This window comes from Rhipicephalus microplus, chromosome X, assembly GCF_043290135.1.
Source record: "Rhipicephalus microplus isolate Deutch F79 chromosome X, USDA_Rmic, whole genome shotgun sequence".
NCBI lineage: Eukaryota > Metazoa > Arthropoda > Arachnida > Ixodida > Ixodidae > Rhipicephalus > Rhipicephalus microplus.
In genome coordinates, this window is record NC_134710.1 from 83,978,670 (window position 1) to 84,122,848 (window position 144,179).

General features: G+C 46.9%; 1 protein-coding gene and 2 long non-coding RNA genes across 3 annotated transcripts in view; 2 read left to right on the forward strand and 1 right to left on the reverse strand.

Moving 5' to 3' along the window:
* The first annotated feature begins 3,288 nt into the window (after nt 1-3,288).
* Nucleotides 3,289-96,126, forward strand: LOC119176176 (uncharacterized). The gene is made up of 3 exons (XR_005110438.2): nt 3,289-3,677; nt 52,380-52,418; nt 95,508-96,126. It is a non-coding gene; the product is annotated as an uncharacterized LOC119176176 (long non-coding RNA).
* On the forward strand, nt 20,520-22,887 carry LOC142775642 (uncharacterized). Its single transcript, XR_012886879.1, has 2 exons — nt 20,520-21,598; nt 22,473-22,887. It is a non-coding gene; the product is annotated as an uncharacterized LOC142775642 (long non-coding RNA).
* Nucleotides 96,127-143,939: 47,813 nt separating the features above from the next.
* Nucleotides 143,940-144,179, reverse strand: part of LOC142775053 (uncharacterized) — a 5,917-nt gene continuing 5,677 nt past the window's right edge. Inside the window, exon 4 of the mRNA XM_075876370.1 lies at nt 143,940-143,959. Within this exon, the coding sequence (XP_075732485.1) occupies nt 143,940-143,959 (20 nt within the window). The remainder of the gene's footprint in view (nt 143,960-144,179) is intronic.

Here is a 144,179-nt window from a genome sequence, read left to right on the forward strand (position 1 = left end):
TTGACCAGCAGGTCGCGGGTTCAAATCCCGGCTGTGGTGACTGCATTTTTTTATTTTTATTTACAAATACTGCTGTCTCACAGTTCGAGACATTGCAGGAGTGGGTCCATAACAGTGAATACACACTAAACTAACAAAACACATGGTTTGGTAGTTCATTCAAAAAACTATTGGTAGGCAACTTTCGGAGAGAAACATCCAGATTATTCCACAATTCCACTGTGAAAGGAAAAAATGAAAACTTAAAACAATATAGAAATGGCATGAAGGGTGTGATGTTAATGGGGTTTGACCTGCGAGTGTTTGCAACGGAGTTGGCAAAAGAAAAGGGCATGTCAATGGTGATTATCTTGTTCACGATTTTATGTAAAGTGCCGATACGCTCGCAAGTACGTCTGTGTTGAGTGATTTGAGTGATAGACGTACAGCGTGTGACGAAGGCGAAAAATTGTGATCATAACGGTGATATATGAATCTTATTGCTTTTTTTTTTTTGAACACCTTCCAAGTGTGCTATGTCGCATGCGCAGTGAGGTGACCAGACAACGGAGGCGTATTCAAGAACAGGCCGTATCAGGGATTTGTATGCTGTTAGTTTGCATTCGTGAGTTGCATCTTTTAACGTTCGCTTCAAGAAGCCCAATTTTCGGAGCGCTTTCGAGCAGATTAGGTTTATATGTTTATGCCATTTTAAGTTCGGTGAGAATGTTACGCCAAGATACTTGTATTCGTGGACATGCTTCATGTTCTGGCCATAGGAAAAACGTAGGGGTTCCTTACTTGTTTGTGAATGTCATGCTTACCGTTTTGTTAAGCTTTAGTGCCATTTGCCACGTTGAGCTCCAGGTACGGAAAGAAGAAAAAACATTATTTAACTGTATTTGGTCACGGGAGGTACTAATACAAGAATAGAGGACACAGTCGTCGGCGTATAGACGGAGTTTGACCTTTGTATTTTTTGTTATTTCGACAACATCGTTGAGATAAATTAGGAAAAGAAGAGGCCCAAGGACCGAGCCCTGCGGCACACCTGATGTGACAGGGAGGGATGACGAATGCGAATTGTTAAACGCGACAAACTGCTGCCTTAAATTTAGGTAATCTGAAAGCCAAGATAACAAGCGAATGCCGTGAGTGCCGCGCAGAAAGGATTTTAATTTGAGGAGGAGTTTATTTGAGGAGGAGTTACATTTGAGGAGGAGTTTATTTGAGGAAGAGTTACAACATTTCCGATGGAGGCGGAAATGTTGTAGGCCGGTGTGCTCAGATTGGTCATACTGTTGTAGGCCCGTGTTGTAGGCCCGTGTGCGTTCTTTGGGCATACTCTTCGTTCAATAACAACAGTATCGCTGCTCTATAGATCAGCTGTCCAATGGTGTCTCTAATTTCGTGATTCGGGGAATGGCCAGGTGTAACTGTGGCAGTCTTTGGCATCAAGGGAGTGCAGTGTTGCCGCTGTTGTAGAGCAAGACGGAAGGTAGACTTCGTCAGTATGGCAACAAGCATTAAAAATGGGACTTGCGCTCTCCGATAAGGTGAAACGATATAGTGACAATACTATAGTGCTGTGCGATGTCAGTATGCATGTTAAGGAATACCAGGTGGTCAAAATTTCCGCCACCCTTCATTACGACGTCACTCATAATCATATCGTCGTTTTTGGAACGGAAAACCTCAGATATTATCATTAATAATAATTTGTGCTCAGAGGTTTTCAACGGCAATGTATGTTGATATCTGGTGATCTGTGGAGTTATTATCATTATCCTATGAGTCGAGGTGGTAGTCCTAGTAACATTGTACCCACAGGCACGTGTGTAAGTACTATATACCGGGCCTTGCGAACTTTCCACATAGGGAATGTTTGTCGCGCTGTTTTCTCCGCAAGCACAGACACCCAGCCCTCGTATTGTTTTTTTTTCTTTTAACCTGAGTTTGTATTGGCTTTTCTATTCGTACAGCTTCGCACATATCGTGAAAGTCACATACATTTGCGTTAATTTGTTGGTTTACTTTAGTTGATTCGTTCACTTATTCGTAAAGATTTCAAACGTGACGGGCTGTAGTATAGAAAGACGTAGAGTTTAATACGTTTGTGGTTAGAGGGTAGTGGGCGTTCGGGGGTTTAGGTTGACAGTGCAGAAATGTTTTCAATTTATTACTACTCTCTTTCAACCTGCCGTGGTAGTTTAGCGGTGAGGGTGTTGCGCAGCCAAACTCGAGGACCTGGGTTTGGTTCACCGTCACGGTGGTGCATTTCCACGGGGGCAAAATGTAAAAGAAACGCATGCACCTTTTTATTTAAATTTGGATGCACGCGAAGATATACTGAGATGTTAAAAAAATTAATCGGCGTATACCATCACAGTTTGGCAAGTAAACCTTCCTAGTTTAAATAGTTATTACATTTAAGAATTTTTTCCCATCGAACTGGGCAGACCTTAAGGTAGATGTTGGTTTCTGCACCAGCAAAGTGTTATACACCGCAGTAGAACATATCTGCAAACAAATAACGAAATTTGCGTGCTCCCGTCACACACACACACACACACACACACACACACACACACACACACACACACACATATATATATATATATATATATATATATATATATATATATATATATATATATATATATATATATATATATATATATATATATATATATATATATATATATATAAGGAGAGAGAGAGATCTCTCCATTCACTTACATTACAATTCGATCTCATAACTTCCCTTATACTTTCCTTGGCATTCTTGTCTGTTAGATCTCATTAATTTTGTGTCAAAACATGGAAAATACCAGCCCTTAAGTATACACTTCTTTCCCTTATATATATATATATATATATATATATATATATATATATATATATATATATATATATATATATATATATATATATATATATATATATATCACAATTGTGGTCACTGTTTTTAGTTGTTCACAACTATATTCAGGGTTCAAGCTTTCATTTCGAAGCTTTTAATAGATCCTGCCGTGGTTCGCAAGCGAGTGACTATTACTTTCCGCCTCGTTTTCTTTTACTGCGGTGGTTCTCGCCTCTCGGTTACAGTCTCGGTTACAGGCTGCCAGTATCGGTGGGTTGCTGCTGCAGCCTAGGGAAAAATGCAGCCTCTCAGGTCGACAGAGGGAACGTCCTCGTGCGAGAGACGCACGGTGTGACGTGCGGGGCGAGCGAAAAGGACGCTTCTAGCGGAGGAGAGGAACCTTGACACGCACCGGCGCGCGCTTTCCTCTGTTTGTGCTCGCGACATCGGTGAGCGCGGCTGCAGCGGATGGGCGAGAAGGAATCCGACTGTAGGCGATCAATATAGGGCCCAGTGTCCGGGCCATGTGCTCCAAAAGCGACCGTGGTGGGTGCGCCCTTCCACCATTGCGTTCCTAGGGAGAACTCGGTGCCCGCTTCCCCAGGCGGGTGGTGCAACGATGATCCGGGGTGCGGGGAAAGACGGGTGAGGGCGAGCCTTGCAGGCGGAGCTGAGGGTGAGGGGTGTTGTTGCCAAACCGTGCGGCGACCGACCCCGGACTGCAGCAGTTGGGCGCTGGTGCGCTGTTCGCGATGTACGTTGCTGCTGTTTCACCGGCCGCCGTGGCCACTCGGAATATTGCTGCCTTTGTTGGACTGCGTGTCTCCGCTACTCGGTGAGTGCGCGCTGAGATGTCGCAACTTTTTTCTTGGTTTTCTTTCTCTTTTGTTTTCTTCACCTTGACTGTAAACACTGAACTCCGGCGGAAGTCACTCGTTAATTCGATCGATCGGCTGTCTCGCCTTTGTTACGGGCTGATCTGATCCGCGAACACCACCATTACTATTTCTGTTCTTGCAGCACGATACCCTCAGCTTTTGACGACATAAATGTTCTCGTGAATATATGCATACATAGGACATAAATACACGTTCTAATGAATACATACATACATACATACATACATACATACATACATACATACATACATACATACATACATACATACATACATACATACATACATACATACATACATACATACATACATACATACATACATACATACGCCCACCAGCCCTGAGTTGTTTGCATCATCTATTTCTTCCGACTGTATATATGCAAGAAATACTTTCCAGCTTCAGGCCCGTGTCGAGACAGTTGGACCAGACAGGACAAGTTGGGTCTAGAACTGGTCGGTGTTGTCACCGGCCTACATTTCGTTACGAGTTGTGGCCTACCATTTCACCTAGACGTGCCGCCTCGTGGGCATCACCCCTACGGCAGGAAAGAAAGACGCGCGTTGTGGCCCCAAGGCGATGCCAAGATTAGTCGCGGCGGCTGTGGGATACCTTTGGTGTTTGCGCTCGAGCAAGGCCGGACGTCACGTGGTCGGCCTGCTGAATGGGCTGCGGCCGCAGCGGCGGTGCATTAAAAGAGGCGGCCCGTCGTTGGGGCTGCTGCCCGCCGGGGAGCCAACGCCCGATATCGAGCGCGGGCCGGAAGCGAGCGGGCCGCTTGTTTACACTTTAAGCGCTCCAGCCAACGGCCTGCCTCGGAAAGGTCGCCATCGATCGACAACTCTGTGCGCGTGCGTGCGAGTACGCGCAAGCTGAAGCACCTGCCTGCACGAACAGACGGACTTTTTTTTTTATGACCGCGGGAAAGACAAAGGAAGGGCGGCGCCGTTGAGTGTACAGACAAATCAAATTGCGCGCTTCCTTGTCGCGCACGTGACGATTTGCCACTGATCAGTTCGTTGGGCCGCGGCCACGCAAAAACAAAACGATAGCCGCGGATGGTCATCTATGGCACACAGAGTTGGGCTACATTTCACAGAAACTGCATCTGCGCCGAAAGAGCGCGACAGACAAACGAGGACTAAAATCAAGGCAATAACAATCGCTACTTGATTTTAAGCAAACGGAGAAAATTAAACAAACAAGGGAAAGTAAAGAGGAAAAAATTGAAGAAAGCACAGTGCTCCGTAAATATACGCCAAGTACCGTGGTCCATTAATTAGCAGGGGGATCAATCACACGCGAGCACTTGCCTTGGTAATGTATCGTTTTTTTTTTTTTGCTGAATTTTGAGAGCGGGGAGTCATTGACACTGCAAAAATGTGTCGCACTGGGTTTCGTGTTTGTTAAGGTCTTAATTAATAGGGCAGCTACCATGAACTTGGGAAGAACAATACACATTTAAGCGTTCTGAAACGACCGCTTCATCGTTCCAGTCGTAAATGGTGGCTTTTTTTTATGCAGGTAGGCTTGCTAAGTATTCCAAAATGACGACTAAATAATTATTGTTTTCTCTCTTGGGAAAGTTGCTTGTACTTTAACAGAAAAGCTACTGCAATATTTAAATTACCATAAGTGAGCTGCTAAGTGAGCGACAAATGTCTGATGCCTGCGGTGGCCGAGTCTTTTTTTCATAGTTTTGTGATATTCAGCCGTTTTAATTTAACTATCTACCGACGATTTAGGTGCAGTATTACTTGCAGAATTACTAATTACTACACAACGGATAGAATAGAAGGGGAGAAACGTAGGGGTAGCGTGGTCAAGTCTTGTAACATATATATATATATATATATATATATATATATATATATATATATATATATATATATATATATATATATATATATATATATATATCTGCATGAAGTGATGAGCAGTTTTAGCTGCACTCTGTGCGCGTCTACAAGCGGACGTGGTCAGGGCAGCAGTGTTATCATGCGCGCCTCACTGACCCGTGCAACAAGGCGCTATGTTGCAACGTGAACACGTTCGCCCCGGCTACTTATCTTATTCGACAACTTCTCATCCCTCCAACCCTTGCCTGGTCTTACATGCCTCGCATGCGTGGCTAATGGTACCGTTCTTTGACCTAGTAACCTTGTAATTTTATGCTAACCAACACGTAAACCGGGGTAACATGTTATCTACAGGCGCCAGAATTCCACAGTCAACGTCAAAAGTTTCAGGACCGCGAGACGTATGGGAAAACGCGTAATATTCCTGCTTCTTAGGCAGGGATCTCTGAAGTTTGATTTCCGGCGTAATTTGAAGCGTTCGAACAACGTGCACTGTTACAGTCCCAAATGGCTGAGAAATATACAATGTTTGTTCACCGCTAGTGGTGCGCAGAGAACGCCGACTGAACATCAAGATAGTACACGCATGGCCGAGCAGTGCCATTGTCGTATAAGAAAGCAGATGGGAATACAGAGGATGCTGAGCGCGTATACATCCCTATTATTAGTGACTGTTTTCACAGTTTAACGTAAACATTGGTTAGGTGTACTGCACGACAATGCACGAAATGATCGCCAGGTTAACCTATTCTTTCTGTCTTTTTTTCCTCTTCCCACCCGCCTTTTCTCTACTCGTATACACATTGTGTAAACGCGCCTGCCAGTCAACGAGACGCGGTTTCACAAGACCGCATTATTATAGCTCTGTAGTTACGCCACATACATTGCAACACACGTATGGGCTTTTTTTTTTTTTCAAGAGCCAGTGAATATATTCTTTTCAGTGATGTTTTTTATTTCTTCCTTTTTTTTCACGATGACGCTTCGGAACTATTTTCAATGTAGCTCGGCGCCCGCTTTGATATCCACCGTAGCGCGAAATATTAGTGGACGTTGCAAGAGCTGCACTTCGGCTAAAGTGGGCTCAATCGGCCAGCCGGTGAGTAAGATGCTTCGGCGTGGCATGTCAGTAAAATAGCGAAGACAAAGTTCGAAGCAATGAAAAATAAGCACACTTCCACTTCGTTTCAGTTTAGTTTCATTTAAGTATCCTGCAGCCCGGTTCTTGGCCCATCCCCCTTTGTGGGTAAGCGCCATCCATCAGAGGTCATCAGCATCAGCACTTCGTGCACGCCGACGTATGTTGCAACGCAATGATGCGGTGTTGTATTTAATGCAGGTGTGCCATCCTCCGGTGCTCAAAACTGTGAAAACTTGTGCGTTTCGCATGTTCTAGATTTAATTTTAAAAGCGAATAATTTGAGCGCTTACCACAAGAAAAAAACCCGCTTCTGACTTGATCTCGCTATATAGGCAACCGTTTAAATAATAATTGTTGTATATTTGGTCCTTTGGTGGTCGCTTGCTGTAATCGAGTCGGGGACGTGCACTCTACAGGGCAACATGGATACGCTCTACATATACGCCGGCCTTAGGTGCATGAATAAATTTCAACCACATATTCGTGTCCCCAAAGTGCAGCTGCCCCGCCGTGGTGGTCTAGTGGCTAAGGTACTCGGCTGCTGACCCGCACGTCGCGGGTTCGAATCCCGGCTGCGACGGCTGCATTTACGATGGACGCGGAAATGTTGTAGGCCCGTGTGCTCAGATTTGGGTGCACGTTAAAGAACCCCAGGTGGTCAAAATTTCCGGAGCCCTCCACTACGGCGTCTCTCATAATCATATGGTGGTTTTAGGACGTTAAACCCCACATATCAATCAATCAATCAATCAATCAATCAAAGTGCAGTTGCGGTGACGTTGCATCACGCAGCGGCTTCTCATTTAAGTTACAGGTGCGCCTAACTTAGACAACATGACGTCGGAAGTGCATGTATGTCGGACAAAAGCATACCTTCTGGAAAAGATTTAGCGCGAAACAGACACTCTCAAGGCCCAGAAACACAGAGCAGGCGCTATTACTTCTATCTATACTTGTGGCTCTGTCACCGTCAAATATGCGCCGAAACAGAGACATGCGCAGTATGTATACTGCGCAACGTTTACATCTACACATTAACACGTTAAATCAGTGTCATAAGTACTTGAAAAGAAAAAAAAAAACGAACAAGCTAGATTCACAGCGCATGTACCGCAAAGAAAATGGAACTTGATTGAATAATCGATACGTGGGGTTTAACGTCCCAAAACCACCATATGATTATGAGAGACGCCGTAGTGGAAGACTCCGAAAATTTCGACCACCTGGGGTTCTTTAACGTGCACCCAAATCTGAGCACACGGGCCTACAACATTTCCGCCTCCATCGGAAATGCAGCTGCCGCAGCCGGGATTCGATCCCGCGGCATGTGGGTCAGCAGCCGAGTACCTTAGCCACTACACTGCGGCGGGGTGAACGAAAATAGAACTTACAGGTTATATAGTATTGCGGTGCGGAAGTCATACAGTGGACACCATATCATACAAAGAGGTTGTGTGCTACTATTTATTTACTCCCTATCTGCTGTCTTAAGCCACGAAACGTTGCGGCCGCTTCTCTTTATCTGTTCGGTCAACCACCATGGTTATAAAGCTTTGACCAAGCGAAAGGGACATTTATATCGAGCCATGTTTGAACAGCTGCGCGGTGTTTCTTATCGAGTGCTCCTATTGTGCAAACTCGTTGAGCAGAAGACTGTAAGATTGGGCATTTTGATACGACATAACTATGAGTTCAAATCAGCGCAACCGGCAGGAGGGGAGGGCACAAATGCGCCGCAGTGACACGCCTCTATAGTACTAAAGTGGATGCAAACCATGCATAACCAGACCTCCCACTCAACATTATGAGACCAAGGAAAGCTCAGGGTAAAGTACGTGTAGGTTTTAACTGCACAAGAGCAATTATTGCTTCAACGGACACGAACTCGAGTGGAAGGAAAAAACGAACCCGTGGGTTCTGTACCCACCACACAGCCTTCGAATTGCGTGTGCTTCGAAGTGGCGCGAGCGACCGCTACATGCATAGAAATGCCCGGGGGAACGGCCGTCGTAGTATTCCAACTGGTAGAGCATCGGATGCGCATTGCGAAGGGTTGGTCTTCACTGATGGGAAGTTTTTTGTTTCTTCTCGTCTACTCTGATTAATTCCTATCTATATCGTAAGTGATGATGATGATTTCACTGGCTTCATTTTCTGCTTTATTGGGTTGTATCTAACAAAGGAGCGGGACCCTCGATCCATTCCGCTTCTTTCATTCTTCCGTCCGACCTTTTAAGTGTCCTTGTTCCACAAGTAGGTAGCGAATGTAGGCCCGTGTGCTCAGATTTGGGTGCACGTTAAAGAACCCCAGGTGGTCTAAATTTCCGGAGCCCTCCACTACGGCGTCTCTCATAATCATATAGTGGTTTTGGGACGTTAAACCCCACATACCAATCAAGTAGGTAGCGAAGATGGTATAAGCCTATGCAAGCGCATACCATGCATCAGCGTATTGAAGGGACGATCTCTGTGCTGTTACAATAAAAAAAAGTGATGTAATCGGTGGTCTGCCCAGGTAGACGTAGCCAGCCAAAGTGGAGGATAGTAGCCCCCTACGATCCGCCCCCTTGCCATTTGCTCAGCGATATCACATGTAAGATTGCACTTGGTTGTCTCGCTCGGTTAACGTGCCAAGTGTGAATACAACAAAGGCATTTGATGTAGCCGGCAGCAAGCGGAAGCCGACGTAGGCCTGGTGAATCCATTCAGGGCACCCATGCATTACACGAAGATGGCTAAATCGGGGCATCACATGTCTTGCGCGGTTCTATACAGTGTGTTCACCCCGGGATTTCCAGATCCGCGAAGGTTTTCGAGGTTTCCTTGTGGCAACGGGTGAGCACAAGTATTTAGACTTATCATTTGAGCAGGTATTGATTTTGCATGAGTACATGAGTAAATTCAGTTCTCTGTAAGCATGACTGGAGTGACAGAAGGGCAATGTCGCTAGAATGATTGGTCAAGGTGGCGGCCAAGTTGCTGTCGGCAAAATGCGTTTGATGAAATGCTTGAATTCGTGTTGGCTTGGCTGAATAGTTTTTGCTTGTAAAGCTTTTGGCGTGTAGTTCAAATGACATCAAGTAAAGGCTCCTTCCATTTCATGAAATTCACGTCGGTTTGAGTTTTTACTTTTGATGTTGTCAGTCAAATACATGTAGTGGACTAAATGCATCTAAAAATTATTACTGCGAATGTCGCTGGTGCCAATGTTTTGACAAGGGAACTTTTCTTTGTCAAGGCAACGCTGTTGCCCTGATAAGGGCAAGTCAACTTGAACACTGCTTTTAGCGAAGTTCTCTCTTGAAAAACTTCTGTTTGCTTCAAGCCTCTCCTTTCCTCTGAACTTCAGTCTCGTTTGATACTGAAGTTGTGTAAAAATGCCATGTGCGCCGTCATAACAAACGTGATTGAATCGAATATGACGTGTCCTTGTTGGAATTGTTGATAATTTTCGCATTGGTTCGCTTATTCTGGGTTCAATGTTTGCTCATTATGTCCATGTGTCAGTTATAAACTAAAGCTGCTTTTATAGATTGGCACTTTCACACTACGTGTATGTCTCTGTTTTTCTTTTTTTTTTTCGTACAGAACGTGCAATGAAAAGCTCATTTTATTTGTGCCGATCGAATTTCATCTTATGGAGAAACCAGTAAGCTTCACTTTCGCCACTTCAGAACACGCAAACGAGAAATTAAATTGTGGAAAATACAATTAGCAAAGTTTTACGAATGCCCGTATCGCCCAAGCAGCCAGTGGACTTGAAAAAAGGCGCGAGCGCATTCAACTTGCATGCGAAGTGGGTAAGGAGGCTTCCACGACCACCCTCCTCCTCTCAATTTTTCGTCTTTTCCCTTTTTTTGGTGATCTCACCAGCGACATCATGAAAGAAATGTTCTGTTCGTGATTTATTTCTAGTAGAATGCCCGGCAGCCGCCAGTGGTAAAAGCGGCGCTGCCGGTGCGTATCAGCATGCGAGAGCGAATGCATGCAAGGTATAGGGAGTTTCCGCCACCTGCTTATAAACGGCACGTATGAGGTCAGAAATTAAGACAATTTTCAATTTCGCGCCATGTAGGGCGAATACATTACGGTACCACCGCTTTCGGTTGTGACGTCATGTTTTGTTTTTTGTAATTTTTTCTTCACGGTTTGTTGTCCCCTCCATACGTAGATGGCGACGGTGGCAACGAGCCGCCAACTACTGCACATAGGGGATTATATTGAAGTTATACCATGATATACGTAAACTGGTAGCGTAACTTCCATAGAAGCCCATCGATCCAGTAGTCGACGGCTCGTTGCCACCATCGCCATCTACGTGAGGAGCGGACAACTAACAGCAAAGCATAAAATAAAGATTTAACGTCCCAACCGGAGGCGATAGCGATGTCGCGCATTTCTCTACATGGCGCGAAATTGAAATTTTTCCTAATTGCTGATCGTTTACATGCCGATAATAATACGCAATTTTATTGCGCCTAGGGCCTCGCTAATTGCTTGCGGGAGAGAAAAGAAACAAAAAACTCAAGATTTAATAAGCAAAGTTGTTTTATTAGCCAAATGTGACGTACTTGCAATGTGCACAAGAAACTTCGCAGAGTGAATTGTGAGACCACTGTTCACGAGCACAACAGCATAACAGTTCGATAAGTAACTTTGCCCAATCGTGGAAAACCACTGCAGCGAGACAGCAGCTTTGAAAATAGATCTTTGGTAGCCGTAGAGTACAGTGTGTCGTTGCTTAGCGTGTCTCGTTCAACGTCACCAAAGGTGAGGGCATGCCAGTCGGGCGCCAGCGAAAGCAGTCGGCAGTCAGAGGAGCGGCTATTTACACATTCTGTGAGCTAGTTGAGCTCTGAAATGTCACACCAGTAAGCACCACATAAAAATAAGTGAAGGTACGCACGCAACCACCATGGCGGAGTGAGCGATGCCTCGTTGACCTCCATGGCAATGCGCCGAACCGAATAACACGCCCACAGAATAAAGAACCAAACACGCCGAACTAAACCAAAGCTCTGGTAGCAGATTGCCTTGAATGGCCTTGGTACGCCCTCCCCCCCCCTTCCCCACTTATGGAATTCGACGAAAATTGAGGCAATCAACCACCTAGCCAGGCCTGATACACCGTAAAGTAATTTGATAGTTAACTTTGTCATATATAACATTGCGACTATTTGAAGAAAAAATCATTTTGAGTTTTTAGTTTTGGTTGTTTGTCTCCTCCCGCCAGTCGCGCTTCAATCGTCACGTGGTTCTTGATGTTGGTCGCAACAGCTTTCCGATCAATTTTCATTTCGATTGATTGATTGATATGTGGGGTTTAACGTCCCATATGATTATGAGAGACGCCGTAGTGGAGGGCTCCGGAAATTTTGACCACCTGGGGTTCTTTAACGTGCACCCAAATCTGAGCACACGGGCCTACAACATTTCCGCCTCCATCGGAAATGCAGCCGCCGCAGCCGGGGTTCGAACCCGCGACCTGCAGGTCAGCAGCCGAGTACCTTAGCCACTAGACCACCACGGCGGGGCACTTTTCATTCCGTCTTTTGCGACCAATTTAGATTGATCTTGGTTACGCTACCGTGCAGTTTACATATGCCAGTGCCGCGATCACAGTAGTCGCGATCTTCCCAAGGCGGTATTTGCCACGTGTGCTACTCTTATTTTTTTTTTTTTTCTTGTGACTGTACCTTCGGGAGCTTGAGCGAGCATCGGCGATAACGCTGGAACGTATACGATGGTGCGTGCATAACAGCCGACGCGTCCTACCGAAACTTATCGACCACAGACATCTGCTCGCCCCCCCCCCCCCCCCATCATTGTTCTGCGAGTGTCACTAGGTTGTGATGTGAATGTTCCTATTGCTGTGCTCGAAGTTCGCGCAATAAATGGCTAAATATTTTTTATTTAACTTTTCGACTTCACCGTCGAAACCACGTGAGAATAGCAAAGACAAATTTTTGAGTTTTTTTTTTCCCCCATCACAACGATTGAGGTAAGAAAAATAACTTTGAAACTCGTGACGTAACACTCATCACATATGCGCTGTGGCTTTCGTGTGTATTTGAAAATAAAATAGAAGTATGGCGTAAAGCTTATCAGCTGATGGTAACGTTTATCGCCAAAAGAACAGAACTAGAGCTCCGTAAAAGAAAAGAAAAAAACCTGTGTATACGCATGCCCCTCAATAAAATACTAGTCATCTTGACTGCCAAGATTTATTTACTGGATCTGAAACGTCGAACCTTCGTGCTCCACGCACGGATAGCTTATATGTCTTATCGCATGACTAAAGTAGCAGACTCAAAAACAAAAATGTTTCTGAACCGTTTCCAGCGTCACGGTGGAGCGCCAATCTACACTAATGGTTAAAGTGGCCCTTTAGGTCAGTGACCGCACAACAACCTGGCAGTTACAGTTTAGGAGTTATATCTTGGTAAGATATGGGACGCGCGCAATTATGGATACCGGAAGAAAGACGCAACCAACACAGGTATCGTATCCTGTCAAAATGAACAAGTACTCACTCAATCTAAAGTTGGGCTAGTTGCATATGCATAGTATAAATGTTGTTTAAGCGCACGAATAAACACAGAGGAATACAGCACAAGTGCTTTCTCACAACTAAACGATTTATTGGAAAGATAACAATATATAAACGGGCAATCAGTATCAACGCATTCGTGTGAAGGCAAGAAGTACAACCGTGACACCTCGAAAACAGTCAACAACAACAACAAAAAAAAGATTAATCGGAAACATAATCTAGAAAAGCAAACTCGTTATCGTGCAGTAACACCGAATGTAGACGGAGCATTGTTCTCCTCTTTTTATTGTATGAAAAGCTTCCGTCAACTCACGAGTTAAATGAGTGATAGAAGGAGAAACAACTTGAGTTTCCTGAAAAACAGAATAACAGCCGCACTCTTTGCAGTGAACCGCGAGATGCGATGCCCCAGAGGATTTCCAATGAATCTTCTCTTTGCAGTAAATATTTTTTTTAGTTGGGAGAAAGCGCTTGTTCTGTGTTGCTTTGTGTTTCTTCGTGCACTTAGACTACAGTTAGAACAAGTGCCAACTATATTAATAAGTCGTGATATATACTCAGTTACTACTTGAGTCAGAAGGGTTGAGATATTCAGGTCCCACACAGCTTTCAAATAAGTTTCTTTTCAGTGCAAAACTCTTAATAAAGCACATGAGGATTGTATTTATTGACTCATAAGGAAATTTTTGGGTCAAATTGTGGAAAGCAACCCTCAGGCCACGATGCACAGCGTAGATTTTCGCCACCTATAGAGATCCTTGAAGCGCATACGCCTCTCTCTCTCTCTCTCTCTCTCTCTCTCTCTCTCTCTGTGTGTGTATGTGTGTGTGTGCGTGCGTGCTTTTCTAAACAAAGAAGCCCGCACGTTCGTTGCAACAGAAAGAGACGATCACCACCGGACAACCACGGTCACGCCACGTCGACGCCGCCGCTTATGAACGTGATAATCCACCACGGTCCGAGGTGGTGAGTGATATAGAGGCCAGTGCTGAGGGCGGATCGATACACACGCATCGGGTCTGGAAGCGTTAACCTATATAAGTACCGGGCTTCCAGCTCGTGTCTATACGGCAGCTATCCGTGGCCCGCGTGTATAACTGATATAGGTTAATGCTGAAAGTTCGGCTGGTCGGTTTCGATTTGAATACATTTCACCAGCGTGAACAAGACAGGGACGGACAGGGCGAACGTCGCGTGGGGGTCTTTCGGCGCCCCGTTCTTGTTCTCGCTGGTAAAATGTATTCAAGCCAAACAATGGTCGAATTATGCAATGGACTTTGTGTGTTGGACAATGCAAATTGCGTAATCTCATTATTGCCGCAGTGCCTCCATCGCGTGCAGGATATGCATGCGCTTAATCGATGCCCCAATTTATGTACGTTTTACAGCTTATGCCTCACTGCATAGCACAGTTTAGAGTGTAACTGCGTCACCCGTCCTTCCCACTCTTTTTCAATAATCCGCGCGTACGCTCAATGAAGACAACGGGAATGTGTATCTCAGAATGTCGAGGCGCAGCCATTTTCCTCCCCCTTCCTCTTACATTTTTAGCGCCAAACCTAACGCTATTTCAGGTACTACTACTACTACTACTACTACTACTTCTACTACTACTACTACTACTACTACTACTACTAATAATAATAATAATAATAATAATAATAATAATAATATTATTATTATTATTATTATTATTATTATTATTATTATTATTATTATTATTATTATTATTATTATTATTATTATTATTATTATTATTATTATTATTATTATTATTGGGGGACCCTAAAGCTTCGCCTTAAGGAGTCGAACGCGATAGTGACATTCTGTTCCTAGTGCATACTTCAAACACTTAGTGCATGAAATCTTTCCGAACTTGCTATGCACCCACTACGTAGCCCTAAGGGAATAGGCGCAGTAGCGTGTGTGCCTTTTGTAGTGGGGTGCCTCCTCTAAACCACGCACTCATGATAACCTCATGCACGTTCTCACGCCCGATGGCAATGGACGCGTTCACGACGCATTTATTACTGCAACATTTCATGTTGCAAATTGTGAAGCATGTATACAGAACGCGTGTGGTTGTAAAGCATGGAAGTTACTTTCCCTTTCGTTTCCAAGCAGATGAACTTATTTTCACTGCATTCACAAGCAGGCGCGTGGCTTTCTGGGAGAACACCCTCCTGCCCCAACAAACGACCCGTGTTCGATCCCCACTATGACGCGAATTTTTGATTATTGATTTAATTTGCATCTTTGTCTATTTTTTGGCCACTCACAAGATGGTGATTTTTTGCTCACAACCAACGACGCCCACTACAAGAATTTCCGCAAAACGAGCTATTTAACGATGTCGCGTTAATAATATTATAGCACTACATGCATGAAGAAAACGAGCAGCGACAGCTTCACGATGAATGAGTGGGTCTCGTTCGGTCAGTGAGTCAGTCAAGAACTTTATTAAAAGGTCCCGAGGAGTTCAAGCCACCTGCAGGGTGTCCACGAGGGGCATCCCAGCAGCCGTCACTGAAGGTGACGCCCGAGCCGGGGCGGTAGAAACATGATGGCGTTCCGGCAGTTCTTGGGGGGAGTATTTTCTTTTTTTATTTCTTGTACCCGCTTCCAATGGTGTCTCGCTTTCGAAACCTTAGTTGAACAATGCTGACTTGCACTCCGACGCTTGTCTCAGCCAAGATAACACAGTTCCATTTGTATCTAAGTACGCCAACATCGAGGGCTATAGTGTCCTTATCACTAGATTTTTCGTTGTTTTGCTAAATGTATAGTATACATGCGTCCTCTTGAGAAGGTGGCCTCTCTTCTTTCGCTCCCATTTTTTTCTCCGCCCAAACGACGCTGTGCCTTGCTCTCTCGTTGGTTGCGTATATGAGCGCCATTCCTCTCTATAAATAGATACTATCGATTTCTCCGTATTTCACCATCGCGATTCATGCACACGGGAAATAAAGGCCAGTTTCTCTAAAAGGACGCCGAAGCAATGAATGCAATAGCAACATATTCGAATATTTTACAAAGCAAGGCTAGCATTTTTAGGAGCAATATTAATTGTAGTAAACATGCGCTTGCTAAGTAACCAAGTTTCCCGCGGCGCGGTCATAGCAGATGACCAAAACAAGGCTCGTGCGTAGTGACGAGAAGCGCCTCCCGTGGACAACGCATGCTGGTACTGACGGATCTGCGTCGCGTGTCGCGCAGGTGGCAGTTTGTTATGTGTAGACTGCATCTATGTGTGGACGGCCGCTCCAGGTACTCCAAGGTGTCCGATAAAATTGGTTGCACATATGTTTCCAGTGCGGTGCTTTACAACGAGAGGTGTACAACATGTGGTTCCCTTGAACGTTGTGTTGTGTTCGCTGAACCTGCTGGACCAGACGGGCTCTGGTTCGTGTTTAGAATATAGGTTCTTTTTACCAGTGCATTGTGTACGAAATGCAACGTCTGCAGTGTGTGTGTGTGTGTGTGTGTGTGTGTGTGTGTGTGTGTGTGTGTGTGTGTGTGTGTGTGTGTGTGTGTGTGTGTGTGTGTGTGTGTGTGTGTGTGTGTGTGTGTGTGAAATGAAGTTTACTACGTGAGAGAGAGAAAAGCACAATTCAAATGTTGGTGGACGCAATAGCGAGCCTGATATTGGTTTTAAAAATGGTTCCAAATCTGCATGTTACACCGCAAATGTAGTCGAAAGACGATAGTCTTGCGTCTGGAGAGAGTGAACAAAACGCAATTTGATGTTCTGCGCAAGAAAATCGGTGAACGGTATTCTGGAGGCGCTGCGTCAGAGTGCCTCGAGTGTGTAGCGGAGACGAACGAGCGCATCGAGGCACGTTAAACACAAGCGCCGTCTGGCAGTTATCTTCGAAAACGAAGGCGTTCAGCCCGCGGAGAAAGATGCGTGCCAGTCTCGGAGGTGATAAGGTGTAGAACGCAATGCGACGGGCAGGTGCCACCACCGTGACGTCATAGCAAGGCGTTGGAAACACCTTTTTGAACATCGCGTTGCACTGTCAGCGCAGAGCGATAAACGCTACATTCCTTAGAGTTACTTGTGTGTTCCTCTTCACTATAAAGGCTGACATACAAAACTTCGAAGTGTTGTTATGGCGCCTCGAATATACGCAATAATTGCTTTTTAATTGACAATCGCACAATTATGAACGTTAAACCTTGAGCAATATTGGTGGGCGCTGCGAATGGGGTTAGTCGTTTGGTGCCGTTGGAGGTATCGTTATGGCGGACGAACAGATAGATGTAGACAGACAGACACACAGACCAAAATTTTTCTGTCGAAGGTCCCCAAGAAAGACTGTCGTCTTAAGAAAAAAAAATGCCTGGCCGGACGCGGACGGCACAGCTGAGTCACAGCGAAAGCTAGCAGAGCGGCCTTTCAGGTCCTTTTCGAAACACTCTCTGGGTAACTACTGCAAGCCTACTTGCTTGATACGCACTACGCCAAAAATAATCATAAGTAGGCCAGCATTTACTATGCTGTCATTCGTCATCCTTCGATATCTTCGGAGAAAAATGACTAAGGTATCCGCTACATACTTGTTAGGAATGTTGGGCAATTTTTTATGCAATGACTGACGACGACGAAGAATTATGCTGAAGTGGGTATGCGCCACAGTTATTAGGTGATCAAGCGTTTTCTAATGGGTTGGAGCATTGGACGGCCCACTACGCTACGCTACGCATTTCGCATTGTCTGACGCCTGGTTGTTCCTTTGATGTTCTAAAACGCTATATTACTCATATTAACGTAATTCTTTTCCCGACATCAAGCCTGCCTAAGGCCTGTTTACGAACGAGTCCGAAGCATTGGCGTGGTGGAATACTGGGCTGGCACGCAGTGGACCCGGGTTCGAGCCCCGCCGTGTCCTTGGTACTAGGTTTTGTTTCTTCTGATTTCTTGGTAAGTGCTTACGGATACCGGCGGCGGCGGTGGCCAACTACAGCGTCGCGCGTGACCTGAGTTGTGTTCTCATAATATCTTTCGCTGTAAAAAAGAAAAAAAAAAGAGTGAGATAGAGAGAAACAAGAAAAGCCAGCCAGCTGAGCTCTTGCTTGGCACCACTGCGAAGCTGCCATGAGTTTTTCGCGTATTTTTTTCTCTAATTATTCTTGGGCCAGGCACACACCGTTAACCAATACTTGCCATCTTGCTGTACTGTTCAACATAACACCCACTCAACACAAAACGGGTTCAGCAACCCCCCCCTTCCCCGCCTGTTTTATCCCAAACGGCGGCTGCTCTGACGGAATGGGGAAATGATGCAGAAGTCTGTTTGTCCTTTGTTATATGGCTGAATAAATGAACACGCATTCTAAACCTATTCCTGCACTCGCGCTCATGTATTGCATCGGCTCCTTTAATTTCGGATACGATCACTGCCCTTCCATGTGCCTCGCCCGGGTCAGTCAGAAGAGAAGAAACCACCCTGTGATGGTGTATTAGCATAGAGGCGTCGCGCCTTCAAGCTCGAGGATGCCTGTTCCAGCTCGAGGACGCCGGTCGACTGCAAGGCTGCATGGTTGGCGTCCCAAAGCGACTCAAGCTGTGAGAGACGTGGTGGGGAAGAATTTCGTCTCCCTGGTGCTCTCAGAGCGCACAGTACATGGGCCTCTCGCGTATTCCGTGCATCGAAATACGACTGACATTGAAGCTGCATATTTCGGATCTGCATCCAAGCACCGTGACCAAGCCTCCGCGGCGGCGTCAGTGAGAACACCCGTGTAGCTTGAATTAAGCCCACGTTTTACGAAACGCCAAGTTGGTCAAAATCAACGCATTTATACAATTCCACGTGACCTATAATCATATGGCGGTTTCACCACGGAAATCCCCAGACAATGTTATTATTATTATTATTATTATTATTATTATTATTATTATTATTATTATTATTATTATTATTATTATTATTATTATTATTTAAAAGACACCTCCTATGCGCGAGCACGTGCAACCGTCCTCACACTGGAAAAATACTATAGATTAGCGAGCTTAAGTTTTGCGCGTCGTGTCTTACGCGTCGTGTCTTACGCACTTGAGTTCCCACAGATCTTGGCACGTTCTACTAATCAATAAAAGTGCACACCCTACATTGGCAAAAGTCCCGGCATTCGCGCGAATGAAAAAAAAAAGAAAGACAGATAACAGAGAAGGAAAAAAAACGACAGTGCCTCAAGTGTTTTTTTTTTAATTTATTAGTGGAATTAGTAAAACGGACGCAATGCATTGATGTAGCGGCGATGGGATTGGTACACCGGGCCCGTGCCAACCCCGAAATTTTGTCTCGCCTTGGCGTATAGAGCGAAAAATCACTATTTCAATAAAGTGCCCCCCCCCCCCCCCCCCGAAAAGATTTCTGCCTACGCGCCTGACGCATTGTACATTGTTCCGTTTGCAGTACCGCATGGCATTTTGCTACTGCGGTAAACTATACGCTTGCTATGTGCATGAGCAGTGCGACGCAACGGAGGACTAAGAAGAACGGACACATACAAGCGCTGACTGACAACTGTGTGTGTATCCATGCGGACTGACTGACAACTGTACTTGCGCGTGTCGTTTCCTCCTAGTCCTCCGTTCAAGTCGCGCTGACCTCATTGCAAAAGTATGCTTCATTACCAAGCCGCCCAGCTTGCCACTTTGATGGGGTTATCCACCTGTAAACAGGTGCAGAGCCCCTAGTAAGAAAGCACACCGCTGCGCCGCGCAGTTTTGTTTCTGTTACTGGTGTTGGATATTGTGTGGTGTCAACCTTGCATATGGGGTTACGAACTCTCACGTTCTTCAGGTGTGAATGAAAAGCCCACATTGGGACCTCTTGTCAGTGTCTCGGCGCTGCGTTGGGGGGGGGGGGGGGGACGTTAAACCAGCACCGATCATAATATTGCTTTGTGTGACCTGCGTAATTGCATTGTGTAATTTGCGTGCACTGGCGAAATGCATTTTCTCCGACATGAGTTATGCTTGTCCCGAAAGACTGATTCTTATTATTAGCAAAAATATGTAAAACTGTGTAAAAAAACAAATGGGCAAACAAATAGACAAGCAAAAACGTTCAAATAAGCTTTCGTGAACTATATAAAAGCAATATATTTCTATTCGCCCCTCCGCGGTGGTCTAGTGGCTAAGGTGCTCGGCTGCTGACCCGCAGGTCGCGGATCGAATCCCTGTAACGGCGGCTGCAGTTTCGATGGATGCGAAAATGCTGTAGGCCCGTGTGCTCAAATTTGGGTGTACGTTTAAGAACCCCAGGTGGTCTGAATTTTCAGAGCCCTCCACTGCGGCTTCTCTCGTGATCATATGATGGTTTTGGGACGTTCAACCCCACATATCAATCGTTCATCCAATCAATATATTTTTATTCTCGCAGTGAGCATTAGCATCTACCACTGCCTTCTGTTTCGAACTTTCATGCTTGTGTTGCCGTCAGAATTAATAGTCACATCAATTACCAATGTGTTCGCTGATGCCGGACACAACGTCATTGCCTCTCTGGCAACTTGACAAGTTCGCGCGCGTTCACGGTTTGAGTAACAGCGCGTGCCAGCAGGAACCGGCAGCTTCCTTGACGGGACTTTCGCTGCGAGCGCCGAGTGATGGCGGAACCGATGCTCGACAATGAACTCTCAGCACGAGGCCGGAAAGGCCTTGCTCTCATTCGAGGTAACGGCAGCCCGCCGGCGCAGCAGGTGTTGCCTCGTGCTCTCTCTTCCTCTGCCTTCACCCTCCCCTAGCCACGCGCCGTGGCTGTTCCCGCCAGCGAGCGCGCGCCCGCCTCGACACGAGAGGTAGGCGGAGCCTCACCGTCGTCACATGGGTTTTTGCGTCACGCGTCTGTTCGCCCGATTTGGAGGCCAGCAACAACGGAGCGACCGTCGCCCCTGGCGAAGTGCGGGAGCTCGGCCAGTCCGTTAGCTAACCATTGTTACCTGGAACGATTTTTGAATAGAGAGACTAAATTTGGCAAGCGAAGACTTGTCTATGTACGTTTTGGCCCCGATGGGCGCGCAGAAGTGGGCGACGTAGAGCAATGCGGGGCCCCTGCCGACAGCCAGTTATGAATGCCGCGTGGCGCCGCTCCGTGAGCCGCGCTCCGCAGCACACGTGCCGATGCCGAGCGTTCGGCACGTGGAGCCCTTGTCGCTGAGTGAGGGGCGTAGAGGACGAGTTGACACGTGCCGAGGCAGCCCGGAGGAGCCTAAGCTGCGACCGCGCTGAGCGCTGTGCTTGGGCTATCGTACCCGGCAGTCGTCGTCTGGGTTTTTACTCGCGCGAAAAAGGTGAGCTGGCTCGGCATCGAGCATCGTTTTTTGTATGGCCCAGGCACCAGTTCTTGGCACTGGCGTGTAATTTCTGGTTCCTTATTGAATGTCTGGCGCATACCTAAAAATCAACCAAAAAATAAAACTGCTTCATCAGTAGCCCACACAGAAGAAAGCTAGCCCACCTCGGGTACGAGACGTGTCTTCATCCAGATATTTAGAACATAGGAATTTCACGAATGCGTTTATTCTTTCGGTTTCAAGGCAACACCATAGATGCTGTGTCCCGGTGAATTATTTGTACTCTCAAATCCTGGATCATAACCTCACGTACCTGACCCAATACTACGAGTTCACGACACGTCAACCGTTGGGGAACACTGAAAATACCACGTATCCAGGGGGCCATGGTACATTCCTGCTACCGATTCCTGCTACCCTCCGTTTTCCAGCAATAGCGGGTTAGTTAGTGCTTGGCTCAATTATCAAAATAAGAAGGAAGTACTGTTCGGAATTCAAAATAAATAATATTGAAGGACGTTTGAGGCTGATTCTAGCCCTATTGATAATATTATGCTATGTGTAGGCTGCCGGAATGAATATTGTCGACAATATGCATTCCGACAGCCTCAGTGTAGCAGTATATTTATGCTTCCCTATATATTAAATGGTCCGACATGTATAAATGTCGACTGTTTGGCGTATGCATATTTCCGTGCTGCAAGTAAAGCGAGCGAGTCTGCAGTTTCTGTATGGAACGGCTGACCACCGAAAATACACGCAACAATTCACATGGGGTAGAGTATTGTGACTAGTCACTCTGTGTTGCTTGTCGTTGCGAACAGCGACAAAAAAGACCGTATTGTTGGAATTGCGCAATTCCATTTTTCAGAAATATGGCCACAGAAGCGGGGCTCGGCCGTGCCATCGAACGCCTCACCGGAGGGCTCGACCCTTGTACCCGGGCACTGCTCCGACTGGTCATCACACTTGCGGAGTTCACACCAAACACAGCGAAAGGACGCACTCGAATTCGGGCCACTCATGTTTAGCCGTCCAGGGGCGCGTTTGAATCGGGCGCGTCGACATAGCGGTCTGGATTGGTCGCTCGGCGTTGGCGACCGGAGTGCCGCGTCGGCGGCATACCGCTGGAGCGGCGCTTCTCCTAGTTGACTGCGAAAAGCGCAGGCATTTCTCGGCAAGCGCACTGGAGCTTGTGGGCTTCGACTGCGCGCTATATACAGTACAATGGAACACCAAAATTTCGCAAAACTCCGTTTTTGTCAATACGCATCTTCAATTATGCACATATGCTGCTGGAAGCTAGCAAATGCTTTCTAAAGGAGTATTGCAGCATTCGCTTCAACACAAAACCGCTGAAAGTGCTCTGGTTCTGGTTTATAAGTGTGTAACAATTACGGCTTCCTATAGGAACCCGCCGCGGTGGTCAAGTGGCTAAGGTACTCGGCTGCTAACCCGCAGGTCGCGGGATCGAATCCCGGCTGCGGCGGCTGCATTTCTGATGGAGGCGGAAATGTTGTAGGCCCGTGTGCTCAGATTTTGGTGCACGTTAAAGAACCCCAGGTGGTCTAAATTTTCGGGCGAGCCCTCCACTACGCCGTCTCTCATAATCATATGGCGGTTTTGGGACGTTAAACCCCACATATCAAAGTACTTTAGACGTAAGCAGAAAAAAAAAATCCATAATTGGGCCTGTTTAGGGTTTGTGGCCGGAGAGAAGGGCGACTCAGTCATTGACACTTATTCAATTCAAATTTATTAAATATCTGTTCGATGATGAATAAATATAAATAAATTTGAATGATCTGTAGGACAGCCTATACTGTGTTGTCCGTGGAAGCTTAAATAAAATAAAACGTAACAACTCCCGCTGCATTTTAACACGTAGTACACACTTTAAAAAAATGTGTAAAAATTCATTGCTAATTAGGCCAGCAAGTCGTGTATAGGTATACAAATTGGACCATTGTATCAGTGTGACAAATAATACTTCGACACACTTTCAAAGAAATGGTCAGTGGTTGTTCTCGTCATTCAGCAGGTATAACCGCCATTTCGTTTTTGTACACTGGTAGTGCTAAAACGCAAAATGCGACCAAAAAATCGCGTCCGTGCAACCAGCGAGTAAACGCCATTCGAAGCTTTGCACGGCAAAAAAAAAAAAAGCGCAATGTAGTACTCGAAGTCTGCGTCAGCTCCCCCTTCTTCTCCCTCCTTCAAAAAAAAAATAAAAATAAAGTAGCTAGTAAAACATGTATAAAAATGTTCGGCTTCAAGGATGAAAGTATGGGCAATTGTCAGGTGCGAAGCCACCACGCTACGCCTGTTCGCTGGGCTGTTGGGTATTTCTGTTATAGAGGATGCCAGTTATAGAGCATGCCAGCTATAGAGCATGCCAGCGGCGAGGTTATTGACCGGCATCCATCACACCGGAATCGAGGTGGTGTTCTCACGTCGCGCCAGTGTGTTTTGGGCTTAAGCAGTGGTTTCGCGTGTTACGCACTAGGACCATAAGGCGGCGAACATTAATAAGGTGCTTCCGGCAACCAGCACAGCCGGACGATTTCGGGACGGCTGTGATTGTGAACAGGGAAAAACAAATAATAGTAAAGTCTGCAGCGGTATATGGTCTCGCTGGGAAACTGATCGCAGCGCGCTTGTTGGAGCAGTGTTCCGGGATTGCAATATCGTAGTGGTTTCGCGGACCAAAAAGTGTCCTTTAAAGCGTCCTTTAAAGCGCGCCACGGGCAGCTGGGAGCTCGGTCGCAGCCATGATCGATGACGGCGGTACGCAGCGCACGCGCGCTGGGCGGAGCTTGCAGGGCGTCCTTAACGCCGATAAAGACGCAACATCGGGTCGTTGCGCAACCGCGGTTGCGCACGTGGAGGAGTCGATCTGGGCATCTCGCTAAACGTGGAAATTTACAGTGAGTTCGGGGGCGCGCAGTGTCGCGAAGTAACAGCTGCGTTCGAAACTGTAGATTGCAACTAACCGCATGTAGACGGAACTTCACCGGCGCGATTTGACGTTCTCGGGACGTCGTCGGCGTCTGACGTTGATATAAGGGCTCTGCTCGTAGCTGCACGCTTTGTCGCCATTGCACGTGTATTGTTTGCTATGTTGTCTATAGTGAGACTGTCCGAGCTTTACCTCGCTCAGGTCATTGCTGACACGCATTGACTGTTCTCGTGGCACGACGGCCTTTCTCTTGCGCAGATTGTATCGCAGCGGTTGCTGCGACCCGAATGCGAAAAGAAAAAACACGTTCGCACACACAGATGAGGAAATCCACTCCTTAGCAATCGCACTCCTTGCAAGTAAAGAACAATGCCGCGCCTATAGTGTGTGGCTATCCATTACCGAGGGTTCGTAACAACGTGAAAACATGTTTTGTTATCCTTAATACGAGCTGCATGCCAGCCTCGCTCAAAGTGGAACAGCATGTCGCAATCTGCTTTCGCAATGGCTCGCTGTCCGCCACGGCGCCACCTACTGCGTTACGCAATTGCGTTGCCTGCCGCGTGCTTTTCATATAGAGCAGCACGGAACGGCCGCTGATGCGTGCTATAATCGACATTCACTGTTTATATACATTAGAGGTCAACTCGTCAATATTAACTTTGACTAAATCACGCCAGAAATGATCGCGGTGGTTTTTGCGACTATCCCTAGCCAGAGTTTAAAAAATGCTGACACAATTTACAACGCGGTTCTACCAAATGCGTATTCCTAACTACTGCATAGAGAAAAGTCACGTTTTTCTTGGTCTGCTCAATTCATTAATTTAGGCAGGAATAGCTAATAATTGTTGGGGTTTAACGTCCCTAAAATACGATTTGATTATACGAGAGGCCGTAGTGGAGGGCACCGGAAATGTCGATCATTTGGCGTTCATGCACGGTGGACCTAAATTTAAGTACATGGGCCTCTGGATTTTCGCCTCCATCGAACACGCGGCCAGGATTCGATCCCGCGACCTTCTGGTCTGCACTCGAGAACCGTGCATAACCACTAGACCACCGTGGCGAGTAGGCAGGTTTAATTAACTGATTTCGAAAGCAACGAAACTGGGTTAAGGATCTCTAGTTAGAAAGTTCTAGGCCGCTCGTTATTCGTGGGTACCTGCAGTAAGCTGGGAAACAGTCATATTTAATTTAAAAAAAAAAACTAGAAGCTGTCTAATATGACGTTTTCAAAAGCAGTTTACAACTTTCCCATTAAATGTTTTGCCCCAGATTTATTGCTTTAGAAATTAATTGAACTGCATTGTTTGACAAGATTTCTAAACAGAACACAATAAATAGTGTGCCTTACCCTACGAAATAGTCGGCATCATGCATTAGGCAACGTCGTCAGTGCGTCGGCATATTTTTAAACTGTGGCCAAGTTAATATAGTAACTGATGGGGTTTAACGACCCAGAATCGCCGTATTATTAGAGAGACGCCGTACTGGAGGGCTCCGACAATGTTAGACCACCAGGGGTTCCTTAACGTGCACCTATAAATTTAAATATTCGGGTCTCGAGCATTTTCGCCGCTCAACAAAAAAGGGACCGCCGCGGCCGTGATTCGATCCCGCCATCGCGTGACTTTAGAGTTAGCTATGCAACAGTGGCCTACCAACTTCTTCGCGAATTGAGGGAGGGGGGGACATGCCTCAGCCGGGATATATATATATATATATATATATATATATATATATATATATATATATATATATATATATATATATATATATATATATATATTATCTGCATGGAGTGATGAGCAGTTTTAGCTTCATTCTGTGCTTGTCTAAAAGCGGACCGTGCTACAAGGCGCTGTGTCGCAACGTCGCAAGGAAAAACATCAAAGCGGCAATGTCGGCAAAATTTCAATATGTTGTAGCATTGCCTCGTAAAAAATTCATTTTCCTGTAGGAACATAATTCATCCATTACTGTTGTGATAGAAAACTACACCTCACTTGTTCTGTTCGTTTCCCCAGCGTACAGCCAAGAGTGACCACTGTCGAAAGGGAGGGGGGGGGGGCTCAGCCCCCCCCCATCTTTTCTCAGTGGGAGGCTCGCGCTCCCCCTTGCCCCCCCCCCCCCCCCCCGGCTGGGACGCCTATGGTATGGCACCCTGCATACACACGTCTCTCGTCATGTTACGTGTAGAGGAGCGAATGGCGGGAAGCAGTCGTCTGATGATGAAGGACGCGCCTGTTGCGTACGAATGCTTCCTGGATTCCTTCCAAAGCCTCGCGCTCATCAGTTATGGTGGAGGTGTGGCAGAAATATATGAACGAGGAATACTACCGAATAGTACAGAATATTGAGAGGTTTCCGTGGCATGGTTTGAGCGTGGTATAGAGCACGGCCCACGATCTCCGACAACTGCACAGATTTGTGCGACAGCGCGTCCTGTTATGCTTCGTATCTATATATGATAGTTTCCTGACACGCGCGAATGCCGCCAACCTCTCCGTGTTCTCATCTCGGAACGTTGTCGTCGCTTTATTTGTCAGGACTGTAGCGCAGTGTTGCAAGCAACCACCGTATCGGTGTTTCGCGGTTGGTTTCGAAGGCTTACCGGAAAGCCACTCCGATGCAGAAAACAATGGCACCATTTTTTTCTTACCTCTAAGATTTCCTCTCCACTCTAATTTGATTGCTACACCCTGTTTACAATATGACGACGAGGGACAGATGTGTGACCACGCCGGAAAGCCTGGAAATTAGCGTTCAACGGTGGCAAACACGTACACTTAAAAAAAAGTAGTAAAAATGGTAGTAACGGGATCCGTTACAGCCCCTATGACTCCGTTAGTACTCATTGCAGTGCTTTTACTACTTCTGAAGTATACCAGAGGTAGTAAATGTCTGTGGTCTAGTATACCTGTGGATATTTAGATAGTGAATACACTGTAAGCAAAAGTTAGCCGAGATGGGAGTTTCTCCAGCACATAAGCCCACAAAACTCCCCTGCCCCAATTATTTACTCCCTTGGAGGGAGTGAACTCGGCACATGTCATCGTAAAACGCCCCCTGATTAATCACAGAGTTTATGAACGACATGACCTTGTTAAACTCCCCAGGGAGTTTCAGGTCACGTGGTTACAAACTCCCTATAGGAGCTTTAAAAACCCTCTTTGGGCGTGACGTGTGTGTGTGTGCGCGCGCGTGTGCGTGTGTTTGTGTGTGTGTATGTGTTTGTACGGGCATATGTTTGCACGTCGGTGTGAAACACATGTGCTTTGTGTGGCTAACCGTGTAAGCATCTGTCAACAGGCAACGATATTATAAGTGCACCGAAGAATAGTAACGACTGGTTGGTATTTACTGGGAACATTTCAATATATTTCGCACCGTTAAACCACGCTGCACATCGGTCTGATTCCTCAACGAAACGTCGTGAATGCCGCGCTTCAAAGGGCCGAGTAACAAAACACTTCGAAGAATAAATTAATGGTAGCAAAAGTAAGCTGTTACGATCGTCAGCGGCTGCTCCTGGAGTTTCACCATCAGAAACTTCTAAGTGGTCTGAAGTAGGCTTCGCTCGACTACGGCAGGCTGGCCGGCAACCGGTCTGAGAGTTGCGCCGGCGGAGCGCTCGCCCCGTCTCCGCCGATAGTGGCTTCTTGGAGTGTCACCGGTATTTCATCGCGGCTGTAACATCTAAGTGGTAAGAAGGCCTCGCTATGCCGTCGGTATCAAGCCGGCATCGTATCGAACTCGCACTGCGCGCCGGCCACCGCGGCAAGCGCTACGAGCTAGCACCGACCACCGGCGATGCAAAGAATGTGTTTCACAAAAAAATGAAGGCGGCTGGGATGTATAACAGTCTTCTGCGCCTTGCGACCGCAGCTGTCAATGACTAACTACAAGGCGAGCGCCGAACGAGGCGGAGTACGATCGTCAGCGATTGCACCGTAAAACTTCGAAGCGGTTCGAAGTAGGCTTCGCTCGACTACGGCAGGCTGGCCGGCAACCAGTCTGAGAGTTGCGCCGGCGACGCGCTCGCCCCGTCTCCGCCGATAGTAGCTTCTCGGAGTGTCACCGGTATTTCACCGGCTGCAACATCTAAGCGGTAGGAAGGCCTCGCTATGGCGTCGGTATCAAGCCGGCATCGTATCGAGCTCGCACTGCGCACCGGCCGCCGTGGCGAGCTCTGCGAGCTATACATGCAATGCATGCGAGCAACGGGAACAGCGACTGCGAACCGTCTCATTCGTTTAAGTCTATCGCTCCGTAGCTTAAACTGCGTGGATAGCGGACACCTATTTCTGTGCATGGGAAAAAGGAGACGTAAACTGCACATCAGCAAGCATTTTGTGATCGCCAGCTGTCATTCATCGAATCACCGTGCCGTACTCGTGAGTGAGGCCTAGTCGTCGAACGCGGTAGCGGCGGTCTACCTCGGTTCATCGCTGGAGCTGCTAAATGTGCCTCGTTAATGTGTTCATCCAAGGCCGCGCGCACTTTGTGTATGATTGCGTGAATTTTACGGGTCCACAAACAGTACTGCTAATGCCAATTCAGCCCGTACGACAGAGCGTCAACTGATGAAACTTTTTCGCTATAGTAAAAAAATAATAAATATTAGGCAGGCTTAGGATAAAAGGCATGTGTGTTGAAATGCTTACATCAGACCACCGCAAGTTCGTACTTACGCCGTGCGTATTTATTGCCTAATTAATAGCGAAAAAAGGCTTTCACCATGGCTACATGGGAGGTAAAAATGTGGTGCATATATACACCCGGTGACTATATGGTAGGTGTGTACTGCGTGTGTCAAGCTGTGGTGAGTGCGAGTGTTGGGATATAACGTGAACGTTGTGGTAATGTTTGTGTGCTGCAATCGTTGTTGTGCGCATTAAGTGTTATGTAATTAAAGTTACGCTTGCGCATGGTACGGCTGCTGACGTAATTTTTTTTTCTTTGTCGATGCAAAAAATATACTCCCATACTGACCTCAAAAAGCTCCCCAATGGATGTAAATAAAAACCCCCCTGGCACCATGCAAAAACCCACTACTGATGCGGAGTAAATTTTTTACTCCCTCCGGACGGTTTTTTAAAACTCCCATCTGGGCGTGCGCTAGAGGACAAGGTCATTTACTCCCATCTCGGCTTATTTCTATTTACAGTGTATTGTGGCAGCACTGTAATGTTGAATTCCAAGCCCCGCCGCGGTGGTCTATAGTGGCTAAGGCACTCGGCTGCTCACCCGCAGGTCGCGGGATCGAATCTCGGCTGCGGCGGCTGCATTTCCGATGGAGGCGGAAATGTTGTAGGACCGTGTGCACGTTAAAGAACCCCAGGTGGTCGAAATTTTCGGAGTCCTCCACTACGGCGTCTCTCATAATGATAGGGTAGTTTTGGGACGTTAAACCCCACATATCGTCAATTGCAATGGCAGTTCGCGAGCGCTGGCCGGATTGCGAATGGAGCGCGCAGATCCGAGCGGGATTGCTCTCGCCAAATCTGCGATTGGAACGCGCGCGTCTCGACGGGAGCTCTTGGTGAGCGGAAATATAGCGAGGGAGCACGAAGCGTTTTCCTGGTCGTCCATGCCCGCGACCGTGAAACATCAATCAGTGATTGAATGAAAGACAAGCGCCCAAAATACATCACGTGAACTTCCGGTCAAATCCGCCGATTTCGAAGGAGCGATAATGATTGCTTCACGGAGCAATCCGCGATCTGCGGTTGTTCTCGATCTCCCATTGGAACACACAATTCACGCTCCCAATCCGCCATTGGAATGTGATTGCTTCCCTTGGAGCAGAAAAACTTTATCTGGATCTGCCATTGAAATTCAACAGAAAAAACGCTACCTTTCTTTTAAGAGTGTATACGTAAGGTGGGTTTGCAATGTGCCTTCGGTGTCGTATAGTTCTGCTAAAATGTGTTCACTTTTTTTTCTTTAACGTTATTACCCAATCATGCGCATCGTGGTGTTCTATAGTGGTCATGGTGCTCAGAGTTTCTCACAATATTACGAATTGAGAAGTGTGGCGCCACCGTCTATGCGAATTTCTCAAAGGGCCCCGTTGGAGCGCATGGGAATGACGGTATATGTGTCTGCGAGGCTTGTGCTGGCTTGTGTTGAGCGAGGCTTCGGCTTAAAAGCGAATATGATGTCGTAACTAAAGCTTCTCGAAAACAAAAACTTTACAAGTGGGAGTTTTTTCACGCGTATTATATTCTAAAATCAAATTCCACATACCTTGACGGCACAACCGAACGGCGAAAGAAAAAAACAGACGCGTCATAAAAGTGGGGGAGGGTACGCTTGCTTTGTCGTCTGCCTGCCAAGTTTAGCGGGCGTTGATTACTTCTTACGCTTCGTGAAATTTTACATCAACGTAGAATGTTCTAGTGTTAAATGAAACACGTTTCTGTGCAATGACAAAAATAAATAGAAATCCGAGTCAAGTTCAAAGCTAACATATCCCGGCATTCCATTCATGGAGGAAAAAAAAAACACAGGAGGGAGCGTGACGTCACGCACCCAGCCTTGGCAAGCCAACCTGTTTTGAAGCCATCAAAGTCGGCCCTTTTGCCGTCAAATCACGCAATAAACGAGACTTGCTGAGATGTTCATGTTTGGTTCTCGGTTGTTTTTAGTGAGAGAGCGGCAGAAGGAGGAGGAGGAATGGAAGAAATGAAAGGCAGGGAGGTCAACCAGACGCACGTCCGGTTTGCTACCCTGCACTGGGGAAGGGGTGAGGGGATTAAAGGAGAAGAGAGAGAGAAGTGAAGGGCAACGTGTGTGTAGATGTGACCTTGTCCATTGCACGCTTATAAGCGGTCGCGTAGTCCGGTCGTCTTTAGAAAACTTAGCAATGCCCGCGTCGCTTTGCTGGCCTGCGACGCGTAGAGCCATGAACCAAGGATCTTCTTTTCGGAAAAAGGTCTACCGTCTAGTGTCTCTAACGTTTCGCGTAGCGAGTTGCGTTCGCTTGCAAAAATTCACATGAACACTGTAGATGTTCTATTGTCTCTTTCGTGTCGCACGATTCACATCGGGAGCTATCCGCCATTCCTATGTGAAAGGAGTACGCCTTTGTAAAAGCTACTCCTAAACAGAGGCGGCACAGTAAAGATGCATCCTGGCGGGAGAGGTCCGATAGAACTTGAAGCTTTCTCGATGGGTCCAATTTGTGTAGGCGGCGGTTCCCGACACTGGGGTCACTTAGCCAAATTTCCGACATAGTGTTAGCGAACGAGTGAAGGCCCCTTGCAGCGTCGGTTCTCGACAATGGAATTGTGGTTGTCTGGGCGTCCGCGTCGGCGGATCGGGCAGCATTAAGCGGCAGGCTTCACGGAGCGCCCAGCTGATACGCTGCTCGGTGTCTCCGCCTGCACTTCTGATTCTGGCCTCGTTACGTTTTTCTCAGTGCTTGTTAGGCGTGCATTTCAGTCGAATTACGAGAGCATTGTGAGCATAGGACACATGTATTCCTCACACTTTTGTGACGAATTATATAATTTTGCATCCTTCCCGGGGTGGATAATCGCCCGGCAGCCGGCACAATTGTGTGTGCAGAACTTGGCCGGCAGCGTTTCGTCATTAGCCGGCTGCAGTCACGTGGCTGATGCCGACTTCGTGTATAGCCAAACGCGCTTTGCCGGCACGAGCATCTGTTGCAGTTTCTTTTTGCGAGCTGCCGTCAAGTGAAGATCGAGTGCCAGCAGTTTACACCGGTGCAGCTATTTGCCGGTAGTTTGATGTATTTACGGCATGACTAGTACACTGTAGCATAATCGCCACCGAAATTGCAATGCCGTTGATGACACAAGGCGATCGTACCGGCTGTTTGCTACCGCGAGCGGCCAGCCGCAGTTTCTGCGGGGACAGTTATTTGCCGGTATAGTTTGAGTTAATCACATACTTTGAAAAAATCACGTGACTACTACGAGCCAGTAGTGGTTTGACCGGCAGTTCGTTTTTGCGAGCGGCTGGCTGTCATAGGAACGCCGGCATTTTTCGCGAGGACAATTATAGTAGTCACAGCATTTTTCCACAGCAGGCTATGGCGTGATTAACTCAAACTGTGCTGGCTAATAGCACTCCCCGCTCAAAATGCCGGTGAATTATTCGCTTTTTGACGGACGGCCATGTGCGAAACCGAACTGCCGGTCAAACTGCTACTGACAGGCAAACAGCTGTACCGGCTTGCACTTCATGACCGCTCGCGTAAAGAAGTGCCGGCAAAGCGTGTTTTGCTACACGAAGCCGCAGAAACAACCCTACCTGCAACATGGTCACAGTCGCGTAGTAAGACTTTCGCTCTTCAACTTCTCGCAATTTTCTTACGTTGCATTCCTTGAGATGTGTCTACATAATATCATTGACAGCGAAAACTCTTTTAGCTTCTAAAAAACAATTCGAGGCCAAAGTCCAGAAACGTGAGCACAGCGTTCACGGTAGTGTTTCTGCGCTACGAGCGATGCAGCACTTTTCAGAACAAAACAAAATCGAGAGAACTAAAACCTACCGCGCGCGCTGACGTTTTGGTCACCTGTGGGGCCGACTTCGTGGGCTTCAATCGCGTTGCGCAACGCTCCCTCCTGTATTTTTCCTTCCTCCATGATTCTATTGCATCCAGCAGCTCACTAGCGCCAGATTTTTCTCTAGGTAAGTTTGTGAGAAACTCTGCTCGACTGCTAACCCTGAGGTCGCGGGATCGAGTCCCGGCCGCGGCAGCCGCGTTTCGATTGAGACAAAAATGCTTTAGGCCCGCTTAGTTGCGTTTAGGTGCACGTCAAAGAAACCCCCTTGGTCGTAATATATGTGGAGCCCTCCACTATATATATGACATTTGCCATAGTGATGCCGTGGTTTTGGGAGGTTGAACCTCAGCAATTTTTATTATGATACCTAATGCTGACCTACATCTGAAAAGCCGGTTAACGCAATGACCGTCGCGAGTGTGCTGGAAACTAAATTGAATACGCATGACGCACTCACAGAAGGAATAATTGACTGATGGATATGTGGGGTTTAACGTCCCAAAAGCACGCTATTATTATGAGAGACGCCGTAGTGGAGGGCTTCGGAAATTTTGACCACCTGGGGTTCTTTAACGTGCACCCAAATCTGGGTGCACGGGCCTACAACATTTCCGCCTCCATCGGGAATGCAGCCGCCGCAGCCGGGATTCGATCCCGCGACCTACGGGTCAGCAGCCGAGTACCTTAGCCACTAGACCACCGCGGCGGGGCTCACAGAAGGAATAGTAAATAAGAAAACCCAGTTAGCGGATGCAACGTGTTCGCTGCTGCGCTCGATGTCGCGAACCAAGCCGCTTCAGGGGGGTGTGACATATAGCTATAGCTTATGTCTGCTTCTTTTCTTCTTTATAGGAAACGAGTTTGTCCTTACTACCGAGAAGCTGCCGTTTGCGATGCGTACACAGCCGCGACTTGTCAATATGTCGCATTTCGGAATAAGGGCCGTCTTTGAAAAAATCCTGCTTGCGTGCCTGTGTGCTGTTGTTATTTTCCACACCCATAGTGGGCGTTCTGACTGCGTCTATTTACCTTTATTAAGAGCCGAAGCTACCGCGTGAGCAACGACTAAAACTGGAAGGCCGCGCACTAGTAATAAATACCTTTTCATTGTTGAGCTATCAAAGAGATCGAATGGCCGACGCCACTGAGGTCCTCCGGAAGAATAGAAACGGTGGCAGATTGTATTTTATTGTCTCAATATCGACGCCGAGTGTAAATTGTTTATTTACATTCCAGATATAAATGTCTCTCTCACGTGGTATAACCTTAGCGTCTGATGTATTGCTGCTCTGCCGATGTCTACCGCCCTCCAGGCGCAGCTGCTCCCTTGACAGGTCGGGGTCCTGGGTGCGTGAACCTGCGCATATATCGAACAGATACTATAGCCTTGAAATCGACTCCTAAGTTATGACCCTTTCTTAAGAGAATGAACTAAAAAAACACGTTCATGACTAAACATACGATAGGAATGAATGTGAAAAGTGTGGCCGCATCATCGCTGTTTTCTACAAGGCGTTTCTGGGTCCTGTTAACTGGTGGCGTACGCGCGCGTAGGCTTTTCTGTAGAGCCGGCAGGAACACGCAAACGCCCAGCTGCATCCTTTTACCACAAGCATACATTGTAGGTGTTATAAAGAAGTATAATGACGCATAGTTCACATTAAACGTGTTTTAATACTGAAGTGTATTGACCCTATGATGACTATTTCACGCGTGAGAAGTATCACGTGTATGACGAAATGATGCCACCATTTTTTTTGTTATACTGGTTGACACCGCGTGAAAGCATTGTACGTGCGACTATTTAGAAGCTGTGCCACCTTATTTCGCGGGACTTCTTTGCTTAGTGAATTTCTCAATCACATCCTGTCGTGCTGTGTACATTATTTACGCAGCTCTTGGGTGAATGTGCAAAAGCTATTCTCTCTTTACACCGAAGTGACCCGGCGATGCCGTGAACAAGCTGCCCTGAGTCAGCCAACCTTTGACGCTTTGACGGACGCTATGCGAGTTATCCGGTTTCAGTGAAAAACAAAAAACAAAGCTTCCCTTGATCTGTTTTTTTTTCCTCTGTAAAGTGGGTGCTGACCTTTTCTTCTACATCTTCTGTCGAGCCAAGTGGGGACGGCACAACAAACGTATACAAGCTGCAGCCGCATGCAGTGTCAGTAACCTTCAGAACGCCTTTACATGTGTATGAAGTGCATCGCTTTTGTTCAACCCCCCACATACAGAGGGAATCGGTGATATGCGAAGCACGAATGAGCAAGGTTGAATTGTCACAATAAAATTAACACAACATTACGACATGGACGTAAATTATGCCATACATGACTTCCAAGTCATGATTACGCTTGGCAATATAGATAGATAGATAGATAGATAGATAGATAGATAGATAGATAGATAGATAGATAGATAGATAGATAGATAGATAGATAGATAGATAGATAGATAGATAGATAGATAGATAGATAGATAGATAGACAGACAGACAGACAGACAGACAGACAGACAGACAGACAGACAGACAGACAGACAGACAGACAGACAGACAGACAGACAGACAGACAGACAGATATGGAAAAACTGGCTGAAGTTCGCTAAATTGCTTCGTATATAATAATAATAATAATAATAATAATAATAATAATAATAATAATAATAATAAAGCCAGGTATCATTGACTGTCACCACAATTACTAAAAACAGCTGCAAACGTACTCTAACCTAACGACGTATTTTTGGAATGGGGACGGCGCATATCTAGAAATGTGCCTGGCTTCTCCGAAACGATGACGATAGTTATAGTGGGAGAATAAAACGACGACACAGAGACAAGGACACGAAGGACACGAGCGTCTTTCGTGTCTTTCTTGACTCTGTGTCGTCTTGTTCTCACGCTATAACTATCGTGTCATTCGTGTCCTTCTTGTCTCTGCGTCGTCGTTTTGTTCTCGCGCTATAACTATCGTCATGCCATACCAACTAGCCCAAGCTGACACACTTCTCCAAAACGTTCGTCCAGTTGTTGTTTCCGTGCTGTTTGACGAATAATCAATGAAGAGCGCTGGAAGGTGCTCGGGAAAAGTGCAGGGCACCTCGCCCACGCACTTTAAGGCCCCGCCGCGGTGTTCTAGTGGCTAAGGTACTCGGCTGCTGACCCGCAAGTCGCGGGATCGAATCCCGGCTGTGGCGGCTGCCTTTTCGATGGTGGCGAATATGCTGTTGGCCCGTATGCTCAGATTTGGGCGCACGTTGAAGAACCCCAGGTGGCCGAAATTTCCGGAGCCCTCCACTACGGCGTCTCTTATAATCATATGGTGGATTTGGGACGTTAAACCACGCATATCAGTAAATCAAATCACGCCTTTTTAAGAGATGTGTAAGAGAAAGTTACAGTTTCCCACGAACGGAAGAAAATTTGAGTTCACATAAAGCATAATAAATGATATCTACCAAATCAAATATAAATTTTCTGTATTTTATCGACATGTGGTAAAGTATTCAAATTTCTATACGATATACAGATATTATCCGTATCAAGATTAAATACGACATATGCATTACCGTATTAGGGAAAAAACATTAAAAAGCACTCAGAAAAATATGCTTACGCGTCCTTCTTATGGTGACCCGTAAATCCAACCCTTCCCAATGACCTGCTTGGAGGCTTCCCATACGATATTCTAATCTAATACTCGCCTCCCCTCGAAAACGTAAGATGCTGTCTAGGTGCGAAGCAGCTTAGGCGATCGGCTTGTTGGCGTCTCCTGTCGACGTGTGTGCCATATCTACCGTATGATTAACCTGACTTCATGACGCTTTCCTGTCAAGGAATCATGACGACGCGAGGTCGAGAAAATTTGTGACGCAGTCATGACGGGACCATGACGTGGCGAAGCGTCTCGGCTTGTCGGCATCTGATGCCGTCACGGTGGTTAAAGCGACCACGGTTCATCCCAAGAACGTGTATGCGCCACAAAAATCGAGTAAATCATCTGTCTGTCTGTCTGTCTGTCTGTCTGTCTGTCTGTCTGTCTGTCTGTCTGTCTGTCTGTCTGTCTGTCTGTCTGTCTGTCTGTCTGTCTGTGTGTGGGGGGGGGGGGTGAGTTGGTGGGTGGGTGGGTGGGTGGTGGCTCAAGTTAATGCATCTGTTTTACAGCGACTCTGTGGGCCAGCTCCTTTACAACGGTCACATGTGCTAACTGAAACGTTGCGCTCTCTTTCTATGGCAAAACAACCCCCCACCCCTACCCCTACCCAATACTGCGGAAGTGTTCATTTCTTCACGTGGAAATATTCGGCCTGCCACTGGGTTGGCCTCCATCTTGGGCACCAGTCTGACCCCCCGTATTCACAAACGCTCCTTGACTCGACTTTCACCCTTGACAGATTTGCGCACTGCACCGCTGCTCGGCTGGAAATGACGCTGCGCTATTCAAGAATAGCAGCAAACTATCACTGATATGCAGTGACTTTCCCTGCCTAGAGATGGCGCTCCCGTCGGTTTTCTCAAGTGAAGGTGGAGCGTTGAGTGAAGGGGCGTTCTAGAATACCGGGGTGCGTGTATTCTTCCTCTTCCATCACCTTGAGCAGTGCTTCTCGTGGTTGCTTACGTAATGCCATTTATTTTTCTCGGACTCTATGCATTGCATGCAATGCGTGGTGCACGTTGGTTGAACCAGTAACATCTAATTTGGAATGCAAACCAAACACTTTCCTTACTCGAAGCATATTTGATTCAAGAAATGCATGTTCGAATTTTCGTGACTGTTCGGCCATGGCGACCGTGACCACGGTTCAATAACCGGTTGAAGAGGTGAGTATTGGGACGAATTCGAATATTTCATCAAGTGACAACTCACAGAAGAAAATCATTCATGCTTTTGGAGTAAGATGTCGCTGATGCGCACCCGTTTCAAGGGAGCACTGGAGCATTACGTTGCATTCTGCTGTTTCAATTCTATGAGAAAGCGTCTTATATGCATGAAAGTAGATTCGATTTTGCATAACAACTGTTTATTTTGCAGACGTTTCGACGGGGGCCCCGTGTTTTTCAAAGCATAACAATATTTACGGATTTTCCGTGTCTTCTTATATCGTGTTAGACAAGAGGGAAGGGAACAGAAGGCAAAGATTAACAAAGAAAAAGAGAGAAATAAAAACACGACGGGGGTAAGAAGGGATGGCGTCTCAACAGAGTAACGCGAACATTGTCATGACATAATTGACATGCCGTCATTGTTCATCTTTCTCCACTTTCCGCTTCCCTCCTGTCTCAACATGCTGTAAAAAGAAGCGGAAAGTCTGTAAAAATTAGTATGCCTTGAAAAAGGCGGGGATCACGTTGAAACATAGGCAAAGTAAAGTTATGTGAAAGCGCATCTATTTTCATACTTATAACCTTGCGGCAACCGAAGTTATTCTTCAGCATAGAAGTTATATATATATATATATATATATATATATATATATATATATATATATATATATAGAATAAAGGAGCAAATTTACGAAAATTTGATAGTTGTTTACTCGACGTTTCGGCCTTGGCACGGCCGAAACGTAGAGTAAACAACTATCAAATTTTCGTAAGTGTGCTCCTTTATTCCTAATTATATTTGCACCGGACCCACAGAATTTCTTATATATATATATATATATATATATATATATATATATATATATATATATATATATATATATATATATATATATATATATATATATATAAGGGAAAGAAGTGTATACCTAAGGGCTCGTGTTCCGTGTTTTGACACAATATTAATGAGTTCTAACAGATCAGTAATGCCAAGGAATGTACAGGGGAAGTTACTAGAACCAATGGAATGTAAATAAGAAGAAAGAAAAGTGGGTGAAAAAATAACCAGCCGTGAGCAGGAATCGAACCTATGACCTTCGAATAATATATATATGTATGCATTTCTGTTGTCCCGATACGATTCATTGTGCTGTTTAAAGGATTATTGTTCATCAACTAGGCAACATCTGTTTAAAAGCAGTGTTGGTAAACCTGCGCCAATTGTACCAACCTGCACCACACCGAAATTACTGTACCATGCTTGCCATGCTGCTCCAAAAGGGTCTTTTTTGTCTAATTTGTGCGATCGCCACAAGCTGGTTGTGGAACCGAAAGCAATCGTGAGCGAAATTACGAAATGGTTGCCATCTCGGACCCTTGCGCTGCTGCATTTGCGTACAGCTGCAGTGCTGCAAAAGCATGGTATCAGTCTATAAATTCTTCCGACTGCCGCGTGTTTGCGGCAGTGTCTTTACTGGTAACCATTGCATCGGCAAATAACGGAGGCGATGGGGTGACCACCGATAAGCGTGCCAGGATGACATCGCCGACAAAAACTATGCGTGCGTGGCGTAGCGCCACGTAAAGCCTACTGCACGCTTTTAATAGCCGACGACTACCTGAGAGCGCAGGGACGCCGATCGCTACCGCCTCGATCGTTGCACGGGAGCGTGTTCAGCGTGCACCGCTTCGATGAAACGAAAGCAGCTCGCTGTTGCGATGTGGAGCGTTGTGGATCGCGGGCACCGAGGCAGCAAGCATACGGCACGCTTTCACAAGGCGGCGCCCCCTAACGCACCTCCGTCCGCTGCCAGAAAGCTCGCATCATAGCCTCCTCGCCGCATCTGTGCGTGGTTTGAAGTGAAGTGGGCGCAAGCGGCTGGCACGGTGTGTACGCCAAGTAGGCGAAGTGCTGCACGCAACTAGCCAGTAGCCAATCGGCTCCCCTGTGACCGTACCGAGTCTCCCCTCCCCCCCCCCCCCCCCCCCCAAAGAAAAAAGAAAAAGTCTGTTTTCGTGAAGTAGCAGATCGTGGTAGACATTTGTCGCGGACAGCTGCGTATGTTCGTCGCCGTGCCATTCGCTGCGTCGGCTGCGTATCCCGGACTTCCGCAATGCTCCTTAATGTTCCCACCGGGTGCCGTCGAACGGCCGTGCGAAAGTTCCCTTCATTTCTGACAATCGGCAAAGAAAGAAATGGCTTGGTGGTGTGCATTTTCGGCAATATTTGCTGTGGCACTGTATTTATTCCTTCTTCAGCAGCTATGGCGCGCGTAAAGAATTGGTGCTTGGTGTAGAATGCATTCTGCGTTTTATACGCGGTTAGCCGCGTTTTCGGCGCGTATGTACGTATTAACGGGGTTGTAGTATATAAAGCTTTGAACATGTTGGAGGAGGAGGGTACACAGGCGTGCGCGAGGTTCTTATTCAGGGGGGGGGGGGGGGGTCGAAGGTTTGTCACAGCGCCTTCCTCCCTATCACGTCAATGTATGGGGCTGGCTTTGCACCCCCCTCTCACCAGCACCTCCCCTCTGCCTCCCGTGCGCACACCATAACTTCATGCTGCAGCCAGCTAGTTGGTGCAATATCCGTCACTGTTTTGACTCCGCTTATGTATAGGGTCCTGCCTTTGTTTCATTTTTAATTATTTTGTGGGCACAGAGAAAACAATTACTAAATTAAAGTTAATTTTTCTTCTCTGTGTGTATCATGAAAAAGCCCCTGTGCACATGTGCTCCCAGCACAGAAGTAGCTGCTCCATAAGCAGATTTTGCCTGCTCCAATGGCTGCTCCAAAATGCTGGAAGGCATTGCCACCGCAGCTGTAACAGTAATCCATAAATCAACGAACCATTCAATGCGCAGTAAGAGGTATCGAAGAGACCATCTGAATTGTTTGGTGCTTCAACAATGCATAACCTAACTATCCTGATGGCGTGCATAATGTTCTGCCTAGGCAGACCCCAGATAACGTGCAGTCAGTAGCGAGGCAACTGCACAATGTGAGCAGAATGTATGTTTACTCAGGCTTCGGAGAGTCTGGAGGAACAATTATACGAAACAGCCACACCGGTAGTATAAAGGAAGGCGACACGGGTGACCGCAGTGCTGGAGTATAGCAGATGCATTCATCTTGGGTCATATCTGGGTAGCTTGTATCTCTGTCACGATACGTCTCGCAAAAAGGGTGCCAGTATCTGTCCGAAGAATGGAATGGAATGAAAAAAAAAAAACTTTATTTATGAAAAAACTTGGGAAACAGCGCCGATTCACACGCGGAGTAAGAAACATCGCACGAATACGGACGCTGTCATCGTGTGATGCTTCCTAGTTCGTGTGTGAATTAGCGCTGCTTGCGTCAGATGAATTCCTACCAACGAGCTCGCATCCATTCGCGGTTGAACCAGTATCTGTATTTTCGATGCATGGGATTATGCATCGTGTATCTTAAGATATAAGGTACTGCTTTCGCAACATCAGTGTGCTGAACATTAAATGTTGGCCGTACTGCACTTCTCAAGCTCGTATTGTTGCCTCTAAACTACCCAAATCAAGCTAAAGGCCGGGACAGTCTTTTTATTTTTCCAACAGATTTCTCCAGCGAGGGCATGCAGAATCGCGTTGTGGCGCTCGCGCTGCCTCGACAAAAACAAGCGAGTGAAAGTGTAGCCAACCTGTTGTTTTTATTTTTTTGTTTGTTTGTGGAGGGTGTTTCGGCGCCATGACATCTGCTGTGACGCCACTGTACTGTGCAGCGTACTTCAATGCGTGTGGCGTCTTTTGTGCAAATTTCTACGCCGCTGTAGTGTCGTTATCGAAGAAATTAACCCTGCGCGATTAGACCCGGCCAATGCGAGGCTAAAAGACCCTTCGAGCTTTCTATCGGTCTCGCTATTCGCCCCTGTGCTGCCCTTTTTAGCCATGCCGAAAAGAAAGAGACCCAGGAGCGTGGTTCTTCGACGGTGAAATCTTAGCTTACCACGCTTGCCGATTAAAGGGGAGACCGTGTTCTGCGAACAGTGCGGGAAGAAGGCGAATAACGCGTTCGATAAGGTTGTAGGTTCGATTCCTGCTCATAGCTGGTTATTTTTTCACCCACTTTTCTTTCTTCTTATTTACATTCCATTGGTTCTAATAACTTCCCCTGTACATTCCTTGGCATTACTGTCTGTTAGATCTCATATATATATATATATATATATATATATATATATATATATATATATATATATATATATATATATATATATATATATATATATATATATATATATATATATATATAATCCAGAAAAAGACTCCGGCGCGTGGAGGCACCTTCTTCAACGTTCAAACGGCAAGCTATTTAGATCTATACTACTTACCCCAGCGATCGAAATCTCGGGGGGGGGGGGGGGGCTATCGTGTTTTCAGCATTACCAGCAAGATGGTGGTGGTGGTAGTGGTTACAATGAAGAGGAAAAAGGCACCTAATTTCTGTCTGCCTTCAGGCGACACGGCGCAGTGCCTAAGATGGCGAGATGGAGCGAGAGATGGAGCGAGACGACGCGGTGTCGCGCGCTCTCATCTCCCTCGCGTACTTTGCCCTGCGGAGAAAGGGCAGGGTGGACGATCGTGCGTGCCCTCGCTTATTTCGTGGTGGGTACACTCGTGCACCTTGGGCTTTCAGGAACGATTTTGTTGTAGTTACCGGGCGTACAAAGGTCACTGCACTCGTTACACAATCTCCGTTTGCGGAAAGGGCGCGCTTTTCACACCAGAGAAGCAACAACTGAGACGCCTATTCGCGTTCATCTGTACCGGTGAGTAGGTTTCGTGCGTTATTTGTGCGTGAGAACGCGAGGCACGTTTTGATCTGCTTGCCATTCTGCGCGTAACTTTCAAATTTGTTGCTATCGTGTACATTGCTTCGCCTTTTGCGGCAAAGCTGCGACTTTTTTTATTTGAGGGGGGGGGGGGAGGATATAGCTCATAGTGTAATGTAACAAAATAAAAATAAGTTGTTGTACTGATGTAGGAGTAGCTTCATGCATGGACTCAAACATTTTATCGAGCAGAATTTATCCCCTTGTTGGCGCATCAAGAACACACCGACACCTGCCGCGTAATTTTATTGCGATAGCGATTTTATGGACAGTCTCGGCTGGTTTTTACAGTTGCCAACGTTGCCGTCATGCACCGTCTAGGTATACGTATCTATGTATAGGAAAACTAAAAAAAAAAGTGGCCCGTGCTCGGCACCCGGCTCGTCGCGATGCGCCAACGCGCGTTTATCTCCCTCGGGTACTTAGCCTCACGCATTGGGGCGGGGAGGAGGGGTTAGGTGCTTGTGGGCTCGCGCTTATCCTTCGGTGGGGAGAATTTATTTATTTATTCATTTTACCTGCAGCGCCAACAAGGCATTACAGTGTCGTGTGCCTTGGCGTTTCATCGGAATGATTGCGTTAGTTGCCTGGGCCTCAAAGGTAAACTTCGCTCGCTGGGCAGGCCGCGTTTGCGAAAACAGCGCGCTTTTCAAACACAGCGAAGTATAACAACTGGGACACTCGTTAGTTTGCCCTCATATCTGTGCCTGTGGTTACGTTTCGTGCGTCGGTTTGTTTAAACAGCGCGTTAAGCGTTGAGTTGTAAACGTCGTTAGTTAGCTCTCGTCCCGTGTGTTATGTTTTCGTGCGTCATTTCATTTGTGCGTGAGCAGCGCGCTTCACGTTTCAATCTACTCGCCGTTCTCAGCGTTACATTACAAGTTATTGCTACCGCGTTCATTCCTTTGCCCTTGCGGCGAAACTGTCAGTTTTTTTTTCCTCCGCCAACGCTGTGAGCAGTGGCAAGTTTTTGCACTTCAAAAGGTAGACAACTACCAGCACCTATTGCTCAAATAAAGAAACAAAGAAAAGTACTTATGGTATTAACTACAGAAGTCGGCAAAGTCTAAATGTCGCGTTGTACCCCGTGTCTCATTTTACCCCATGCACTATATACCCCACGTCGTAGTAGCTTGGAAGTATCGTAAGACTCTATTGATGATAATTGTAATGCCAAAACATTCCAAAACCACGATATCATTACGAGGAATGCCGTAGTGGAGGGCTCCGGTCGTTTCGACCACCTGCTGTTCTTTAACGTGCACTTAAATGTAAGTACACAGGCTTCAAGCATTTTCGTTCAATTGAAATCGTGGTCGCGGTGGCCGGGATTCGATCCCTTGACCTTCGGGTCAGCAGCTACCGAACACCCCAGCCGCTACACCCAAGATCATCATCATCATCGTCGTCATCATCATCGTCAGCCTGACTACGTCCACTGCAGGACAAAGGCCTCTCCCATGTTCCGCCAGTTAACCCGGTCGTGTGCTTGCTGCTGCCAATTTATACCCGGCAACTTCTTAATCTCATCTGCCCACCTAACCTTCTGTCTTCCCCTAACCCGCTTGCCTTGTCTGGGAATCCAGTTAGTTACCCTTAATGACCAGCGGTTATCCCGTCTACGCGCTACATGCCCGGCCCATGTCCATTTCCTCTTCTTGATTTCAACTATGATATCCTTAACCCCAGTTTGTTCCCTAATACACTCTGCTCTCTTCTTGTCTCTTAAGCTTACACCTACCATTTTTCTTTCCATTGCTCGCTGCGTCTTCCTTAATTTAAGCTGACCCTTTTTGTAAGTCTCCAGGTTTCTGCCCCGTAGCTAAGTACCGGCAAGATACAGCTGTTATATACCTTCCTCTTGAGGGATAGTGGTAATCTACCTGTCATTTTTTGAGAGTGCTTGCCAAATGTGCTCCACCCCATTCTTATTCTTCTAGTTACTTCAATCTCGTTTTTCGGCTCTGCGGTTATTACCTGCCCTAAGTAGACTTAGTATTCTACAACTTGAAGTGCACTATTACCTATCTCGAAGCGCTGCTCATTTCCGAGGTTGTTGTACATTACTTTCGTTTTTTGCAGAATAATTTTAAGACCCACCTTTCTGCTTTCCTTGTCTAACTCCGTAATCATGAGTTGCAATTCGTCCCCTGAGTTACTCAGCAATGCAATGTCACCTGAGAAGCGCAGCTTACTAAGGTACTCTCCATTAACTCTTATCCCTAACTGTTCCCATTCTAGGCTTCTGAAAACCTCCTGTAAGCACGCGGTAAATAGCATTGGGGAGATTGTGTCCCCCTGCCTTACACCCTTCTTGATTGGTATTCTGTTGGTTTCTTTATGAAGCACTATGGTAGCAGTTGATCCCCTGTAGATTTGTTCCAGAATGTTTATATATACTTCATCTACGCCCTGATACCGCAGTGTCTGCATGACGGCTGATATTTCTACTGAATCAAACGCCTTCTCGTAATCTGTGAAGGCTATGTATAGTGGTTGGTTATATTCTGAGCATTTCTCTATTACCTGATTGATAGTATGAATGTGGTCGATTGTTGAGTAGCCTGTTCGAAATCCTGCTTGTTTGTTCCTTTGGTTGATTGAATTCTAATGTTTTCTTTACTCTGTTAGCAATTACCTTTGTAAATAGCTTGTATGCTACAGAGAGCAAGCTGATCGGCCTGTAATTCTTCAAGTCCTTGTGATCTCCTTTCTTATGTATCAAGATGATGTTAGCGTTTTTCCAAGACTCTGGTACTCTTCCCGTCAGGAGACACCTCGTAAACAGGGTGGCTAGTTTTTCTAACACAATCTGTCCTCCATCTTTCAGCAGATCTGATGATACCTGATCCTCACCAGCAGATTTCAACTATCCTATCTATATTGCTATTTTATCTTATTTGTCCCTTAGTGCATATATCTGATTTTTGCCCATCGCCAGTTACCTCTTCTCTGCTTTGACGCTTCCTCGGTTTTTCAGAGCGTGTTCAATTCTCTCCATGTTATACCTTCTTGCATCGCATACCTTACGCCTATTAATCAACTTCGAAAGTTCTGCCAGTTCTATTTTGTCTGTTCTACTTTAGATTTTCATGATTTGACACTTGATTGATATATGGGGTTTAACGTCCCGAAACCACTATATGATTATGAGAGACGCCGTAGTGGAGGGCTCCGGAAATTTAGACCACCTGGGGTTCTTTAACGTGCACCCAAATCTGAGCACACGGGCCTACAACATTTCCGCCTCCATCAGAAATGCAGCCGCCGCAGCCGGGATGATTTGACACTTCTTAATGAGATTCCTCGTTTTCTGGAAAAGCTTGCCAGTGTTCTGTCGAACTAACCTGCCTCCAACTTCCACTGCAAACTCCGTAATGATACTCGTCAGATTATTATTCATTGTATCTACGCTAAGGTTTGTTTCCTCACTAAGAGCCGAGTACCTATTCTGAAACGAGGCTCTGAATTCCTGTACTTTCCCTCTCAGTGCTAGCTCAATGATTGGCTTCTTGCGTATCAGTTTCTGTCGTTCTTTCTTCAAGTCTAGACGAATTCGAGACCGTACCATTCTATGGTCACTGCATCGTACCTTGCCAACCACTTCCACATCCTGCACGATGCCTGGGTGTGCGCTCATTATAAAGTCTATTTCGTTCTTATTTTCGCCATTATGGCTCATCCGTGTCCACTTGCGGTTTTCTCGTTTTTGGTAGAAGGTATTCAAAATCCGTAAATTATTGCGTTCTGTGAATTCTACTAGTAGCTCTCCTCTGGCGTTTCTAGTACCGATTGCCATAATCTCCTATTTCCTGGTCTCGAGCCTGCTTCTTCTCTGCCTTTGCATTAAAGTCTCCCATCAGTATAGTATACTGTGTTTTTACCTAACTCATTGTCGATTCCACGTCTTCATGGAAGCTTTCAACTGAAGCGTCATCATGGCTGGATGTAGGCGCGTAAGCCTGCACCACCTTCATCTTGTATCTCTTATTCAGTTTAATTACGATACCTACCACCCAAGATCGGAAAATGTCGAATCGAATCAATTAGTTGCCCTGGGTATCTTGTATCTCAGATACTTGTTTCCCGACTATCTCGTGTGGTATCGCGGTACAATTTCAGTGTATCATAGCCCAGTCCTAGCCCGTGTCGTGAGGTGTACACTGCAGGTTGTCTACGGAAAGGTATGCCTGGACGTTTTATATAGTTTACCGCCGACTGTACGGCAGTACGCAGCGTTAACCGACGCGTGAGCTCGTTTCTTTTTTTTTTTCATTTCCCGAGAAGGAGAGGTATGAAAAGAGGCAGCTGCTTTGTTCTCAATGATTTGTGTTGCAACGCTCATTGTGCAAACGTGGCTATAGACAAATCAGGTAGAGAGAAGCAGACAACGAATTCTTTTGCGACACTGTGCATTACGATGTGGGTTGCTTAAGCGCTGAGACTCGCGTGTCGTTTCGAACGAAAGGTAAAGAAGACTGGAAGAAAAAATGAAGTAGGGCTTACCAGACAATGGACAGCTAGAAGCGCCGTACGGTATAAAAGTGGCGGTAGTGGTTGCTAGTATACCGCTCAGTATAAGTGTAGTCAAGTTCGCGTAGTTTTCTTCGAGCCGCATGTAAGTATTCGTCCCTCGTATAACATTAGTGGTATTTAACCTACTTCTCTTTCTTTCTCAATCCCTGCGGATAAGAGTAAGATGGCGCTATGTGGCCTTCCTTTCGTTGACTGTATTTTTCTTCTTCAGGTGATCTTGGAAAACACACTTATTCTAAATATATACAGGGTGTACTGTCAGACAGTACAGGTATTTTATAAACATGCTTAAGCACTGGTAGTCTTCGCACACAAAATCTAAGACGGAAATATCTAGCCGTTGCTTAAGCTACCTTTAATGGATTAACGAACGAAATCTCGTTAATTACCTTTTTAATTATCAACTTGAGGACGGGTTTTACATGCAGAGGTTGCTGGAGAAATCACAATTCATGGCATCTCTCCATTTTTAATGAATGAAAAAACAGGGCGAGTAATTTGAGGTAATAAATATCGATTTTTGAGGCCCCGATCTACTCTGTATCGGAACTTAGTGCGTTCAAGAGAAAGTGACCACCCTGTTACCTCAGATCCGAACTTCCCGTGACGAATAAGTAACGAAACTTCAGTCAAGGCAGCAGAATCTAAGGAAGCAAAAACACGAACCCTTGCGAAGTACATAAGTGGACGGCATATTATTCGCGAGTGACGTGCGGTACTTACCTGTTAGCCACTAGACCACCGTGGCAGGTCGTGCTTACCTGTCCGTTTCTATACGCACAGGCACGAAGCACTTTTTCGCCTGCCGCGCTGTCTGCAAGAAGGAAGTGACTCAGTGGCAGCTTCCCATTTTTACGCTACACAGTGAACTAAAAAGTGGACATTGCAGTTTGCTTGCGCACTGCGCAAAAAAAAAAAGATGCAAAAAAGCATGAGATGAGCATTGTATAGATCGCATGTAAAACTTGAGTGATCGGGTTATCCGCTGGCTCAAGTGAAATGACTTGCCGCTTTCCACAACCATGTACTTCCACGATGAGCCTTCGTTCAGAATGCGTCACTTCGTCTCGGGAATTTCCGGCCAGGAGTTAAAAAAAAATATATATGGTCGCCTTTCCTTCGATCGCCTGGTTCGGGGCGTTTCGATTCGATGCTGATATATATATTGCAAATGGCTTGTGATTTCTCAGTGTGTATATATATATATATATATATATATATATATATATATATATATATATATATATATATATATATATATATATATATATATATATATATATATATATATATATATATATATATATATATTGTCATGACCAAGAAAGACACACGCTGGCGCTTCGGCGCGCGGGTAGCTAGAGCAAAGAAGAGAACGAAGTCAGAATAAGAACAGCTGGCCCAGGATCGGGTGTTGTATCTTGTTCTCTGTCTCGCTCATCACAATATATATATATATATATATATATATATATATATATATATATATATATATATATATATATATATATATATATATATATATATATGTGTGTGTGTGTGTGTGTGTGTGTGTGTGTGTGTGTGTGTGTGTGTGTGTGTGTGTGTGTGTGTGTGTGTTGGAAGCTTAATGTTATTTACGAAACGCTCGCCGCGGTGGTCTAAGGGCTAACTAAGGTGCTCGGCGGCTGACCCGCAGGACGCGGGATCGAATGCCGGCTACGGCGGCCGCATTCCCGATGGAGGCGGAAATGTTGTAGGCCCGTGTGCTCAGATTAGGGTGCACGTTAAAGAACCCCAGGTGGCCGAAATTTCCGGAGCCCTCCACTACGGCGTCTCTCATATGGTGGTTTCGGGACGTTAAACCCCGCATAAAAAATTAATAAAAATCGCCTGTGAAAGAAGTTTTTAGGAATGAAAAACAAGTTTTTGCGAATTATTTTACTCGAGCAGTGATGATATATTTTCGCCTCGATGCGGATTTTGTCTGTGAACACAACAGGTGCTTCAGTGTCAGAACATGTTTTTATGTGTATTTTGTTCAAAAACACTTTGTATATATTAAAAGCTCTCGTTTGAAACCATGACATAACATATGTTCTTGCTGAAAACAACAAAGTTTTGTGACTGTTACTATTCTACACAACTTTCTAATTAGCATCTGAACAGTTATGTCCAGCACGGTGGTCCAGTGGGTATGGCGCTCGAGTACTGATCCGAGATCGCCGACTCCACCCCGGTCGCGGTGGCTGCATTTTTGATGGAGACGAAATTGCTAGAAGTCCGTGTGCTGCGCGATATCAATGCACGGGAAAGAACCTCAGGGGGCTGAAATTCTTGGAGCCTTCCTCTATACAGTGCCTCTCATAATCATACGGGTTTTTTTTTTTTTGACGTTAAAAACCAAACAGTTACATTGTTATTCTTATAAGCGCTAGCTGTTGAGCCACTAGGTGCATCATGCACATCAGAGACGGGGTACTAGCGAATACACTTGAATACTTACACAACAAGAAGGCAGTACAGTGTTTGTCTGTGTGTGCCGCCTTCTTCTTGTGTACGTGTGGTACCCCGGCCGTCCCTGATGTTATTCTTGTCTGATGCGAGCTGATTCCGTTTATCCGTGTGAACTTCTCAATTCCGTGCTGAACTGCATTTTCTATCCCTTTGTATGTATTACGCTGCTTTAACTGATGATCTGTTGTCTGTCTTGTGAATAACATGGCTGGCCCAGATCCATTTCTTTTGCTTAACGTCAACTAGAGAAAATCGCACCTACTCCTGTTTGTTCTCTGATATCGCTATTCTGCTGTCTTCTCATCTCTTAATGTTGCGCCTACGGTTTTCCGTTCCATTGCACGGTGCATGCCGCTTAACTTTTTCCCGAACTTCTTTGTGAATCCTCGACGTTTCAGCCCCATATGGGTGAACTGACAGTATGCAGTGTCCCTGCACACTTCTGACTTAGGGCCAGCGGCTGATTGTCTCTCATGATTTGAGAATGCTCGGTGCATGTACTCATCGCACCTTTATTCTACAACTTTCTACATTCTTCAACTTTCGCATATAAAGAATCGCCTTCAAGTTGATAATTTAAAAGCTAATGAAGACATTTTTGTCATATACCCGTGTCAATGGAACTTAATATTCGGCAGTGTTCCGCCTTGGCTTGCAGTTCGTGTGCGAAGACGAGAGGCACCTGACTGTAATAGTATTTTTACTTAAAAAGTATGTATTATCAAAAAACAAAAAAAAAATCGGCAGATCCCACGTACCTGGGAATTCGCATTATGCGAAGCATGCGGAGGAAATGTGACCGTGTTGCAATTGTTTTATTGAGCAACACGTCATGAAATGACGCTAAATTAATGTACAAATGACGCACGCACAGACATATGTTGAAGAGTTGCAGATGTTTATATAACCAGTTGTTTGCACTTGCGCAACGATGTCCACTGGAACATGCGTATTAGCAACACCAGAACCTGATATGAAGCGCTGATGCTCGCGAAAATGCTGGTCCTGGGCACTGGTCTACATAAATCAACTTCAGCTCATGGCAACTAACTACATTTGACGTTAACTCGACGTGTGGCTGTATCAAAATAGTACATATGTAATGCTTATAAAATTGCGTAGCCAGCACTGCAACCACTTTTGACGTTTCACGAAGATTAGCATCTATTTGAAAAGTATAGTTCCGAGACCTGGCGTAGCTCTGTGGTAAAATGCTTCATTGGCAGCCAGAATGCTTGGGTTCGATTCCAGCTGGGACTCGTCGGGTCGACGCTACCAACGTCGGGTATTTCTTGAAAATTGCGCATTAAAATTGCCCACGTGCGTTCTCGTCGTTTCTGGGAAGATAACAAGTGTCAATCACCTGTGGCACATACCCGCATACCAGCGGCCCATACCCGCCCGTAGGTATGTGCCACTGTCTGGCGGGAAGTCTTTGACGCCGTACGCGACGGGAAATTTACATTATTTATGTCTTGACAAGCACGTCGTATTTCTCAAACCATCTTATCCTCTCGTGCTAATTTTGGTTCACGCCAAGTAAATTGGGTTACCACAAGAGCACCCAAACGTAAGCGGCTAGACAGACAGACAGACAGACAGATAGATAGATAGATAGATAGATAGATAGATAGATAGATAGATACGCCCAAAGTCGCCGAAGTTTGCTAAGAAATACTGCGCATTTAAAAGAAAACTCCCTGTATGGTGAAAGGGCTGTCTGGTTACTTGTTTCAGAACTGCCCGCAGCTATTCGGCCTCCTTCCAAATTCTGGAAACGCTGAAACTTGCGAAGAACCAGAGGCGCGGGTGGTGGGGGTGGGGGGATTGCTGTTTGAGGCGACACAGTGCAGTCGATATAGCCGAGTAACGGGCGTTAGCTACGCCCCGAAGAAGACGACGGAAACATCGATGGCCATTGTTGGCAGGAGGCACACATTGAAGTAGTTTCCCAACTAATGAAGCCTTGGTACAAGATCATTGCGTTTGGAGGAGGGGTCTACGAAAGTGATTATAATGTTAACGAAAATCTGAATAAACGGCTGAATCATAATAAAAACAAAAAATGACAATTATTGCTATCGTTATTGATTCCTTTTCAGGGATACGTGTGGAGATAAAGTAAGGAGTATTTTGTTCTGTGGCTGTTTAGACGGCGCTTTAAACAGTGGACAGCCCCATCCGCTGAAGTTGATTTACGTAGCAGCGTACAGGGCTACGATCCTCGCGAGCAGCAGCGCTTCATACCATCTTACCACTTCTGGTGTTGCTGATATTCATGTTGCTGTTAGCATAATTACGCAACTGTAAACAACTGGTTGTTCAAAACATATGCGGATGTTTAACGTATATCTGTGCGTTCATATATACACACATTTAGCACCACTTCGTAACGTTTTGCTCGATAAAAAAAATAACAGTTTCCTTAAATCCGCATGCCTCGCGTAACGTTGATTCCGGTACGTGGGATCTGACAATTTTTTTCTTTTTTATTATCTTTGTTTGCCGAATTTTGGCGTAGACATTTGAACCCCCTGTCTTTTTTTCACGCAGGTTTGCCACTGCGGCTCGGTGCCTCTCTGCAATTTTCTGGTAAGTGAAAACAACGGAGAGGGAGAGAGAGAGAGGGGTGGGGAATATCGCTTGCAGGGTGTCGCGTGGTCAAAACTTTTAGCATTGCTATGTGATGTTTTGTCAGAGTTGCCGCTGTTCCATTGGCTTGACGGCTATTGCCAAAGGGTATCTCCTCAAAAGCATCGTTATTGTATATATATATTGCTGGCATGTGCGTCTGAAGACGCTGAAGCCCATGAAACGCGGTGAAAGGAACGAGTAGAGGGGTCGATCGATTTCTTGATGTAGTCGAGAGTCTCAAGGCGCGAAGCAAGAAATCTTTTGTGTGTGCGCGCACTTCGCTGAGAATTCGTTTGCATCGCTCACCGAGCCCGTATAGTGGGAACGTGTATTTCTCGGATTTTATTTTCTGGGGGGGGGGGGGGGGGGGTATTTACCTGAGACGTCCTTTGTGGCATAATGAATGGAATGAAAAAACTTTATTTCAGTCCTGCAGGACGCGCTTAGCGCGTAGCGGGCGTCTCCCACGTAGGGACCGACAGACAGGGAGTACCTGGCGGCCGCTTCTAAGATTTTTTTTTTTATGCAGCCAGCCCTCTGTCTTTCTCTCTCGCGGTGAACCCAACGTAATGGAGTACCTTGAAAAAAATGTTTGCGTGTATTAATCACTTTTCAGATTATATGAATTTGTGCATGAGATGGAGTAACCATGCACGTGCTATCTCGCTTGATGCTGTATATACCTACAGATACTTCTTATCTCATTTGCAATATACATGCTTGAAAGGTACGCGTTCAGCAGTGAAAAGCAAAAGAACGCTGAATTCCTCGATTCATCTTTGGGTTCAAACCTTCGGTTATTGCGTTTCTAAATTTGCGTAGATCCTGGACATTTCCACGTGCTTATGTGTTTCGTGGTTATTGTTTCCCATTTTCATTCGTTTAGGACATAGTGACTTGCAGGTTCGCCCAATACGCAGTAGCTAGTGCACCATCCAGGCAGTATCCTGATGCTTTTTTGTTCCGCGCGATTATGTGCACAAACACCATCGGCGAATCAACAGTCGGGCTCGCGGAGCCGGTACCTTTCCAGTCTGGTCAATCCTACTTTTATAAAAAAAAAAACTTGAAATGTTTTGATCTACCGTTGTCGGCAGGCCTTCAAGTGAGCTCGAGCCTAAACTAGGCAGATACACACAAAAAAAGGCCAGGGTTGCGCGGAACACAGAGCACTGTCAAAGCAAAAGCTAGAAGAGCGGCTTTTCAGAGCCTTTTCTTAACACTCTTTCAATAACTACTACAAGTACACTTGCTGGGTACCCGCTACGCTACGATTAATCATAATTCTTGCGTCGTAGGCTGGCATTCTCCATGCTACCATTCATCATTCCTCGGAGAAGCTTGGTATCCGCTACAAACTTGCCAGTAAATTTGTGTAGTTTTTTTTATTTATATGCAGTGTGAGACGACTGTGAAGAATTACGCCTGAAATGAGCATGCGCCACAGTTAATAGGTGAACAAAAACAAGCGTTTGTAATGGGTTGGATGATTAGACGACCTGCCATTTACAAAATTCGTATTGTGTGACTCCATGTTGTTTCTTTGATGTTCTAAAACGCTCCACAACTCATATTAACGCGATTCCTTTTCCGATATCAAGCCTGCCTAAAGCCAGTTTGGCACAGGCGTGGCTGAGTGGCAGAATACTGGGCCTGCACGCAGCTGACCCGAGTTCAAATCGCGTGGTGTCCATGGTGGTTTCTTTTATTTACTGAGTTTTTTTTATTTCTCGCGATACTGATTACGGACACCGGCGGCGGCGGACAACTACGGCACCGCTCGTGACCCGTGTTCAGATCTCGTAACAGCTTTCGCTGTAAAACAGCTCGAAAGACGGAACACATGAAGAAGGACACAAAGTATACATCACCCACTCTGTCTTTCGCGTTGTTTTTGTATCCACCATGTCGTACCAACTCGCCCAAACATCCACTTTAGCTAAACCTAGAGCCATAACACGTGAACTCAAACAAGAGATCCGGGCATTCGACGAAATCGTCTGGGCCCACGGAAATTTGTTGGGTACTGTCAGGCGCGTGGGCAGAAATTTTCATCAAGATGGGGGGAAAAGGGGCACCACTTTGATTTCGGGAGGGGGCCCCCTTGAAAATGGCCATTTTTAGCTCTCTATGCCATGGCGCAAAAAATCACGGGGGGGATGGGGGGGTACGTGCTCAGTGTGCCACCCCCTGGCTACGCTCCTGGGTACCGCTAACAACGGTGGATGTAAGCGCAAGTACATAACTAGCATTGCACTACGCCTCTCTGCCTTCTAATAAATTATCTCTCTCTCTCTCTAAGGACTATGGCTTACTCGTGGAGAAACAGACGAAACTTATATGCATGCACTCACGATGAAAACATCATGCTAAAGTGGATGCTTGGGCGTGTTGGTACATCTCAGAAAATAAACTATCGCGAAAAACGGAGTGCCCCGTTTTTCGCGGTGCTTTATTTTCTGATAAAACATCTGAGCAGCAAGAAGATTAAAAAAAAGACGCAGCCTCTAGCTGTCACACAGGACCCGTTAATTAGGGAGGCGATCGCCAGGCTAATTCCAAGGGCCGAAGTATCGGCCCCCCGAACCGCACCACGAAAGCGTGGACAATTTAGAAGTGGTCCTTTTTGGCGCGCCAGCGGACGCCGGCTGTGGCCTAAAGAACAAGTCAGAGCCGAGAGTTGATAAACAACACAAAAAGTATATTCTCAAAAATATCAAATCGAAAACAATACACAAGAATGCACCTCCACAATAGTTGAGTACAATATGTCACCAATCAAACAACGTGCTACACAGTACAATCAGCCACACTCGAAACAACGGACACAGACAACAATGCACACTACAATGCAGTCGCATGCATTAAACAACCAAGACACTTAAAGACTAAAGAGATAGAAAACCTATCCAGTCCAAAGTTCTTGGAACAAAAGTCTGGATGATACTCTTCCGAGAATCACTCACTCAAAGTCCAGGGTTGTCGTCGTTCCGTCGCCCTCGAAGTTTCTCTTCCAGGAAACCTCGCGTCTTCAATTGGCCACTCTCCAAGCTTCAAACTTCTTCGCCCGAACACGTCGGCTTCACACACGCAGCCGTTGCCACGCGTCTTCGCTCGATAGCGGTAAACACACGCTCTTGCCTGTAGCTCGAGCCTTCACACCTCAGGTGGAATTCCTCCTCTTCTCTTGCTTTGTCCCTACGGACAAAACCTTCGCCGACTACACGGCGGAATCCCTACGCGCTCTGGCGCTAACTTCGGTCTTCTCCTGATCTCTCATCTCCGCTGCTCGTTTAAATACCTTCCGCGCGACATTCCAGAAAGTTCTCGTCATTTCGTCTGCGCGATACGCAGCGAAGGCTGGGGAGAGGCGCGAGACTGTACGAGGGCCGTCCCCGACCGATGACTCAACCCGGCAGAACACGCCCCTTTCCTTCTAGAAATTTCCAGTGCTTGCTCGGCCGCCGATGTGGGGTGAGGAGGTTCGTCGGCGAAGCCACGCTTCCGAGGGGAGAGAGTCGCGCGCCCGGGGAGCCTTGGATGTTTGTTTTCTTTTTTTTCTTTTGACCTCGCGGCGCTCTCCCGCGCGTTATCGCAAGAATTTGGCGGCGCGCCCATTTTTAGCGCTCGTTCTGTGACACTAGCCTCCAACTCTCTGTACAGGACCGCTCGTTACAGCTCAAACAAGTTGTGAAAAACATTCATTCGTTTTCTTTTTTATGTTTGCTCCCAACATAACACAGCCTGTAACTTTTTGAAGTTGTATTTAATTGACATTGTTCTGATTTAATTTTTATGTTTCCTCTTACGTGTCACCCCCCTTGCCAAGTGCCTCATATCAGAGGCCGGCAGAATTTCAGAAATAATAAAGAAAAACGACCCGAAACCATGATAGGGTAATAAGAAACGCCGTTGTGGAGGGCTGCGAAAATTTTCACTACCTGAGGTTCTTTATTGTGCACTTAAATCGAAGTATTCGCGAGTTCCGAACATTTTCGCCTGAACCGAAAATGTGGCCGTCACAGCCGGGTTTTCATTCGGCGACCCTATAGAGTCGGCAGCCGAGCACCATACATGACCACTATAGATCACCACGGTGGGCTGCTAATGTCTTATTTCTCATTGCCAAGCACAATATTTATCCGACACGATTTATCGTCAAACAACGGCGCCCATACAGATCATTGCCCAGTTTGGTGTAGTGTGGTGGGGCTATACATTTTAGAACTATGGCGACTTCTATTTTCAACCAGTCTGACTTTACAGCAGTCATTTCATCCTCAGATCTGGTCTTGATTACGGTAGTGTCGGTCTTTTATTTTTTAATACATTATCTCGCTGTGGTTCTTTGCATTTGATTGATATGTGGGGTATAACGTCCCAAAATCACCATATGATTATGAGAGACGCCGTAATGAAGGGCTCTGGAAATTTCGACCACCTGGGGTTCTTTAACGTGGGCCCAAATCTGAGCACACGGGCCTACAACATTTCCACCTCCATCGGAAATGCAGCCGCCGCAGCCGGGATTCGATCCCGCGACCTGCGGGTCAGCAGCCGAGTACCTTAGCCACTAGACCACCGCGGCGGGGCGTGGTTCTTTGGATTGTGATAGTACATCTTGAGGGCAAGTGTAAAAGTAGCACGTGGTGGTGGTGGTGGTGGTAGAAAACATTTTATTGCAGAAAATGTACGAGAGAGTTGCGGCATATTGCATGCTTGAGTGGTAAGACGCTATTCCGGGATGCCAATAGAGTTGGCCGCTGCTCGAGCGCGCCTCACTAAGGAGCGTTTAGCATCCAAGGTCGAGCACGTGTAAGGCACCAGAGGAGCTCAAGCTTAATTTTGTTTTTTGAAGATGCGCAGTGGGTCGTCGATGCAGCGCAACTTCTTGAGCACGGCAATCTGATTGTGTCCGCTCAAACTCTCTGGGTCTGGTTTATTATAGTGCGAACACTGACTAATTTCTCGTGACACAATGCTATAACGTCCTGGTTGCATTGAGACGGCAGTTGTATTCGCCAGACCCCGTGCTTGATTCTGTGTTTGAATGGCTCATTCGTTCGATATTTGGTAAGTGCGTACATTTTTTTTAATGCGAAGCATCCTGTAGCGGCGGCATGTCCCACATTGTCGTCATGGTCCGTTTTCAGACTGCGCATGCGCAGCATCCTATATTAGAGGTTAACTTCTCTCTCTCCAATAGCTGCGCGTTACTCTTTCCACTTCTATCATGCCACCTGCATGTGCGCGTCCTCCCTCTCTCGCCTCACAACGCCGACGCAGGGAGCGTCTGCTAACCTACGGTCGCTCCCCTCTCTCCTCTAGGCATTCTTCCCCGTGCCGTTTTCAGTGCCATTGCGCATTCGCGTCCCCACTCTCTCTCTCTCTCTCTCTCTCTCCCATATATCGGAAAAACCTTTGGAGCTCACTCAGACTCACTCATAAAACATATTTTATATGTATAGCTTTGGACTCACTCGGACTCACGCTCACCAAAATGTTCTTCAGCCTCACCGACTCGGACTCAAACTCACCGAAACATTACTCACCCGGACTAACTCAGACTTGGGACTTGATCTGAGTCTGAGTGAGTCGACTCATGAGTGAGATCGACGACCTATGCTTTATTCTCTCCTACGCTCCCCCTCTCTAGAAGTAGTTACGAAGTAACTACTTCTAGGTTGCGCTGTTCCTACATTCAACCGTTCACTGGCCAGCCCGCATACTCGTACATAGGCATTGTATTGTAGCGGCGAGAGAGGAGTGACGTGAGACGGCGTCGAAGGCGGCAGACGGGGCCGTGCTGATCTCGCCACTTTATTCCACGCCTGAAGCGGAACCGCGGTGGCTGTCCATGTCCGACGCGCCAGGTGCGTAAGCTCGTTCTAATCCTCGCGCAGCTCGAGCTAGCATCAGCTGCGCGAGAGGCGCGGCGCAGTGATCAAGAAATGATGGCGATGATGATGGCACTACAGGGCTCCCCCCCTAGCGCTTTGCGCGATTCGAAGGCATATGAAAAAAGAAAGAGAAAGAGACTATATACATGAACGACAATCCGCAAGGTGTCCGTTTGGGAAGTTCCAGTTTGTCAACGTGTAGTGACCATCGGGAACCAGTGGGTCTCTGGCGGGCGACACTGGGAATGGCGCAGCGGACGAGGGTGGCCAGGCAGGCACGCTGTTGGAAGGAGCGGGCGAGGGTCGTGATGAAGGGACACCCTTGTCGACACCCTTGTTGACCTCCAATGTAGTGCTGAGCAGGGGACCGAAGTGTTTAAAAAGTGTTGACAGAGGAACCGAAGTACAGCGTCAAAGCACCAATTGCCAAGCACGAACTCCTGACAACCGCCCATGGCATTGCGGACAAAGTGCACGCTGAAGAAAGGAAGGGTTGTCATCAACAATGCGTAGAGACCGTGCGGAGCGGTTACAGAAGGAAGGATGACATCCGCATGATGCGAATAATGACAGAATATATGATGAACTCAGGCCATGCACTCATATGTTGGTGGACAAGGACGGAAGCCTTGTAGTCATGCCCCAGTGGTTCTTTTGTGACAAGGCTTTAGCCGCTGTAAAAAATAATTTCCGGGTTTGGGATGTGAAAACTCTGAAAGCAAGAAAAAAGGCAGTGGTGTTGCTGAAGATTTTAAAACTCGAATGGATAAAGAAGGAGGTGAAGAACAAAAAGGTTAATGCGGTCGCCGTATTTTTAAGTGAATAAAGCCAAAAGGTGGATTATCCCTTCCGAGCGATTGTTACGGAGCAGAACATTACAGGCTACTGTCAGCTGGTACCTCCCGAGGCAGCTTACGGGGCTGGGCGCGGAGGACCCGTATAAAATCGCGAGTTCAGACCAACTAGTGGGGCTGTTCCAAGCTTTCATACCAGGAGCGAACTCTGGCTTTTTGATTGACGTTGAGGAACTTTTCAACTCTATTCTCCACAAGGACCTTTTTCAGGAAGTTCTTAATTGTATTGAACGTTCTGGTGTGGTGGCGCGCTTGTCCTCTCTTCGTTTCTGTTTATTCGTGCGCTTTAACTGGCAGTAAAACTTTGGGAGGCCTGTTGGATAGCTAGACATGAGCCTGATAAGTGCGTCATGTAGCCACACATTCCTGTACCTTTCCAGGAAAGTGCGCGACTTCCTTTTTTGTAAATAGTTCTTGTAGATAGGGGTCTCAGGGGTTACGCAACTCGTGACGCGGTCATGACTCACTGCGCACGCGCTTAGTTCGTTTCATAATGGGGGTGTATGTTTCAATAAACCAGTTGTTAGTCTGCGATCGTCCGGTCCACATTGTTTCTGGTGCCTCGTCTTTAGCGCAGATATATATATATATATATATATATATATATATATATATATATATATATATATATATATATATATATATATATATATATATATATATATATTTCAATTATGTCTTACCAACTAGCCCCCAACGTACGCTTCTCAGTGAATTCAATTGAGTGAATCCAGTGGTATCATGTAAAAGTTAGATTAGGACTAGATATTAAGAGCTCTGTTGCCAAGGAAGAACGCTACTTCGACACCTCCACATATCTGTGTAAATGGAACGCACTCTGAAAAAACTAACACAATACGCTTCGGCCCTTCGTAGCTGTTGTGCCGCAGTTTGAGTCTTTAACGCGGCGACGGGCATGTTTCCTTTCTTCCTGTGAAGTGTACTGCCATATGCCACAACACTGCAAGAAACCCTAACCGCTGCATGAGGCCTTACTCGACGCGGAATCATGTGAGAGGTCACATTAGCGCCCCGCGTCATTCTTTCTCCTGGAGTATCTTTCGACTAGAGAAATGGGGGGGGGGGGGGACACGTATAGGCGTGCCCATGCGAGGTGGCAGAAGGGGATCGACCGTCCCCCCTAGCCACTTAAGAGGGGGGCGCAAAATCGGTCCCACACATTGAATTAATAGGGAGGGGGCGTTGCAACTCGGAGAGGGGAGGGTGCTAAGTCAGCCCCATACACTGATATAATAGGAAGGGGGATGTTGCGAGAAATCTTCGCCCCCCCCCCCCCCCGAAGGGGATTCTTGGGCACGCCTATGGCGACACATGCCATCCGCCTTGCCTTGTTCTGCTCGGTGTTGTACCAGCAAGGCTGCATCGTTGAAATTCATTGTACTAGCCAACGTTATATACAAGAAGAGACAATCCTTCCTAGCCACTCTTCTTAATCTGGTAGATTCGGATTTTCCTGCTGAGCTTTGTAAAAACAACGCACTACTTTTCATTGTTTGCTTATTCCAAGCTCCTCTTGTCTCGAAGTAGCAACATTTGTGTGTCAGCGATGAGATTTGGGCAAAATATTTAAACAATGATGGCAGTTGTAGTAGAGACTGAAATGTGGAAAACCCAGCAGGACCAAGTCTATCAATATTTGCGGTACTTTGAGAACTGTTTCTCACTGACGTCACCTTCAATATCACCCCATTCACCATCACCATTCACCGCTGCCTATTCTCAGGAATCGTGATTGCTTACATGAAGGGACCAGCTTTGTGGATTTGAGCCTCAGTATATCATTTTTTTTCTTTATCTCTCTCTCATTCTGCGCTTTTTTTTTTACTGAGAAGTCACCTTTAAGTGTTTTAAAAAGCTCACAGGAGTCGCATTTTCAGATCCATAATACGGCGCATTATCCGGTATACACGATCGACTTCACCACGGAAGCGCACGAATCAGAGCGAGTAATATTTGCAGCCGCTATTGAGTACCGCGTGCACTTATGCTTACTGGTGCTTACTTGTGCATGCTTAAACCGCAGCGGTGCATGGTCAAGTGTTTAAAGCGTCGTTTTCCGATGCGGTATTGTATTTGGTTAGAGTCCTATATTTATGCACATGTAGCCGAAAATTTGGACTCCTAGCTGAATGATGTAGGTATATTCAACGATCCACGGCGACGTGGAGGAGCGTGCAACGTATTTTCATGGCTTTCCTGTGATACACTGGGATGTGTGACATTTGGTGATGAAAACAACTGTGATTAAGGAGATGCTCAGACGGGACCATTGCCGGCCATTTAGGCCAGGCTAACCTCGCCTGTTGCACCACCACCACCACCACCGCCGCCGCCGCCGCCGCCAGTCACCGCACGAGCCATGCTCTTCAATGACGGGTCGTGATGAGCGCCGAAGCAAGGTTATTTTTTAGGGGCGAAGATCTTAGTCTAACCTAACCTTCTCCTGCGTCAGGCGTAACCGGCAGTATCTCACCAGCCGCGGCGGCTTGTGCTCGTCGACAGACAGACAGACAGACAGACAGACAGACAGACAGACAGACAGACAGACAGACAGACAGACAGACAGACGGACGGACGGACGGACGGACGGACGGACGGACGGACGGACGGACGGACGGACGGACGGATGTTTCGCCCCACTCATCATCATTCACTCCGTGGATATGCTATGAATTTTTTTTTTCTCTTTTGCGACAGCTGGCCAAATGTTGCATAATGCACTCTTTTTCCTTCGACTCACTTCGGACTGTTGCCGAGTTTGAGCAATCCGTAGATGCGCCTTTGGCTCCTATAGAATAACGGAACTCAAGTCCTACACTGCCTATTTCACCATTCCTAGAACGAGTTAGAAGAAGAAATCTAACTAAACTGATCCATTGTTCAGCAGATATTTCTGCCTGGTTGTTCGTGCTTCCGCGCAGTTAGTCGCGTTATATTAGCGGACGATTGGCTGCCATGGCTCTTTTCTTTTTGTAAACGTGATATCTTTCCTTTCCGCACGGCCTCCCTCTGTCCCTCTCTGGAAACGTGATAGCAGGGGGGTGATCGCACCTGGCAGTGACGTGCTCCTGTCCTCCGCGTGTTCGATTTCATGGAGAACGAAGTGGAATGCCGACGCGTTGCGTTAGCAGCTAGTTCCCCCTGTCGCTGCGCCCTTTCCTGCGTGTCTATCGGGAGTTGCTACGCCACCGAGTTCGGAATGAAGTCGCTGTGTCGGCCGAGGCCGGAGCTGCGATGGCGCTTGCCTGATGGTTCTTGCACATCCTCCACAGTCGGAAAGCGTACGCGTTGCAAAATGCTCAGCGGCCGCCGGAAAGGCACTTGCAGGCTGTTGGGCGCTTGAAGATAGAAGTCAGTTGCCCAATTCTCCGTACGTCTCGGACGGCGGCTCGTGTGCAAGCAGCCGAATATACTCGCGCCGGCCTGGTGGACGACGCCCAGTTCTTCCGATGCGGCACCCCGAGAAGGATGTGTGCGTTCGCCGTGCCGCATTTTTCGGCCACGATTCTCGCCTTTTCCCACCTTGTGCATTAGAGGTAAGCTTCGCCGATAGCGTGTCTCATTTTTTTTTTCTTTCTTTCAAGCTTCGCTTTCGAGGCATACAGTTTTGAAGCACCAGGAGGCCACTGCAGCAGGCCGCCTTGATTACTCGTACAGGGCTGTGACTGCTTCGAATAATCGTTTCGCTTTGTCAAGCTAAGTCGGTTGAAAGTTTTCGTTTTATCTCGTTTTACTTCCTGAATTTCGTTTTATTTTTTGTAGAGAACACTGTCGTACGTGACCAGTGTTTTTTGATGTGCCTTTAGAGTCATTGTTCAACAATGATGACTGCAAACTTACATCGCGAACGCAGTTATTTAGGCAGATCACGCAATGAGGTATCAAATATAGGTCTTTCTTTTTTCCTTTCTTTTTCTTTCTTTCCTTCCTTCTTTCTTTCTTTCTTTCTTTCTTTCTTTCTTTCTTTCTTTTGTGTTATCGAAAGTGTGTAGGAAATGGCAGTGGTACCAAGCCTTGGAAGAATATTGGTGGTTTAATTCTGCCATTTGTGACTCGCTGCCGCTCCACCGCAAAACTGAGCCCTGAGCCTTGTCGATTCGTTCTCTAATCCACAACGAAGTTGCCATAATTCATTCTAGTTCCCTGTGGTATGGTGTTGTTCTATATTAAATATCATTTTCTTCTGCGCCCGTTGTTTTGGGTCGTGCACTAGTTTCTAAGAGACTTCTATGGGCACATGTAAGCTGTAATATGCGATCTTTCGGCGTCAAGAATCTGTACGCATTAGTAATATCTTCGTATTCAGGGAAGTCACTACTACCGCGATTAGCACAAACGTTGCCGAAATTTCGCACGTATTCACAAAATTCTCATCGGCCACTTTGCCTCCTCCGTGTTGTATAACTTTCCGAAGGCGATTTCCCCGTGGGCTCGCTTCTTTTTTTTTATCTCTTTCATATTGCTGCTACCACAAAAAGATATTTTCGAGTGACTTTCCCAGTTTTTCTGATGCATTTCGCTGCCATTGTGAATCACGCAGTAGCTACTGTCCGTGTTTCTGACCCTTCTCTGGTGCTTTGTAGACAATGACCTGTAATTCTAAGAGCTTTGAGTGGACTCACGCGTTTTTTTTCTGTATTTACGGCAGCGAGAAATGTGCGTACTTGTACATTCACCGATATCAGTACGTATGATATCAGCGCTGAAAAAAACTGTCGCGAACGTATGCACGTGGAGCAATATGGCTGTGCGCCTATTTGAAGAGGATTGGGTAACACAACGGTGGAGCTGCTAATTGTTGGTGAAGTTTGGCCCTGCGTTTGAGTGCCTGTGTGCTGGCTGGAGGAGGTCGTTGGTTCGAAACTCACTGCCGCAGGATACGCACTGATCATAATAATGGATACGGGTGTCCCCTAATGCTCTATAGTCCCCTTATTACCGGGGGGGGGGGGGGGGGCGCCTGAGGTGCGCAGACTCATTTTGAGCGCGCAAGCGGCTGCAAGATGGCTGCATTTATGTAAACCAAAATGGCTTATTTTTATATACATGCTCCTCAGTTCATATACGGCGCTTCGCCACTTCGCAACCGGTTTAACGCATGCCCAATCAGCGTCTATACTGATATTGCGAATATTGCTAGCCAACCTTTCCGGAGCTAGGCTGTGGTTACAGTGCACTTAAAGAAACAGGAGAGCGACTGAGAAATGGCTGTATGTCACTGGTCTCCTGCTTCAACCCTTTTCACTGCGATGGACCTTTTAGTGAGTGCGTCCCACTGGTGGAGAGTTGGTTTGAGGCCCCCGGAATATGCCATAGAAATTCCTTCTCTGCATTGTTGTAAGATTCCCTTATATCTAAATATGTTTTCACAAGGGCCTATTGCGGGTTGTTGAAATCTATATATAGGCACTGGGTTGCCGGTATTAAGTCTAAGCACATTGTGGAATCCTCCATTATATGTTTTCTGCCAACAGCTCTAGGATTTTACTTGCATTGTCATATTCTGTATCACTGCCTTTGCTGTAACCAGTCGGTAAGGGCTCCGCCTGTTTTTATAGTATCTGCCTACAGGTAAGGTTGACTCTATTTTGGTGCCTCGGCTTAGGAATTTTCTATTTGCTAATAATTTTCTCTTGATACGATACTGTGATACGAGGTAAAAAGGGCCTCGACGCGGTCATTTTTTTCTTCCTTTCAGTGAGTGGTTAAGTGGTGGTCGGACTCGCACGTCGTACGTGATACACACGTGGGTACCACTCGCTCCACACTCTTTTCACACAGGCGTGAAGTTTAAAACCGTAGTGAGCGACGGAGGGCATCAGGGAAGGTGACATGCCTGTGAATTCAAGTTGACGTGGGTGGGTGAACGCTAGTACAGACTAAAGTCGGTGATGATTAGTTTGAAATGGGGCGAAGTATAAACGGGATTGCACTGTGCACGATTTAATGGACATATGCACAGGAGAGAACAACGATGAGTGCGAGTGCATATATGAAGCTAATGAAGAAGCGCTTGGACTTCTAAAATATCATGCCAACACACGTGATCCAAAAGTGGAAATTTTCAAACCATGACACGTTCACTTCCATTTTTAAGAATTAAACCAAGAAGTCTTCCTTTCTTTTTCTTTTGATCGATTTGTTTACATGAATGAGTAAGATGACGTTTTCAGTGCGAGAAACGATTAAATGTGTAATAAAAAGTCACAGCTTTGCCGCAGAGGCGAAGCAAAGAACGTGATAGCAACAAATTGGAAAGTCACGCGCAGAATGGCAAGCAGATCGAAACGTGCCCCGCGTTTCTCACGCACAAATGACGCACGAAACTTACTCACAGGCACAGATGAACGCGAATAAGCGTCCCAGTTATTACTTCACTGTGTCTGAAAAGTGCGCCCTTTTCGCAAACGGAGGCTGTGCAACAATAGCAGTGACCTTTGTGCGCCCCGTAACTACAACATAATCGTTACATTGCAAGCCCAACCCCAGCGAAGACGTATGACCCTCCCCACTGGAAGATAAGGGTGCACGAGAGACGTTTTCATATATATATATATATATATATATATATATATATATATATATATATATATATATATATATATATATATATATATATATATATATATATATACGTATACATATGCGGTGAGTGACGCCGACGTCGGCAGCAAAATCTAGCCGAGAGTGTCCATATAATTGCTATCGCAATAAAAGTCGCACGTCATTTCTAAGGTAAGACAACACAACGTGGAATAGCATAATGAAGAATTCTCGGAAGTCTGATGATCACAGCGGAGAAATACGACTTGAAATGCCAGACGTACCACAGATGCACTAGACATGCAGAAAATATCACGAGGTAAAGAGTGACGCCTAATGTAAACGCTTTAAGTTTCGTTTCGAAAAAAAAAAAAAGATGCGTACAGAGTTATGAGTGCTTACATTTCGTATGCATACTGTGTTATTATACCGGGCACAAATGTACACGCTCATCTTAGCCTGGTATTTATAAGCAATATGACTGATCTACATCTCGTGAGACCAGCAAGCGTACACTCTTAGAAAAAAAAGTTAGTAAAAAGGTAGCAACTACAAGTAAACAGGTAGTAACTGCAGCGTTTACTACCTTTTCGAACCATTACTACCCTTTTGCAACCTGTTTACTACCTACGTTAGTAAACAGTTACTAGCTGCAGCCGTTACTAACTTTTTGCGACCTGTTTACTACCTATGTTAGTAAACAGTTAGTAACTGCAATGAAAGAGGTTGTAACTGCATCTTTTACTACCTATCTTGCTCCATTACTACCTTTTTGCTACCCGGCTGCTGACTATTTAATACAGAACAATGAGTGATCTCGATTCTGATAATTTTTAATTTATGAGAGGAATCGTCTCGACGTATCTTCATTAAACGGAAAAATTACACAGGAGATATACATAGATCAATTAAAAAAATAAATTACGCAACCGAAACATGTAAACATCATTATGATATTGTCGAAACGATGAAGTACAAGTTAGCGAACCATAAGCAAGTGCTACACTCGTTGTAATAGACATGAACAACAAACTTATTAAATTACAGAAAATTAACAAGACCGGCGGATCAAAATAACAAGATGGTCACAATTATTCCGGAGGATGGTAACAATTATTCCACCGCGGCGTTTTTCCAGATATTATCGTTGGTCTGGCGCATCAAACCCCAAAAACGATTATTACCTTTTAACCGGTAATATACTAGCTGTGTGAAGCACTCAAATGCACGGAGACTATGTTAATAAGTAAGGTGCCTTGCTTCGGTCAGTGTGAATAATGCCTTTTTGTGACCTTTTTGAATTAAATAGATATGACATATATTTTTTTAGAGTAAGGCTGATTAAAAGTCTTGTGCTACGTTCCCAAACAAACGTAGTCAGGTAGCATGATATAGTGCTCCAGATATACATTTGCTGTAATTCATTCAGAAAAAAACAAGTGTTTCCCTGTGCCGGACATGCATCTGCAAAGTAGGGGCTATATATACCCCACGTGTACTACATACTGTAGCGCAAAAACATACTTAGGCCTATGTGTTCTTCGCGTTCATTGCACACCACGCAAGATTACCCGGAGCTATTTAGTAATGAGACATTGATTGATCAACATTAGCAATGAAGAAAAACTATGCCAAAATAAATTTACAGGGTACTATCGGTTGCTACTTTTTTTCTTGAAACCTTTAAAAGTTACTACCCACGAGTGATAACGGCTAGGGTAGTAACAGTTACAAATGCTGGTAGTAACAGCAAAGGTGCTCGCCGTTCCCACTGCACTTATACCAGGGTTGCAACATATGTGGCTGCCCGTGTGCTCAGATTTGGGTGCACGTTAAAGAACCCCAGGTGGTCGAAATTTCCGGAGCCTTCCACTATGGCGTCTCTCATAATCATATGGTGGTTTTGGGACGTTAAACCCCACGTATCATCATATGTGGCAAAGCCGTTACTACCACAAAGTTAGCAAGTACTACTATTTTTTCTTTCTAAGAGTGTATACGTTTTTAGAAAGTCGCTGTAGGTCATTGTTTGAAGAGGCTAGATTCAGTGGTATGTGACGTTGGTTGAGTATTTGAATAATTTTGAAAAGCTGTATTGGGTACTGCATCGCGTGCGATATAACCTTCGCGATGAGGGTTTCATGGCCCGTGCGATGTGTAATCTGTTTTACGTAGGCCAGGTGGTATACTTAGTCGCAGACTGTGAATCAGTATTTCTATGTTTCTATACTGATCTTCGTCGATTCTCTGCGGAATTAAGTAATGGGGTCCATATTTAATAAAAATTAAACTTCTCATTAGCTTAAATCGTCTTCTTCTGCTGGAACTAATAATTATTTGGTTCCAGGCGTACGTTAACGGCTTCAAGTGAAGACGGACAGGTTCGTGCTTTCTTGAATCCCTAAGGAGGAGGAGGATTGAAGGAGGAAGGGCCAGGGAGCTTAGCCAGTTCTCAGACCGGCTGGCTACTCTGTTTTAATCCCTAATTATACACGCAGATTGTTTCCACCTTACACTGTAGAAAAAAAAAGTCATTTAGCAGTTGACATTCTCTGCCCTTTTCATCAGCTCCTTCCTCCTACGCCAAAATTAATAACCTGACTAACAATTATCACTTCATCAACACTTCTACCATCAAGTTGAACTGAGAGTATTGAATGCGAAAGCTTTATAGCGTATTTATAAGCGAACAAATACTTTTTTCTTTCGTCATAAAGATAGATGATGTAGTTTCGACCTTACCGAGTTCCAAGAAAAACGTTGAATCTAGAAATGTGCCACGGTACTACAGATTCTATAGCGTGCGTATATGCGCTAGCACACTGGTTCGAAAATTTTCTGTCGAAACCTCGCTTAGAGTAGGATCTTTGCTCTCTTTCTCTACATTTCTCGGCGTACTCGCTTGAAATACAATTTCTAAACGTATATACTCGTTGTTACGTTATTGCGCACTGCTTAAACACTTGGTATGAAAGACTAGATGGACACAAGCGCAAACTTTCAACTTTGCTTAATGGACAGACACATGATGCTTTTATGCAATGCGCAACAAGGTAACAATGAATAACGACCAATTCGCCCAAGCAGGTGCCCTTACAAGATATATATATACTCGCCCACTTTCTTTGGAACTCAGGGAAACACTCAAATCAACAAAATGGATTTGAAGCTTGTAAGTAAGACTTAAAAGTTTTTTTTGTGTTCGAAGTTTAGTGTTAAATGGCTGTTCGCGCTAATTTGCCAATTCAACTCATGTCATGGATTACCTAGTTGCTTAGCACGGCCGTGAACAACACCAAATGTCTTCGCACGATTTATCTGAATTATTCTGTACAATACACTTGTTGTAACCGCTCTCGTTATCAATAAACTCTCTCTATATGGAGCTAACTTTTATCTCTCTGGGCAAATGAAAGCTAAGTGGCACTTTTGAGAACGTATGAAGGATTTTTACTACAGGCTGTGACATCTTTCGCGCACTGCTTGTACGAAACGTAGCCACGCGTTAAGGCGTCCATTTCGCCCGTCCCGTGCCTGCGTCATTTCGCAAGGAAACTTCGGGCTTCCAACTTCAGACCGTATACGTAACCAGCGGAGCTCACCCGAGTGACCTAACCTGCTCACACTATCCCACTTACCGTCAGATAGTGTGGGCACCTCCTTTATGAACTGTTGTTACACAGGTGTACAAAGGCTGGCACCGCTGCCGGGCCAGTGCTTTGTATGTGTGTGTGTGGGGGGGGGGGGGGGGAAGGTTATACTGTGTGTGTTGACCGTTACGGCCGTAACATGTGACCTGCAGGGGAAGGTGTGGGGCTTAAAAACACAGCGTCATGCCGCGGAGTGTGTCGCTTTCTTCCTTAGTTTGTTCGAGAAATAAAGTACCGTTTTTTGACTGAGAAAAACATTCTTTAAGTAGCTTAATTTTGACGTTGGCGCTTCTTTGAGGTTAATACATGTGAGGAAAAAATAGACATTCCTACTCCCACAGTTTTGACCTTCTTTTACTTCGAGTTGCGGGCAGTGTGTAAATACATGAACCCAACGCGGTTACCTCAGGTGTTGCCGAACGTAGCAAGGACAACAATCACGTATACGCTTATTTTTTTACACGTCATATACATCAAAACAAAGCATACTTACCTGCACTAGCAGCATAATTAAAGCTTTTCGAGCTTAAACATAGAGTGTTTAATGTCGTTGCTAGATATTAAAATACCAGCTCTTGGTGCTAAAATCAGTACTGCTTTTTTTCTTCCTTTTCGACCGTCAACTTCGCTAGTGAAGTGACACATCGTTATTAACCATGCTCCCACGACATACGAACATAGATCAATGTGCGAACAGCCTTTTGGAGTAAAGTTATCTTCAGTTTTGCTCTTTGGGTAGGAAATGGATTTGGAACCCACTCGCGGACTTGGGAAATGTCGAGATATTCTCTCTGCCTTTGAGGGTCGCTCACCAGTGTGTAAAAATAAAAATTCGTCATTATCAGAGCTTCTATTATGTTCACTGCAGGCATAAGCGTGCCCAGGCTTCACCCCAAAAAGTGGGGGGGGGGGGGGGCCTTCACGCCCCTTTCTTCTTAAGTGACTAAGGAGGGACGACAGCCCCTTTCCCCCCTTCCCCCCTGTGCATGCGTTTGACTGCAGTACAAGGACCCCTACTAACGATCTTAAATTGAAGTGAGGGTGAGTTGGTAGATCTTCATCTTAAGCTGTGCGCACACGAACAAAAGAATAAGGAAGGAATATGTTAGTTTTGAATGAAAATTTCAGTTGGTGGTCAGCCCTCGTGTCGTCGGTTCATTTCTTATTATTTTGTGTTCTTGCGTGCATGCTGTCAGTCGTAAGATGATAATCTCCAATTTAGCTTATTGAATATGCGAGCTGATTTCATTGTAGTCCTTGCAAGCTTTATTTTTTTTTTAAATTTCGCCACTCCATGTAACTCGCTGGCTTCCGCGGCTGCGTTCCCCGCCCCATAGTGTCCATTTCGTCGCTCCAACTGATGACCGGTTGCACTGCTGTCTCACGCACAACCTGGCCAACTCTGGTCCATTTGTTCCGCCTATTGTGAACCAGAATATCACTTGTTCTCGTACCCGTTCTGCCGTCCTCCGATCTTTTAATGTCTATAATTTTTTTTCCATTCATGCACCCTGCGTGGTCCTTAAATTGTTCTCTAGATTCTTTTTACCCTCCAAGTTTCGGATTACGTACCATGACCTGGGAATACCTACAATACGTGCTCCAGCCCATCCTTATTTTTCGTTTAATTTTCTTTTGATGACTAGTCTCTCCTGCTAATAATTCACGTATGCATTATACTATATTCTTGTACAGACTCCAATGTATGATTTCCAATCGTTAAGGCTGTCTCTTTCTTAGCTTACCGGGCGTTATCTGTCTTCGGCACATTGGCATTCAGCTCTATACTTAACATTTTCTCGGTGTGTGTTTTCAATCATTTCTTTTTGCAATGCTTCTTAGTCAAGCAATTCTTCCAAGACGACTCATATCCCTAGTGAGTCTAATGCCAATTATTTTTTGTGTAGAAATAACTATTGTTTTGTTTCCGCACATGATACTCTTTGGGCCATTATGAAGTTTGAATGGTAATGACGTTATTGTGTTATGTGCATTTCATGTGCAACCTCTAGAGGTTGCATACTTATCGTGTACATTGATTTGTAACTTTTAACAACCCCTTATCTGGTCATCTGAGCATCTAAAGAGAGAGAGAGAATAAATTGAGGGAACGGCAGGGAGGTCAACCTGAATTCTAGCATCTGGTTTGTTACCCTGCACTAAGGGTAACAAGAGAATCTATTCATGAAAAGGAAACTCACCGAAGAATAAGGATGGGATGGGGCAACCCAAGTTTCTTGCGATGGTCTATGGTCTTATCTTGAAGACAGTCGGTTCGCCTATTGTTCATTTTAAACTGCATAACATATTATACCCATTGCTGCGATGACCGCTGTACGGAAAAGTGATCGACATTGGGCCTGTTGGTACTGCATAACGAAACGAAAAAAACCAGCGCTTAAGGGATGATGACAAGACATCTATCGTTATTTCTTGTCCTCGTCGTTTAAGCGCTGTTTTTTTATTCCTTTCGTCAAGCGCTGTATGACTTTTTATACCGACTCCTATTATATTATAGGTGGGAGAGGAGGGCAGGCTTGTGTGTGTGTGTGTGTGTGTGTGTGTGTGTGTGTGTGTGTGTGTGTGTGTGTGTGTGTGTGTGTGTGTGTGTGTGTGTGTGTGTGTGTGTGTGTGTGTGTGTGTGTGCACTCACAGAGAGAGGGTAAGTAACCGCTTACACAACCTGCTGATATTTCCCTAATCAATTGCAGTCAGCATTATGGCTATCCTTTGTTTATTTCCGTATTATTTTTTTCTTTATGCAACCCGGCCTCTACTTGTGAAGTGTAAAGGCATGACTTTCACACGGAGACAAAACTTGTATCAGTCCACGTGCAATATGTAACTGTTACCAACGCTTCTAACAACTCTGAGGCTTGTCAGCACGCGCGATCGTGTAGTACGTGTCTACTGTCTACAATGAGGTAGTAATATATGGCTTGTTGCACACTGGCAATGACCGGTGCCGTAACATGTCTTATGTGCCGCCACTTGAACCAACGTGCCGCCGGTGTACTTGGAAGTAAGAGACGGGCGTATTGCGTCACTTTCTGTGAGTCAATCGGAGAAGAAAAAGCTCTCTCCTCCTGACTATTGACCAATCGCTTTGTGTGGGTAGGTTCCGTCACTTTTAACGTCATCGTCATCAGGCGCGACGGGTGTTTTGTGGGCCTCTTGCGGGCCCTCGTGTAGCAAGGGGAAGCTATAGCATCTGGGCACGATAAGCGAACAGGTCGCCTATCGGAGCGCACATTTCTCACTTCTGCTTAGGGCTGCACGCTTTTAAAAACAATTAACGAACGCAACTCTGTTTTGCATAGTTGTAAGTCGTTACAGTATGAAAAAGTGGAGGCCGAGGCCAAACGAATTAGCGTGAAGCGTCTCAGCGTGCCACCTTGCACGTTGAAACGTTTCGTGGATTTCCACACGTTGCGTGGAAATCCTCTATACGGTGCGTTCGTGGTGAAAGAGTTATGTATCGCGCGTTTAGAAATCCTGCGTCCAAATCTTACGGGAAAATGTTTTTTTTAACGCTTCGAGGGGGGGGGGGGAGCTGAGTTGCGATTATCAGGAACTTGTTATTCACTGCATTCACACTTTCATTTGATGCAGTAACTACAATAGATCATCTCACTGAACTCATTATCACCCAGTTTTTAATAAACAGTGACACTTACGTTAATTTACAATCGCTATAATAATTACGCAGCTTTCACTGAGTGTTTTCAATGAATAGATCGATTACCCCTCAGTGTTTCTTGGTACACCGCGCAGGTGCAGCGTTTACGGTGCTTGGTTCCCGACCCGAAGGCCACGGGTTCGATCCCTGTCGCGGCGGTCACATTTCGATGGAGACGAAACTCCAGAGGCCTATGTACTGTGCGATGTCAGCGCTCGTGAAAGAACACTTTAGACGGTTGAAATTCACAGCCATCTTTCCACTACGGCGTGCCTCTTAATCGTCTCGTTGTTTTGAGGTGTAAGACGTCCAACAATTTTTATTATTGTCGGTATGGGCTTGTTCGAGACGACGTGCAACGCTTTTTGTTCACAATTAGGCTTCCAATGGCAAGACAATGAAATTCTTGAGGTACCCAGAATGCGAGAAGAAGCTCCTCTTGAGGTATGCAGTACGATTTCAGGACGTCGTGTCATTTCCACAGGTCCCCCCATTCTGATCAAACGAAGCATCACCTGTGGGGACACATATTTGTGGCCGCCGACCTGCAATAGCAGACCTCTAGGTGCTTGAAGTAAAAGTTTCAACGCCGCCTCAAATGCAGCCGCACATGTCCACGGCAATTCCAAACTGAACGCACGTGGCATCCGGGAAATTTCCTCAATGAAAGCGTCGCCGTGGATCACATGCCTCTCAAGCGAGCGATCGCGTTTCGTAAAACTTCTACTGGTAGATCACGAACGCGGGCTCAAATCTCTTGCAAAAGCGTGACAACGTTGCACGTATTATTTAATTAGCGATCGCTTCGCGCTTTCATTCACGGTTGATAGAGGAAGTTGTCAATGGATACGTCTGTTGCATCCTTTATTACCACTTTTCGAAGCACACGTCCGCCAGAACAACGCGCCGTCACGCGTGTCTGCCCGCTGTACGGCGAAGTCACCGAGAAGTGTCTGTTCCACTGTGCTTCATTTTGCTTTAAATTGACTGAAACATTAAACTGATTAAGACATATACATTACTGTTTCAGAAGTCTATTCTTATTAATTTTGCCATCACAGAGTAATTATGAAAATAGAAAACAAAGGTCAACGTTTCATACTTTAATTTCGCACCAAAGCTTTAGCATGTGTACGTTATTGGGACGTCATGAATTCCAAATTATATTTATGGATTTCGGTCACGTTCCTTTAATAACATTTTGGGAAACTCCTTCATGGGAAGTCTTTGGGTCTGTCAAGATACATTGTTAACCGATGAACAGTCATGTAGGCCCTTGCACACGGCGTCAAAATTGACGTCATGGTCAGCTCGTTCGGCAACCTAGACGTTGTCGCGATAAGGGTGCTGCATGTGGCATCGAAGTTTTAACCTGAAACTTCTGGAGATCCCACGTACCTTGTGAATCGATGTTATGCGAAGCATGCGGATGGAAGGTGACTGTGTTGCAATTTTGTTATTGCCGCGGAACGTTACGAAGTTGCGCTAAAGATGTACAAATGCCCGCACAGACATACGTTAAACATCCGCATATGTTTTGAACAACCAGTTGTTTACAGTTGCGTAGTTATGCTAACAGCAACATGAATATCAGCAACACCAGAAGCGGTAAGATGGTATGAAGCGCTGCTGCTCGCGAGGATCGTAGCCCTGGACGCTGCTACGTAAATCAACTTCAGCGAATGGCGCCTAACTATAATTGAAGTTAACCCGACGTGACGGCTGTATGGTAGGAGTTCATATGTAATGTTTATAAAATTGGATAGCCAGCACTGGAATCACAGTTGACGTTTCACGAACGTTACACACACACACACACACACACACACACACACACACACACACACACACACACACACACACACACACACACACACACACACACACACACACACACACACACACACACACACACACACACACACACACACACACACACACACACACACACACACACACACACACACACACACACACACACACACACACACACACACACACACACACACACACACACACACACACACACACACACACACACACACACACACACACACACACACACACACATACCTACGCCTGAGTGCTTTCGCGAACGCCTCTTGACCTTCATGTAGGCATGGCATGGGAGGGCAAGAGAGTTTAATCATATGTCTGTGGGGACGACATGGATCCCGCGAAAGTCCAGTCACGTGTGTCGTCGGACCTTTTTTTCCAAACACATCTTGCACATACCCAAATACCACGGGCCGTGGTACGTGGGTATGTGCCAGAGGTGATCTACAGTTGATATCTACCCCAGAACGGCGAGGACAGACGAACTTAAATGTGAGAGCTTTAAGAGGAACTTACATCGGAAGCTTACAGAGAAAGTTACATCGGAAACTTACAGAGAAACTTACATCGGAGGCTTAGAAGAGAAACTTACATCGGAAAAATCTGGATCTTAGCACGAATCTAACCCAAGCGTTCTGCGTGGAAATCAGGTATTCTACCACAGAGACATGCCAGGTTTCCCAAGCTGCTACGGAAAAAGACGCTATGCTGGCGCTAGGTTTGTGCAACTTTAATGTGTTTGCAATGCTGGATATCTAATTTTATAACGAAGTAATAAAGATTACATATTTAAATCTATGACACAAACGTTGAAGTGGTTACCCGAAAGTTACGCGTGGTATCCACTTCGATGATAAATATGTGGGGTTTGGCGTCCCAAAACCACCATATGATTATGAGAGACGCATGTGGTATTCACGTCGTCACATCGTAAAGCCCACTACATTTCGATAAGACTATTGCCTGTATCCCAACGTAAGTGCTGACGTTATGTCAGGGCATAAGTTACTCAGTGTAATCACCAGTAGATGCCAGTTTAGTGACGTTCCTTCTGTGGCCACGATGCGCGCACAACTACTGCAGCCCTTAACGTCTGTCCACATCCTAACACTAGCCTCAGAGCCAAAAAAAAAAAACACGCTTCAGCATTGCTCTTCGCGTAATTAACCTCGCGGACTAATAGAAGAACATTTCAGCTGACCACTTCTGGTGCAGGTGTGTGCACGTCAGTGCTGGCGGCGTTACGCAACTCTGCACAGCCAGTTGCCACGCTATCATGTTGTCCAGATACTTGAATGCGTATCAAATTTGTACATATGTTGACTCCGTCTCGGTACGTTACCCCATCCGTCACGCAACGTTGCTTATCCGTAATTTCACCCGTCTTGTAGTGTTATATTCGTTTAAAAAGTACCACACAGCAAACTTCTCGATGCGTGCTTTCGCATATCATCGATTTCCACGACACGTGGGATCTGTTGATTTTCTTTTTCTCTTGAGTGTCCCTCTGAGACCTCACTGCAACTCCTCGCCGTCAGCGGTGCCGTTCGTTTAATGCAATATTTGAGGTGGAAAAAGCTAGCAGGGGTCAGATTGATAAAGCAGAAATTGCTATGCCTAAATAACAGCGCATTCCGAAAACAGTGTTTCCCTTACAGGAAAAAAAAATAAATGCCAGGATGCAGGACTTTTATAAACATTTTCAAGGGAGAGAAAAAACGCCTCGATGCAGTGCTGCGTGCGGGAGTACAAAGGCTGACGTCACAGCCTCGGCAGTGCACTTGTGTATTTAGCGCAGCCCAGAGACGATTATGACGCCGCCCAGAGTGTCATCTATGAAAAAACCTATAGGTAGCGTAATGCATGACCGTAACGAACAGGCCAGATGACTCGCAAGCCCGTTTCAAGGCGGACACCCATAAAGATCTTCATCAGCATCAGTACATTGTAATAGTGTCCTTGCAAGTGTTCTCCAACGAGACTATATGTTGTAGCTGCGTGATGCTATTTCGGAAAGAAACGGGGTTCCTGCGAAAAAAAAATTACGGGGGGGGGGGGGACTGAATTATTGAAGAAAATTGGAATTTCAACGCATATAATGCAAAATTTAAATATCGCGTCATCTGCCGGTCGTGCCATGAACAAGCCGCTTCCCTAGTCGCGCCTAAGTACTCATGGACCCTCCCCTGCTTGACTCTCATTTGACATGCGTCCGAAATGCGAAACCTTACGCGAAACGCTGCTGTACGCGAGACGCGCACGCGGCGCCTACCTGCGGCGAAATGAAAGCTTCAAGCTACACCGGAAACTCGGAGTGAAAATATGACGATGAAGTCTCCATGTTTTCACTCTGGCTCTCAGTGCGATGATATCTTAGTGCGCCCTGCGGGTGCACCTCTTCGCCGCACGTATGGGCAGCAGATAGGGAAGGAGAGGCTCTTGGGCTAGGGCGACGACCTTGGCAGCGGACGGGGGGAGGAGGCTGCGGTAGCAGGCGGGAGAGATGACACAGACATGCATGGTTACAGATGACGTACAGACAACCGGCGGTGGACCACTCGCGACGTTCTGGGTTATGGGTGCTGCTGTCCTCGTCCTATTTCCTCTTATCTAACCGCATTCTCCAAATAAATAAATACAATCATTTTTACCTGTATTATTAATTACTTGTAATAGCAACTGCTATCTATTGCACAGTGCGATACGCTCTTTTGACACCTTTAGTAGGTTAATTTCCATTGATATCTCCAATAATGACTGCTAGCTAATACAATGCTCGCTGCCACTAATTAACTACCTGCTTACATCATTTTTCATCATATATAATCATGCAAATTTAAGTATAATTAGTCTGCTAGTGACGACGGACAAATCGCGCGCGTGCAACGCTCTTCGTTCACTATGAGGCTGGTAAATTCGGGCATTAAAACAGACCGGAGCATCGTGACTGGATTAAATGTCCACCTCGCGACAAAAGTTAACGGGACGTGGGCTCCAGGGCCAATGAGAGTTCCTCCTCTGTTAATGCACGCTTTGGAATCAATGAGAAGCTGTCATAAGCGCGCGCAGGTCTGCTCTTGTGGGGCGGGTAAAAAGTCGTCACAGTGCCCTCCCCCCTCCCCGTTAATATGTCACTCTACGAGGCAGACTTTGCGCCCCCCCCCCCCGTGTCTCTTTTCCCTTCCCCGTGCGCACGCATATAACAACTGTGTAGGTCGGAAAAACTAGTAAAGTACTAAAGCTTTTGAAATATACTTTGGCTGTGTTCCGAGGTTGTGCCTGAATTCCCCCCCCCCTTTTTTTTTACGCAAATAACGTGTGCCGTAAACTTTTGTTGTCGGTTGTACACGTGCATGCCGAAGCAAAAGTGGCGATTCGACTCGGCACATATTCGCTCATAGTGGCCCTCATGAGATAGTAAACGTTGACGCTCTAGAATCTCCCCGATTCAAAACGGACAGAAGCATTAACTGACATGCAGTCTAGTTGGGCAGTATACGTTTAGTATCGAATCCCGGCTTCGGCGGCTGCATTTCCGATGGAGGCAGAAATGCTGTAGGCCCGTCTGCTCAGATTTGGGTGCACGTTAAAGAACCCCAGGTTGTCGAAATTTCCGGAGCCTGTCACTATACGGCGTCTCTCATAATCAATCATACGGTGGTTTTGCGACTCTAAACCTCGCATACCAACCTATACGTTTAGCGTATTTGTAGATTAAAAAGTAATGCAAAAGAGAGACTGGTAAAGCGAGAGCCGTTCAAGGCACAGGTAGCAGTAAATTACACAGATAAAGGTTTGAACGAGCGAAGAAACGGAGATAACGAGAAATGGCTAGAGTTCAATAGATGGGTATCAGAGCTCCGTAGAATAATAAAGTCTTTAGGACAAGTTTTTTTCCCCCGAGAATTCCACTCAGCGGTTGGTTGCACTTCTCAAACCTGGAAAATCGCCTCTAGAGCTGACATCATACCGCCCAATAGCGCTGGCTAGTTGCGTAGGGAAACTGATGGAGCGAATGATCCTTGCCAGACTCGAGTGGTTCCTAGAACGCCATAGAATATATCCAGACGCCATGGCCGGTTTTCGTCGTCTTCGGAGCTCCATTGACAATGTCATTGACCTGGTGACCTACGTACAACACCAGAAAATGAGCAGACGGTTATCTGTCGCACTATTTTTAGATGTCAAAGGAGCATATGACAATGTTTCTCACGAAGCCATACTTGACGCCCTCGAGTCAGTTGGTTTGGGTGGGCGAGTGTACCGCTGGATCCAATGCTACCTACATATGAGATCATTGTTTATGCAAACTGATGATGGGCCGACTTCTGAACATTACACACACCGTGGTGTTCCTCAAGGTGGTGTATTGAGCCCCACACTGTTCAACCTGGTTCTGATCGGTCTCGTTGAACGCATACCAGATTCCGTGCAGATATCTCTCTATGCAGATGATATTTGTGCCTGGACATCAGGTGTAACACGTCCTCAGGTACGTGCGAGACTCCAGAAAGCAGCGAATTCAATATCGGCGTACCTTAGAGAACAAGGCCTCGAGATTTCTCCTGAGAAATCGGCGCTGGTCGCGTTCACGCGGAAGGCAATGACGTCATATCCCATCGCCATCAATGGACACAGTGTCTGCTACGCCAGGACCCACAGGTTTTTGGGGGTCACGATCGATCGAAATCTCTGCTGGAGTCCCCATGTGGCCACTCTAAAGAAGCGCCTAACGGCCATCGCACAACTTTTCAAGTTCCTCGGAGGCAAAACGTGGGGCACATCAGTGCACGCGATGTTGCATTTGTACAAAACGCTGTTTCTGGGGTACCTGCGGTATAGCTTGCCGGTTCTGACGAACGCTTGCAAAAGCAGTATACGCACAATAGAAAACGCCCAGGGCCAGGCACTCAGAGTTTGTCTTGGATTACCACGCTGTGCATCAACAGCGGAAACCATCGCAATCGCCAAAGATCATCCGGCCACAGTGCACATTACTTTGGAGGTGCTTAGAGCTCATATTAGACACCTTGCTCGCGCCCCTGCCCACCACCTAGCTTCGCTTCCAGAAGATCGACCGAGTGCCTCCTTCTGTAAGAGAGTATTGACTTTCCGTGAGTGCCTTCCAACAGTCTACACACCTCCGGAACGGATACTAACACCTCCTTGGTGCTTGGACCGACCAAAACTGCGCTTGACAGTGCCGGGGATTCGCAAGAAGGCGGAGCTCTCGGCGCCAGCTTTAAAGCAGATGATTCTACTCATGCTACACGAAGAATACAAAGATCATGTCAAACTTTACACGGATGGCTCGACAACTGTTGGAGGATCTGCAGGAGCTGTGATCTTCCCAGCAAGAGCCGAAACCATCCAGTTCAGAACGTCACACAAGACGACATCGACAGCCGGGGAGCTCGCGGCACTCCGCAGCGCACTCCGCAGGATTGACCAAGAGACACCACAAAAATGGAGCATTTTTACTGATTCGAAACCAGCTCTCCAATGTCTACACAATACTCTACGTCGTGGACCTCAAGATCAATTGGCGCTCGAAATACGACAACTGTACCATCACCTAATAGACGAAGGACATGACATATCTTTTCAGTGGTTACCAGGCCATTGCGGCATCATCGGTAACGAGCATGCCGACAATGCAGCTAAGAATGCTCACGAAAATGGAGTGATGGAACCCATTCCACTATCAAGAAGCGACGCAGCAGCAAAGATTAATACGCTTGCGCAGGATGTCGCAAGGTCTATGCGGAATACGCCCGGTTTTCTCCACACCCGTCTTCACCGCCTGGACCCATGCCTACGACTTACTATTCCATCTGGCCTACCCCGATCCGAGACGACCCTTCTCTGCCGTATGTGGCTTGGGGTGTCTTTCACGAACGCTTTTGCCTGCCGCATCGGAATGAGAGACAGCGCTACATGCGACCATTGCGACAATGACGAAACAATTGAACATATTTTATGTCAGTGCCCCCAGTACAGCTCTCAGCGACAGTCCCTCTCAGCAGTGTTTGCTCGCCTCGACGACCAGCCATTTTCTGAGCAGTCAATCTTGGAATGTCGGAAAGATCGAGCTTCACGCCAGAAAGCAACGAAGGCGCTGATGAAGTTTCTGCGAGCGACCCGCCTCGTAGAACGACTGTGACACTACTGTGTGCGAGTGTGTGTATTGTTGTGACCGGCGCCAGAGCGGAAGAGGGAGCGGCGCTCCTTTAATCTTCAAACAAGTAACCGAACGACCGGCTGCCTACTGTTAGGACCGGCGCCAGGTCTGACAATGGATCGGCGTTCCTTTTGATGTTCCTTTTTAGTCGCCAAACGGGCTGGCGGCCTGTGTCCGCCATGTATTGTTCCCCCCTGGCCGGAGGGTGCGGCGTCTTGCCGCCACGACACCGTGAGCAGTTCGGGAGACCACAAGTGCCGCTTCTTCTTTGGAAGATGACGGCGGCGGCGGCGGCCGGAAATCGTCCCGCTAATTGAACGAGTCGTTCGGCGACCATTTGAAGCTTGTTTACGGCGGCGCTTTCGATGGATGCAGTCATCAACTTCAGACCCCCTCGCCCAGCGACACCCCTTGACGAGGAGGAGCCACGTTCGTGCCACATGGCCGTGCAGTGACCACGCTTCAATTTTGAACGTTCACGTGGACCGTGCGTGCTCGTCACCCTCGCGGGTAATGTGTGATCCGTGGTTGGACGGTGCCCTCGGTACGCGGTCCCCGATCTAGGGATCTGGGGAGGACAGACCCTTTATAATGAGCCCCCACGGCTCATTCGTGTGTGCTTTTTTTTCGAGAGCAGAACCGAGCAGAACCATGTAGAACCAAGCACCATGTAGCGCTATGTTAGGAGACATGTAGAGGCCTGCCACGTTTGAGAGCTCACCGTGTAGGGAGTTCGCAATGTACATATTGTAAATAAACCCTCTTCAAGTCTCTCTTCCTCCTGCCTCGACAACTTCATCCCGGACCTCCGGTGTCTGGAAACCCCGGTCGCAACAACTGGTTGGCAGCGGTGGGATACGAGTCTGCGACGGAGAGCGACATGTACCGGAGGCCAGCCGAAAGCCCTGGAACTCGGCGGGATCGAAGCAGCGTACCACCACCGCACGTAATGGGGTGAGTGCCTGGCTTTGTGCTTGAGATATATCGAGTCTTTTAGCCTAAATTCGTTAAAGGATAGATATAACCAACAACTGCCTGGCCACTGTGGTTGTTATCTCAGCACAAGGCAGCACTGGATGATTATCTGAGCAAGTACGCTAAAGCAGGAAAGCTTAGATGATTCAATAGGAACAAGGGGTAATGTTTCAAAATTTCTAAGGGTACGTTGCGGGTTAAATTTTAGGATGTTGTAAAAAGCAGGAGTGAAAAATTAACAAGAAAAAGTAGAGAGGGATGTTGGCCACGTAGTGCTACTTGGGTGCTTAAGCTTGTGGTCTCCGCTGTGAGATTTGCCAGGCTTCAATTTCTCTAGACCCAGAATTGAAGCGCTGGTGGGTTTGTGTTTTGTCACAGCTGAGCCAAAGCAAAGTAGTCGCCATGGATCTTACGAGATTGACGAGAGAGAACCTGCTGAACCTGTGTTGGGATCTGGAGCTAGATTTTAATGATGATATGCCTGCTTCTAAACTCCGCGAAGTGATTCTCGAAAGCAATAGTGACAATGAGGAAATCGAGCACTTCGGGAATATGTACTTATTGGACCAGGAGGAGGAAGTACAAAGGGCGCAAAGAAAGGAAAGATGGCGCCAGGAGGAATTGGAAGCTGAGCGCAGGCATGAAGAACATATAAAAAGGATGCAGGAATTAGATGAAGAGATAGAAAGGCTTAATTGTGAATTGGTGGCATTGCAGCAGAGTGGTCAATCCATAGATGTAGCGCACGAACGGTGCGATGTAGCGGCGGTGCCGTTTAAGACCGAAGCGAAGGCTACAGGTCAGACATCTGTAGATGTAGCGCACGAACGGTGCGATGTAGCGGCGGTGCCGTTTAAGACCGAAGCGAAGGCTACAGGTCAGACATCTGTAGATGAAGTGCACGAACGGTGCGACGTAGCGGCGGTGCCGATTAAGGCCGAAGAGAGGGCTACAGGTCAGAAATTTGCAGATGTACCGCACGAACGGTGCGTTTCAGCAGCGGTGCCGTTTAGGGCCGAAGAGAGTGCTGCGGGTCTGATATCTGTAGATATAGCGGCGGTGCCGTTTGAGGCCAAAGAGAAGGCTAGTGCCTGTAAGGGAATGGAACAGGTTTTAACCCATTCTGAGGGAAAAGAGCTCGCGGTCACAGCAGGGTGTGAGGGTTCCGTGGTGGGGGAAACGAAGTTAAGATTAACAGAGTGTTCCATCGAACCTTGCAGCCCTGTAGACCATGTTGATGAGCGTCAGAGGCGGACGAAAGGCTCCAGGTTTGGCACCAAGGAATGTGCCAAACGGAGAAAGCGTCCGAAAAACAGAAGCGCGGCAAGGCTCGCGATCAGCGCGGCGCGTTTGACGAGGACCTTCAAACGGCGTGGCGGATTTGCGAGAAAAGGCCCGTTGTCTTCTCTGACTGGCTTAAATCGCAGGCGTCTGAGCGGCCGGAGAGTAAGGAACAGAAGTGCGCAATCTACGCGGCCGCGGTCTTACGATGAACTGATAGGCAATCATCAGGACTGGGCGCGCGAGATGGCGGAGGAGCATATCGGTGATGAAGAACGTCAGAGTAGGACGAAAGGCTCCCAGGTCCGCACAAAGAAGCGTGCACAGGGGAGAAAGCGTCCGAAGGGCAACAATAAGGCAAAGCTCGAGATGAGCACAACGCGTTTGAGTAAGGGTTTCAAACGGCGTGGTAAAATCGCGAGAAAAGTGCCGTTGTCATCTCTGACGGGTCTGTATCGTGTGCGTCCGAACCGCCGGAAAAGAAAAGCGCATCGTACGCGGCAGTGTTTGAAGGAGAGATTGCTAGGCAATTATCCAGACAGTCCGCGCGAAAAATCAGATGAGCATGTGGGTGCTGGTGAGCATCAGAGATGGGCGAAAGGCTCCGTAGACGGCACCAAGAGACGTGCAAAACGGAGAAAGCGCCGTAAAAACAGGCAGGCAGAAATCGCGACGCGTTTGAGGAATGTATTCAAATGGCGGAGCGAAATTTCAAGAAAGTTGCCGTATCGCAAGCGTCCAAGCGGCCAGAGAACAAAGAAAAGAGAAGCGCATGGTGTGCGTAAGTGGTCGAAGGGCAAGAGACCCTTCCGTTGTTCTCGCGGTGCATTGGACGGGGTGCGGGGCAAAAGAGTCGGTGGTTTTCGAGGGGCAGGAAGCGACAGCAAGTCGGCTTCGAGGAACGTCGCGGGGTTCGGTAGCAGGGCGATTGACGCGTGTTGTAGACCCCGTTTCTCGAGAAAATCGTTCCGGGCGCGACCACCGCGAGTTCGACTCAGAGTTGTTGCGAACAGCTGTTAGCCTCTCGGAAAACGTCGACTCGGGACTGTTGAAAGGAACATTTTGTTTGTTTTTGTGATTTTGTAAATAACTCGTTTGTACCTTGTTTTCGTTAGCGCTCTATCATTTTGGTAGCCTATATACGTTGTATAGATCTATTGGAAGGATAGTGACACGCATTAGAGCGTACAGAATTAGGCGTTTGTCATCGGCACCGGAGTTGGTTTGTATGCGTCCGAGCCGCCGGACAAAACGAAAAAAAAAAAAAAAGCACGTTGGGTAGAAAGGCAGACCCTTTCGTCGCTCTATCGACGGCATGTTTGATGGACTGCGGGAGTGCGAGGTACTCAGCGAGAGTAAGAACGCAGGTTGTCAGCGCAGAGCTTTGCGGGGGTCGGAGGCGAAGCGAATGGGTTTTGCCATTGTTCCATTTCCCGTTCGCCTAGAAAGACCCACAGGACGCGACACCGCGCGTTAGTCCCAAAAAGGAGTAGACATCCGTGAGCTTTTGACGATGGTCATTAGTGGATTTATTTTGTTTTGAAATTTGCTTTTGACTGTTTAAGTTGTTTTGGATTTTAATGTGTTTTTTAAGAATCTCGTCTACCAAATAGTGTTTAGGTAACACAATTTTGGTTTTGTTCATTTCTTGGGCGTTGTACGTTTAGCTAAGGTAAGCGTTGTGCGATTGCATAAACGACACGCATAGGAGCCTGCGTCATGGTAGATACGTGTAAATGAGCAGGAGCAACGTTATGAACTAATTATGACTGAGCGTAGAGACGCAAAGTTATTGCTTGCGAGATTTTTCAGGATTCATGCGAAACTTTTTTTTGTTGTTCATTTAATGTTTTGTTCGCATGTGTCCGGTGTGTAAGAAAAGCTAGCTCGTGAGTTTATATGTATGCTTTGTGAAAGTGGCAACAGCAAGGGAACGATTAGGTGGTATCTCATCCAGGCAGGAGCACTGTGATGTGCGTTTGCGGATATATAATAAAGATGTTCCTAATGCAGGTGCAGCACGGCAGTTATGCTTTCGTCTTCTCAAAAGGAATTGACGACTGGCTTTGGCGGCACTAAATTTCGGGAACTAAAAGATAGCGTGAAGTAAAATGCTTTATTTTATGAGTATGATACCTGGTGGGTTACGGCGGATTGCTCACGCAAGCACTCGGGTATGCCACGGTGAGCGCATCACTTGACAGTTAGTTTTCTTGAAAGCAGTTTGATGGGAAGATTATTATCGGATCGGGATTAGGAGTTTTGGTGAAACCTCAGAGAAACGTCCCGATTGCTGCTTTGTGTTTGGTAATACCGCTTAAGTAAGGTTGCTTTTGGATAATTTGTCGGACTCGACGTGTCTCAGTGCGGGCAGGGTGCTCTCCCGTGCCTGTGGTGGTGTGTATGAATGCTTTTCCCAGAGGGGAGCCACAAGGAGCGAGAGGGAAAGAGTCCTTGGCTGAGCGTCATCAGCAGTGGCCTGGAAGACAGCACTACACAGCGACACTTCGGGCAACCTGTGCAGCTGGTCACCCTCAGGTCGCTTCTCCCGCCGGCGGACGAGCTGTTGTGACCGGCGCCAGAGCGGAAGAGGGAGCGGCGCTCCTTTAATCTTCAAACAAGTAACCGAACGACCGGCTGCCTACTGTTAGGACCGGCGCCAGGTCTGACAATGGATCGGCGTTCCTTTTGATGTTCCTTTTTAGTCGCCAAACGGGCTGGCGGCCTGTGTCCGCCATGTATTGTTCCCCCCTGGCCGGAGGGTGCGGCGTCTTGCCGCCACGACACCGTGAGCAGTTCGGGAGACCACAAGTGCCGCTTCTTCTTTGGAAGATGACGGCGGCGGCGGCGGCCGGAAATCGTCCCGCTAATTGAACGAGTCGTTCGGCGACCATTTGAAGCTTGTTTACGGCGGCGCTTTCGATGGATGCAGTCATCAACTTCAGACCCCCTCGCCCAGCGACACCCCTTGACGAGGAGGAGCCACGTTCGTGCCACATGGCCGTGCAGTGACCACGCTTCAATTTTGAACGTTCACGTGGACCGTGCGTGCTCGTCACCCTCGCGGGTAATGTGTGATCCGTGGTTGGACGGTGCCCTCGGTACGCGGTCCCCGATCTAGGGATCTGGGGAGGACAGACCCTTTATAATGAGCCCCCACGGCTCATTCGTGTGTGCTTTTTTTTCGAGAGCAGAACCGAGCAGAACCATGTAGAACCAAGCACCATGTAGCGCTATGTTAGGAGACATGTAGAGGCCTGCCACGTTTGAGAGCTCACCGTGTAGGGAGTTCGCAATGTACATATTGTAAATAAACCCTCTTCAAGTCTCTCTTCCTCCTGCCTCGACAACTTCATCCCGGACCTCCGGTGTCTGGAAACCCCGGTCGCAACAGTATGTGTGTTTGTGCTTCTCTTCCTCCCTTTCCCCTTACCCTTTCCCCAGTGCAGGGTAGCAAACCGGATATGTTTTCTGGTTAACCTCCCTGCCTTTCCGCAATAAAATTTTCTCTCTCTAGGACAAGTTTTAGGCGCCCAGTTTCAGTGTGGCTGGACGCCACCAACCATCGCCAGCGAAGCTCAACAGTCGACGCCGCGCACCGCAAGACCCGCCGAAGGCACGGCGGCGCACCCGGAAGCCGCAGCTGTGGCGCGCCGAGGAATAAAGGACACGCCAAGGCCGCACGTGGCGCTCGAATGACGTCCCGCCATTGTTACCGGGCGCTCGACGAAGCGTTGGGCGCGCCGAGCAGTTCTCGAACTCGCGTTTGTCTTGTTTCGAGCGTCGCCTCGCGTGCCTCTGACACTGCTTGATGTATTGCCTGACGGTGACAATGCTGCCGAACCAGCAAAGCTGCGCTGCACTTCTTCAGCGGCAAAAGGGAGATCGAGGAAGAATACAGAGCCGTGACGTAGTTTGAGAAGAGCTGGTACGCATTCAACGCGTATATGCAAATGTGAATGACCCAAAACGGCTTCTGTCATGCTGCTTAGCATGACGTAATGTGCAGCCGTGTCGCGATTTATTTTTTGGAATACCGTAACCACGCGAAAGAGAGAGAGAGAAAGCTGGTGTTTTGCGACCTAACTGATGCTTTAGACATGTCCACCTGTATCATTCATATATCTTCATTAAACGTTCTGTTCTAATTGAGCACTGCATAGAGACAGCTATGCACTCGTGATATTTCGCAGCGTGCGACTGTGATTGCTCCCATTTTAGAACAATCACCACGTGCGTACTTAAATTCCATCTGTCTTTGTTGTGTCAGGCCACGTTGTATTGCCTCGCATCATAGCGACTCAAATTCGTAGATGTAATTAGTCGAGGCGTTTATTTTTAATTTATATAGCGTGTCTAATGTAATTGATGTTACCTCTTATTCGCCACATCCGCTCTTTTAGAGGCCTGATTCGAAATTTCAGCGTTATTTGCCTTACCCGCCGGTTTTATTTTTTTTAATCAGTACCTCTCAGGGCCAATTGTAGTCGCGTGGGCCCCAACATTCGTTTGCACACTGACCGTATAGCGGCATCAAGTTGAAGCCACCGATGATTCGCTCGACGCCGGCGTGATTACCCTTATTACGTCGTCGGCCTTGAGCGCGCCTTGGCTCGCTTACAGTTCCGCTATCTGCGGGTCATCTGGGCGCACCTTATCGGCCGCCGAGCACACGTGCGGTGCGCTTGGCGCGTGCATTACGCCACACACAGGGTTGCCACTGGTGGCTACTTTCCGCGAAAACGACGAATTTGAGAGGCCCCGCCGCGTCGGTCTAGTGACTAAGGTACTCGGCTGCCAACCCGCAGGTCGCACTGGTGCATGCGCTAGCAATCTCCCAACGAAATTCAAATCAACCGACTGCTTCGTGTGCGGCGAAGCGGCGCTATGAAAGTTTTTTAGGTGATCTAAGAGCTTTAAGTTTCTTGAAAGTTTTGCTTCTGAAGTGGCAAGGGACAGTTAGGCCGCGTGTTCTGACCACAGCTCCAACTGTCCTGACTGAATAGCTGGTCGTCTTCTTCACTGCTGCAGTACTCTTTCTATTGTTGTGTAGAATTTAACTTTGTTATTAAACACACATTTCGGGCCGGCCGAAGGAGTCGGCTTCTTCGGGGAGCCTTTAGAAACTGCGTTGAGGCGAATGTGTAGAGTAAGCAAGATCATACAGAAAGCGCGGTGCGGGCATTGCAATTGTTAAAAGGTCCTTTCAAATTTATTTCAGTTGCTTTGTACTTGAGTTGTTCTTTTATCGGACAATCATTCCACTGCAACGAGATTCTTTAAGTCTGCAGAAAGGCTACGCATGCCGTCATTCTCTTGTTGTAGAAACTTCTTATGTTCGCTACAACTGAAACCATCGCGAACTTTTCCGCTATCATTCAGGTACGCTGCTGGTGCATCACGTGCTTTCTTGGTGCTCCTATGGTGGAGCGGGTGATGCGACGGACATTAAAAAGCGTCCTTGTATTTCAGGGGTTCGGGATAGTATGGTACTGCAGGATACTATGCATCAGTAGCAATTTTCGTTACTAGTCGCGTCACGAGTATGTAAATAAGCGACGTTTTTGGCAAAATTTGAAGGGGAAAAAATGGCAACTTTTGGCGACCTTTCGGTCGTCGTTTCGCGAATTTGGTGGAACGTCAGTGGCAACCCTGGTCATATAAAACGGAGCGACGTGTTACGCTTTTTATTGAACGTCGCACAGCGATATCTCATAACCGCGAGATTGTGCTCATGCGTGCAACAAAAGAAAACCGCGCTGTGCTTGAAGGCGCTGTTACCTTATACAGGAACGAAATGCTTGCGGCGTGTATCGGCTGCAGTGCGGCTGCTTGCAGCCATTCCTATGTAAAACGGAAAGTCGATTGCTACCACCACTCAAAAAATAAACCTCCACGAATTGCAGGCACACTCGCATCTTTTGTCTACTTTACCGAAGCGGTGTAGTAGCGATTCTTACTTGTAAATTGAGGAGTGATTCAAAGTTTAAATATGTGTGCTGTTACCTTCTTTGCGTTACAATTAAGGGTGGGAGTCTCAGTCCGATTTAGACGACGGCACAATAAGAAATAGCCATGCGACCAGTGTGCACGCTATAGACAACTTGTGGGAGGGGGGGGGGGGTAAAATTAATCTGGATGACCCCCACTGCGACATTTCACGTTGCCGAGTTGGGGTCCTGGCACGCAAATTTTCAAAATTTCGTTTTAACGTTCTACGTTTACTTGGGCGGTTGCACTGAGCAAGGAGCCGATCATCATTTTATCAAAGTTCTTTGTCGATGTAAGAAAAAATAGGCATGCCATTTCCAGTCGATAGCTTTGTTAACGTTGTTCTGTGTGTAGCGGAGGCACTTTCGCGTCACTGTATAGTCTTTTTATATGTAGGCAAATAAAAAATACTAGCAATAAAAAGGTGGTGTTTTCTCCCGACATCCTACAGACGGGGTAGCTTCCTTTCATCCATGCTGCACCCAACTGCGCGACGCCGCTAGCCGGTGTTGGGCCGGCCTGAGCGCGCTCTTCCTGTGCCTGGGACGATGGGCGCCAACCCGTGCAACAGGTCACGCGCGGCTAGCAACAGCTGGCTCTGTGACGGCACCGCTGGTGAGGCGCACATGTGCTCCGTTGTTGGCCTCTCCAAGGTCGTCCTCGACGGGCCAGATCGTTAGGCTCCACTTTACCGAGGCGTCGTCTCTTGTGCACGTAACTGTGCACAACCCAACCTGGTGGCTGGGCGTGTGCTCCGCACGCTCCGACACTTTTATGGCGGTGACTCGTTGAGGCTGGTTTGTCCTTTTTGTCCCTTGCGTGACTCAATGGTGGCGGCGCGCTGACTGATCTCGCATGTTCCGCGACGTTTGGTTTGCCGAAAAATGGGAGTTCTATGTTATATATAGGTGCACTAATAACATTTATGGCTTTCGCTGTTTGTGAGTGGTACTAATGTACAAGAATACGAGCATCTGTTGACAAAATAAAGTTACTCTCATTATGTATTTTCTCTTCCTTTTGTCATCTGCCCGGCAAAAATATTACAGGTGCTAGCTATTCGGAAAGTTTTGAAAGTGGGCTGCCTCTACACATTCATGTGCCTATTTATTCGTTTGTTATATTTTTTGTATGTGCATGTAATGCCGATTTTAGCATTTGCGTGCCCGCGTCCTCTTCTCCCAACTCCCGCGCGGTGGCTGCAATCGGATATTCAATCGGACTGCAATCGGACTTAAGAGGCGCCTTTCGGACAATTTATTTGCCTGTTATTGTCATATTTTATGGGCGGAGCTCCTCTTAGTCTAACCTTACCCGGCTTTTGGCGTAACTGAGAGAAGAAGAGACGAGAAATAAATGAAGGCAGTATCTCCTTAACAGTATAATGGACGGCACTGTCTCATAGAAGTACATATATATATATAAACTACAGTTGAGTGAGTTTATTCTAGATGGTGCTGTACCGCGACTATCCGATTGGATGCTGCGCGGGTTGTGCCTGGGTGCACGAGGAAGGAGTGCCTGTCTGTCTCCTGGATCGTCGCCGTACTTGGCGAACCGTCGGTGGGGCATGGACGAAGCAGAGCGGCAGGCGCAAAACGCCGCAGCGGCTAGTGCTCGTTGCCAGACAGACACACAGACATACGGATGGATGGATTCGTGGACGTACAGACACACAAACACACAGACATACAGTCATGCGGACAGACAGACAGAGACGGGCGGGTGGGCGGACGCTTCGCCCTACTCATCATCATTCACTCCGTGGATATGCTGTGATTTTTCACTTACTACTAGGCTCTAGTAGTGTTCAATCGACCATTTGCCAATTCTCTGAACGTTTCGGCCTTCATCGCGATAGAGCGGGGATGCGAAGCATTCACGAGATTCTATCGCATCCTGCCGCTGACTGATAGCTGCACCAGCGATACGGATAGATATGTGCCACTCGACGCCACTCACTTGTAACGGCACGGAAGTCCTGTAGGCCCTGGCGTAACACTCCTCTGCGATGGTCCGCGTTTCGTCACTGCTCCCCAGTCGGGCACGCTGACCCATTGCGCTGATTTAAGTGGCCTATGCGGAAGCGTAGACGCGCTTTTTCTAGCTCCATTGTGCAAGCCGTGCACCGTCGCGCATAGTTGTTACTTCACACGCACGCATTCTTGGCCTGAGTCACATGTGCTTTACCGCGAACACGGAGAAGCGCACACGTGCGAACGCTGGCTGGTGGCCATACTTATAGTGCTTACGCCAGACATGTATCAAAGTGAACTGCGTATTGCAATTCAAGTCCGCTGTTCAGTGTGTGTGTTTTCCTTGCCACTTGTCTACACTTTGGGGCCAGCAAGTCTTGTGCAGATAGTAGTAGCGGTTTGTTTCAAGTGTTATGTTTACACTACCCCTTTGAAAAATCGTTTTTTCCGCACCGTTAAAGTATTCTCTTTTTTATATTGGCGCTTGGTATAGTTAAATCACCGAACATAAATCTCCAAGAACGGAAATTAAGATAAATATCAGTCAGAATTCCATGACTGGCACATGTTTTGCATTACATGTACACTTTTCTGCTGCACCTTGGCGTTGATCAAAATGGTACATGAAGAAAGCACTGCCAATTCTATATTGCACAACACTACTGCCAGGCATATGCCATTTATGACGATTCCATGACATGGTCTCTGACGACATAATCTCTGGATGAAAAGGGCTTTTGTCGTGAAGGGAGCCCTGAGGTATCCGCCATTGACCGCTTACATAATTGCCGTTTTTTTTTTTTTTTTTTTGCTCTTCCGATGAGCTCAGTGTCCATGCTTCAACGCTGCGCGGTGAACTTAGCGCCGCGTTAAAACGTTACAACTCACAAAATAACGATGCTGCCGCACTGCAGGGAGGACGTCTTGTACTTAACAGCCACAAGCCGCTCGCGGCACGTAGCTTGAGCCGAAGAACTCGGTGTAGCATTATTGCTGGGCGGCCGCACTGCTCATGCCAACTGTGCGTGGATGTAGGAATCGATGATGGGTCGCCATGGACAAAAGTGTTTCGAGCCGGTTGCGTTGTCCGGATTAGCCATTAGCCTTGAAATTAGGAAGCTCCGAGCGCCCACCGCCTAGCGCTCATGGTCAAGGCCACTGAGAAGCCGAGGCCAGGAGGAAGCAGGATAAAAAGAAAGAAACAAAAAGAGGATCCCAAATGGATGATGATAGATGGTAGCGCAGACAACGAACACGGACAAGAGAAGGCACATAGACACAACACAGCGCTGTGTTGTGTCTATGTGCCTTCTCTTGTCCGTGTTCGTTGTCTGCGCTACCATCTATCATCATGCAACCATACCAACAAGCCCAAGTCGCCACCCAAATGGAGTTCCATGCGCCTGCCAACCGCAGGAATAGATCGGGGTCGCAGGCTCGTCGCGCCATCTCTCGGCCGTCGACGGCGTTACGCACTTGCGGTCGGCGGAGCGATACACGCGCTGCACTCGTACAGGCATGCCCTTCCACTTCCTCGCGCTCTTCTCGTCTTTGAGCGAGAAAGAAAGCGCACGTGTCGGGGATCGCCCATGTGGCAGGCGTCTCGCCCTCTCTCCGTCGCCCCGCACGCTATCTTGACGCGCTCTCTCCACCTCTGCCGTCCTACGGGGTCACCTTTCCGCGCTATCCGCCCGAGATAGCGTTGCCGATCGCTTCCAGGTTGCTTGACAGCGGTTGTCTAGGCAAAGGCTAAAACAAACTCACCCGCTCTTTTTTTCTTTGTTCGGTTAGTTCTTTTTGCCATGCTCCAGCGCCACGTTTTCTCTTCTGAGTGATTTCGGATAGAATCTTGTACGAAAATCAATAATGAAATGGCGTGAACAGTGGCAGGGGGCTGCCAATACCAGACATTTATTTTTTATCTTCGCTGCTCCAATCCATTACAAAAAATAGATAAGAATAATAAAACTCGGTTCGGTTTCCTCAGGATCTAGGGCTTGGTAGCAATGTCGCGTAATGTCATTGTGCGTGCGTGCGTGCGTGTGTGTGCATGTGTGTGTGTACATGTGTGTGCGTGTGTGTTTAATCTATACGTATCGAGAAACGTTAAAAGAACGGTAAAATTCCATGCGTTTTTTTTTTCTAACCATTAAACTATCTCACGATTAGTGCAGTCGCTATTCAAAGTAGTATACCTGTTTCAGTGACTCACCAGGCTGTCTCTTTGGCGGCTTGTTCCACTCACTTGTTCCACACGTACTGTACACTGACTCTATAATATTCTGTGCGTCGGATGTTAATGCTGCGTGTATTGCTTGTCTACGAAACATCTGGGGTGGATTGGAATGAGAAGCAGAATGTACAGGCACAATTATTAGCAATCTTATTAATGCACCACCAACATACACAATGCGCATCGCTATACTACTGGACATCTCACCTATTCGATAGCAAACGTAATTTGGTGGTTACGTTCAGGGTTGCAGACAAAAACACCTTTAAGTATGTTCTTTTTCTTTGTGTCTTGCGCATATATATATATATATATATATATATATATATATATATATATATATATATAGTGGGAGTAATAATTAAATGGGCCAGTTAGTCTTCGTGAAGGTATGGGATATGGCACAACGGGAGCGTTGTCAACAAGGATAAATATATTTATTTCCCAACAGTTTCGAGAGGACCCCTCCCGAAACTGTTGGGAAATAAATATATTTATCCTTGCTGACAACGCTCCCGTTGTGCCATATCCCATATATATATATATATATATATATATATATATATATATATATATATATATATATATATATATATATATATATATACACGTTTTCATCTGGTGGGCCAGCCTTCGTCAGAGAAGGCTGGTTGTGCACCAGCTCCCCGTTACTCTGACGAAGGCTGGAAACGTTAAGACGCTTTCGCGCCAGCTTCGTCGTCCCTTCCTTGCATACAATGCGTCAGGTCCAGCGTGAATGACGTTAAAATAATGTGATATATCTTGCTACCTCTATGGCGATGAATGCATGGAAACAAATTGGGACCAACGTTTCCATATGTCATTCCTTTCTCTCAGATGGAGGCGTAATAAATGTTGATGAATGCGCGTTTACTCTCATTTCTCCATCGCTATGTCCCAACTGTATGTCCGCATAGCTGGTAGTCCTGTTTTCAAGGACATCATGGCTACCGTTTCGCTTGCCTTGCCAACCAAACGTGTCACAATTACATCAATACTTGAACCAAACAGTGTTCTTATAAGAGCTTTTGGTGCAAAAATTCTGCACTCTGGCGAATTTAGTCAGCCCGATCGATACGATCGCTCCAACAAAACCCAGTTTACTGTGCCTCAGCGGTCCTTTGCTGATGATCGTGCAGATTCGATGCGACTGTGGCGGCATAAGTCGCAATACAGTGAATGAGGAATGTAAGGACCTTGGTGTGCTTAGACATATGTACTCGTTGGGGAACGCCGGAAGGTGGTAATTTACCAGAAATTTACACTGACACTGTGGTCTCGTAGTAGATTTGTAGTTTTGGGATGGTGGTAAAAAATTATATACTTTGTTTTTTGATTCTGCTCTTAGTTGATCGATTGCTTTGTGGGGTTTGACGTCCCATAGTGACTTAAGCTATCAGAGACGGCGTAGTCAAGGGCTAAAAGTAGTGTCGACCACAAGAGTCGGAACTATCCGGGGACCTCCAGTGCAGCTTTTCTCACACATGCGTGCCTCTCTTTCTGGGCACTTTAAATTGCTGTTTATTCACTTCTAACGCCTTCAGCGTGAAACTTCGTTCGCCTTCATGTCGCTGTGTTCTGGCGCCTGAAGGCACACGGTGTCATGCCAGCAAGCATAACGCTCATAGTTATAGGGAAAGTTTGTTTATTGCTTAGAGATGGATGTACAGATGTATCGTCATGATGCTCACCTGTCTCAGAACTTATTACGGCAGTGCCCTGATTTACCTCTCTGATAAACTCGCGCGTTTTTACATGCCCTTCAAGTGTCCTTCAAAGAGCACGCTTATGAACGGAGAACTGATTTCGACTTTCAAGCTGCATTTCTACACTGTAGACATTGATCTATTTATGCTTTTTTTTGTTTATAACTATTTATGCTTTCTTGGTCTTTTGATTCTTGCAGTCTGTAACCAACACATTTTGGAGTAGCTGATGCACACGTGGAGGTGACGGCCCGGCGATGGGAACGCAGCCCCCCCCCCCCCCAGCTCTGTGGATTACATCGACAGCAGATGACGACGCTGTTTCGCGGCGGATAATGTGCGTGAATGCCAGTGCGCGTGTGTTTGTGTCACAGTGTTTGTTATGAGTGAGCCGCAGTTGTGCGAGTGAGTGTGACGCGGTGGCGGCTGCTGCCTATGACTGGTCTGTCGTGTTCGTGCTTCGCGATGCAAGTGACCTGCTACAAGAAGAGGATCGCGAAGTGTGCCGTGTGATCAGTGGTGCACCTTTGAAATCTTGCCACCTTTTGGATATGTGAATTAGCTGGCCTCGCCTCCCTCTGGAGCGAAGTCAGCTGCAAACAGGTGCTCTGGTATAAGTTCAGGAGGCATAAAATGTATGGGAAAACTGAAAGTGGGTGCACTATACGTGGGCCCCTGTGCTGCACAGAGCAGTGCCTTCGGTGGCCGTCGCAGCCGTCGTCCATCAACGGACGCTCATGCCGTCGCCACATTTTCTCACTTTCCCCACAATTGTCAAAAAATACATTCGCCGGTACAGTAAAAGAAAGGTAAGATGGTCGGGAGAGCGTGTAATTCTCACTGAAGTGAGTCCTATATTTGGCACGTATACAACGACACTTTGCTAACGACACTTTGCTACAAGTTTCGCAACGTATATTCCGGTTCTGCTTTGCTGCTTTGGGTTTCGGCCACGGCTCCTCGTAGTCGTCCGACCGTTGGTCAGCTTATTCGAACCGTCGCAGCGCGCGGTAAGGCGAAGCGATCGCACGGTGACCGTTTCACTTTGCCGTTCGCTGATACAATCATCCTCAGCTTGTGTGCTTCTATGATACTCGGCATTTGTTCGTGTATCTGCTTTTTCTTTTCTCTTTTTTTTAACAGTTTGTTAAACCAAAGTTTTGGTGTAAGCTCTCGAGACAACAAGTGCTGCCATTATACGGTGTAATTTTTCGCGAATTTCATTGAAAACGAAGAAAAAGAAGTCGATTTGGCATGATGGAAAACGTAATTAATTACATAGCCCCCCCCTTTTATGTCAATGTATGGAGTGGTAGACCTTGCGCCCCCACCCCCGACTACCTCCCCACCCCCGTGTGCACTCCTATAATGAATTACGAAGCGTCCGATGTCAGTTGTCAGCGGAGTGGTGTCGGCCCGTGGCGTCGCTGTTACGCGTTGAAAAGTACCAGCGAGAAAATATATAGATGTCATTTTGCGCGGGTAAGCTTTGTTAACCTCAGAATAAATTAAGGAAAAAACTGGGATCTAGGGAGTTGGTCGGAGTCGCCATTCGGACCTGTGTGCGTACTTTGAATAGAACACTTACGCACGGTGACCATCTTATCTTTACAGTACCGCGCACAGTCTTGATGCTTGCGCATACAAATGGAAGACTAGGGCGTTGCATTGAGAGGCACTCCTCTTAGCTACAACAGGCCACCTGATTCAACATCTGCCATATTGTATATATATTTCTCGCGAAAGAAAAACAAACGTGTTTGTGCGGGAGACGGAGAATGTAAACAATAATAAGGATTGGACGACCAGCGCGAGCAGATAGATCTACATAAGTACATTTTCTTTACGCGTATTCCTGTTCGTTCTACTGTTCGCCGATGTGGGAATGTTGATATGCACGACCCCCCAACGCTCGGCTGCCCGCTTTTTGCATTAATGAACAGGGCGGCGATTGCGTTGTAGCACTCACTTCACGTTGCAGCGCGTATAGCCGCAAAGCGTGTGCACGCGTGTTTCTCCAGTGTACCGAGAGTGAATTTTAGGATGACTAGCTCATACGCTCCCAAATATTCTCGTCTTTTGTTTCGTTAAACCCGCGTTTTCGGCACATGATTTCGCACAAACGCCTAACCTAGAAAACACCAGACGACGAGCTGTAAAGTTGGAGTCTGACGCGTGAATTGATAAAGTTGTGGAGCTTTACATCCTGCCAAAGCAACGATATGAATACCAAGTAGAATAGAAAAAATAGGTGGCATGTTTCCGTTGTATTCGGGGGCTCGAGATTGATTCTGACCGCCTTTGCTTCTTCAACGTGCACTGTTGTGTGTGTGTGTGTGTGTCTGTGTGTGTGTGTGTGTGTGTGTGTTTGTGTGTGTGTGTGTGTGTGTGTGTGTGTGTGTGTGTGTGTGTGTGTGTGTGTGTGTGTGTGTGTGTGTGTGTGTGTGTGTGTGTGTGTGTGTGTGTGTGTGTGTGTGTGTGTGTGTGTGTGTGTGTGTGTGTGTGTGTGTGTGTTGCCACTAGTCCCGTTAATTAAGGAGGTAATCGCTGGGCTAATTCCAAGGGCTGACGTATGAGCCCCCGGAACTGCACCACGAAGAAAAAGAACGGAGAATTTAGATTTGGTCCTAATTGGCACGCCAGCAAACGCCGGCTGTAGTCCAAAGAACGAGTCAGAGCCGAGAGTTGATAACAAAACAAAAATATATTCCAAAATACGGCTGAACAAACTACGCACAAATATGCGCACTCGGCAATAATCAAATACAATACGTCACTTATCAAACAACGGGCCACACAATACAACCAGATACACTCAAAACAACTGACACCGACAACAACACGCGCTACAATGCAGTCTCATGCATTAACAACCAAGACGCTTTTAGACTAAATTGTCCGAATTCAGTCCGAAGTTCTGGGAAGAAAACTTGAATGCTTCTCTTCAAGGAAACACTCCCTGAAAGTTGGGCGCTGGTTGTCGCCCCGCTGAGGTTTTTCTTACAGGACACTCTCGTGACGTCAAATGTCCGCACTTGAGTACTTCTTGGCCGGTAACACATCGGCAACTCTCGCGCTGCGACTGCAGAGCGCGTCTTCGCCCACTGGCGATAAACACCCACTCTTCTCCTGCTTGTAACACAAGCCTTCAGCCGCAGGTGGGAAACCCCTTCATCTCATGTGCTTGGTCACTGTGGAACAAGCACTTCGCCTGACGGCGGGAAACTCTTCATCGTCTCCTTCCCTACGCACAATGTCACAAACTCTCTTCATCTCCTGATCACCACAATCAGCTGCTCGCTTATATACGTTCGCCCTCGGTTAAGGGGCTAGTTTTCTTTCTTTTTTTTTCGAGAACTGTTCTCGACCCTTGACGCAACTCACGTTTTCCTTTTCGAAGCTTCTGGTGTTCGCTCGGCGATAGGTGTGAGGAGGTTGGTCAGCGTAGCCAAAGCGATGGCGCTTTTCGAGGGGGAGAGGCGGCGCGCGCCCGAGGGGTCCTTTGATCCTTGTTTTCTTCTTTTAAGCGGGCTTCTGGCGCGGCCGAATGGCGCCTGGTTAGAATTCGTTGGCGCGCGCTTTTTGAGCGCTCGTGTGTGTGTGTGTGTGTGTGTGGGGGGGGGGGGGGGGGCTAGTGTTTTTAACGCTCCCTTCAGCGTGACCTTGAGTCTCGCAAGTCCGATGAGCCGTCATCTCGCCTGTAGATGTACGAACTGGAGAAATGACCGTGAAAGTTCTGGCTATTCATTAGTATTACGTATAATGAACAACCCTTTCTCAAAAGAGTTCCCTCTTGATTTACCATCCTCGAGAGGTAGCTTTATTTAAAAATATTTATAATAAAGAGGTCATCGAGTGATTTCGCTTGCTGTCCTTTCACGGAATGGGAAACTAGCGCAGTGTACATTAAACATTACTAGACGTAGTCAGTGTTAAGTTTCCTGAGAAAGAATCGAATGCACTGCTTCTTTTTTGTGTAAATAGCAGTATGCCGCCCCACGTGCTGTTCACTCCTGCGTTGCCCGATTGACCTTCGCGTGGGACCGCTGTGTTCTAAAAGGTTTTCCGTTGAGCGGCTTGTCCACCTTTGCTGGCTCCCAGGGTCGCTATTTTGTGGCCATGCATTTTTCCGATGCTAATGCCTTTTCACACTTGACCGACGTTACTGGATCAGGAGGCCGTGAGTGGTGGATGAGACCAGAATCGGGCATTGAACAATTCATCATAAACCCCTGGCTATAATTTCTTAGTTTGTTTAAAGAAAGCGCTTCATTAAGATTTTTTCGTTTCAATATTTGTTGATAAAAACTGTTAAGAAAAATCTTTCTAATTGAGAAGACAAGTGTCTGAGCTCTCTCTCCCCCCATTTTTTTTTTGATGTCCTTTTTTTCTGAAATAGAGAGGGATTGATATTTCATTTTTCATCGATCTTTTTGTGATTTCATCAAACAAAGTTCAGAAATCGTTTTTTTATGCTGTCGGCGAGATGAAAACTCGTGGAAATGTTAAGCTCTTTTTTCTTTCGATGTTTCTATTGTTGTGAAAACCTTAAGTGCTTCCGCCAGCTGCCATTTTTTACGGCCACCATGCCCTTTGCCAGCGCATGTGAGCAAATGGTCAACTCTCGGCGTTCGTCCCCTTACCTAAATGCGGCTACACCTGTCCCCCGGTCCACCATGGTAGATCATGGTTAGGGTGGTCGACCACTCACCTGAAGGTCGCTGGTTCGATCCATCATGCCGCCGTCGCGTTTCAGTGGAGGCGAAACGGTGGAGGCCCGTGCAGTCTGCGATGTGAGTGCACGCTAGAGAACACCAGATGGTCGAAATTTCCGCAGCCCGCCACTACCGGCAACCCGGATATTCATATCGTGGTTTTGGGACGTAAAACGTATTATTACTACAATCCCCCTTGCTTGCCTAATTTCTTTACGCTCATTTATGATACACTATATAAGACAAGAAACACTTTGTGGAAGCACATGCGCTGAATCGTAACGCGGACGTATCGCTTTCGTCATCGTCGACGAATTCCGTGGTGGACGTACAGCTGAAAATGGCCCTTTTTCGCAGTATACGACCAAGCTGCGCTCTCTGGCTGCGCGAATACATCGGAGCAAGAAAGTAAAAGACAGGCGCGATAGACACGTTGCTGCGAGTGTGGCTCGTGCACGTGAAATCTGAAATCGTGGCGTCATCGGCTGATATCTGCAGCCCTCTCAATTCCTGCTCATCCTGTACTTAGAAGATTATTTCAAACCTAGCACCGACGTCCTCCGCTATACGCTATACGCACGAGCACGCGCCACTACACTTGAGCATTCTGGTACTTGGACACTCGTATAACTGTCTGAAAAATAATTAATGTGGTGCATTCTTGTTTTTCTATCTAATTTTGTGTAGAATTTGCGCATCTCATGTACCTTATTATAATGCAGGTGTCTCAATTCTTTCAAGGTATGCATAATTCTGTAAGCTTATTCGCAAATTTTTGCTTGTTTTACTTGTGTTCATAACAACGGTTTTCTATTCGTAAGTGTTGTTTTTTTTCTGTAGAGAGCTTTTACGAATGTTCAATTATTTCTTCTCGCTATTTTCTTTTCCTTTTTCGCTATAGACCTGCACTTATTTTTTTTCACTGTGTTTAATTGGTGTAACTATGCTTTAAGTTGGTGTAGATATTGTATTTTCACATAATATTGTTTGTATGCATTCATGCTTTACATAGTTGTGTTTTTTTACATATATTTATATGTAATTACTCAGTTTTGTGCATTATTGTGGCCAGGGCAGGGGTCGGTGCTCTGTCAGGCACTCCGTTGCTTTTTCATCACTCCTTCCCATTCAACCACTTGATAAATATGAAAAAAAAAAACCTCACATGCGCATCCTGGGCAGGGACACACTCATGTACCCAGAGAGAGAAGAAAACGTGAAAGGCGTCCACAATGAGCTTAGTGGGTAACCAAGACAGGCCGTGATAGCGTAGCCGGTATATTGCAATTCGGTTCTTTTCTCACTCTCTATTTTACCTCTCTCTAGCGTTTGTATTACGAGGATGCGCCTACGTATACGTTTCTTCTACAGATAGATGGTGCACTGCACAGTTGCCAACTTTGTTTTTTTTTGTATGCTCTATGTAGTTTAGTCGCCTGCCTGGTTGTATGGAAGTGTGCATAACTAGACAGTAAAGGCGAGGAGGAGCGATGCTCAACCGTGTGGTCGTAACCCGACACTGGAGGTTGGAAAGGCTTGAGGTGTCGCCATCGCAGGAGCAGGCATGAAGGCTTCCCCGGAAGTACGTCATGGTGCTTGGCAGCCGACCTGAACGGCGCAACTTTCAACCCGGTCGCTGTGGTCGTATTTCGATGGGGGGTGAAATGCTAGAAGCCCGTGTACTGTGCGTTGTCGGTGTACTTTTAAATAACTCTAGGTGGTCGAAACTATCCGGATCCCTCCGCTGCGGCGTCTCTCGTAGCCTGGATTGCTTTGGTGTGTTAAACCCGTAATTTTACAAGCAGCCAGTACGACTGCAGTGTTGCGAAGCCATCCTAGAGTAAAAAATAGGCGCGAATAACAAAGCACTGGACACCATGGACACTGCACTCGCGGCATGTTTATTGCAATGCCTTAGGCTAAAGAAAACAACGAAAGGCTTCGCGTGAGCGCTAATTCGTCATGTCACTTGAGGAGAAAAAAAAGGAAAGGAAATATTGTTTCCATTTCGCACTAGTGGTCATGCCTATTCTGGATTCCCGATATGAAAAGGTCGTTTGGGCAGGAAAGGTGTTTCCTGCTTGAACATGTTTGCTGAATGATTGAACCGACTCATTCATGCGAGTTCGCTTCGTAAAGGCTAAGAATTCCTGTGCGACCATTAAATCTGGATGTTTTCGACAGGATGAATACCAATGGTTGAGCGAGAGGAGAGAGTCTATGCGCACCTTAACGGCCTGGCGTAATGTGACCAGAGACGTCACGTATGACGTCACTAGTAGAGTGACAGGTCGCTGTCGAGTATGCGGAACAGCGTGAACCACGAAGCTGCACGGCCACCATCGCCCTGTGGACACGAGCGTATACCAGTGACACACTCAAAATAGCGTATTCTTACGAAATCCCAGGCAGACCCTTGCCTTTCATTTATTGTGCAGGGTGGCAGTGCGACGTCATGTGTTACGTTTCTGTTCAGGTCACGTGACCCGAGTTGTTGAGGCGCAAGTACACTCCTGAGCGACAGTTCCTCTTACCGCCTTTTCCCCTTTCTTAGCTCTATAGGTATTCCTTCTGAATGACTTATACATTTTTTAAAACCTTATGTAGGCCATCCGTGTGCGGTAACGCTTTACAACGGCATTTCACGAAGATTATTAATAATAACACATTTTCCATTCGGTCTCAGTCCATGTTCTTTTACATACAAGTGGATAACGACGAAGTATTATTTTATGGCAGATGGCATAAAACCTTCATGCGTTAATTGTCGCAGCTCAAGTTTAGAGGTGACGAATTATAGAGAACTCTCGTTCACTGTCAGGTTTAGGTGCACGTTAAGGAAGCCAGGCCGATAAAAATTATTCCGCTGCCCCGCACGTTGTCTCGCGTTTTTCGGTGTGCCTCATAATCAGATGGTGCTTCGGACACACAAAAATGCAGAATTTAGGGTCGCGGCTAGGTGATTGTGTGATTGGCAGGTGCGTGACTTCCCGACGCTTCAAATAAATCACCTTGTACTTCGTCTATATACCGTATATCGATTTCACCCATTCGGGCGTCTATATAGCAAGTTTTCCAACAGAATAGCCTCTGATCCGTTGCATTGTTGGCCGCACACCCCCGCGCTGCTTAGAAATTGCACTTCTACATCTCGCGTGAAAGCATGAAAGCGAACTCATCAACAGCACACACTGTTAGCATTGGCGCCATTTCAGCGTCCTGTTATTCTTACACCCAGCCCCAACCAGACAGATATCTTTCAAAGGTGCTTGCTTTTAAGGGTGCCAAATGTCGTAAATCGCATCAAGGATGCGTCGCGTACGCGTAGAGGTAACATAAGTTTTTTTTTTTTTTTCGCCTATGTGGTATTCGAAACGAAGTGACATAGTATACTCGCACCATCTTGGAAGCCGTCGTGAAACATGGGTATTTTGGCACTGCATGCTGTCGCATGTGCGATGGGTCGTTGTCCCGGCCCCTGACTGTCGGGGAAGCTAAGGACTTGCAAGTGACTCACTGCGTCGACGGCGCCGACCCTTGTTAACAGACGTGGAATACGCCAATGGCTCGGGCAGTCCTGGGAAGTCCAAGACCTCAAATCGTGCCCTCCAGAGCTCGTGATGCACTTCCTTGTGTCATGCGCCTCGCAGATTATCGTGCGTCGTGCAGCACCGTGATACCCAACAAGGTCACGTCGTATGGGTTTCGTCATTCGCGAGCGTTCTCCCTCCCGCAACGTTCCCTCTTGCGTAACCGGCAAGGACTAGTGCGATAAAGGACCCGGCAACCCCTTCGTCACATTGTACTGCCGGGCATGGCAGTTTCAAACGACATCCAAGCTGTACGCAACCGGAAAGTTTGGGTGCGGACAGCTCTTTTACGGCTAAGCATCATTTGACTCTTCTTTCCGGCTAGCCTACACGCAAGACGGGCCTGGATAATTGATGAGTTCTAATGGCTGCTTGCCTATGTTCCTGAAAACCGTTAACCCCTTTTGCGTTGACTGCTGCCGCCGCGCTTATTCATCAAAATACAACGTTGGGTTACAGGGAGCTTTTATTTTACCGTGCCACTATACTGCAGGACAACTGGAAGACTTCCTTGCGGGAACATGAGTGGATGTAATGGCTTCCGCTACGCTCATGAATTATATTATAAAATAGTTTAAGAAATGGAAAGTACATTTGGAATTGCATTGCTAAGTAAAATTGTATCGATCCTTAATAGAGGAAGTATTACTGTCACTGTTATAATCAATAACAGTGGACTTCACCAGTATGCGTCAAGAACGTAACAGATTACCATGCCCGAAACAGTGGCCCCCTTGTAACATATACATGCGTAGCAACGTGTATTCGCGAGCATATATCACCTAGCGTGATATAGCATAACCAAATCGCAGCACCGAATATCGCCTCACCCGCCCTCTTGATCAAAAGGTTCTGTCTGGTAGACTTGCGGGAGCCTTTCTTTCAGTTTTCGAGAGCCTTCCTCTCAGTTTCCGCCTTCATGCCTTCTTTCCTTTCATTTTTCGTGTAAGATTGTGCCAATAAAAAGACATAACGTAGCTGATCACGACATTTGCCGTCTGGTTTAAACTCTCCCGACTCCCTTCTCATGAACCACCAGCAACGGTTATATTATTCTGACGTCGGGGTGGCGCAATATTGATGGATTTTTTTTATTTTAAAATATTTTCGTTAATTTAGGTTATATTTATCTCAATGTGCTTCTTGTGCAATGAATGCTTCGCATCAATCGAAGTTTGCTTAACTTCATAGTGGAATTCGCCGCCAGTCATTACGTATCCCCGCAAAATGCTAATGAAAGACGAGCCATGATCGCTCGTGGTTTGGAGCACTAAATATGACGTCATCTCAAGTTCAGATACACGTTGAAGCGACAAGCCACCCGAACCGTTCGTTCTTCGTGCGCCGTTAGTCACCTCCCCCCCCCCCTCACTTCGTTAACGCAGATATGTAGTTGACATTGACCACCAATCGCAGTGATGTCCTTTGGAAATTAGCTGAATGCAGAGCTACAGCTGCTCATGTTTGCCTGTGCGTGTGACACCACGGTCGATAATTTAATTATTTGGCGAATGTTTACGGCAATATATGTGTTGCCGATAAAGCAACCAACTGTCGTGTTTGTTGTCTGGCACATTCCCGCCATTGACCAATGCTTCCCTTTTCTGGCGAAACTGCAATTTTTTTTTCTCAGTTGACGTTGTATTTTGCGACATTTCATCCTTAGTCCATTGTATAAAATACACGTGCACTGACTGATAAGTGAGAGATAGGTGAGTCATTTTGTATATATTAAGGCATAAACATTTCCCGCTCGTGACACTTAAAAGAATGTGGCTCTCCCGTACACTTCAGATTTGAATGCCAACCCAACCATATGTGTATCACTTTACTGATTTTTTTTTGTTCGGCATATGCTTGATTTGCATATTAGGTCAATTATGCATTGGCACACATTGAGAGCATAATGTCGCTGAACATTTCCGTCCGGGTTGTTTATTTGAGTAATACTGTGGCAATTGACCTAGCATCAGTGGTGTACTAACCCTTACGTGAGGGGGGGGGGGGGGGTAAGCCTACCTCACTCGTCAGCCGGAAAAAAACATCAAAGCGGCAATGTCGGCATAATTTCACTATGTTGTAACATAGCCTCGTAGCATTTTCATTCTCCGGTAGGGGAAGATAATTGAATAAGTACTGTTGTGATGGAAAACCACACCTTACTTGTTCGTTTCCCCAGTTTGCCTCCTAGAGTGACCACTGTCGAAGGTGGGGGGGGGGGGTGACTATAAGCCCCCATCTTTTTTCAGTGGGGAGGCTCGCGCACCCATTGCCTTCCCCCCACCCCTCCGTCTAGTACGCCTATGCCTACCATGGCCATATACTCAGAGGCCGAGGCTATATATATGTCATAATTATGTGTCCGATTGGCTATACCATGCACGGACTAATAAGGATGATGGATTCGAAGCGGCAAATTAAAATGCTAACCGTGCAGATAACAACTAGAGGAAAATGCCTGATGTGTCACACAGCACCGGGGAAGGAGACGATAAAAGCAAGCAAGGAAGGGAGGAAGAAAAACGAAAGGCGGGAATGTTGGCCATCTTAGCGGAGATTAACTGCACCATAGATAGATGAGCGAAATGCGTACGCTAAGTATAAAAATGTCGCGGTTAATTGTTGAAATTGTCCTCATGTGGACTCATATCAACAGGAGCGCTTGATTTTCATCGTTGTGTAAAGTTTTGGCATTAAGAAATTTTTTGTTTCTTTTTTTTTGTCCCCTCTAGAAATATGACGTTACCCTATTTATGTTCAATATCGTTATGTCTCCTGCACATTCCATGATGGCTTATTTACCCTTTCTCCTCCTTTTTCGCGCTCTCCCCTTTATGGGGCCTTTGTGTCCGATTCCGTAGCAGAAAGCAGCACGTACAGGCGCATATGTGTCTGCCGGCAGAAGAATCTGTATTTCATTAAAGAGCTCTCCCCCTCTTTCTGTTGGCTATCTGTCTCCTGTGAAGAAAAATATGTTATCTCGTGGACGGTTGCTCTGCTAGAGGAATGCATCGGCGCTGAAAGCCTTAACGGTGTGAGCTAGATCCATGCTTCTGCGCCCTCCTTCGCAACTATTACGACCCCGTCTAAAGATCTCGCGTCTGTATACTCGGTGCAGGCGCAGGTACAGGGGAGACAGCTATTCGAAAGAAAGCGAGGTTCTTGTGTTATGTCGGCCATACATGTATTTCTTCAAAGGCTCGCCAACAACTTCAATTCGCAAACATGTGGTGTAGCTCGCGCCCAGGTAAAGGTGAACGTGTCAAAATCGTGGATTGCAAACGCGCCCTCTTCAAGAGCTGACGAGATCGAAGGCCGATGTGGGCATGACACCTCTACTACCTGTACGTATACGAATGTCAAATATATGCACTAGCCCAACCTATTGTATCACGTATTCTGTGAAACAATGAACGTGGCTTAACGTAACGAAAAATGTGCGATGATTCCTGGAAATAAATAGTTACGGCCGGGACCTTTTCAACGCGACTTGCAAGGTCAGCATTTAACGTGCCTACTGGTACAATATTGTGGCGAGGTATTAACGTGCGAGGTGCCGAATAACACCCAGCTGTGTACTTCAAAACGACTAAACAAGATTTGTTGCTTAGCCACATTCTGACATGAGAAGGAGACGATGTAGGTAAGACCTATTCATTCTCCTAGCAGGACTGAAGGAGGACAATGCAAGGGGGTAAAGAACGACACGTCGTTTCTTCACGTCGCCCCGTCGTGTGTGTGCCCCACCGTCGCGACCCATTGTTTAATGGTTGGTGTATACGCGCTGGCATAGTTGGACAGCTTTCTTATTCCCGGAGGGGATGGAGCGCCCGACTAGCTCTTCCAAATTTATCCCCCTCCCCCCCTCTCTCTCTCTCGATCTATCTATCTATCTATCTATCTATCTATCTACCTATCTATCTATCTATCTATCTATCTATCTATATATATATATATATATATATATATATATATATATATATATATATATATAGAGAGAGAGAGAGAGAGAGAGAGAGAGAAGACAATAGTATTGAGACAGAGTATTGACAGAGTATTGACGTAATATTGTCTTCTCAATAACAGAGTGTTGAGACGACAATATTACATGAAAACCTTAATTTTCTTGATGCGTAGGCGTACATACCGTACTTCATCTGCGCTTGGGGTGGGGAAACCAGGAACTACCGCGATTCTCGTCATCCCGTGATTTTGTCCTTAATGCGACCACAGCTCCAAACTCCCTATTTAGCACTATGTTCTGAATTTTAATATCCTGATTGAAAAAGGAGCGGGCATAAACATTCCCCTGTAAAATAGCCGCATAACAGGTTGGCCAACTGTCCGTTTGCAATGGTTGAGAACCCAAACCAAGCTCTTGAAACAATCACGGGCCAGCGATAGGGTGTGTGTGTGTGTGGGGGGGGGGGGGGGGGGTGCAGCCTCTCCGTACTCTCCACCCATGCGCGCTACAGCAGCTACGTAAAAGCGAGATGTTTGTAAAAGCGAAACCGAGCGATATCGTCAGGGCGGTTGCTTAGCGCAAGGAAGCTTTGCTATGAACGCGCTGTCATTTTTCTGCGTAGCAGGGGTCTTTTACGGGCCTTCGGTTGTAAGATCGCTGCGCACCACCACACCAGCGGAAAAGGGGCGTTGTGTTGTGTTTACAGGAGTTATGAACCTACTCTCACTGGTCGGTGAACTGTCGTAAAAGTTAAAACCGTTTCCTCCGTAAGCATCGGCTTGTTGCATTAATTTACTAAAATAAACGGAACTAAGGCGGGGTGTATTTTCAGTTTGCGAGTCATCTCAGCTTTCACCCAAGTCGTCTCAGCTTTAAGCCCCCGGGAGTGACATTCAGTGACATTAAATTTGTGTTTTATTACCATCGTACCCGTACGCCGGCCTGCGAAGGCGCGCAGGTGCGTTGCCAACCATGCGGCTGGCAACACTGCTGGACATTTTCGCTGGTAGGCAATTAGGGCCGTGGGGCATTGTTAAAAAAATTAACTTGAAGTATTTTGAGCTAGATGATCCGTCGGGTCCATCTGGTGTTCTTTAACCTACTTACACTGACATCGCACAGTACACGGGCATATACCAGTTCGCCTTCATGGAAATGCGACCGCCACGGCCGGTTCATAGTACTTGCCTCTGCTAGGCTTGCCACCGAGTCGCCATGGAGACTGCTGGATGCACTGTGACCATTCCATCACCATTTACACCAACCTCACACAGATTCTTTAAGAACATCTACAAGTCTCCCTGTGATTTCCATTATACAAGGTATAACAATCTCGCGAATTGGTGCCATCGTTTTCTCTTACCTTCAAATTTGGCCGGCGTTATTTTCCGTTACATCGAGGTAGCTCGCGTCACACTAGGGCCTGTATAAAAGTTCTGAATACGACGTATCATAGTAACTTATCATGCGTTCCCCTCTCGGTTTATCACCGGGCAGTTTTCCGTACTCCGCTTCAGAAGAACTTCTCAGACTGTATACGTATAACTGCGTATATATTTTCGTTCGCCGGTGGAAACAAAACCAAACGCGAAGTTCGTGAACCTTGGCCGTAAGACGCCAAGTCGTAATTGTAAAAGTGACCGAAATTCGCAAATCTCTTTGCTTGCAGAACGCTACCCACTTGTTTTACATATACGTATTTTACTTCAATATGACTGTGCAAAAAAAAGGGGGAGGGGGGGTCAAGGACGACAGGGCATATGCCCAGCGCTGAGTGTGTCCTCTGCTGTCCACGTCCTTTAAGTTGCTCACTCGTATACTGAAGTAATGCATTAATGCTGCTCCTATTATTCGACGTATGGGGGTCTTAGTTTAAACAATCGTCCATGTATTGTTAACATGAAGCGGGAAAAAAAAGAAAGCGAAGAATAACACACATTTATTTTTTTTCTTGGCTTGCGCTAAACTGCGGCTGCTCGATTGTCACGCTTTAAACAAAAAGACGATGCGCACCGGCGCTCTGTCTTTTTGTTTCCTAGCTGCGAAACAACAAACGGCGTCTGCTTATTTCCCCATTGTCGAGATTTTCGAGACAATTGCCTCCTGAACAACCGACAGCACTCTCGTGTCACTCGCGAAAGGTGGGAGCTCGAAAGGTGCCAAAAGGTAAGTGACCGACTGTATTGTGTGGCGAATAAAGATCTTCTGGGAGCAAGCATTTTGTCGTGTGTTCATTAAAAGTGTACTGCGAGGCTAATAACAGGCAGGTCACAAAGGAAGACCGCCTGTATAACGTTTTGGGGTGGCTGTTAAGGCTGCAGTAACCTTGCTTCAGCACCTCAGACGTAGATGCTAAAAGCGAAAAATGTTAACGGCGGAAACTCTATTCTGAAAGATAAACTCTATTGTAAAGACATGTTATAACTGTTAACAAAGTTGTTTTAAAGATCGAGATTTTTTTTTCTTTTGTCAAACGATGAACTGTGCAATACAGTAGAGCCTTGCGAATATATTTCTAGCTCGTGACAGGCGGAAAAAAAAACAAACTTCGGTAGATCCCACGTACCTTAGGAATCGGATCTAAGCGAAGCATGCGGATGCAAAGTGAACGTGTTCCGATATTTTTATTGAGCGAGATGCCCTGAAGTCGTGCTCAATATATGAACAAATCCACGCACACACATACGTTAAACAGGCGCATATGTTTTATGTTAGCAGTTGTTTGCAGCTGCGTAACGATGCCAACAGCAACATAGATATTAGCAGCACCAGAAGCGGTAAGCTGATAAGAAGCACTGGTGTTGGCGCTGTGGCTCACGGGGATGGTAGCCCTTAACACTGCTACACAAATCAACCTCAGCGGATGGCGCCGAACTAAAATTGACGTTGACGCGACATGACGGCTGTATCATATGTAATGTTTATAAAATTTGATAGCCAGTATTGCAACCATGATTGACGTTTCACGAACATTGTAGGATCTATTTTCAAAAAAATTTCTAATACCGGGCGTGGCTCTGTGGTAGAATGCTTGATTGCCACGCAGAATGCTAGGGTTTGATTCCTGCCGGGGCACTGACATTTATTCTTTGCATTTGTCCGGTCAACGGTGCCTATGTCAGCTGTTTCTTAACGTTGAGCGTTGAAGTTACCCATGTGTGTTCTCACCATTCCTGGGTAGATATGGCACATACCCGCATACCAGTGGCACATACCCGCCCCCGGGTATATGCCACTATTTTCTGTAAAGTCTTTGACTACGTACGCGCCAAGATTGTGACATTATTGCTGTTGTGACTAGCGTGTCGTATTTGTGAAACAACCTTACCATCCCGTACTAAATTTTGTGTACTCGAAGTTAAGGGGGTGATCATGAAAGCACCCAGACATAGTTGGCTAGATAGACAGACTCCAAGAGTGCTTACAGTACGCAAATAAATGTTTCGCATTTAATAGACCTCGTAGAGTAGATGACCTTTTATTAGAAATGTTCCAGAGGCTGAGCAAACCATTCGTTCATCAGTTTGTTGTACTATCAAGCTTCCAGCATCGCGGTAGTTGCATATTAAAAAAAAAACTATCACGTGGACACACGTGTGACGACACATATCCGCTACACGTGGAACACCATTGCCACGTGCCGTTTTTTTTTTTTTTTTATGGAGCGCTCGTGCGTAACATTGCGTCGCACTCGGTCAAGTTTACCAAGGCCGTGGTGACATAAAGGGAAAAATCTAAAGTACAGGGGAGGGAGGCGTGCGATAAGGAAATTGGCGCTTCTCGAGAACGACACACCGCACTCACCCCGGAAAGATTGGCGCAGCTACCGAAAAAGATCCAGGTGGTGGTGGTAGTGGTTAGAAGGAAGAGGAAAAAGGCACCTACTTTCTGTCTGCCTTCAGGCGACACGGCGCAGTGCCTTATAGGGGTGGGGGGGAAAGAGGGATAAAAAGAATAGAAGGAAAATAGATGAAGAAATTGACAGGCAAGCGACGGAAAAAAGAAGGAGATAGGAAAGTGGGGATCCGGTCGAAGCAGTCCAAGGGCGGGGCGCCACAATGCGAGAGCTGCACGGCGTCAGGAGACCGCGGAGGGCGAACCAGTCGGCGGGAGCTACGCTGGCGTCGGAGATCGCGAGGGCACAACCGTCCAGCTTGAAATCCTCAGGTGCTGAGAGAGAGAGAGACCGGAACATCCTTGCGGCGCGAGTTGTGCCGTTCGTTCCCTCGCCGCACATCGGAGCGTGCGCAGATACAAGAACCGCACGCGGCCGCTAGGCTCTGCGCCGTGCTCCCAACCGGGCTGCAGAAATTACGATAGTTAGAGCGCGCAGAAATTAGTTGCCTTCTTCCTCTTCTAACCATTACCACCACGTGGCCGCTGTTAGTAGAGAGAGGAGCGTGATTGTATTTGCTTTTTGTGGCTTTTTTTGCGTATGCGTGGCGCGCAGTTTTAGGAAAGCACGTGTCGTGGCGTGAAAAAAGTAGGGAAAAAAACGTACGCGAAAGCTCATCACGCCGGCTCGAGCTTGACATGATAACCGGCAGTGACGCCGTGCAACCTGAGGGGGGGGGGGGGGGCATACTTGCTGCGTTGAGGGCCCATAGAAACGCGTTAGCAACATGCTGAGAAAAAAAAAAGTTGGAGCAGTAAAAAAAATGATACAATGAAAACAAGAAGTGCGCTGGATTGTTGTGTTGTAAATGCTCGCAAATTGGCCATTCATATGTCACTCGTTGGAAGACTCTGAACAAGATAGTGACCACTGACCACTGCAGTTCACACAAGTGCCATCAACTCCCTGACATGCACTTCGGGCAACATTGGGAGACCCCGCTCGAGTGCCATAGGGGAAAAGACTGCATGCTGGTGTACGAGGCTTTTCGCATGATACGTTTTGTGAGTTGAACGAGTCCTGTAGGCCAGGCAGAACTTCGTGTGTGGAAACTGTCACGGCCCTCACGATGCATCGTCGACATATTGCCCAAGCATGAAAGAGGAAATGCAAGTGTTGAGGCAAATGTCCCGGGATGGCTCAACCCACAGGGAGGCCAATGCCTAAGTGCCACGCCGGCGGTCTCGTCGCCGGATCTCGTCGCCGGAGGCCTTTGAGGAAGCCCACTGCCGAAGCAAGGGCTGTACCTCATCAAATGATCGCTAGCATACCACCTCAAACGTCTAGCAACGCCAACAACAAACCATCCAAGCAAGACACGTGCATCACCGGCCCACCTGACGCAGGTCCAGCGCTGCCGACAGTACAGCCGCCGTCTGAGACACCACGTCGCTCGTGTATACAATCAGTTTGAAACGATCGAGAGTGTGACAAAGTCGAGATAAGGAATTCATAGCCATGGTAAAGACCCTCATGTATATCATTCTTTTCCTCCTCGCTATCATTAACAGTTGGGCTGCTAAGAGTGCGCTTCAGTTATTGGATGCACTGAACACGCTGCTGTCAAGTCTGCAAAAGCACCGTGGCTCCTCTTCTGCAAGCCTTTCGTAAAGAAGTCAAAGTAGCATCGATTTTTCAGTGGAATTCCCGAGGCCTCTAGGTCCGTATATTTCATCTTCCACCATTTGTGTGTAAGAACCAATTTCCCATTATCTTTATTTGTGAGCCACGACTTCACAATGCGATACGGCTATCCAAGTACGAATCCAAGTCCGCTACCTGCAACGAACACTGTAAAGTCGTCGTTTATATCAAGTGCGATCTTACCTATATCGAGCACTCTGTAATACCTGAGATAACAACCAGTACGTCTGCTTGACAGTAGAACGTATAGGGACCTCGCTGTCACGCTTGTAGGCGCATATATATATATATATATATATATATATATATATATATATATATATATATATATATATATATATATATATATATATATATATATTGTGAGACGACGTCAGGTACGAAGGAGCGACCGTTTTATTGTCAACCCAGACGCGCGAGCCAGCAACCGAACAAGCAGCGAGCCGCTACGATGATGATGATCACGGTGCTTTGTATGCGCAGGTGAAAGTGAAAATGATGAGCAACACAATCAGCGCTCACACTATTTCCCCCCTACACGAAAGCGGTCTGCAAGACGTTCATTTAGTAAGTGTATGAGCGCTGGATATAAGGTTTCAGGCGAGACACATGGACGATCTCGGTCCCGCGACGACGGCGATCAGAAGCCGAAGTAACCGGCGCGACGCGATAATTTACGGCCGATGTTCGTTCAAGCACGGTGTAAGGACCCAGGTATCTGTGAATGAATTTTTCACAGAGGCCGGGTGTGCGAACAGGTGTCCAGAGGAGCACTTCGTCGCCTGGGTAGAATGACACAACTCGACGTGTCGCATCACAACGAACTTTTCGCTGGGCCTGAATGGTAGAGGTGTTGGCGCGGGCGATTGTGCGGCAGTGGTTGACACGGGCAGCGAATTCTTCCGGAAGGGACGCAGATGGGACAGAAGGCGTGGACAAAAAACTGGTGTCTAGAACAAAAGATGGTGCACGGCCATACACAAGAAAAAACGGGCTGTAACTTGTAGTGCGTTGTATGGCAGTGTTATAGGCAAACGTGACGAAAGGTAGTATTGTGTCCCAGTTCTTGTGATCGGGTTGGACATACATAGAGATCATGTCTGACAAAGTTCTATGAAAACGCTCAGTAAGACCATTGGTTTGCGGGTGATATGCCGAGGTGGTCTTATGGATTGTGTCAGAGGCCTGTAAAACTTCAGCGAGCACACGAGAAAGAAATGTCTTGCCACGGTCACTCAGGAGAACACGAGGGGCGCCGTGGCGCAGGATAATGGCACGCAGAACAAAGTCGGCTACTTCGCTGGCAGCTCCAGTAGGAAGAGCTGCCGTCTCAGCGTAGCGAGTAAGATGGTCTACGGCAGTAACAATCCAGCGGTGACCGGCAGCGGTAAGCGGAAGGGGTCCGTATAAGTCTATGCCGACGAACTCGAAGGGAGCGGATGGGCACGGGAGAGGCTGTAGAGGGCCGGCGGGAAGAGATGTCGAACGTTTTCGGTGTTGACATGATGAACAGGAAGTGACGTACCTGGAAACACTAGTGGAGAGGCCAGGCCAGAAGCAGCGAGTCTTAATGCGATCGTAGGTTTTATGAAAACCCAAGTGGCCAGCCGTCGGGTCGTCATGAAAGGCTTCTAAGACTTGGAGTCGAAGTGAGCGAGGTATGACCGGGACCCATCGGCTACCGAGAGGATGGTAAGTTTGTCGAAGTAGCGTTCCGTCATGAAGTTTGAAACGCGTGAGTTGTCGTCGCAAGCGGCTGTTGGGAGCACGAGATGAGCCGGTGAGCCGATCGATGATTGTACGGCAGTATGTGTCTGCACGTTGGAGCGAGGTGAGGTCTGCGGATTGAAGGAAGTCATCCGGTGCAGTGGGCTCGATGGGACTAAGACTGGTCATCTGCGTGGTCTCTTGGCTGGGAGGTGCTGCGCAGCAGGTAGATGCGTCATGATTTTGCAACAGCGGACAGCGTGACAAAGCGTCGGCATCTTGGTGTTTGCGGCCCGACCGGTATGTGACACTGTAGTCATACTCCTGCAGTCGGAGCACCCAACGACCGAGGCGTCCTGACAAGTTTTTTTAATGATGACAACCAACAGAGCGCATGATGATCCGTGACGATCGTGAAGCGGCGGCCATACAAATAGGGGCGAAATTTTTGCACGGACCATACGATAGCGAGACATTCCTGTTCAGTGATGCTGTAATTGCGTTCCGCTGGGGAGAGAGTACGGCTCGCGTAAGCCACGACTTGCTCTTGTGAAGCCTGGTCACGCTGCAGCAGAACAGCGCCGATTCCGTGCCCACTTGCGTCAGTGTGTAATATAGTAGGGGCTGTGGGATCAAAATGGCGAAGAACTGGCCCTGACGTGAGGCATCGCTTCAGGGTCTGGAAAGCAGCTTCACAGTCATCTGTCCAAAGAAATGATGCACTTGTGGTCAGGAGTTTGTGAAGAGGAGCCGCGATAGTGGCAAAATCACGGACAAAACGGCGGAAGTAAGAGGCTAAGCCGAGGAAGCTGCGAAGGTCTTTGAGCGTGGTGGGCTTAGGAAAGTGCAGCACAGCGGCCACTTTGTCGGGATCAGGTTCGATGCCAAGCTTGCTGACAACGTGGCCTAACACTTTGATGCTGCGGCTCGCAAACCGACACTTCTTGGTATTTAGCTGGAGACCGGCTTTGGCTAGACATGTGAGCACCTCGTCTAGACGTTCTAGGTGTTGCGAGAAGCTGGATGAAAAGATGACGATGTCATCCAGGTAACAAAGACAGGTCTTCCATTTTAGGCCACGCAGCACCGTATCGATCATCCGCTCAAATGTGGCTGGGGCATTGCAGAGCCCAAAAGGCATCACATTGAATTCGAAGAGACCATCAGGAGTAGCAAACGCTGTCTTCTCTTTATCAGACTCATGCATCGGGATCTGCCAATACCCAGATCGTAGGTCGAGACTTGAGAAATATTCTGCACCCTGTAAGGTGTCAAGTGCATCGTCAATTCGAGGCATAGGATATACATCCTTGCGCGTAATTTTGTTTAGTGCCCTGTAATCAACGCAAAATCGCACTGATCCGTCCCTTTTCTTAACTAGGACAACAGGAGAAGACCAAGGGCTTGTGGAAGGTCTGATAACGTTGCGTGCGAGCATGTCATTGACTTGTTCCTCGATGACCTTGCGTTCTGAAGACGACACGCGGTAAGGGCGACGGCGGATAATACGAGAACCGTCTGTGGCGATGTGATGAGAGGTCACCGTAGTTTGACCTAAGCCATCCGAACAAACGTCAAAACAAGTCTTGTGTTTTGTTAAAAGGGCCATTAAGTCATTAGTTTGCGTTGGAGTGAGATATGGACTCAAAGTGGCTTTAAGCGCATTAGATGAGCCTCCTGGTGGCGTACACTTAGCGACTGACGGCGGAGACGATACAGTGACGACACATACCGGTGCTATGTCGATAAGGCTGGCAACAGTGGACCCCTCTGGCAGTAGTTGTGGCTCTGTTGTCGTGTTGTAGGCGGTGAGACTGGCATGACCACGCGAAAACCGCACTAGACAACATGCGATGGCGATTCCTCGGAAAATGCAGCGCTGATCGGGGACAACCACTGCGTCACCGTCAATGGTATCGCTGGATCTAATGGTGAGGATACGTTCTTGGGCCGGGGGCAGTACAAAGTCTGCAGCTGCAACAAGGTGAGGCGACGAAAAATCGTAAGCACTAGAATTTTCAGTGTCCGTAATGCGAATAACGGGCGGACCACACGAAATGACAGCGGAAGCGGCTGACAGGAAGTCCCAGCCCAATATAATCGGATGAGCACATGAAGAAAGCACAGCCAATTGTATATGGTGACGAATTCCGTCGATCAGAACACGAACAGTGCATTGTCCAATAGGGTAAATTCTATTTTCATTAGCACCACATAACACCGGACCAACATATGCAGTTTGCACTTTTCGTAGACGATGACATAGTTCGCGATCAATGACCGAAATGGCTGCTCCAGTGTCCACGAGTGCGTCAACCGAAATGCCTTCTACACAAACAGTTAGTAAATTTGCAGGGCGCGCAGGAGGAATTGGGACACTTCGACGACAGGCAGTTTCTCCTCCAAAAACTGCAGCTGCTAGTTTTCCGAGTGGCTGTCGAGGGGCATCAGGGCAGAACGTAAAGGCGAAGTAGTACGGCGGAAGGGCGATGGTGAACGACGGCGGGGTGAGCGGGAAGAACGAGGTTCACCGTGGGACAAAGGAGGCGAAGGCGAACGTCGTGACGAGGGAATGTAGGTTCCTGGAACGTAGGGGTCAGACCTCGCAGCCCGGTCACTCTCGTACGAAGAATAACCTCGTCGTTCATCTTGCTGGCGCCGACGGCAAAAGCGGGAGATATGTCCTCTTATGCCACAGTAGTAACAGACGGGGCGCGTAGGGCGCCAGGCAGGGAAGTGTGGTTGTGGTGGTGCCTTGGCTGCCATCGCGGCCAAATGGTCGTATACGACGTCCGTAGTTACAGGTGGAGTAGGTGGAGGAGGCCGTGACACGACTTCGGCATACGTAGGCACATGTAAGGGCACAGGAGGCGGGGCACGTGCGACGCTCGTCATCGACGCCAATTCGTCCTTTATAATTTCCCGCAGGTTAGGAGGGGGTGAGCGGGCAGGTGAAGTCGGTGCGCTGGCAGGAACAAGGCTGTGAAGTTCCTCTCTCACTATGGTGCGAATTAGAGCTCGCAGCTCATGCTCGCCAGTAAGACGAGTGTCATAGGAGGCGTGTGGAAGGCGCATTGAGTAAAGTGCGTCCAGGCGCTGGCAGGTGGTAATAATGTCCTGAACTGTTGTGGGGCTCTGCATGACAAGAGCATTAAAGGCGACGGAGTTGATGCCTTTCATTACTTGCCGAATACGATCGGCCTCCGGCATGTCCTTTTGGGCGCGGCGGCAGAGGGCCAGAACGTCTTCAATGTACGATGTGTACGATTCGTCAGGCCCCTGGATGCGGGTAGCGAGCTTCTGTTTAGCTACCTCAGAGCGTCCTGTAGAAGTGCCGAATATTTGACGCAGCTGCACCGTGAATGCTGACCAATCAGGAAAGTCGCGTTCGTGGTTATGATACCACGTCTTAGCAACCTCCTTCAGATAAAAGGGTACATAGCGCAGCTTATGTGCCTCATCCCAGTAATTGCAAGCACTGGTACGGTCGTAACTGTCCAGCCATTCTTCTACGTCCTCACCGCGAAGGCCAGAAAACACTGGAGGGTCTCGTTGCGAGGTACTCACGGTGTGGTGAGGCCCAGCAGGCTGAGCGGGTGGTGCGAAGAAGGCGGTAGGGGGTGGGTCGTTTTGCGCCATCACTGTTGGCAAGCACAGCCGTCGACCTGATCGGAGCTCCAGGGGTGACCGGTAGTGCAGGAGGACTTGGGAATCACAGCACGCTCCACCACTTGTGAGACGACGTCAGGTACGAAGGAGCGACCGTTTTATTGTCAACCCAGACGCGCGAGCCAGCAACCGAACAAGCAGCGAGCCGCTACGATGATGATGATCACGGTGCTTTGTATGCGCAGGTGAAAGTGAAAATGATGAGCAACACAATCAGCGCTCACAATATATATATATATATATATATATATATATAAAGGGAAGAAGTGATACTTAAGGGCTCGTTTTTTTGTGTTTTAAGACAATAAGAATGAAATCCAACAGACAATAATGCCAAAGAAAGTATAGGGGAGGTTATTAGACCGAATCGTAAAGTAAATGTGAAGAAAGAAAAGTGGGTGAAAAGATAACTTGCCGTAGACAGGAACCGAACCAGCGACCTTCGAATAACGCGTTCGATGCCCTACCACTGAGCTACCTTGGCGGCTATCCTCCCAGCCACTTTATTGGGTATATATGTGAATTTCAACGTGGGTGTGTCAGTCAGCGCCATCTGTAGCCACGGTGGCGAGTGTGGCACACTCTTTTATGAGCTTGTGAGGCGTCACGTAGCCCGTGAACTTATTACGAGCTGGCAGCTGACCAATAGTCCCTCGTATCGTATACAACCAAAGGCACCTAAAACGGAAGTCGGAAGATGGATATTCACGGAAGGAAAGTCGTTTTTGGAGCAATAGCTGCTTCGTTGATTGATTGATTGATTGATTTATATGTGGGGTTTAACGTCCCAAAACCACTATATGACTATGAGAGACGCCGTAGTGGAGGGCTCCGGAAATTTCGACCACCTGGGGTTCTTTAACGTGCACCCAAATCTGAGCACACGGGCCTACAAATAGCTGCTTCGTGTAAACGACGGCAGCCCTACGTTTTTGCGGGGAACGACATATAGCAGCTGCCTCGACTTAAAGGGGCCTTGAAACGCTTTTTCAAGTAACAACGGAATGAATTCACTGGAAAAGCTTATTGCCTCACGAATTCAACGCCGCAAAAATGTGAAGAATCCGTCCAGTGCAACGTGTCTAGACTAGGTAAGTTGCAAAACTGAGCAATGTTGCGCGGCGCAGCCGCTGCCAGCAACAAATGTGGCGCTGCTGTCGCATCCGGATTCACTTACTGCATGTTCGCTCACATATGCAGAACACCTAGCTCGCTCGTGTCACTCCCGTAACCTCCATCGCCTGTGCATGTTGCAGTGTGTCGATACCTGTGGAGGCTTCTTTCTGCGTGAACAGTTTTGTGCTTCAGCGCGCCCTGTTCTGCTTTGTATGTGTTGCGTGTTTTCATCATGCCCGGATGTGGCGCTATCGGCTGTAGAGTAGCTACAGGAAATGAGAGACACCACGACATTTCTTTTGTGCCCACGTGTACCTGAGCAGCGTGAGGTATGGAACCACGCTATTCCTCGTGCAGATAAAAAACTGCCCAGCACCTCACGTATGTGTGATATGCACTTTCATGAGAAGGACATCCTGAAGACTTTCACTCACGTCATATAATAAGAAGGTACAAATTGCAAGAGGAAAGTGGGACCTTGTCGAAGGATGCGTTCCACGAATATTCCCGAATTCGCCCGCTTACCTTGCCCACTTAGCTTTGTCATGGGGCCCGCGACGAAGAAGCGAAATCTGCCCAATAGGAGTGGGGTATTTTCCAGAATATCATCGGCGAAAAAGAATAGACTATCTCCGAGCACTGAGCTCGAAGACAGTGAAATAAGTCCCGACATGCCGTCAACTAGTGGTGTCATATCGCTTCAAGACATAGAAAAAGTCTGTTTGCATGCTGGCGGAAAGTTGTTGAGAATGGCGAGACAAGACGTCTTGTGGTGTTTCTAGGGCTCAAAGAAAAAAAAAGAGCGCTATTTGTGGAGAAATGCGTTGTCGTCGCAGAAGACATGACAGTCACCATTAGCAGCCGTCACCATCGCTTAGCTAAGTCGCCTGGCAATGCAGATGCCATCATCCAATCGGCCGAACTTCTGAGGGACATAGAAAATCTGGAAGTGTGTTCACGTTGTCTCAGTGCGTCAGCAGGCAGACTCGTGAGTAATGACTACGAAGTGCTCACCGGTACCCCAAAGTGCGGTCTCTTCTCGAAGCTTTGGCTGCAGCTGTGTTAGCAGGTTTCATTAGAGGAAATCCAGAAGAAACAGAGGGAAGACATGCTCAAGAAAATGGCCGCACGCGTAGCTTCTCGACGGTCTAAGTTCATAAAGAATGTGACTGACACGAAAAAAAAAAAATTCTGACTACATAACCTCACAAAAGGCATGAGATTGCGTCACATAGTTGTAATTTATTTTCAAGCCCGAAAAACACAACCACAAAAAGAGGATGCCAGACATTGTAATTGGGGTTTTCGCGTCTAAAAATATATTGCGAACGTACACCAACTAGCAACTAACCGACAGACTCTTATGTTATGCTATATATATCAAGAATTGTTTATTGTGGGCAGTTCAGAAAACCATAATACTGCATTTGCCTTACGCCGCTAAATATTACGCAGTACTAAGTTTCTGTGGCAGCACAACAAATCTCGATATTATACTGTTGGCAGAGATCTTTTAGAACGGCCGCCACGGCGTCTTGACACGACGACTACGCGTTTTCGTCTGCTAGCGGAAGTTTGTTGCGCCGCCAGTGCCACCAAACCAGAAGCTGTCCCGGCGCCGAGTGACGAGTAGTCTGACACCGGGAGTTTTGCAACTTACCTAGTCTAGAAACGTTGGTCCAGTGCGCGTGCAGTTACAAAAGGTTTGTCGCATGATGCAATTGTAGTCTCTCTTCTGTCTTCCCGACGAAAGTGCTGGAAGCTAAGCAGGGAGGGATGGCAGGGCCACAGAAAAACGTCGCACGTGTCTCGTGGCCCTGATTTGTCCCCCCCCCCCCCCCCCTTTTTTTTTCTTCAATGCACCCCTTTTTTTGATGTGATCACGCGCACACGCGTGGACAAGTCGCGGCCTCCCGTGGCGATCTCTGTAACGAGCTAGCGCGCCATGTTCAAATTAGCCAATGGCTAATAGATGGGTAATTCACGTGTGATTTTTTAGCACATTCCAGCATTTGTCGAGAGAAGAGCAAGCAATTTTTAGCTGACTTTGGTTTTTCATTGTAAATTCCAAGCCGTGTGCTGTGCTATAATATTTGGCTCGCGGGTTGTCGTGAGCCTCTACTACCGATCGGCAGCGTTTTCGGGCCATGGTTAAAAAGTGTTGCAGGGCCTTTTTAACATTTGTGGCACGAAGCCTAAGTGGAAAGGTTCAGTACTTCACAGATTATGAAACTCATGGAAGTGACCACATATCCACTTATTTAAAGATCAAGGGCCTGGGCAAATCGCAAAACTGCAACGCTTAGACTCGCATTGACTGGTCAAAGTTTAGGTCACTGACTGAAGAGAGGTGTCTGGAAAATGAAGCGCCTCCTCTGGACACCCTCGAGGATATCATTAGAGTTGTTGCTCAAGAAATGACATCATTTTTAACCTACTTCGAAATATTGTGAATATGAAGCGGAATCTGTATGGTTCAGAGCGATCCGTTGTCGTGCTGAAGCACGATATAGGCGCACTAAGTCCATTACGACTTGAGAAAGGCAAAGCTTCTGCAGAAAAAAAAAAAATAGTGGCGAATCAACTCACTGCAGTCTTTTTGATAAAAATCTGCGTGAATCGCTGGATCCACACAAGCCTTTAACGTAAGTATGGAGGATTGTTCGTGGCCTACGAACATCGCCGCATCAACATTACCTCTTCAAGTGTGCCTCTCTACCAACGCCCACCAAAAGTGAGGTAGCAGTAGATTTCTGCATCAAAGTGGCCGGCGAGGCGTCCGCGTCCACCGCACGACATCTAGAAAACGCACCAGTCTGCAGAGATTCAAAAATAGATAACCTTTTCTCTAGAGGAGCTTCAGACGGCCTTGACAGCATGCAAACATTCTTCATCACCCGGTCCGGATGGGATCACGTATACATGGCTCTTTGAAACAGTAGCGTAGCGAAGCGGGGTTGGGGGGGGGGGGGGGGTTCGAACTCTCTTCCGAAATTTCTTGCGTGAGCTCTTCCCCCCCTCCCCCACTTTCAAACCTGTTTTTTTTTTCTCGTCGCTTCGCGCTGACATGACTTAGAAACTAAGTGGTGTTACTATCACAATATCAGTCCTGGGCGCTTTTGCACTGAATAATGTCTGCACACGGGAATATGTGTCACGGTGTTTGTCAAGACTTGGCGCTCTGTGAGAATTTGGGCAGGAATCTTGGACAAAAACGTTGTAAGTTGGCTCAGCAACTGTATTAATGCTGCAGCGGTGGTCATACACGTACCCGCCGAAACAGACCTCTCCAGAGTCGATATATTGATACATATCTTCACTATGCCCTAACTGCTAAAGGCACTCGGAAGTGTCCAATGACGAAAGTGCAACACAGGCAAACAAGCAGGCTAACTATAATCTTAGAAAGGCCCATCTACTAACACACTTATCATGTCACTGAAGCTGAATAATAAAAATGATTGGTCATAAACCTGATTGATTAATTGATATGTGAGGTTAAACGTCCCAAAACCATCATATGGTCATGAGAGACGCTGTAGTGAAGGGCTCCGGAAATTTCGACCACCAGTATTTTTTTACCGTGCAGCCAAATCTGAGCCCACAGGCCTACAGCATTTTCGCCTTCATCAAAAATGCAGACAATAATGCCAAGAAAAGTATAGAGGAAGTTATTAGACCAAATTGCAATGTAAATGTGAAGAAAGAATAGTGGGTGAAAAGATAACTTGCCGTGGGCAGGGACCGAACCTTCGACTTTAGAATAACGCGTTCGATGCTCTATCACTGAGCTATCACGGCGCCCCCCTCCCGCTCCTCGCTACTTTAATGGGTATATACGTGAATTTAAACGTGGGAGTGTCAGTAAGCACCACCAGTAGCCATGGCGGCAAGTGTGGTGCAATCTTTATGAGCCTGTTTGGCGCCACGTAGCACGTGAACTTATTACGAGCTGGAAGCTGACCAATAGTCGCTCGTATAAAGGCACCAAGCCTGTCAGTACGAGACCCTCGTTAATGAATAGGAAAAGAAATGTATACCTAAGGGCTCGTTTTTCCGTGTTTGACACAATATTAATCATATCTAACAGACAATTATGCCAAGGAAAGTATAGGGGAAGTTATTAGAGCGAATCGTAATGTAAATGTCAAGAAAGAAAAGTGGGTGAAAAGATAACTTGCCATGGGTAGGAACCAAACCTGCAACCTTTGAATAACGCGTTCGATGCCCTACCACTGAGTTACCACGGCGGCCATCCCCCCAGGCACTTTGTTGGATATGTACGTGAGTTTAAACGTGGGAGACGAGTTGATTGATTGGTGGGGTTTAACGTCCTAAAACCACGATATGATTGTGAGAGACACCATGATGGAGGGCTCCGGAAGTTTCGACCACCTGGGATTTTTTCACGTGCACTCAAATCTGAGCACACGGGCCTACAACATTTCCGCCTCCATTGGAAATGCAGCCGCCGCAGCCGGGAATCGATCCCGCGACCTTCGGGTCCGCAGAGTGCCTTAGCCAGTAGACCAACTTGGCGAAGGTTAAACGTGGGAGTGTCAAATATATATATATATATATATATATATATATATATATATATATATATATATATATATATATATATATATATATATATATATATATATATATATATATATATATATATATATATATATATATATATATATATATATATATATATATATATATATATATATATATATATGTGTGTGTGTGTGTGTGTGTGTGTGTGTGTGTGTGTGTGTGTAATCACGCACCGAGAGCCGTGAAGACAAGACAGGAACAGCGGGGCAGAAAGACAGGAGCGTGTATCTTTAAACCAAGCGCTAACACACACTTCTTCTTTGTTCTCTTTTTTTCCCATTTCGGCTCGCTAGGGCTTGCCGGCTCACAAATCTAGGTCGCATTATTCCCCCTCCCATTAGAGCATCGACTCGATGCTCATACACAAGGTGACAGCAGGGCCCATAAGGGAATAAAAAGAAAGGGAGAAACAATACTTACCCCCGAATGCAGAGATGTTACTTGACTCGTACTTGACTCGTTCTTGACTCAAGACAGTCTTGCCGGTCGCCATAAATCGTTCTCGATCTTGCGGATGACTTGAAGGCGACTTGGCTCAGTCGAAGTCAGGACAAGTTTCAAGTCAGCTGCGGGGCTTGCTTGAAAGCGACTTGACTTATTACGAGCTGGAAGCTGACCAATAGTCGCTCGTATAAAGGCACCAAGCCTGTCAGTACGAGACCACCAGTACTGACAGGCTTGGTGCCTTGGAATGGCCACCATTCGAGAGGTGGCCATTCCAACATGGCCACCTCTCGAATGGACGTCGCGTGAAAGGTGGCCGCTTTTGAGTTTGCTTGCCTCGCCATAAGCGTAGCATTTTTTGAGGCGCACTGCCTGCCGAAGATTCTTGGAACCGCTTTACGTGACCAAGGAAATCCGATGGAGTTGTACGACGAGCAACAATTCCACGCTAGGTACAGATTCATGAAGAACGCCGTGGGGCAGCTGCTCGTTATGTTGCCGCTCCGTGAAAGTGGGGACAACTGAAGACAGCCCGTGCATCCAGTGTTACAGCTACTGATGGCTCTCAGGTTTTACAGCGCTGGAACATTACAACCAGTCACCGGAAATTTCGTCCGCATTCCGTAGTCGACAGTGTGCCGTGCAGTCGGAAAAGTTACGCTACTCATCGCAAAGCACCTGTATGCGATGCTGGTGCGCTTTCCGCAGCCGGCGGGCTGTTATGAAGTGGCTGAGTTCCCTTGCGTTACAGGTTGTGTCGACTACACACACGTGCGTATTAATAGCCCCGGTGTCGACAACGCCGAAGTTTTCCGTAACCGCAAAGGCTATTTCTGTTTTTCTATAACACGACGACATTTTCCATATATTTCGGTAAAAAAAAAATGACTGTGTCCGAGTGCCTCGTCTATTCTTTCGTCCCGTCTAGGGCGCTGTTTCTCGCTCAGAAAGGCATCGCTTGTAGCACAACGCTAAGTAAAATTACACACACATAAAAAAGAGGTGCCCTTATCACGGGTTTTTTTTATCCGCGTCACCATCATGCAGCGATACATTGCTGCACCCCGCGAGACAGAATTCTGCTGAGGGCAATGTCCTGACCCCCGCTTTTTCTCTTGTTTACCAAGCTCAACAAAAGGATACGAATCACATTTGTTCCCAGAACTTGTTTTTTTTTTCATAATAACTGCGACCTAGCCCATTACAGGCATGCACACAGGCGAACACAAAAGCAAATACCGTCAAAATCGCGTCACCTCGTGAGCCAAGTCAGCACAAATACATGCCATGGCGTTCGATTGAGAAAAAAAAAAACGACGAAAGAACCCAACGCGATGCTTCTTTCGCCTCCAAACAAGCAACCGTGGAGAAACGCACCGCATTTGGGTGGCCACTAAAACCAGCGGGCAACGAACGCTTTACAGAAGCAACACTGCGCATCGCTGTGGTGGCAGGCACCACGTGCCGCTCGTTAGCCGTAAAATGGCAAGAATATGCTTGTGGCCCTTCGTTTTTATAGTTATTTTAAAACGTATGGTCGTTTTTTGGTGTAACGCATGCGTTACGCGAACAACTTCATTATTACCCTCGTTAGCAGGCGAGCAGCGTGCTTCTGCTTTGAAGCTCGTTCTTGACTTGACCAAGCAAGACAGCCTGAACATCTATGAAACGCGAAGGCTGACTTGGGCGCTTTGAAGTCCGCTGCTTGCTTCGCGCCAACTTGCTCAAGTTAAGTTGAAGTCGCGAGCCAAGTTACATCTCTGCATTCGGGGGTTATATAGTGCACAGGGCATATGCAGGTGCAAAAAAAGAGAAAAATGTCTGGGGTTGGTCATAAGAAAAAAAACATTAATACAGTTCAAAGTTCGTTCGAGACCCTATGGACAACGAAAAAAAAATGCTTGCTGCCCTGGCACAATAAGGCGAGTATTACTGCGTAAAATAAGGTTTTAAGCGGACGACATGCACAATCTCTGTTCGTAGTGAGTGGCGCTGGGTCGTTGCCGAGCCTCCGTCTGGAATGACTTCGTAGTTGACCTCGTTCAACCGCCGTAATACTTTGTAGGGTCCGAAGTACTTGCTCATGAGTTTCTCGCTGAGACCTCGCCGTCTAACAAGAGTCCAAACCCACACTTGGTCGCCAGGTTGATAGGTCACTGGTCGATGGTGGATGTTGTACCTTCGGGAGTCTTTACATTGCTGCGATCTTATGTGCACGCGAGCTAGTTGACGTGCTTCCTCTGCACGCTGAATGTAATCCTCGACATCAGGAGTTAGCAGCTCGTGCTGGTTGATGTCACAAGGAATCATGGCGTCTAGCATGGTTTGCACGTCTCGACCGTAAACGAGGTGGAAGGGTGCGAACCTTGTCGTTTCCTGGGTTGCGGTGTTATACGCAAACGTTACGTACGGCAGGATCTCGTCCCACGTTGGATGCTGCACATCCACGTACAAAGAAATCATGTCAGCCAGTATTTTGTTTAGCCTTTCTGTCAAGCCGTTACTCTGGGGGTGGTATGCGGTTGTCTCACGGTGGTTCGTGTAACTGAGTTTGAAGATGTCGTCCAACAGTTTTGCCGTAAGCGCTGTCCCTCGGTCAGTGATGATGACTGACGGGGCGCCGTGACGAAGCACTATGTGGTGCATGAAAAACTGGGCGACTTCAGATGCTGTACCGCGTGGCACTGGCTTCGTTTCAGCGTAACGCGTCAAATAACCAGTTGCGACGATGATCCACTTGTTTCCAGAGTGAGACAAAGGAAACGGTCCAAGAAGGTCCATTCCAACTTGGTCAAACGGCGTACGCGGTGGGTCGATGGGTTCTAGGAGGTCTGCAGGCTTTACATGTGGTGACTTGTGACGCTGACATTCGCGGCATCCTTTCACGTAGCGTTTCACACAAGCTGCAAGTTTTGGCCAGAAATATAGCTGTCGTACCCGGTCGAGCGTCCGTGAGTATCCCAGATGGCCGGATGTCGCCTCATTGTGGCAGGCTAATAGGATATCATCACGAAGGTCTTGAGGAACGACTAGAAGATAAGATCTGCTGCCGGTACCGGTGTTTTTCTTGTATAATATGCTGTGTCGTAAGCAAAATGATGGCCACGTACTGGAAAGTTGTCGAGGAACCGACACGGTGCTGCCTTCTTAATGGTCGATGATGGGCCTTAACTCGGGGTCCACTCGTTGCTTACTGAGAAGGTCCGCCCCACTGAGAGTCCCCAGGAAGGCACTGTCGTCTTCTACAGCTGTATGACCGGATTCCAGAGGTGCTCGTGATAGCGTGTCGGCGTCTTCATCCTTTCTACCCGACTTGTATACGATGGTGACATCAAACTCCTGAAGTCGCAGACTCCATCGTGATAATCGCCCAGAGGGGTCTCGGAGGTTAGCCAACCAACATAAAGCGTGGTGATCAGTCACAACTTTAAATGGGCGCCCATAGAGATAAGGCCTGAACTTTGTAATCGCCCATATTACCGCGAGACATTCCTTCTCTGACGTTGAATAGTTGGTTTCGGCACGTGATAAAGTGCGTCTCGCGTAGGCGATCACACGTTGGGTCCCATCTTGTGTTTGCACCAAGATAGCTCCGAGACCAATGTTGCTTGCGTCAGTGCGCACCTCTGTGTCAGGGTCCTCATCGAAATGACCAAGCACAGGAGGGGAAGACAATCGATGTTGCAGTTCCACACAGGCAGTCGCTTGTTCGTTAGTCCACAGAAATGGGGTGTCCTCACGCGTAAGTCTGATGAGTGGCTCCGCAATCTTAGAGATGTTTTCGTTAAAGCGGCGATAGTATGCACAGAGCCCCAGAAATCGTCGAAGACTTTTCTTGTCTGTCGGAGCTGGAAAAGTGGCCACAGCGGCAGTCTTCTCGGGATTGGGCTGAACGCCTGCAGCACTCACAACATGACCCAGGAACTTCCGTTCTTTGTAGCCGAAATAGCACTTTTCAAGCTTGAGGGTAAGGTCAGCGGATCGTATAGCTTCAAGAACACTCCGAATGCGATGAAGGTGCTCGTCAAACGTTTTTGAAAAGACAACGACATCATCTAGATAGACGAGGCAACTTTTCCACTTGAGGTCAGCGAGAACGGTATCGATCATTCGTTGGAATGTGGCCGCAGCAAAAGAGAGACCGGATGGGAACACTTGGAATTCGTACAGACCGTCAGGAGTTACAAAAGCAGTTTTTTCGCGGTCACGTTCATCAACTTCAATTTGCCAGTAACCACTTTTGAGGTCGATTGAGGAAAAGTACTTTGCTCGCCTCAGCCTGTCAAAAGAATCATACACTCGAGGTAATGGGTACACGTCTTTCTTTGTGACGTTATTCAGCTTCCTATAATCGACACAAAAGCGAAGTGTACCATCCTTCTTCTTTACAAGGACCACTGGCGATGACCAAGAGCTGCTTGATGGCTGTACTACACCATCTTGAAGCATTTCCTTCACTTGCTTTTGAATCACGCGTCGTTCAGTTGGTGAAACTCGGTAAGGCTGTTGCCGTATAGGGTGCGCGTCGCCGTAAGTGATAATACGGTGTTTAATAATCGATGTCTGACGGATTCTAGATGAACGTGCAAAACGGGCGTGGAATTCTATCAACAGGTCGTTAAGGCTTCGTTTGTTTTTGTCAGAAAGCGTTAGATTTACGTCGACAGACTGGAGAGGTGCTTCGGCATTATCGGTCGCTTCGGAAGCAAAACACTCAGTCACATTGGTTACTGGGTAGGCATAGGCGATGACATTACCACTGAAAAGGTGTCGGCGCTCGTAGCTGAAGTTTGTAACAAGAACCTCGCAGTGGCCAGCCTGGAGGTCTACTAGGCTTCGTGCTACGCAGACACCCCGGAAAAAAAGTAGGGATCGATTGCTCTCCGCCACCATTTCAGCGTTTGCTGATTCGTTACACGGCACTTGAACCATAACACTTGAGCGTGGTGGTATCATCACATCATCGTCAATTACACGCAGACATACTCGATCGTGGCTGGGATTATGCTCTAGTGTGGCGCATTTTGTTGAAAATGTGACGAGGCGTTGTGGAATGTCGACGATAGCACCATGCTCCCTCAGGAAGTCCATGCCAATGATCAGGTCTCGAGAACACTGACGGAGAACGCTCCAGCTGACAACAAAGGTAGAACCACGAATCTGTATTCGTGCTGTGAAAACGCCGAGTGGCGTGACGACGTGCCCACCAGCAGTAGGAATTGGCCTGAGGTTCCAAGGCATCGTGACTTTCTTCAGGAGAGCAGCCTGTTTTTCACTTATTATAAAAAAATCCGCACCCGTGTCAACTAAAGCACTGACTTTGCGACCGTCGAGCGGCACTGGAATGTCTAATGAGATCTTTGCGGAACCAGCTGGTGTCGTCGTCGTCGGGGTTTCGTCAGTTTGCGGAAGCGTCGGTAGGAGGCCTTGAGCTTGTCCAGTATGAGCGGCCTCGCCCCCGAAGGTCGCTGTGGTTAGTTTTCCCGGCGTGGACTGGGTGACCGACCCTGCGCCGCGCTCGAATAGGTACAGCGATTAGGAGAAAATCGCCGCGGTGACAGGGAGCGTGACTGGTGCAAGGACGACGAAGTTCCGCGCTGCTGAGCCACATACTCTTCAATTTCAGGGGGCCACTGACCGAACCTGGGTGGCGGTGAGTTCGTCGAAAATCCGCGTAGTCCAAGTTGCCGGTAAGAACAGTGTCGGTAAAGATGCCCAGCTTCGCCACAGTGAAAGCAGAGATGACGTCTATCTGGCGCACGCCAGACGTCTGATTTCCGCGAAATCAGGCGAGGTGCGCTGTAATATGGCGCCGCCTGGACCGTCCGCAACATGGCTGGGGCCACGGTGGAATGCGGGATTGCGGATGTAACAGGTTGCCGCAAAGCTTGAGCATACGACATGCGGGGGAAGTCACTGGGTGGCTGATAATCCCGCATAAAAGGAGGTTCTCTTAAGGCATGCTGGACTTCATCTCGGACTACTACGCTGTACAACCAAGAGATAGTGGGCTGCGAGGGCACTGACAGCTTCTGGAGTTCTTCGCGGATGACTGAACGTATGATCTCTCGGAAGAAATTCATTTGGCCACCGAAAGCTCCCAAGTAGTCCGTAGTTGAAGCGTTGACGTGCCGTTCGTATGACGGGGCCCGGTGCCTAAGAGTGCTTTTGATGGTGACGGCTTCTCTGAGAAATTCGGACACAGTCTTGGGAGGACTGCGCACAAGCCCACCGAAAAGCTGTTCTTTCACCCCGCGCATGAGGTACCATACCTTCCTTTCTTTTGGCATGCCAGGGTCAGCTCGGTGGAAAAGACGCGTCATGTCCTCGACATACATCGCAACCCCTTCATTCGGCAGTTGTATGCGGGACTGCAGATCGCGCTCAGCTCTCTCCCGTCGGTCAGGGCTGGCATATGTCCCAAGAAGTCGGCGTTTGAAGTCTTCCCACGCGCCGGTAGTCACGTCACAGAGGAAAGCTGATGCCCCCCGTCGGGTTGGTCTGAACCCTCCCCCCCCCCAAAAAAAAAAAAATTCTGGCTACGCCCCTGCTTTGCAAGGTCGGTGAAGCAGCTCGACGGGCCTTTAATCCGTGTGCAACAACTCGTGGAACAGTGGATTGGTCGCTCATTCATGGAAATTCAGCCACCTCGTCCCTGTACTTAAGCCATGTAAATTTCCTCTAGACTTGACCTCTTATCGCCTCATCGCACTTGCCAGATGTTTCGGAAAAGTGATTGAGAGGATGGTTTTCAGTCGCCTAGAGGGGTACCTGGAGCACCACGAGATATACCCTGATGCTATGACGGGATTTTGGCGTGGGTGGTTCGTTATTGACCTGGTCTCGTTTCTGCAACATCAAAACGCCTGAAACGATTATCGGTGGCGTTGTTCTTGAACGTAAAAGGCGCATATGGTAATGTATCACATGAAGCCATTTTCAATGCCTTGGTGAATTAGTGGGTCGGATTTACCAATAAATTGACAGCTATTAGGAGTGCAGAACCTTCCTTGTACAGACTGAAAATGGCACAACAACTCAGCATTGCATATTACGTGTTGCACCTCAAGGTGGTGTTCTTAGCCCCACACTTTTCAACCTAGCGCTCCTCGGCCTGGTTCACTCCCTTCCACGACCACTTCATCTATCATTATATGCTTATAACATCTGCACCTGGGTGTCAGGCGTAACACGCCGTCACGTGCGTGCCAGGCTTCAGAGATCGGCTACACTGGCGACAAAGTACCTTAAAGGACGGGGACTAGATCTGTCATAAGAGAAGTGCTGGCTTTTTGCATTCACGCATAAGGTGATGGGACCGTATATCATCAAAATCAATGAACACACGATCAACTACGTGAAGACCCACCAATTCCTCGGAGTCATAGTTGATCGCCACCTCTCTTGGAGCCCTCACATCGCCGAAGCATGAAAACAAAATTCACCATGATCACCCACATACTAAGGTTTTTTGTTGGAAAAACTTGGGCGCATCTGTACGAACGATGCTTCAACTCTACACTGTTTTCTTCTGTTTTATGCTCTACAGCTTACCTGTGCTTCGTGGGATTCGACGAACAAACACGCAAGTCCTCCAGTCGCTTCAAGCCCAGGCGCTGCGAATATGCTTTGGCCTTCCGAGATGCGCATCTACAGCAGACACAGTCGTCATTGCGCGTGATTATTCAGTCAACACATATATCCACGTAAACGCTTTGAAAATGAAATTAAGACATTTTGCTCGGATTCCAGCGCATCACAATCGCCTCACTTCGAGCTTCTAGGCCCCACTCAGCGTTCAGCGCAAATGTAGTTCAGCATTGTGAACTGCTTCCACTGCACTTCCCGTATGCAGCACGGCCGCCGTTACCATTGTGGTGCCTACACCCAAAGCTCTTCTTACCATTTCTGGTATCCTAAAGAAGAAACAATCGTCGCATCTAGCCCTGAAATATACTCCACACTACTGTTCCTGCACGAGAAGCGCAACGGATGCTTTCACATTCACACGGATGGCTCTGTTTATTCAGTAAGCTAAGCAGAGGTGGTGGTTGTTCCCGCGAAGTCCATCACAATGAAATTGAAGACATCGCATTTGACGTCATCGACAGCTGTAGAACTCACCGCCATATGTGCAGCTCTGAAGTTTATAGTTAAAGAACCTCCACAACCTTGGTGCATCTTCTCGGACTCGAAGGCAGCTTTTTAATGTCTTATGTCACTCTTTTGCCGTGGACCTAATGAACAGTTGGTAGCCAATATATTGCTTATTTGCCACCAAGCAATCGAGAGACAACACAAAATGGCGTATCAGTAGATACCAGGTCATTGCGGCATATATGGCACCAACCGCGCTTATGAGGCCGCTAGATCTGCACATAACGTCATACACAGCCATCCCGTTCTCAAGAATCAACGCAGCTACAATGCTTCGTTCGCTTGCACGTGACCTCACACTGGTACAGTGGAACTCGATGGAATTCACAAACGCTCGTCTACAATACTTGAATCCCGATCTAATGCTTCTTCTTCCCTCGGGAATATCTAGAGCTGAGGAAACTCTACTATGCCACCTGCTTGGCCGTGGCCTTCAAGAACGCGTACTCCTTTTTTAAGAGGATACGGTAGGCTACCCCTCCCCCCCAAATAATAAATGGAATTTACAAATTTCACACGAAAACATCCACTGTACACCGAGTAGCAAACCTGTGGTAGCCCGACGGCGAGTGGCCGCTCTAATCTGTTTAAATGCCGCGCCGAAATGCGCCGCGTGCCCTCTGGCGCAAGCAGTATGCGCTCGTGAAACTTCGTTTTTTTTCAAATGTACCTCTTCTCAAAAAGCATTGCATCAATTTCGAAGAAACATTGTATGTGTGCGCTACATCAAGTTAGAAAAATCTTAACTCAAAAAATTGCTGATTTCATATAAGTGAAGCTGTAAAAATTACACAACAATGCGCACCTTCCGTGGCGTTGTGCAAGCAGTATTTTTATTTTGTTTTACAAAAACTTCGTAAAATGTAATGCTTTTGTAGTTCAGATGTAACTTATGAGTTTCTACAACGACACGGTTGAATATGGTTACCTTGCTTTCGGTAGTTGCAAGAAAAGGCACATTGAATAAGTGAACCCTCTTTAAATTTGGGAGTGGGCCATAAGAAGGATAAGCAACCTAGGCATAAAGAAGTGTCACTTGATACCCAGTGGCATTTTTTGTGAGCACGTAAAATTTTATAGGAATACTTCCAACCGTTTCTAAGATATTACATTAAAACTGACACATTAGCCTCTAGGACATACCGTGGCGCCATTTACGCGCTGACGTCACTCATAGGATGCTCGGTTGACTTTGTCTGCTAGAACACCGCATTTCCTGCGCTTTTGCTGTGAACACCGTGCGTGACACTTTATGTTTTGAAGTTCATGTGCTTAGAGAAGCGGTAAGACCTGATAATACGGGCAAGCAAACTACAAATCAGTCGCCCGGTGGCACTCTCGTGTCTAATTTGCGTCGTAAAATCGTGACTAAAAACCGGTGCAGCCATGGGGGACGATGCAAGTGGTGTCGCGAAAGCAAAGCTGCCGTATTCCACAACTACTCACCCTATCTGTGACAACCAAACGATCGAAGCGCTGGCCTCTCTAGTGGAGGCCCTCGCAGCCAATAGGGAAGTGTGATGACTGGCAAGGTAAGCGGCGCCTAAGGAGCGCACTGAAGCCTCTGCGGAGGAGCCGCGTGGGGGCGCGCGCAGTCGTTTATGGGGAACCGGAGCTCAAGTAAGGTGGCTAGAATGGGAAGGTGTGCGGAGCGCCGCGGATTTCCTTTGAAAGAGAGGGTCCCTCTGCGCGCCGATGTCGCTAGGAGCACTGCTGCAGGAGGCGCTGCTAAAGCCTCTGGCGCTGCGTGGGGCAGCCGCCGTTGTCGCAGATTACACGAACGAAGCCTAGCGCTCAACAGCACAGCATCGATCCCCCCCCCCCTTTTTTTTTCGGCGTTTGCTTGGTGTTTATTGCATGTGGATCATGCATTTTTTAGCAGTGAAGGAAAATGCCCTGTAAAACGACGAAGATCGCTTAAAGCTTTTGCTCCACTCCTGATTTCAACTTTGGGTAATGGTCGGGGTGTGTAAATGTTCTAAAATCTCGAATAAGGAATCGACTGGAGTTCTGTTCAATTCACTTCTCATGAATTGAATAACACAGATTCGAAATGCCAAGTATATTTTCGAATATTGAACACTGGTGGAAAAACCCCCTCAGGAGGAATGCATATTAGAACGAAACAGCACTTATCTGTGTTTTAAATCGTGGATTATCAAATGCATGCACGCAGAGCTACACGCAGAGCTACCTTTTAAGGAGCTATTGATTTCACGCTGATCACAAATGAAGGTGCTTATAGTTAAAATTTATTGGTCGCCAAGCGATAGTGTCATCTTCAATCTGCTAAGCATGAAATTCGTTATGTTGATTCAGAAAACATATTGTTAATTTGTATGCCTCAAATTTATTTAAAAGGTAGTGACTAAATACACCCATGAATTTTAAATTACCCGCTGTATTTCAGCGAACATTTAAATATTTTTCATTAACTGTCCCTGTCTCTACAAATTTACTCCAGCTAAGCTAATAATAGCATTTTAATGATTAAAATAAATCGTACCGATCTTTTTGTGAATGTTTGTGACTGCTAATTCCACATAAAACCTTGTTCAATGAGTTCGTGCTGAGCAAGGTAGTTTTTACAGGAGCACTCTAGTTAAAATTGATGGCGTTCGATGGCCGGAAACCACGATATGATTATGAGAGTCGCCGTAAGGGAGGACTCTGGAAATTTAGACCCCTGTCACACGGCAAATCTAACGTCATTTAGAACGTATGATCTTAAGTGGATCTAATGTCATTTGACCTGCATGCTGTCACACAAAAACAAATGTCATTTGAAAATGATGACGATCACCTTAGCCATAGCTTCTGAAAATTGTTCGTTTACTAATTGAATAATATGCAATTCATAATCGATTCATTGCCATTATGCTATTTCATTCGTAATTGATCTAGTTCTAAAATTTCTTGTTTGCAAAGCCTTACAAGTACAGGTCGTCGACGGAAAAAGCATCTGTTCCGAGTGCTGCCGTACAAAGAGCTGTTTGAGACGTGAGCTCATGTGATGCTAAGAGTTGACGGTGAATAACTGGTGCCTACTTTGTCTCCTTTGTTGCGCGCTATATGGGACAACGGAGCATCTTCTTTGTATCAACTGGAAACTGTGCAAAGTATCTTGCCTCAGCATAAAAAAAAGTGACATCCCAATTCTGCCGGCGGGGGCACAGTAAGTGGTCTCCTTTACCTGTCAGGCTGGGTGTACATGCCATTTAATTCAATCACTTGAGAACAAGCTCATCATTTTTAAATGCGCAGCATTCCTTAGTCGCACGATGTCGTGGATCCAGCGTTAGCGGCGCCGTCCACAACCCCACTGTCCATGGTCGCGTATCGTGCCGGCCCAGGAAGACACCCGCTAAACTGTCGCTCATCCCCCCCCCCCCCAACCGTTCACTGGCCACCCCTTATAAGTAAGCATTGCGGATCGCACATTTGGAATTCAGTCAAGGGCGTCTTTACTTGGCTTTTGCTTGACTTGATGCATTGCTTGACTCGAGTAGATGCGATGCAAACAACAGTGGCAACAGTTCCTTCAACCACTAGTGGGGCGCAACCAAACATCAGTGTCCCCCCACTCGTAATAGGCAACGCTTCTTCTTTGTTGAATAAATGAGAATAACAAAGACAACATAGGAATTAAGCATTCCCTAACCATAACCAATTACGCAACATTCACGCAATACCCCCATCATCTGCAACGCATTTACTCGACAACGCATTTACTCGAGCCCCCCCCCCCCCCCCCCCCCCAATTGAAAAATGCGAGCGGCTTTTTTTTTTTTGGACGGCTTCGTATATACACACAGCTTGTTGCAGACTTGCAGACATGTAGTGAAAGACTGGGAGAATGTTACAGGTCGATTTGTGTAAACACGTCATTATGTTAACGTAATCACTTACACGCTTGTATTGCTTAGCTCGCTGCATTCATTTATTAACGAAGTCAACCAAAAGGAGCAACAAGAGAAAGTCACGTGGGCTAAGCCCTGGGTTCTGCAGACTGCTTTTTATTGCACGGACCAAAGTAACTTGCTTCGCAAATGAATGCGTTTTCTTTAGTTTTTTGCCGATAAAACGTGCGCACAACGCTTTTACCAGCAGCCAGGGGATAGAAACAGGTTCAAAAGAGCAGACAAGTTTAAAACAATCTGAATAGGCGTTGAATATGACTTTAATAATTTTCAGTGATACGTGATTGTAATTATTGGAATGGCAAGACAGAAGCAAAAATAATAGACATGTTGCTTAAATTTGGCGACATGCCTCGAACGTTATTACTAGCGTTCACAACTACTCCGTATGCAGCCTGCAGCATGATAATGCATTTGAACGCTATTTTTCAAAGAAGGACACGAAGTCAATTTTTAATATTCTACACGCGGCATTTACAAAGAGACACCTACACTAATCCTGTAATTATGAAAAACATTTACCCCGACTTGTATATGACCTTTTCGTGCAAGTATTGTAATAATAGGGCCACATTAGCGCATATTCTCTGGGAGTGTCCAACACTAATTGGTAAAACGAGAGACGCAGCCTCCAAAGAGGACCTACGGGAGCGTTGGCGGGCCGCGCTGCTCAGCTCAGGACTAGATAATCAACTCTGGGGGATCCAGCAGGCCAAAGAAGCTGCTGAGAGACATGGTCTCTCAACCAGCTCTTAGGTGGGAACTCAACCCGGTAAACGGCAGGAAGTGAATAAAGTTGTTCACTCACTCAACGAGAAAAAGTGATTAGCGTTCGAAAGTGCGCCACGAAAAAATAGTGCAAGCCATTTTCTTCGAGCAAAGCAAGGCTCCGCTGTACATCGTCTGCTGAACGCCACGCGCCCATTCGTACAGTGCCCCTTGCGGCATCGATGCACTTCGGGGACCGGTTTCCGCGGGCGCTTTTCACACCTCCCCATTCTAGACAACCTAGCTCAAGTTTGCGGAGAACGACGACGCCGCGCCTGCTTCATAAAGAAAGCAACAGAATACCAATCAAGAAGGGTGTAAGGCAGGGGGACACAATCTCCCCAATGCTGTTTACCGCGTGCTTACAGGAGGTTTTCAGAAGCCTAGAATGGGAACAGTTACGGATAAGAGTTAATGGAGAATACCTTAGTAACCTGCGCTTCGCCGATGACATTGCATTGCTGAGAAACTCAGGGGACGAATTGCAACTAATGATTACGGAGTTACACAAGGACAGCAGAAAGGTGGGTCTTAAAATTAATCTGCAGAAAACGAAAGCAATGTACAACAACCTCGGAAAGGAACAGCGCTTCGAGATAGGTAATAGTGCACTTGAAGTTGTAAAAGACTATGTCTACTTAGGGCAGGTAATAACCGCAGAGCCTAACCACGAGATTGAAGTAACTAGAAGAATAAGAATGGGGTGGAGCACATTCGGCAAGCACTCTCAAATTATGACAGGTAGATTGCCATTATCCCTTAAGAGGAAGGTATATAACAGCTGTATCTTGCCGGTACTTAGCTACGGAGCAGAAACCTGGAGACTCACAAAGAGGGTCCAGCTTAAATTGAGGACGACGCAGCGAGCAATGGAAAGAAAAATGGTAGGTGTAACCTTGAGAGACAAGAAGAGAGCGGAGTGGATTAGGGGACAAACGGGGGTTAAGGATATCATAGTTGAAATAAAGAAGAGGAAATGGACATGGGCCGGGCATGTAGCGCGTAGACAGGATAACCGCTGGTCATTAAGGGTAACTAACTGGATTCCCAGAGAGGAAAAGCGGGTTAGGGGGAGACAGAAGGTTAGGTGGGCAGATGAAATTAAGAAGTTTGCGGGTATAAATTGGCAGCAGCAAGCACAGGACCGGGTTAACTGGCGGAGCATGGGAGAGGCCTTTGTCCTACAGTGGACGCAGCCAGGCTGATGATGATGATGATATATAAGGGAAAGAAGTGTATACCTAAGGGCTTGTTTTTTCGTGTTTTAACACAATAATAATGAGATCTAACAGACAGTAATGCCAAGGAATGTACAGGGGAAGTTATTAGAACTAATAGAATATAAATAAAAAGAAAGAAAAGTAGATGAAAAAATAACCAGCCGTGAGCAGGAATCGAACCTACGACCTTCAAATAACGTGATATATATATAAGCACAATTTAAGCAGCATAATTTAATATATATATTTATTATATAAAGCAGCACAATTTAAGCTGTCGATACAAAATGAGAACTGGTGTCAATGAATTTGCGCAGATTAACAGACGGGCTATATATGAAATTGGCACTTTTTGATATGTTTGTGTGATGTTTTAATCAGTTTAATTACCTGTGTCACACGGGCGCGCAAAAAGTCTTTTAGGTAAGCGGTCTTTTACGAAGTTGAGAGACTTTTAACAAATGGCGTAGACACACGGCAGCAACGATCTCCTTTTAGTGTTTTCGTTCGAAGACGCTAGCGAAAGCGTGGCGCTAGCAGTTAAAAGAGAATCAATGAAAATTAAACGACGTATCACGATGTACAAATTAAAGACGTGTTGCACTGTTCGTTTCTTCAAATATATTTAAGAATAAGGGATGAAGAAATACCAATGTGAAAGTTTGTTGCACTAATTAAGGAAGCATTCCCGTAATTAGCGACGTGCACAAATCTGTCTGGCACCACTGGGCTTTTATTTACCATATTTGTTTTTCGCTGCTCTCGACTGCTCTCGACACGTTATGGGCGACCGTACGGAAGAAAAAGCGAGGATCGCAAGCCTCACGGCCTGCCTTCTCGCTCTGGAAGGCGAGGCAGACGCTGCAAAAGCCGCCAAGGAGAGGATCAAGCAGCAACTGCTGTTCAGCAATTCTTTGCTGTGCGCACTGGAGCTCTCGGAGAAGGCCTGCGATCGATCGATCTGGGCCTTCAGACGAAACGAGAGGTGATTCGAGTGAACTGTACCTCACCTCGGTGAGCAGAACTTCAAGCAATCTTTTCGAGTGTACCCGTCCACCTTTCGTTTCATTGTGGAGAGCTTGCGCAGTGAGCTCGAAAGACAGTGCACCAGCATGCGGGAAACCATCACTCCTGAGAAGCGAGTCGGCATTGCCCTATACAAGCTTGACCACTTGAATGACGGGCAAGCACACCACTGCCACGCTTTCCTCGCTTGTGCAAAATGGTGCGGCGCGAGACCGAGCGTCGCCACGTGATGTTGCCGACGCGTTGTAGCTGCTTACGAGAGTAGAAAAGGAAATAACCATTAAAAGAGTTCATTACACCTTCTGCAGGATATGAAATTTGTTTTTACAAAGAGTTTTGGTGACAGAAAAATAAGCATTCGCTCTTTTTTTCCCACCAGTCGAAAATTGCTGGCGCACACTGGCTTCGAGGCTACTCATTCGGAGCCGTAAAAGAGATTGGCGAACTCCGTTTACGAAAAAGACCGCTTCTGAAAAGGAGTTCGCTCTGTGCCGTGTGTCTGCTGTCAGGAACTCCTTTTCGGAAAAAGACCGCCTACTTAAAAGACTTTTAAGTGCCCGTGTGACAGGGGTTTAATATGTAATAAGCCTTTTGAAAAGCAATAATTATTAACCTTCTGCAAAACTGGCAAGATAAAACTGAGTCGTCACCGATTAATGTTGTGACAATGTTACTTATACTCGGGTTTCTTGTGAAACAATCGAGCGCATGTAGGCTCATATGAGGAACACTGTGCGCTGGATATCGTAGAGACTGCCGACAAAACGTACGTATAATTTAATCATCGTTTTGACACTTCTCCTCTCTTTGCAGTTCGCGAGTATCCGCCTATGATGTAACGCAGCTCAAAGCGCTGATTGAGTAAGAAGCTAGGCGGATCCGTGCAAATTCTGATTGACAATTTTTTTGTGGGTTCGTGGTTTTTTGAAACAGTGAATGTATCGATGCAATTTTGACGTGCGTGCATATTTACGGGTGCACTATGGTGCGTAGCACGTGCTTCCACTGATAATGGCTCAGAAACGCATTAAAAGCGCTAAAAACGAGCAATTACACCCTTTCGCAGGCTCGGGCGCGCGCGCTCCCAATGCAGGCGCTTCTGAGATTTTCAGTACCATAGGACTACAGCGCCGCCGCTACTGTCACCCGCTGGAGAATCAGCCGAGATGTGGCGCGGCCGCCTCGTTCACTCCACGGCCCCATTATAGTACACTTTACTAACACTCTAGCCGGGTGGCGAGTTTACAAGGGCAAGCGGTAGACCCCCCCCCCCCCCCCAATGCGCCAGGTGGCGCCAGGTGCTCTTACAAGGTAAGGTCCCTCCATAATTTTTAAGGTAGCGACATCTGCCGTGCGCGTCACCTAGAAAGTTCCTGTAGCAGACGACGCCCAGCTTTAGGCACGGCATTCAGCTGTTGGAAAAATGTCTGCACATGCCAGGAAATAAAAGCCACTGATGCCTGACTGTGATGAAGGCCGAAATAAGGGCGCAAAATGTTAAAGCTGTGCCTTTATTTCAAATAAACATTGAAAAAGAGAGCCGAAGAAGTGTTTGATCGCCTACATTCGGCATGTTTACATGTTGTTTATTCGCGTTCGTATTACATTGCGTTTTTCAACCTAAATTAGCTGCATATAATTAAAAAAAACGAAGGCGCGTTGCTTCGCTTTCATTTCACAAAATATTCGAAGCTCTTGACGGAAACAACAACGAGCCGGGACCGAAGACAACCCGAGGCGAGTTTAACCGCGGCTGCCCATGGCGCCTGCCTTGGTCGCTGTATTGGCCGTACCTTGGCGACGGCATGCGCTTAATCTGATTGCTCTCCGCCTTTCTTGCTCGTAAGTGTGCTGTGCACATATAGCGGTCACTTCGGTCGACCAATGCATCTGACAGCCATCCGGAGCGAAAAAATTTCGACACGGCGTTGCTGAAACGCGATTCTCACTGAAAGTAAACATCCTGCGCACGTGTGTGGAAACTAAAGTTTGGTGGAAACGCTTGCGCTAACAGTCTTCTTCTCACTGCGTGCGGCGATTGCCCGACCACTTGAGTGTCTTTTGCTATTCTGTGCTACGAGTCAACGCAAGCGTCACGACATTCCAAAGCGGCGTGTCATCGCCGGTCGTCGAATTTGTTTGTGTTGCAAACGCGACCTAACCGCGCGGAACACCATGGTGTAGTTAAATTTCTTCGACAAGGCTAATTGTGTGCGCGTGTGTGAATGCGGTTGTATTCCTGATATGAGCAACGTCGGTACGTAACCTTCAATCACCGCGTGGATTTTTAATAGTCTGTTTATTCTTTTTCGATTTGCTTTTGTGCCTCTCTGAAGCGCACAAGCTCCTCAAGAATTAAAGATCCTTAAGTGAAACGCCCGCGAATTGGCTTAGTTATCGTTGCATTTTATTTTGCTGGCGATTTTATATCGCTTCTGATGTTTTTCCTACGTTAGTTCGCAGCTTGGCGCTTTTCATCAGTGAAATAGCATTGCTGCTTACCGAGACATTTCGTTTGGTATCCGAGTGAGAGGGTAACCTAAGAGTAACAAAGTAGACAATAATGTGCTTTGATATAGTTTTATTATTTGGTGGCCAGTAGCTGTGGATATGGGGTATTTATTTAAGAAGATACTGCCTGTCAGAATGCCATACTTTAGGCAGCAGTGAGCGATACATATAGGAAATATACAGTGATGGCCAGTGGCTATATGGTATTTATTTATTTAAGCACATAGAGTTAGTCCGAATGCCATACTTTAGGCAAGGGTCAGCGATACAGTGGGAACAACACAATTCAGGAAATACAGTGATGGCCAGTAGCAATGGCTATGTGGTATTTCTTTATTTATTTTAGAACATACAGCCAGTCCGAATGCCATACTTTAGGCAGGATCAGCAATACAATGGGAATAACACAATACAAGAAATAGACAATGCGTACAGAACAATATGAAATATAGAACAGACCATAATGTAGGAACAAGAGTATTATTTGTTTAAAACGAAAGCCTGAATGATGCACAAACCCAAACAAAGTTTCATAATACCACACAATTATCACTACACGAGCAGTGCAGTAACAGCAACTACCACTTATTTGCCATAACGGCTTGACATATACACATGCCGCCTTGCAGGAGCTGAACAAAGTTTTTCATCCATCCATCCATATACACATGCAGCACAAAAATATAATGGCACTAAGTTGTACAACTACGTAAGGTTATGCTTGCAGACAAAAGCTGCGGCACATGCCACCCACAATGCAAAGTACAGAGTAACGCAGGTACTTAATAGTATATTTAATTACACATTCAATGCACGAAATACGCTTAGGATGTGCTTCCAAGTGAAAAAAAGGACATGACATGAAGCTGGCACTGAACAGTAAGGGTAGCTTAAATAACTATTAAAATGCGAAAACAAAGAACAGCCACACTTACAGTAGTACAAGAGACATCATACATTTTACACAAACTTTTCTACCAGTACTACCTAATGCTACCTGCAGCAACATGCATTCCAATGCTTCGGCTATCACACTTCTGTGAGCTTTGAATTTTTGTCATAAGGAGATGGTTTTTCTTTTGCACGAGAAATGAAATTCTAGTTCTTAAAAACGTGGCAAAGAGTTTGTCCGATATGCAGTGGCATGTAGGGAAGCAATTGCCCAAGTACAGGGAACTTTGAATGGTACTCTGAAGTTTAGATGCAAAAACTCTGTTTGCAATCAATGCATCTTCATTTAAGCGCACATAATTTTCAGCAGCCTCTATTAACTGCAAGACAGCTGGTGATGGGACTGTCAATGCCGGCTTCTCTTTGTTGTAGCACTTCAGCATTGTGAGCTTGTTTCCCTCGGCTGAGCTTGTGATCGCTTCAACACAGGCTTGACAGGAGTTTGCCTTCTTGACTTGTGCAACAACATAACAAGCAAGGTACTCCAAGGATTCATGTTCTAAGTCTTGAATATCAAGGAGGTCAGACGGACGAACAACATACGTTTTGCTTTCACTTGGTGTGTTGTTATTGGCCATGCCAGTCAAGAGAAAGCAGTCTTCTTCAGTGTAGCTGCCGTCCTTACTTGGCCTCAGAAACTGGGCCAACGTAGCAGCTCGAAGCGAAAACTTGAATTCAAGTACACGAGGCACCGGGCTCTTACACCTTAGTGTAGAGAAAAGATTCTCTAGGGCATCTTGGCCGAACCTGCTCAGGAGCAGAAACTTAAAGTTGTACTTTTCAAGAAACAGTGCCTGCAGTAGCAACACTGATGTTGTCGCTAGGATAACGCCAGTCTGCACTGGTTTTCAGGTGGCTTTTTTTTTCATCCCCAATACATATTTTTTCAAAAAGTGCAATTGTTTCTTCAAGAAACTGAAGTGCCTTTCCATACTCAACATCATCAAAATGGCTCAAAGCCAATTTT